At 33.2% G+C, this 144179-nt stretch overlaps 2 protein-coding genes across 11 annotated transcripts in view; one reads left to right on the top strand and one right to left on the bottom strand.

Annotated features, from left to right (window-relative positions):
- Positions 1-19406: 19406 nt before the first annotated feature.
- Positions 19407-115150, top strand: LOC145286171 (putative flavin-containing monoamine oxidase A). Of its 2 annotated transcripts, XM_080134955.1 has the most exons (12): positions 19407-19926; positions 87538-87628; positions 89707-89845; positions 96244-96361; positions 99961-100118; positions 101382-101471; positions 103099-103189; positions 105450-105550; positions 105802-105975; positions 110992-111179; positions 112836-112923; positions 113655-115150. In XM_080134955.1, exons 1-12 carry the CDS (start codon positions 19809-19811, stop codon positions 113877-113879), a joined length of 1581 nt encoding a protein of 526 aa, XP_079991081.1. In that variant the 5' UTR covers positions 19407-19808; the 3' UTR covers positions 113880-115150. The 2 variants fall into 2 exon arrangements, with proteins under 2 accessions (XP_079991081.1, XP_079991082.1); XM_080134956.1 differs by lacking the exon at positions 89707-89845 and having other exon boundaries at positions 19787-19926.
- Positions 115151-141870: 26720 nt separating this feature from the next.
- Positions 141871-144179, bottom strand: part of LOC145286169 (rab GTPase-activating protein 1-like) — a 261723-nt gene continuing 259414 nt past the window's right edge. For all 9 annotated transcript variants that reach the window (XM_080134953.1, XM_080134951.1, XM_080134949.1 and 6 more), the window contains one exon: positions 141871-142334. In XM_080134953.1, coding sequence (XP_079991079.1) covers positions 142292-142334 — 43 coding nt within the window. In that variant the 3' untranslated portion in view covers positions 141871-142291. The remainder of the gene's footprint in view (positions 142335-144179) is intronic.

Consider the following 144179-nt stretch of genomic DNA (forward strand, 5'->3'; position numbering starts at 1 on the left):
GTGAGTACGTGTATTTCTTTTAAATTACATAACCTTTTTATTTTATTATTTATATCTCTTTTAAATTTATATATTTTGTTAGTAAACTGGAAGAAATTCAGTTGAATAAAACCTTGTTCGTGTTCTTTACGTTAAACTCATATTTTTATAAAAGGTTCATCCGGTTTAAAGAAAGCACTAAGTTTAAATAAGACTGGAAATAACTAATTCAATATATAAATAGAAAAATGAAATAAATATAAGCTTTAAGTCTTAAGATAGTAATAATCAAAATGTAATAAATTATTTGTAGTTCAAATCTATGATAAGACAGGCTTTCGAAATAGGCTCGACCAGAAAGATTAAATTGGAACGAAATTATAATCTCCGTGCCATTTTCAAAACAACCCCACAAAAGTAACGATATCCTGCAGTTGGTTGACAATGGTTGTAAGAAAAATGTAAAAGAAAATGCGCTTATCTGTTTATTTTGACCTGTTTTATTTAATTAAAAAAAAATTGGCTATAACTGGAAGAGAGCGTTATGTTTTGGGGGTTGTTTAAAAAATAGAATGGAAATAAAGTTAGTTCCGTTTTAATTGTGTTTAATTGCGGCAAGCGCTAACAAAATCGAAAAATCACTGTTTACATTCGAAATGTTAACTTTTATAGGTTTACAGGTTTGCTGACAAGGCTGGGGGTGTTTAATACAATTATTTTACTAAATTGATTTTTTTCATTTAAAAATAAAATTATTTATTTTTTAATAAAGTTTTATTTTAAAATATTTGTTTTTGTTTATTTATATAAAATTACGATAGTTGAATTGTATTCTTTCAATTATATTGGCAAGTAAAATATAAAAGATTAAAACGGAACGAAATTGAAATTTCCATTACATTTTCAATACAATCCCAAAACATAAAGCTTTGCTCGCCAATGAATTGTTTTGATAATATACGTAAAGTGAAATAAATCGAATATAAAATTAAATGAAAATATATTAAATAATTAAATGTTAAATAGATTTTGTAAATAGTACAGTTGAAATAATTAGAATATTTCCAATATGTAATAAGGTGGAGGTAATTAGTTAAAGAGATTTAATATAATGTGATATGCAAATGAGCATAAGTCATTCGATATGGGGGTGGTTTGTAGAATAGTATATAAAGAAATTAGGCATAGATTCTTATGTCTCCTATAACACAAACATCCTAAAATGGGTTCTAATGTTTCTCTACCAGGAGAGATCTACCCTCTTACCTCCTTTATATTTCGTTGATGATGGAGAGCTGTACACACAGACAGAAACACACGAACCCTATTACTTTATAAAAATATATATATATATATATATATATTATATATGTATATCATATACATGTATATCATATATATATGTATATCATATATATGTATATCATATATATATATATCATATATATGTATATCACATATATATATCATATATATATATCATATATATATCATATATATATATCATCTATATATATATATAATATATATATGTATCATATATATGTATATCATATATATATCATATATATATCATGTATATATATCATGTATATATATGTAATATATATATGATATTTATATATCATATATATATATCATCATATATGTATATACATATCATCATATATATAATCATATATGTATATAGATATCATATATGTATATATATATCATATATATATATATCATATATGTATATATATCATACATATATATATCATATATATATCATCATATATATATATCATATATATATCATCATATATATATATCATATATATATATATCATATATATATCACATATATATATCATCATATATATATCATATATATATATATCATATATATATCAACATATATATATCATCATATATATATCATCATATATATATCATATATATATATAAATCATCATATATATATATATCATCATATATATATATCATATATATATATATATCATCATATATATATATCATATATATATATATATCATCATATATATATCATATATATATATCATATATATATATCATATATATATATCATATGTATATATATCATATATATATATCATCATATATATATATATCATCATATATACATATCATATATATATATCATCATATATATATATCATCATATATATATATCATATATATATATCATCATATATATATATATCATATATATATCATATATATATATCATCATATATATATATATCATATATATATATCATCATATATATATATATATATATCATCATATATATATATATATCATCATATATATATATATCATATATATATATATATCATATATATATATCATCATATATATATATCATCATATGTATGTATATATATAATATATATATATCATCATATATATATATCATATATATATCATATATATATCATATATATATCATATATATATATATCATATATATATCATATATATATATATCATATATATATATCATATATATATCATCATATATATATATATCATCATATATATTTTATCATATATATATATATCATATATATCATATATATCATATATATATATCATATATTTATATCATATATATATATATCATCATATATATATATATCATATATATATATCATCATATATATATATATCATATATATATATCATCATATATATATCATATATATATATCATCATATATATATATATATATCTATATATCATATATATATATATATCATATATATATATCATATATATATATATATATCATATATATATATCATATATATATATATCATATATATATATCATATATATATATATCATATATATATATCATATATATATATATCATATATATATCATATATATATATCATATATATATATATCATATATATATCATATATATATATATCATATATATATATATCATATATATATATCATATATATATATCATATATATATCATATATATATATATATCATATATATATATATATCATATATATATATATCATATATATATATATATATCATATATATATATATATCATATATATATATATCATCATATATATATATCATATATATATATATATATATATCATATATATATATATCATATATATATATATCATATATATATATATCATATATATATATATCATATATATATATATATCATATATATATATCATATATATATATATCATATATATATATATCATATATATATATCATATATATATATATCATATATATATATATATATCATATATATATATATCATATATATATATATCATCATATATACATATATATATATATCTCATATATACATATATATTCCATATATATATATAAAGAACTTTGTGTGTATGTGAGTTCGTTCCCTATACTGGAAAACAGTTGAGATGAAATGTAACATGAAAGTACTGATATTACATCGGCGTGTTTGAACTGCATGTTTCTGTTTAAAGCACAATTGAACCATGACACTTGACTTTTGCATTTTAAACTTTAATTCAAGCCATTATCCTCGCACAAGCAGTAAGGCTAGACATATAAAATCAACAGCAAGCTCCTTCATATGACGGACACGTTGGAAATGAATATTTCTGTTTAGAGCACAATTGAAGCATTATATTTGACTTTTGCATTTTAAACTTAAATGCAAGCCATTATATATGATATAATAATTTTATAAAATCGACAGTAAGTTCTCTACAGTGCCATATAGACTACAAGTCACTGTGAGCGATATGTGGGCTTCTACTCGGTGCACCATAATGGGCCCTCAATTAAAGAAGGCAATCAATCGATTAGATTGAAAAATGGGCAATTTCACCGATTTCGATGATAATAAAAATAGTGTGAAACATTCGTTGATCATCGTTCAATGCTGGACAACGTCGGGTCATCCTGCTACTGTGTGTGTGTATATATCTATATATATATATATATATATATATATATATATATATATATATATATATATATATATATATATGTTAATTTTGACATTAGCATTTATATATCCACTTTGAGTTTCCAAAATTAATTAGTTTTGTAAACTTTAAGTTCTGAACAATATATATTTGAGTTTCAAGAATTAATTAGTTTTGTAAACCGTAAACTATATATATATATATATATATATATATATATATATATATATATATATATATATATATATATATATATATATATATATATATATATAGTTCAGAAAGTAAAGTTTACAAAACTAATCAATTTTGGAAATTCAAAGTGGATATATAAATGCTAATGTCAAAATTAATATTTTTGAAACAATCACAATCAGATAAAAATGCTCAATATTCGTGATAGAGCATGTGTGAGAAATGGAAAAATTAAAACTTTGTAAGATCAGTGTAAAGTGCGTTTCAATTTACAACATTTATGATTGACACAAAGGATACAAGATGAAATTTTCATCTTGTATCCTTTGTGTCAAATAATAAACGTAAATTCTAACTTACTTTACATTGATCTTACAAAATTAACTGCCGACTGTCAACATGACGGTTCTAGGTTCGATCCTTGGCTTGGAAGAGGTGCTAGTCTAGCGGTACTGATGAGTTGTGATAGAACGAAACAGGACTGTATGTCGATGACTTACAAATATATATATATATATATATATATATATATATATATATATATATATATATATATATATATATATATATATATATATATATATATATATATATATATAAGGAAAATAAATCAAGACTGTAAATTAAAATTTACAAATAAATTTATTGTTCGACAGAATGATTTTAAAAATTGATTTTGGGGTATTCTGTCGAACAATAAATGTTTGAATTTACATTTATTATTCGACAAAAGGGGTACAAGATACAATACATATGTGAACTTCCAATTACAAACACGTTGCTGCACTTCTATTTCTTGTTCTCTTTCGGTGGAGGAGAAATCCTTCACGACTGAGACAATTTTTATTTTTGTACCTTTTCTCCACGTTAAAAAACGACCCTGGTGTCTAACTCTGTCCCGTGGGGAGGCATAGTAAATAGGTACAAACACGTTAGGAAAAATCTACATGCCTTGTAAATTAGACAAGGGAGATAACTACACATCTTCTCAACTTCGAAATAGCCTCCCTTGACACTTTTTAATTTTAAATTTAAGATGAGTACGAGAGGACCGGGATCAAAGTGTAGTATCTGTTCTGCAGATGCTGCACTTAAGATAATTTGTACTAGTCAATGGAGGGGAAACCCTCTATACTGGGATAATTATTATTTTTGGTAACCAGAGTGCCACCTTTTTGCCTACATTTAGGGGAGCTGGTTTTTACCTCACATTAAAAACGGCCCTGTGCCTAATTTTCTTCGGTGGGGAAGCAAATAAATACAATAAGTACGAGAGGTGCTTTAAATGATACTTCGATCCCGAAACCCTGCCTGAATTCAAAGTCATCATCTGATGAAGATTTGTTGGAAGCAATGTTGCTGTATAAACAACAGCTATTGTATAAACATTTTCGTTTTTATTTTTAAGTTTCCAGACCTTTTGAGCTGGCATTTTACATTTTCGTAGACTCTTGAAAATTCGGTATGTTATTGCTATGCATCTTATGAGATGACTGATTAATTTTTATGATTTCAGGTTCAAGTGAACAGCTGCAGCAGGAATTGGAATATATCCTACTAAAGCCTAATTGTCACAGCTGGTGAATTTCAAAAATGTCATCTGGGCAATTTAGAAGGAGGATATGCAATAAAATTCTGTTTTAAACTTGGAGAAAATGCCAAAGAAACGTATGGAATGCTTCAAACTGCTTTTGAACCATCTTGCATTAATCGAACATTAGTTTTGAGTGGCATAAAAGATTCAAGAAAGGCAGGGCACCTGTAAGGAATGATGAGCGGTGTGGGAGGGGTAAGGACGTCAGAACACCAGAGTTGATTGGCCGAATAAAGAATTTCAAGGATAAGGACCGTCGTGTGCCTATAGAGAGAATACACAGTTTGATGTCAGTGTTGGAACTGTACACACAGTTACTTGCGAGGAACTGAAGATGTGGAAGATTTTTGCGAATGCACCAGTCCACATCTCCATCCTTGTCACAGACTATTTGACCAAGACAGTTTCTTACCCTCCCTACAGTCCAAACCTTGCCCCTTTCACTTTTGGCTATTCACTAAGCTCAAGGACTTGGCTATTCCCTAAGCTCAAGGAAAACCTTAGAGGCTGTTGTTATGAGACAATTGAGGAGATGAAAGAGACTGTGACGAGGGTCATTGACATGCTCACACAAGAGAGCTTCCATGAGGTCTATCAGAAGTTGGTGGAACGGTAGGACAAGTGCATTGCAGCTGGAGGAGATTACTTCGAAGTGGACCAGAGTTTCATGTGTGTACTATAAATAAAAGTGCTCGTACGAAAAAAAAGTCTGGAAACTTATTGAAGGCACCTCGTACTAATCTTTTTGTTCTCATCTCAAAGTACAAATCATTCTATTTTATTTATAAACAAAGAAAAGAACACTTTATTAATTTTAAATCTTCATCGAATCAAGCGAAGAAGTTACAGTAGGAGAGACTGAGATGTTCAGTAGCAACAGTTGAGATAGTAGCAGGAAGAGGACAGTCTCACTCATACAATCAGTCACGTAAGCCATAGCTTTTCTCAGGTCAGTAGCAGTTGGTCAGGTCACCGTGACATTTCCCTTAACTGCAGCATTCTCGAAGGCTACCTGCCTGTTCTTTCTTTTTTTATCACTTTCAGGGTCTCAATGGAAATAAAGATTCACCATGCCTTAGGACATTTTAATTACAAACGAGAAACTTGTCCTAACATGCAAGCTTAAGTTAAAGGTTGCTGAACAAAGCCATAACAATAATAAACATGTGTCCAGATTGAATGAATATATTATAATAAAGTCATGTTCCTGTCTGTCTGTGTGTTCACAATTTGCTTAATTTGCACAAAAGGTGCACTGTTTTCATAAATTAATTTTCATACTGAAAACTGACGTTTGCACACAAGGGTTTTTAGTTCTCTGTCACTGCAACTTAGACACGAGAGTCGGAAAGTAGGATTGAGAAGTCAGTGCCCCGGAGGAGGGGCACTCTGACCTGCAAAAAGTGCTTGGGCAGCCTCGTCGGAATTCTCCAGTAAGAGCGCTTCAGGCGATTAGCATTAAACTAACCTCTTCCTCAAAGACAGAAGGCAAAGCCTAGGAGATTGGACCTCCCAGAACTGCACAGAACTAAACTCCAACCGCAAAATAAACAGGGATTGGATCATTAGATTTACAATTTCTGTTGATTTGGGGGGGGGGGTCCAGAATAAAAATCCCTGCACTGACATTCCAGTATAATTTCTATATATACTATTTATTCAAAGGGAATTTACATTCAAGGGGTAACCTCATTTGCATATTACATTGAAGAAAATCTTTTTTCATAATTAGCTCTGTTATTCATGATTATCAATAATAGAAAATATTATTATTAGTCGGATTTGGACCTTAGAATTCACCCTTGTCCGTTCATCCATTCGTTTCAAAACTTCTCTATGACTACTCATTACATTTTTCTGAAATTTTGCATGACGTTACAACTAGGCAAGAGAGAAAATGTAACATTCTTAGATTTTTGATTTGTTGCATTCCCAGAAGGGTCAAAAGGGGTCGAAATGGCTAAAAATAGCACATTTCGGGACATAGAATATTTTCCGACCATTAGATTTTGCTGAAAATTACCCAAAAGTAAGATCACATGGATATACATCTGAAAACATAATATTTGACGATAGGAAAATTCTGGTTACATACCCAGATGGTCAAAAGCTTTCAAAAATGGGTTCTTTTATTTAAAAAATCACAAAATATAACATTTTTGGGGACATAGAATCTTTTCTGATCATTAGATTTTGCTGAAAATTACCCAAATCAAGATCACATGATATACATCTGAAAACATAATATTTGACTTTGGGAAAATTCTGGTTGCGTCCCCAGGGAGTCAGAAGCGGTCAAAATCGCAAAAATAGCACTTTTTGGTACATAGAATATTTTCCGACCATTAGATTTTGCTGAAAGTTACCCAAAAACAAAACCACAATCTGGAAATGTTATGTTTGACCTTGGAAGAATTCTGGTTTCGTCTCCAGTGGGTAAAAAAAAATAATGTGGATTTTTAAAAATCTAAATGAAAAATTCAGGTTTATTTGTTTCTCTGTCTCAGATAAAATTTTTAGGTTATTTCCTTTGGATTGTTAAGTTTTTATATATTTTTTAAAATATTGTTCCTATTTACTTACCTCTTCACGAGGGTAGAGTAAGACACAAGGTCGGTTATTAATGCGGGGAAAATTTATCTTCCCAAAAAGGGGCACTCTGGATAGGAACAAAAATTATAATTGTCCCAGTCTGGAAGGATATTAATTTCTATGTTGAATTTGAACGAAAATTATTTTTTTGGCACTTATGCATTATACGGATGGCACCACTGTTAGGGGCGATAACTCCAATTTCTTCTTGGAATAGTTACAAAACACCCCTCTCCCATGTTAAATAATAGGTTTCTAAATAATAACGTTAAAAAAGAGCATCACGCTTAAACTTTACATTTACCAAAAAAAGTCATTGAATTGTTTTTTCATCTAAATTTAATAAAACATAATTTCTTCTTGGTCAAACAACATACAAAATAAATTAAAAAATAAATAACACCAAAATACTTGAAAACAAAAAGTTATTGTATAAAAATATATCAAAATATAATTGCAAAAGCATTTATTGAAAATATACATTTTTTGTATTAAAGCAACATTACTTGGCCTTTTGGCCAAGATCAAAGTGTAGTATCTGTTCCGGCAGATGCTGCACTTAAGATAATTTGTACCAGTCAATGGAGGGGAAACCCTCTATACTGGGACAATTATTATTTTTGGTAACCAGAGTGCCCCCTTTTTGCCTACTTTTAGGGAAGCTGGTTTTTACCTCACATTAAAAACGGCCTTGTGCCTAATTTGCTCAGTGGGGGAGCAAATAAACACCATCTGTTCCGGCAGATACTGCACTTAAGATAATTTGTACCAGTCAATGGAGGGGAAACCCCCTATACTGGGACAATTATTATTTTTGGTAACCAGAGTGCCCCCTTTTTGTCTACTTTAAGGGGAGCTGGTTTTTACCTCACATTAAAAACGGCCTTGTGCCTAATTTGCTCAGTGGGGGAGCAAATAAATACCATCTGTTCTGATACTACTCATTCTCTTTTCTGCCCTCAGTCAGTGGAGGAGAAACTCTCTAGACTGAGGTAAATTTTATTTTTGTTTCTTTCCCCACATTAAAAATCGACATTGTGTCTAACTCTGCCCTCAAGGAACATTGTATTTTTTTCAAACAATTTAACGGAAACTCATCGTAAAAAAATAGAATTTTAATAAAAATTAAAGCAACATTGGATTTTTTTTTCAAACAACTTAATGGGAAAAAGTCGCTGTAAGAGAAAAATAGAATTTTAATGAAAAATTGTTTAAATTAAAGTAAAACTATAACAAAATATAGTTTTCATTATTGTCACTGTTAAATTAGGTTAAAAAGTTGCACCCCCTATCGGTTGTTCAATGAAACCCAACAAAACAAAATGGCCCCATGCATAATAATGCATAAGTGCTTTATATTTTGATACAATAAATGTTTTTACAATTTTATTTTGATAAAATAAATATTATTTGATGCTTTTGCATTTAACGATCCGTGCTGTTTGTTAAATAGTATTTACAAGTAAAATTCAAGTTTTACAATATCATTTTTATTGGATTGTTTGCTTAAACATTTGACCTTGAAAAATAATCATAGTTTGGCAACTGTGTATCTCAGCCCATGTCATACATAAGTGCCAAACCGGCTATAACTTACTCTTTTTAAGTTATCATTTTTACTAATATTACAAACACGGTTTAAATAGAGATAAATTGGTTGGAAGAAATGCCAAAATCATTTCACTCTAAAGAATTTATGTGACTGAAATAGGAATTAATGCAGCAATCCGGCAAATTATTCATTTTCTTTCATTTAATAACAAAATTATCAGCATTACTGAGCTTTCTAAAGTTTTCAAATTTATTTCTTTTTCATTTGAACAAAATTTCTATAAATTTGATGCATTCCAATTGGGTAAATTGTTTTAATTTTTTTTTTTTTTTTTTTTAGATGAGGATTGGTATTAATTCTGATTGTTTGGACTATCGCTCTCATCTTGGTAGTTATTCTCACAATAGAATCTTTTCCGGCCCTTAGAGTTTGATGAAAATTACTCAAAAGCAAAACCATATGAATATACATCTGGAAACACAGGAAATTGTGGGGCTTCAGCCCCAGTGTGTTTTAGGTAAAAAAAACACTTCTTTTAGGGCTCATTTTTATTTTTCTCCAAAAGTTCATACTTGTTTAAAGTTGATTTATTTAATTTAATTTCAATAATTATAAAAATCTTGGAAGAAAGCGTCCCAAACTCAACAATAGTAGAGATATCCCATCAGCAGCGAGGAAGGCTCTGCTATATAAAAACCACACCTGGGACTACACAGAGGATCAAGTCCTTCATCCACCACAGCTTCACTTACAGTGGTACAAGAACATTTAACTGTATTTCAGTCGTAATCTATATATCTATAAAAGTGAAAGTGTCTGTCTGTGTACATTTCCCTATGCAATAACTCAGTCAATTTTCAGTCTACAGACTCGAAATTTGATATACATGGTATGGAGATTTAGAAAAATCTTTGCAATGTGTTTTCGGCCAGAGATTTGGCTGTTAAGGGGTCAAAGTTCAACGATTTGACCTTTGAGAACTCTACCAAACTCTGGGTTTAAACACTTGAAATTTTTAGATATAGGTTCCTTGGACATGGATCTAACTTAATAAATTGATTTGAGCCCAAAACAATAAATGTTAAGGGGTTATAATAGGGGTCAAAGTTTAAAAAATTTGACCTCTGCGGTTTCTACCAAATTACTCAGACAATTTTTGCTCTAAACATTTGAAATTTTGCATAAAGGGTATTCAGAGATAGGGCAAGCTTTTTAATCTGTTTGGGTCGAAAATTTGAGCTACCAATATATAAATGTATGTATGTATGTTTGCATATCTGCCTAAAACTTTCGACAGTGGCGACGGATTTTCACAAGATCAGTATTGTTTTGAAGGTTGATCCTTCAGACAACAAATACCAAAAAATTGGCTAAAAACATTAATTTCTTCACCTTCAACTGGGCACTTTTCTACAGGGAGGGGTCGCTTTTTTCGCCGATATTGTCGAAAGTCATCCCCTCTTTTCGATTGTCTAGCCTTAATTTAAATCTATGTCACTTCCAGTTTGGCGGTGGTCATAACAGCAAAGACGTCACATTTTTTTCCCGTTCTTTTCCTCCTTCACGGTACGGGTTCGAGCCTGCCTTACTACTACCACTTTTTTTTTTTTTGTTGCTCAACACACACCTCCAAACACCCGAGCAACGCCGGGCACCTATGCTAGTAAGAAATATAAGGAGAGTGTCCTCCGACATTTTCAAAAAACATCTGGCTGGAAAAGATACCTGACCAGCCACCAACACTAGACTACCCTAATCCCAACCTCAATCGTCTAGTGGACTGGGGACTGAACCTCTGTATGAAGTGGACAGCCTGGGTGCAGTGGAGCTCCAGCTCAGCTGTGTCAATAACCGATGGAATAGCGCAAACTAACTACAACTATTAACCTACATCAGCTGCCTTTAAAAACTCACACCCTTGACGGAAGTTTATTTATTTAAGCTGTGGGAGTTATTTCCCCTTAAAGCTATTTCCAGTTTAATTTTAATAGATGAAAAGTGATATATTTTATGCTTCCATAAATCCAACGTTAGGATATTCAATGTATCTTAAATGGTATGTGATCAAACCTTCCATCCGCCAATATATTTCAACCTGGCAACATTAATACGAAAGCGACGAACCCAGTCATCAGGTGGAAATACCTCAAGGGACACACATGTTTTACTTCATATACTCACCACTCATCAAGGCACAGAGGCCACTCAAGGATAAGGATTAATGGGTACTGTAATGGAAATTTTATCATTTATTTTAGAGTATGGCTCTTTAAGAAGCTGTTCATGTTGGACTTGAAAACGACCATGTCATAGTCATCTGAGAAGTAGCTCCATTGTATTGTGTTCCACAGATGAGCAACTCTAGAAAAAAAAGTATACTCATCGAATTTTCACTTAGATTAAGGCACAGATAGAAAGTAAGGGAAATTGCTCATAGTTGTTGTAGAAAGTCGAGTGCTTGCCATGAAAGGCTTAGTGAGAGAGCAAAGACTGAATCTCAGTCGAGCATCATGAAAATAACAGTAGAGCAGAGAGAGGCTGGCAAGGTTTCTTCTATGAGACAGAAGCTGCAGAGGGGAAAAAAGGACATCACCCACCAGATGCTGAATTTTGTCTTCTGTATTATCATTAGGGCTATGACAACAAAATATTCTTTTCATTGTTTTGACTCTCGAGTATATATCCGACACAGTTAAACACAGTTAATCAACCGAGAACCACATTACTCTATAAAAAAGCATGTAAGATATCAACATCAATGACCTCCCTAAACACATACTTAAATCATTCGTTGACATCTATGCTGATGACACGACCATCTACAGCAACACATCAAAGGCTGTAAATGACAAAGTTCTCTCTGATTCTCTCTCCTCTGATCTCGAGCGCGTGGTTCAGTGGGGGAAGATGTGGCTAGTTACCTTTAATGCATCCAAAACCAAACTCCTATCCTTACATCATCAACGCTCTCATCCCCAGCTGGCATCAATTGTGATGGATGGCTCTCGTCTGGGTGAGGGCCCGTGTTTTGACAAGCTTCTGGGTTTGACCTTTACTCCTGATCTGAAATGGAACATGTACATCAAGTCTGTTGCCAAGGTCGCTGGAAAGATGGTGGGATCCTTCTACCGCTCCAGAAGATATCTCACTACTGATGCAATTCTCTATCTATATAAAAGCCAAGTACGTCCAAGGATGGAATACTGTTGCCATATCTGGGCAGGAGCTGCCAAAAACAGCCTATCATGCCTTGACAGAGTACAAAATAGACTTCGTGGCTTAGTGGGGGATGCCCTTTTCTCTACCCTGCAACCCCTCTCTCACAGAAGAGACGTTGCGAGCCTATCCTTGTTTTATCGTTATTTTCATGGCAGGTGCTCGTCTGAACTCCAATCCCTGGTCCCCCCTCGCCAATCTTTCACGAAAAACACCCGTCTAGCTGAATCCACTGTGAAAAATTTCCCCCACTCTATATCTGTGCCTAAATCAAAACGCGGATTCCATGAACAAAGCTTCTTTCTTAGAACTGCACGCCTGTGGAACTCTGTTCCGTCTGCCTGCTTCCCTCCGGACTACAATTTGGATGTCTTCAAGTCTAATGTTAACAAATTCCTAATGAACCGCCCCCTTAAGTAAACACTCCATCAAATCTCCACACTAACGTAATGTACTTGCAATAACCCTTATCCTTGAGTGGCTTCCGGGCCTTGATAAGTGGTGATCACTGTGTAAAAAAACAAAAAAAAAAAACAGATACACACTCGAGAGTCAAAAAAATGAAAAGAATATGCTGTTGTCCTAGCCCTAATTATCACCTAGGAAAATGGCAACCAGAAAAGTACTATAACCTCAGCCTCTATCAAAGATATTTGGTAGAAGAAAATAGAATTCTAAAATTTTTTGAAATCCGGATTAAAAAAAAATTAATAAATACTTCATATAACATTCTGTGGCAGACGTATACAATGCGCACTCCCTTATAATCTTTTTTTTTTGCTATTTTTTTACTGGATTATTATCAAGTAGACACTGATCTACTAGATTATCAAAAGCAAACAAAAAAGTCAATATGTAGACATTTGAAAGGAGTGCTCAGTTTTTAATTATAATGTTCTAGTAAATTGATCCCGCATTGTACACGTCCGCTCATACTGCATGTTCCTTCCTTAGTTAATCCATAAGTTATGATTTGAAAAAAGGCCAAATAAATTTTTTTTAGGCTAAACTGCTTCAAAAAGGCCAAATCTGGAAAATTTGGCCTTTAAAAGGCCAATCTGGCAACTTTGAACAAGAATATGAGAGTGACCTCCTCTTGATGCAGCTTCGTTTTCGAATATCATGATAATAATATATGATCATTGTTGTAATAGTGTGAGAAAGGAACCTGTAGTAATTTTGACATGTAGCAGTTCCTCACTGAAGAAAGAATTCAGCAAAACGTTACATGAAAAAAGAGAACATTCGAAAGATCATTTGATCAAAATCCATTACATTATTTTGATTATAGAAAATATCTAAAATTTAAGGCTTAAGCTTCAGGGATCTTAAGAAGAAACTAAAATTGCTTGATTACTGAACTGAAGTGGCACTCACCCTGCATGGGTTGAGCCGGCTTTCTCCTTTGGAGGAATTTTCATGGGAATATCAAATTCACAAGTGGTTCCTAGCTGCTTGTATATCTCCCGTTTGGTTGCAAATTTTAGGCTTCCTTAAGATGGACCTAGCTGATGCATATGGCTTGATAGTCTCACTCTCTGTTCCTTGCTGTATGCTCTTTTCATTTGCTTGTGGCCTGGTGAGTCAACAATATTGCGATCCCATTCCACTATGGTCTGGAGGTCATTTTCTGATGATTTTGTTATTGTCTTAGTTTTTTTTTTATTCAATTTTCACCCCAAACAAGGCACAGTGCCACTTTGAAGTAGGGGGCTACTATCGAGGACATAAGTTGCGGGGGCATTATGAAGGGAGATGAGTAGCAAGATGTCTGTTCACATTACACTTGAACTTCTGCATATCAGTACAATTGGGAAAGCAGAATCCCGGAAGGGAGTTCCAAAGTCTAGCAGTTCTGGGGAAGAAACTATTGAAGTAGAATGCTTTCTTACACCTAGGGATCTCTACTGTGAAGGGGTGGGATTTAGCTGCTTGTCGGGTTTGTCGAGGGTATTCATGTTGAAGGGTACAAGTGCTTGTAGTTCGTCAGAGCATTCACCAATAAAGTGCTTGTAGAACAGGCAGAGGAACAGAGGCTGAAGCCTAGATGACAGTTCAGGACCTATCAGGTTGATGACTCTCTTTTGAATCCTGTCAAAGAGAGAGAGACAAGTAGCAGATACACCAACCCAAATGTGACAACAGTACTCCAGGGGCGAATTGTGGCCTTATAAAGGTACAGGATACTTTTAGGCGTAAGTAGCTTTCTAGCACGGTAGAGAGAGCCTACCTTCTTCGCAGTAGCCTTAGCAATGCTCTCAATGTATCTATTCCAGATCAACATGATCTGGAATAGATACATTGAGAGAGTTTAAAGGAAATACTTTTGGGTAATGTGTTCTTGGCCATTGCTATTGTTGGTAGTGAAGGTTTCTTGTAATTATTGAAGGAAACAAGCTTAGTTTTAGCAGCATTGAATGTGACCATCCATTTTTGTCCCCATTCCACTACAGATTGGAGGTCATCCTCTAGTGTTTCTGCCATTTCCTTAGATATGTGTTCATTTGTTTTGTTTTCTCCTTATGCCTGAGTGGTGTCATCAGCAAATATACCCATCTCAGAAAAAATTTTATCAGGGAGATCATTTATGAATATCAAGTATAATAAAGGTTCGCGGATGGACCCCTGAGGTACTCCCGCATTTATATCATATTGTTTAGATGTATGACTGTCGAGGACAACCTGGATTTTTCTCTTACTTCAGAAGGAATCCATTACTTTATGTAATCTTCCAGTGATACCATATGATTTAATTTTCCTTAGAAGACCATCGTGCCATACCCTGTCAAAAGCCTTAGATATGTCGAGAGCTACCACTCTAGCCCACCCCCCTGTTTTGGTATATACGTTCAGAGAATACAGTTAGAATATCTGCTGTGGAACGGGCTTGCCTAAATCCATACTGATTGTCGGTCAGGAGTTTAGCAGCTGTAAGATGATTGATTAGAGTTTGATTAATTAAAGACGCAAATATTTTGGCGAAAAACGGGAGAAGGCTAATAGAGCAATAATTTAATGGGTCAGTTCTTTCGCCAGAATTCTTGAAAACTGGTACCACAGAAGCGGTTTTCCAGCAGTCAGGAAAGCAAGATTCGTTAAAGCATTTGTTGTAAATTTTGGAGAGTAATGGAGCAACCTCAGCAGAGCATTTTTTTTAATAGCACAGCCGGGATGAGATCGGGTCCACATGCTTTTGAAGTGTCTAGGTTTTTTATGATACCATGTACCTGGGAGGGGATGATGTTCAAGTCATCTAGAGTGGCATCTGTCCGCAAAGGAAAGTCAGAGAGGGAGTGCTGTGCCAGGTCCAATGACGAGTTTGAAGCAAACTGACTGGCGAGCAGGTTAGCCTTCTCAGTTGACGTGCAAAATACCTCATGATCATTTGACAGTGGGAGAATCGTTGACTGCCCATTATTTACTACACTGTTGTAGATTTTCCAAAAATCACAAGTTCCTAATTTCTGTGCTTCGATGCATTTTCTGGTGGTTTCAGTGTATTCTGTCCTAGCTGTTGCTATTTCTCTCTTACAATTACTTCTAGCTTCTATACTTCTGTCTGTTTGAACTGGACCTTTGTTGGTTGAATCTGTGGTACGCATGCTGCCTTTGAGCAATGGCAGCTGCAGAAGTAGAAGTAAACCATTGAGGAGAGTAGGGCTTGCTATAGAATTTCCGTGTGGGAACATGTGCTTCAATTGTAGTTTTGAACCATTCAGTGATCTCATTGGCACACTGTTCAGCTGGAAGAGAAAGGATATTTCCCCATGGGGCATCTCTGATGAGATCCTTGATGGCTTCCCAGTCGGCCTTTTTGTAATACATCGTTGTTTTGAGCAGTGGGTTTTCAGTTTTGGGTCGAGAATTAAGGGTGATTTTTACTATTATCACAGCGTGATCAGCATTAACAAGTGGGCTGTGGGCATTCGTTACACAATCATCGGGAACTGTGGTCAGAAATAGATCTAGAAGAGAGGCATGCTGATCTTGCTGGTCTAGGAAACATATCGGAAATGTAACCGTCTGTGATAGGGAATAAGATATAGAGAAGCTATGTGTTGTTCTACCAGCTACATCTGTGTAAGTAGAGAATCCAAGCTAGTTACTGTGGTGGACATTGAAGTCACCAAATACATGTACTTGTGCTCTAGTATCAAGGGAGAGTGCTATATCTATGCTGTCAGAGACTACTTTGTTTGTGAGAGTACAGTCCTGGGTTGAGGGGGAGCGGTAGAAAAAATATTTATGTACATCCGTTCTTCCCTCATGCATGTTATAGAGTATTGTATCATCAGCAAATATACCCATCTCGGACACAATATTATCAAGGAGGTTGTTTATGAATATCAGGAATAATAGCGGTTGAAGGATCGACCCCTGAGGCACTATCGCATTAATATTATGTTGCTTGGGTGTACGTCCATCAATGACAACTTGGATGGTCCTATTGTCTAAGACGGATCTAATTATATTTAGCATACATCCAGTTATAACGTAGCATTTAATTTTCATTAGCAGCCCTTCATGTCAGACTTTGTCAAAGGCCTTGGATATATCGAAGGCTACAGCCCTGGCTCCGCCCACCTTATCCAGTGCATGCTACAATGTAGCATTGCTACTTGCGTTCAGAGATGATTGTTAAAATATCTGTAGTAGAACGACTTTGCATAAATCCATACTGTTTGTCAGACAGAAGATTTGCTTTTGCAGATACACTACGGCTTTCAACTTCAATAGATTGCAACACAGGAAACCAAGGTCCTAAAAATTGATATATCTCGATTATAAATTGGTTATCCTACCGATCTCACATCCCATGTGGTGACTCCGCTGTGAGTCCTATAGACTGATAAAATCGTGAAAACATACGAAATCGCCTAAAATAGTAAAATGCACAAAATATAGCTATAAAAAATAAGGAAAAAAAAAATAGTTAACAGTTCTACAATGTTACGTTTTCCCTTCATTTGTGACATTTTTACCGCTACCATTTGTACCTGTGTCATTTTTACCGAGCACCGTATAAGAATATCTCCCTTACTGCAGCACTGCAGCAGCAGTAGGTGTATCAGAATTTTTGTAGGAATTTTTGACACCCCTAACATGAAACTGCGAATAAAATATAAAAAAAACTCGTAATTTCTCTTTTAAAAGTGGGTTGTTTATTTTCTTTATGGATTATACTTCCAAAATAAACTATTAAAGTTGTTTTAAAAGTAATAGAAATATTTTTTTTCATTTTTTCAAAAACAATAATGAATTTTACGAACTCAATATTTTTCAATTTTTAAACTTTAAAAATCTATCAAAATTTTTCTATTGATTCAATTTTTACGATATTTTCAAGGTCAATGTGAAATTTTATGCTCTTTCCAATAAACCGAATATAATATTTTAGACAAACGTTTTTTTTTTAATTCACGCCCCCTCCCATTTTCAAGTGTCTATTAAAAAGTAAATAATCAATTTACTCACCAAAGTTTTATATATCACAAATTGAAGAGAAAAGGCCAATAAATAATATATTCAAATTATAAAAAAGTAGTGTTTTTTAGAAATTTACCTGTAAAGTTCGAAGTTTAAAACATTTTTTTTTAAACCACGTTGTTTGTTTTTTCTTTTGTTTTTTTTTGTTTTTTTTAATGAAACCTTGGTCCTTGCTCCTTTAATTGAAAAAAAATTAGGGCTTCAATTACATTTTTCGAGTAGTTATAAGCTTGGAAAGACAGGGGGGCGAATAATTCACGCCTCCAATTTTGAAATGTCTATTAAAAAGTAAATAATTAATTTATTCACCAAAGTGTTATATATCACAAACTGAAGAGAAAAGGTCAATAAATAATATATTCAAATTTAACACAAAAAAGTAGTGTTTTTTAGAAATTTACCTGTAAAGTCCGAAGTTTAAAACCTTTTTTAAAAAAACACGTTGTTTGTTGTTGTTTATTTTTTTTTTTTTTTGTTTTTTTAATGAAACTTTGATCCTTGCTCCTTTAATTGAAAAAAAAAATTAGGGCTTGAATGACATTTTTCGAGGAGTTATAAGCTTGGAAAGACGGGGTGGAATTATTCACTATTTTTCACGAAATTTCTGACACACCTACTGCAGCAGCTACGCTAAAAAGCGTTTCAATGTTAAGCAAACAATACAGGACGATTAATAATTGAATTAATGCTACAGGTTTAATATTATCAAAGCAAAAACAACATTAAAAAAACAAAACACCACGTTGCACGTTGCATGCACATAACAGCAGGAGAGAGAGAGTGGGAAACAGAGAAAGAGGAGAGAGAGGAGGGGGAGAGAAATAGAAGACAGAGATAGATAGATAAAGAGAGAGAGAGAGAGAGAGAGAGAGAGAGAGAGAGAGAGAGAGAGAGAGACGGCACGTTTCTTTTCTTTTCTTCCAGCAAGCCAATGATTTTATTATATTTTTAGCAACTGTTTCTGTTTAATATCTCGTGTACAAACAGGCAAAGGAATAAAGGTATTGTGCAGTTGTGCAGTTGTGCATGCACCACGTTATAATAAAAATCAAAAACAATAATGTCCCAAATATTCCGGTAAAAAAAAGAAAAAAAGTGGGAGGCTAAAAAGATCATCCAACGACAGAAGTTAGATCTAGTTTCGGACAGAGGGCGGACAAGACGAGCGATATTTTGACTGGAAGAAAAAAGAACATGGAATCCTTGTCCGCCGACGTCGTAGTCATCGGAGCCGGCTTGTCCGGTTTGTCGGCAGCTTATTACCTTCATAAAACAGACGAAACTTTACGAATTACAGTTCTTGAAGCAAAAGGTAAGAAAATACAATCAACCTTACAATATGTCTTTTAAAGGTGAGTTTAAATTAACAAAACTGCAACATGTGTGTGTGTAAAAATATGCGTACGTGACGCGACGGTCAGTTTATTTTTGTTTATTTACGTCACATACAAGAAGGAGAAATGGTTTTTAAAATACTTTTTATCGCGCTAGGGCAGATTAGTGATGTTGTAAACAAACACATTTTAGGTGAAACCATTATTACACACTTACGTGTCATGTCAAAATTAGTATAAATTCAAAAACTTACGAAAACTGATCCAGTAGCAAAATAATTACAAGTAAAAATAGAATCTATCGAATTTCGCGTGTGGTAGGGCAGAGTTGTGCGACCAATTCTGCATGACAAACTGACTTATTCCCCTTGATTTTAATTAAGAGTCTGCCATTTTTAAACACAAAATGTCAAAACGTAACTGTGAATATTTTTTGTTTAAAAGACATCTAGCACATATTCTACTGGATCTTTTGCCGTATTTATTTATTTTTTATTTATACTAATTTCGATATGACACTACGTGCGTAAACATGTATTCGCCCGAAAACCGTTGGTTTAAACCATCACTAAACTGTACATTGTATAAGCACCCTTGTTAAAGCGCGTTAAGCTGTTTTTCATTGTCTTAAAGTAATCGAGAAACCGGCTATAGTCAAGATTGTCTGCTATTTTTTACTTCCGGATTCTGCTGTCCCTTTGGTTGGATAACTGTCAAACAAACAAGAAAACTACTTGTTAACATCGGAAAAGGGGAAAGGGCTTTCGTGTTATCTGGGAGAGAGAGAGAGAGAGAGGGGGGGGGAGAGATAATGATTAAATAGAAGGGACCACATCTTGCTTATCACCGTCGTCCCGCCCGCAGAGCAAAAAAACTAGACGTTAAAAAAGGACAGTTTTGACTATAGCCATATATACAAAAAAAAGAAAAAAAAACTATTTTACCTTTTTTTTTTTTTAAATATTATTGAATTTAGCATGCGATTGTATGTCTTCATGTACTTTTTTAATGACAAAATGATTTTATTGTCAATAATAATAATGATAAAAACGTGATTTTACTTGTGAGAGTACTTACGCAATCAATCCCGAGTATCGACATAGAATATCGAGTCCGTCTCGGAAATGAACGAAGCATGTTACGCTTTGATAGCCGCGAGAAAAAAAAAAAAAGAAAAGAAACACACACACACAAGGAGACAAAGCTGCATATTATTAATCAATTTAAAAGATTTTACTTCTTCAAAACAAAAATAAAGTTGATAAAACTTTCTTAATGTTTTTTTTTTTAAGTTGGCTTTCAAATCGTAAACTACTTCGACCATTTCTGGGACTCAACAATTCTCAGAATTCTCTATCGATACTTACTCGTTAAATAGTGATATCCTCTTGATGCTCATTCATTATACAAGTTAAGTACCTTCTATTTTTCTTTCCCTTTTTCTTCTTTCTTTTTCTTTCTTTTTCCTTTTCTTTCTTTTCTCCCCCCCCCCCAATTTTTTTAATCTTTTAAAAATCTAAATGATCTGATGTGGCAATAAGAAAATGATCACTATTAGAGTTGGGAAAATCTATTATCATATATTTTTAATTTTGTGTTTTCTTGTAATCTAACGCTAACGAGGTGACCTTTCTGAAAATCAGCAGACGCTTTCAAACATAAAAACTTGCTGCGTCTATCAACGTAACAAAACAAGTCGTACGCTGACGCACTCAGAACTTTGGTGTTTGCTCAGAGTATAAATAAATACACAGCGTAAAGTTATGAAATGGATGCGGATGCTGAGCAAGAGTGGGCGGTTACGACTCACTTCATTCATTTATTCAGGAAAAAAAACAAAGAATACATAAAAAGGAAAATAGAAGAGCTAAGTTATTTGTGTTAGTGTTATTCGTTTGTTTAAAAAATTATCTACAAAATTCGGTGCTCGTTGAGATAGTCGACAGAAAATAGATCGTTTTGAACAAAAATGATGTTACGTACTAATATTGTCATGTAAAAAATAGTAATATATACAAAAATAACGAAAATTCATCGATTAGAAAGTTATTTAAAGGTAAAAGTAATTTTACGGAAAATTGGGTAAAATTGCATTTTTCTCAGATGTTATGGAGTGGACGTAGTTTACAGACAGGAAACATAACTTGGAACGCAAAATTGAGATTACACCGACATTTGTAGATTATGGTGATAGATGTTTTTCTTTCTTTTTTTTTTTTTTTTTTTTAACTAAAAACGCAATAGACGGTGTTCTACTCAATAAATTTTCGTAATTTACTCTTTGCGACTTGACAATAATATGACGTAATATTGTTTTTGCTTAAAATGGCATATTACAAAAAAAAAAAAAATTAAATAGATCTGTCGACTCTTTCTTAACAAGCACCCCAAATTCTTGATTCTTTCCTCTGCATATTTGTAAAAAATGACAAAAATAAATCGATTTTTTTTTTCGAAACGAAGATATCTAAAAGAAACTGCGTTAGAAACACCAATAATATAATCCAATGCGGTTGTCGCTATGGCCGTTATCATCCTGACCACCCCTTTAAAAGGAAATAATAATAAAAAAAAATGTCGCTTTTAAGGCAAAGCTAATAAAGATGAATTGTTTTTGTACTACTATATTTTGTGGTGAACTACTACTATGATGCTGCCACGGTATGCTTCCTTTATTTCTCTCTTTCTCCCTACTCTTCTACTTTTCCCTTCCTTTCTTCTCTCAACGTCACCAGAGGTTTCAGCCAATCGGAATAGAGGACTGTCCTGGAGGGAGATACAAAGAAGAAATCTCTCTTAGACATGCGGGAAAGATAGAAGCGTCAACATGCGACTGACCAGTTTCCCTGGGTAAAGACTTTTATCAAAGAAATGTACCATCCTCTTTGTACCCCTATATCTTGGAAACCTTTATAAAACATCATCAATCCTAAAGTCTCATGGCACTTAATTATAACTGATGTTTTCTTTTCCACAACCGTTCTTTTTCAGCACTCTTGTTTTCTCTCTAATGTCGGAGGTGCCCCAAAAAGGGGACCGACCGAAAGGTGACCCTTTTTCAAACGTCGTTAAAATTTATGGTAACCGCCATAATTTAGTGAATGCCCAACGTGCGTATATACACGCAATCTTCAATGAACAAAAAAAAAAAAAAAACGAAAACGATGAGGACGTGATAGAGTAAAAAAAGAAAAAGAAAAAAAGCCTTTCTAAAACTACAGTAAAACCTTACAAAAAAGTATATATAAATCCGCTTTCCAAGAAATGCCGATAATATATATATTTTTGCTATTTTTGTGACACGGTTTACACTAAATAAGGCAAAACAAACAAACAAGAAAAATAAGCAGTAAAAAAAAAAAGAAAAGAAAAACAAACTTTTTTTCCGTGATTCTCACCAGATAAATGACTAAAATAAAATCTGGTCTAAAAACTTTTCTGTAACAACAAAAAAGTGACTTTAAGAATCAATACAGAATCCCAAATTTTATTCTGGAACACGCACACACCCGCACACAGAAAAAGGAACCTTCCAGACACACGCGTGTGAAGCCAATTTTGGAACACGTGTGGTCACACACTCGCACACAAAAAAAAGGAACCTTTCAGATGCACGTGTGTGAAGCCAATTTTTTAACACGTGTGTGCATCGACAAACTCAGTTATTTTTTTCTTTAAGAACATTGACTATATATTCACACACACACACACACGCACATATATATATATTTATATATATATAAAAAAAAATTTAATTGACGCTATTTCTCCAAGCATCTGCTGAAATTAACCTCTGGTGAGTACTCGCTTTTCCCTCTTCTTGCTTATCACACCCCAACCATTTCCTTTAGTCACAGCTACAAATAAATAATAATAAAACGAATAATAATAATAATAATAGTAACTAATAATAATCATAGGAATAATAATAATAATAATAATAATAATTAATAGTAGTAATAATAATAAATAATAATAATAATAATGGACGCACAACAGGTTAGCGTGAAACCCCCATAATTTATGGAGACGAGTGTCGAGGGATGGTTTTCGATAATAGAAGCTCAATTCCATCTTAGACACATTATGAGCGATGATACTAAGTTCTATACGGTTATCAGCGCATTGCCACCTAACGTGGTAACAAATATACCTCCAGCAATTCTGCAGTGGCTAAACTATGCAAAGTTAAAGGAGTCTGTGTTATCTGTATATGAAAAGACCAGACCTGAACTCCTGGAGAAGTTGATGAGGACCACTACGTTAGCTGGTCGTCCATCATTATACCTCCAGGAGATGGTAACGGTCGCACATAGAATAGGGGCAAGTGATGAGATAGTGCACCATAAATTCATACACGCACTTCCGAAGTAAATCATCCCAGTAATAGCAGCCCACACTGAAATGCTATTAACAGAGTTGGGTCGACTATCCGACAACTTGATGCCGTTAATAGAAAATATGTTAGTATTTCAGGCGGTTGAGAGTTGAGCTCGGAAAAACAACCATATTACCACCAGACAGTCTAGTGAAACCATTCCAGCCGGCCTATGTCCATACAGAAGGAAACAGCGGCTGAAGATATGTAGAGCCCATATATATTTCGCGGAGGAGGCTTGTACATGTTAGCAATGGTGTAAGTGGCCAAAGAAAAAGAGTAGCTTACAGACTCTGCCTAACTTGCGCCCTTCCTCTCCCGCCCCTAGTGATTCGGAAAACTAGAAAGGCGGACTGCGTTTGCTCCAGTAGTGCCACCGTTATTAGAAGTTTCTGCTAAAATAGGAGCGTCTAAAGTCAATTTTATCATAGATACAGGAGCCAGATTTTACCACATTTTGTAGTAAATGGAATTACTCTGGAGCCAACTCCTGTTCATATCTCTACCACTAACGGTGAAAGAATAAAATGCTATGGTCAGACAAACCTCGAAGTTAAGATACCCTGTTGCAATATTTTTGATTCATAATGGGGTATGATCCCACACAGTCGGGCGATTCTATTTATAAATGATGCTGTTTGGAACTGGCGAATCGAATTAATTCACGTTCTGCTACCAACCAATCAGAAACCAGAATTGCTCCATAAATATAAAACCTTTTTTTGCAGCAATTTCACATGTTTTTTCCGTCTCGACACGGTAAGAATCTTTTGCTCTATGGAACTGTCTACTGCAAACCAGTCACCTCTCAGGACTTGTGTGTAACAGCGAACCATCGGAAACTGTTCTGTCTACTGCAAACCAGTCACTTCTCAAAACTTGTTTAGAACAACGAACCATCGGAAACTGTTCTGTCTACTGCAAACCAGTCACTTCTCAAGACTTGTTTAGGACAGCAAACCATCGGAAACTGTTCTGTCTACTGCAAACCAGTCATCTCTCAAGACTTGTTTAGAACAACGAACTATCGGAAACTGTTCTGAAACTAAACATGGCTTACACTTCTAGAGGTCATGAGCCCAGCGTGCGTCTTTATTTCGATGGATCCGAATGAAAATTCGAATTGTGGCAAGTTAAATTTCTAGGATATCTACGAATCCAAAAGCTACACAAAGTACTTCAAACACAACCTGAAAACAGAAACGACCCCGATTTCATTGAAAAGAACGCAACTGTCTTTGTGGAATTAATACAGTGTTTAGATGACCGAAGTCTATCACTAGTAATGAGAGAATCCCTGGATGATAGCTGCAAAGCATTGAACATATTGAGAGAGCATTATTTATCAAAAGGAAAACCCAAAATTATTTCTTTATACACTGAACTGACCTCTCTAAAACGAATGGAAGCCGAAACTATTACTGATTATATTATAAGAGCCGAGACAGCTGCAAATTCTTTAAAAATGTCTGGTGAAGTTATAAGTGACAGTCTGTTAATTTCCATGGTCCTTAAGGGATTACCGAGTGATTTTAAGCCATTTACTACCGTAATAACCCAGAAAGAAAAACCCATGACTTTTAGCCAATTGAAGGCAGCCCTCAGAAATTATGAAGAAACTGAAAAAATGATCACAGAAAAAAAACGAATCTACAAATATTGTGAAATTTAAAAATACACACATAAAAACACCAAAGTTAAATTATACCCATGCCAGGAATAAAAACTGCAACTTTGCCAAAAGCAATTTTTCTCCTAAGAAAAGTACAAAAATTATTTGCTATAATTGTGGACGACCCAATCACAAGAGTTTCCAATGTAGATACAGGACTCAAAATGGTGACTCCATTAAAAATGTGGAGAGCTCTGTTAGCGAACATACATTTTTATTTTCGTGTACGTTCAATGCTTCAACAAACAATAATAATTTTCTTGTCGATTGTGGGGCCACGGCACATGTGATTACAAAGGAATCTGATTTTATCAATTTTGATCCAAACTTTAAGCCACAAAATCATTTTTTTTATTTTATTTTTTTTTTTATTACATTTTTACCCCAAACAAGGCACATTGCCACTTTAATGTAGGGGGCTACTATCAGGGGAAACATCTACTGGGGTACTATGTAGGGATTAGGGCAGCGAGATGTTGGTTCACGTTGCACTTGAACTTATGCATGTCAGTACAGTTGGGGAAGCAGTGACCTGGAATGGAATTCCAAAGTCTAGCAGTTCTGGGGAAGAAACTACTGGAGTAGAAAGATCTTTTACATCTAGGGATCTCTACAGTGTGGGGGTGGGATTTTGTAGCTTGTCGGGTCTGTCGAGGGTGTTCACGTCGTGGGGGCACAAGTGCTTGCAGTTCTTCAGAGCATTCACCATTATAATACTTGTAGAACAGGCAGAGGGATGCAACGTTTCGACGATGGGACAGAGGCTGAAGTTTTGATGCCAGTTTAGGGCCTATCAGATTTGCGACTCTCTTTTGAACCCTGTCAAGGAGCGAGAGACTTGTAGCCGATGCACCGGCCCAAATGTGACAGCAATACTCCATACATGGGCGAATAGTGGCCTTATAGAGGTACAGGACACTTTCGGGTGTTAGAAGCTTTCCAGCACGGTAGAGAGAGCCCACCTTCCTCGCAGCGGCCCTGGCAATGCCCTCGATGCAATTGTTCCAGCTCATGTTTCCTGTGAACGTTAGGCCAAGGAGCTTGAAAGACGTACTCTCAGCTAAAGAGTTGTTGGCCATTGCTATAGGCGGTAGAGAAGGTTTCTTGTAATTATTGAATGAAACCAGTTTTGCCTTGGTGGCATTGAACGTTACCATCCATTTTTGTCCCCATTCCACTACTGATTTGAGGTCATCCTCTAGTGTTTCTGCCATTACTTTAGATATATGTTCATTTGTTTTCCTGTCGTGCCTGCTATAGAGTGTGGTGTCATCAGCATATATACCCATCTCAGAGGCAATTTTGTCGGGGAGGTCATTTATGAATATCAGGAACAGCAGGGGACCAAGGATAGATCCCTGGGGCACTCCCGCATTTATATTATATTGTTTAGATGTACGACCGTCGAGGACAACCTGGATTTTTCTCTTATCTAAGAAGGATTTAATTATGTTAAGTATTCTACCAGTGATACCGTAAGATCTAATCTTCCTGAGGAGACCCTCATGCCATACCCTGTCAAAAGCCTTAGATATATCTAGAGCTACCGCTCTGCCCTCTCCCGCTATGTCCAGTGAATGGTATATGCGTTCAGAGATTACAGTGAGGATGTCTGCCGTGGAACGGGCTTGTCTAAATCCATATTGATGGTCGGTCAGAAGTTTAGCATCTGTAAGGTGCTGGACTAGAGCATGGTTAATTAAGGTCTCAAATATTTTGGCAAAAAGTGGGAGGAGGCTAATAGGGCGATAATTTAATGGGTCAGTTCTTTCGCCAGAATTCTTGAATACTGGTACCACAGAAGCAGTTTTCCAACAGCTCGGAAAGCAAGATTCATTAAGGCATTTGTTGTAGAGTTTGGAGAGAACTGGAGCTACTTCGGCTGAGCACTTTTTTAATAGCACAGCTGGGATGAGGTCGGGTCCACATGCTTTGGAAGTGTCAAGGTTTTTTATGATAGCATGCACCTGAGCAGGGGTGATTTCCAGATCGTCTAGCGTGGCGTCTGTCCGCATAGGAAAGTCAGGTAGGGGGTGGTTTAGAGGGTCCAGTGTAGAGTTGGAGGCAAACCGACTGGCAAGCATGTTAGCCTTCTCGGTTGCTGAGCAAAGAACCTCGTGATTGTTGGTTAGTGGGGGAATCGTTGATTGCCCATTATTTACTACACTGTTGTAGATTTTCCAGAAGTCACGAGTTCCTAATTTTTGTGCTTCGATGCGTTTTTTAGTGGTTTCCGTAAATTCCCTCTTAGCTGTCGCTATTTCTTTCTTAACGTTACTTCTAGCTTCTATGTACTTTTGTCTGTTTGAACTGGACTTATGTTGGTTAAACCTGCGGAATGCATGCTGCCTTTGAGCAATGGCAGTTGCGCAAGTCGAAGTAAACCATTGGGGAGAGTGGGGCTTGCTATAGAATTTCCGCATGGGAACATGCGCTTCGATTGCAGTTTTGAACCATTCAGTGGTCTCAGTTGCACACTGTTCAGCAGGAAGAGAAAAAATATTTCCCCATGGGGCGTCTCTAATAAGATCTCTGATAGCTTCCCAGTCAGCCTTTTTATAATATCTCGTTGTTTTGAGCACTGGCTCTTCAGTTTTGGGTCTGGAGTTTAGGGCGATTTCAACCATTATTACCGCATGATCAGCGTTCCCAAGTGGGCTGTCGGCTTTCGTTACACAATCATCAGGAACTGTGGTCAAAAACAGATCTAATAGTGATGCGTGTTGCTCTTCCTGATCAGGGAAGCGGGTTGGGAAAGTAACAATTTGCGATAGGGAGTGAGATACAGAGAAGCTATGAGTTGCGCTGCCTGCTGCATCTGTATAAGTAGAGAATCCAAGCCAATTTTTGTGATGGACATTAAAGTCACCAAATACATGTACTTGGGCGCTAGTGTCGAAGCAGAGTGCTGTGTCTATGCTGTCAGATACTTTGTTTATTATGGTGCAGTCTTGGGTCGAGGGAGAGCGGTAGAGAAAGTAAAAGTAGCTAATGTTGTGTTGCATGATAAGTCTAAAGCACATAAAGGCTTGATCATCTGTTTCTAGGTTTGTTTCTCTAATCAAGGGAAGGTTTTGTAGAACTAGCTGACGGGAGTCGAGTAAATGATATTGTTTTGAAAAGAGGCGATGCTAAAATCTCGCTAAGGAACAATAAAGGTGAACTATGTTTCTGTATTCTAGAAAACACTCTTCTAATTCCAAAATTTAAACAAAATATATTTTCTGTACAAGCTGCCACTAAACAAGGTGCAAACATAAACTTTATCCCCAATAAATCAAAACTGGTATACCTGAATGGAACTGTATTCAACATTAAAGAAAATGGAAGACTACATTATTTAAATAGCGTAGTCCCATCGAAAACCGCCTACCATGATCTACAGACATGGCATAAAATTCTTGGACATTGCAATATTCCTGATATCAAAAAGTTGCTGACTGTAGTTGATGGAATGAAAATACAAACATCAAAAACCTTCAACTGTGACGTCTGTATGCAAGGGAAAATGACAAACTATCAAAGCAAGATACCAGACAAGAAGGCCAAAAGAATCCTATCAATGGTGCATTGTGACTTGAACGGTTCCATGGAACCGATGGCCAGAGAACATTATAGATATGTGTTGAATTTCGTAGATGACCATTCAGGTTTAATAATGGTTTACTTTTTAAAGAACAAATCTGATACCCTGCTAGCAACTAAAAAATATTTAGCCGACATGGCTCCCTACGGTGAAGTAAAGTGTATTCGCTCTGACAACAGTACAGAATTCACCAATAAAGACTTTGAACTTTTACTAATTAACCATCATATCAAGCATGAAAAATCAGCTCCTAGATCGCCACACCAAAACGGGACTGCTGAAAGAGCGTGGCAGACACTTTTTGAAATGGCAAGATGCCTACTCATTGAATCAAAACTACCAAAAAACCTCTGGACGTATGCACTTATGGCGGCAGCCTATATACGCAACAGGTGTTTTAACAAAACACTATCTAAAACTTCAAATGAATCTTTCTGTGGTAAAAAAACAAATTTAAGCAGAATGCATATATTTGGTTCAACTTGCTTCGCATATATAGATAAAAAGAGTAAATTGAATATTAAAGCCGATAGAGGTATATTTCTTGGATACAATAAAAACAGTCCAGCCAATTTAGTATTTTTTCCAGACAAAAATAAAATAAAAAGAATTCACAGACACGTTTAATTTTAAAGATGAAAACCCGTCATATGAAGAAGATGAAATTATATTTCCTCAAATTATTGAAACAAACGAAGAAAATAAAAATGGAGACAAGAGTATCTATCATGATGATGATGATAAAGTCGAAAGATATCCCCCCAAAATTGAAGGCGACCCGATTTTTTTGTGGTCGACAATATAAAAGATTATCAAATCAACTATTGCTATTCAATGGAAAATATGCAAAAAAGCTTTAATGAAGCAATTAATTCAGAACATTGTGATGAATGGAAAATTGCCATGAAAAAAGAAATAAATGCCTTAACCGAAAATGATACCTATACGTTAGTGCCTCTCCCAAAAGATAAACATGTTATTTCTACAAGATGGGTCTTTACAAAAAAGACTACAGTATCAGGCATAGAACAGTACAAAGCTAGATTTGTTGCTAAAGGCTACTCTCAGATTTACGGTAGAGAATATTTTTCTACGTTTTCACTGACCACAAACCTAACGACAATCAGAATTTTACTGCAAATCGCATCGCAATATGACCTAAACATCCATCAAATGGATGTAAAAAATGCTTATTTGAATGCCCCAATAGACTGTGAAATTTATATTACCCCTCCAGAAAGATTTATAATGAAAAATAAAAATAGCATGTGGCGACTTAACAAGTCATTATATGCTCTAAAGCAGAGTGCTCAGTGTTGGAATACAGTATTTCATGATTATATTACTAAACAACAATTTAGACAATGCGCTGTAGACCCCTGTTTATATACCCAACACAAAGACGATAAACTACTGATTTTGGTTTTGTGGGTCGATGATATTTTAATCGCATCAAATTGTGGCAGAATGTTGACCGATGTTAAGAACAAATTAAGTAAAAGATTCAAAATGACCAATCTTAGCAAAATATCCTGGTTTTTGGGGATAAAATTTACTCAAACCAAAGCACTTATTACAATGAATCAATCGAGATACATCGACAAAATACTATTAAAATTTGGAATGGGAGAGTGCAAGAAACGCTCTACACTGGTCGAAAATGATATTAATAAAAATATACACACAGAATCTGAAATAATAAATGACAAGGAATACCGCAAAATTATAGGTAGTCTTGTATATTTAATGACTGCTACCAGACCCGACATGTGCTATACAGTAACAAAACTGTCACAAAAATTATCACGACCGATAATGAAGGATTTAAACAGAGCTAAACAAATCCTGCATTATTTAAAAGGAACTAAAGAACAGAAGTTAGTATTTAGAAAATCAAAAAATCCCCTAAAATTAGAAGGATTTTCGGATTCAGATTGGGGAAACGACGAAGATCGAAAAAGCATATCTGAATATTGTTTCAGACTCTCAGAAAATGGGCCTATTATTTCATGGAAATCTAAAAAGCAACAGATTGTATCTCTCTCTACGTGTGAAGCAGAATTTATCACGATCACACACACGACCCAGGAAACATTTTACCTTAAAAATATCCTAAAGACTATTTTAGAGCCAGAATTAACTAAAAGCCCCGTAGTAATTAATTGTGATAATCAAGCCAGTATAGTCTTAGCACAGAAAACGATAATCAACCAAAGATCTAAGCATATAATATAAAATACCATTTCATAAAAAACGAGGTGAAAAAGGAATCCATTATTTTGAATTACATATCATCAGAACAAAATATCCCTGATGTATTCATGAAACCCGCAACATGAATAAAGTAAAAGCGTTTTTTCTCCAAACTTGTTGGGGGATTCGATTAAATAATTAAAAAAAAATTTTTTTTTTCACGGCCCTGTATGTAAATAAATTTCTATATGTCAAAAAAAAAAGTAACTTTTTTAAAAACCTCTTCTTTGTAATTTTCCTTTTCGACAAATACTTTTTGCATGCTTATTTTAAGGCATGCAGAAATTACAATTGACTTTTATTTATTTTTTTTGTGCACATTAGTTTTCTTTCTTATTTTTCAAAAATGTCCTATTTTTTTTTTTTTGCATTGTTTTAATTAACAAAAAAAAACACAAAAAAAAACAAAAAGAAACAAAACAAAACAAAAAAAACTCTTTAAACGGGTACTTATTGCATGTATGTTTATTTTTATGTATATTTATTTATATGTATATATGTATGCGTTTTTTTCTTTCTTTTTTTTTACAAAACTGCAGAATCAAATTTAAGAAATGTCTTCTTTTTCACATACCCACCCCTTTTTAAGGTAAAAATACCTTCCATTTCTTTTATTTCTCTTCTCTGTACACATATTTGTTTTGACATTTGAACACAATTAAAAATGGCGTCTTTTTACATGCTAAAATTTTAAGATTCAAATGATTTCTAATTTTTGTTATGTATAATTGAATATAAAAATATATATACAGTATCGGCCATAATATAAGGAACGGAAAATAATTTACAATTATTCATGTATATTTAAAAAATTAGTGCATGGATTTATCTGAAATACTCAGAATAAACAAATAGAACCAATGTGTATAAACTAGTACCAAAAAAAAAAAAAATTACGATTCAATATTGAGAAATATTTTAGTTTAAAATTATATCTGTGGATTTATCCTGGCCAAAAGTTAAGGAACGAAATAGAAAATTTATTTTTAAGAGACTAAACTTTACATAAAAATAGCTAGTTTTTAATATTGGAACTGCTGATAAGCACAACAAAGAAACATGGCGTCACTGACTCGCAAAACTCTGTCTCTCCAAGAAAAAAAATTAATTTTAGACAATTACAAAGAAAAGAAATCAATTTCAACAATTTCTAATATCGTTCGAAGATCAAAAAGTGTTGTTCATCGTGTGATAGCTCGATATAAGAATAAAAAATATATTAGAAGCATCCCCTAAAACCGGCAGACCCCCTAAAACGTCTCAAAGAGAAGATAGGATTATGGTAAGGCAGGCTCTTAGTGACCAATTCAAATCCGCAACATCAATTTCTCGTGATTTTAATGAACAGACTGGGAAAAATATATCTAGAAAAACTGTTTCTTGACGGTTAGCAGCTGCCGGATTGCATGCCAGGGTGCCAGTATCTAAACCCTTGATCTCCAAGAAGAACACAAATAGCTGTTTGAAGTTTGCCCATGAGCATGTCGTCTGGACTGATGAACAATGGGCTAAGGTTCACTTCAGCGATGAATCCAAGTTCAATTTGTTTGGATCTGATGGAAAGAAGCATGTACAGCGTAAAGCAGGTGAACGATTATCCTCCAAATGTGTTAAAAAGACACTTAAATTCGGAGGAGGAAGTGTAATGGTGTGGGGTATGATATCCTCGGAAGGAGTTGGCCCTCTAGTTCGAATCTATCGTAGGGTTAATGCAGAGACTTATAAGCAGCTCCTTCAACAACATGTCATTGAGAGCTTACGCCTTTCACCTAATCAGCCAAGCATTTTTATGCAAGATAACGCCCCTTGCCATAAAGCTAAAAAAGTGATAAGTTACCTCGAGGAAGAAGAAATAAGAGTAATGGACTGGCCAGAGCAGAGTCCGGATCTGAATCCGATAGAAAATGTTTGGAAAATGATTGGAGAAAGAGCACAGACGAGGAATCCCCAAAATCAAAATCATTTGTGGGATTTATTGAAGGAAGAGTGGGAAAAGATAAATCCTGAATTTTGCAAGAAACTAATCCAGTCTTGTGGTCGAAGATGCAGTGAGGTCATAAAGAATAAAGGGATGTTCACTAAATATTGAATGAATTTATTTTTTAAAACATTTGCATTAAAAAAAACAAAGTTTCTATTTCGTTCCTTAACTTTTGGCCAGGATAAATCCACAGATATAATTTTAAACTAAAATATTTCTCAATATTGAATCGTAATTTTATTTTTTCTTTTGGTACTAGTTTATACACATTGGTTCTATTTGTTTATTCTGAGTATTTCAGAAAAATCCATGCTCTAATTTTTGAAATATACATGAATAATTGTAATTTTTTTTTCCGTTCCCTATATTATGGCCGATACTGTATATTTATTTTTGAGCAGAACACAAGGGACTTCCCCATCATAAAAAATAGGGAGGATGTTGCAATATTTTTGATTCATAATGGGGTATGATCCCACACAGTCGGGTGATTCTATTTATAAACGATGCTGCTAGGAACTGACGAATCGAATTAATTCACGTTCTGCTACCAACCAATCAGAAACCAGAATTGCTCCATAAATATTAAACCTTTTCTGTAGCAATTTTGCATGTTTTTTCCGTCTTGACACGGTAAGAATCTTTTGCTCTGTGGAACTGTCTACTGCAAACCAGTCACCTCTCAGGACTTGTGTGGAACAACGAACCATCGAAAACTGTTCTGTCTATTGCAAACCAGTCACCTCTCAAGACTTGTTTAGAACAACGAACCATCTGAAACGTTTCTGAAACTAAACATGGCTTACACTTCTAGATACCCCGTTTGAGAAGATCTTTTCAATGGAGTTTCGTGATCACAGATGTCACTAACCCTTTGTTAGGATTTGACTTCTTAAACAAATTTAACATTATAGTGGATTGTAAAAATAGATCCATCCGTGATAACGTAACGGAGCATGAAATTACAGTCAATGCAGTAACGAGAACCGATGCTGTAGTGATTAACAAAATAGACTTAGCAGATTATGTTACAGAAGTAATAGGTAAATATAATAATGTGCTTTCACCACATAGTGACACAAACAAAGACTATGGTGGAGTGTATCACAGGATTGATACAGGCAGTCACGTACTAGTCTTTGCTAAAGCCAGACAACTTTCCAGTCCTAAGTTAGACTCAGCACAGGCAGAATTTAAAAAGTTACTAAATACCGGAGTTATCCAGCCTTCCAGTAGCGAGTGGGCAACCCCTTTGCACTTGGTGAAGAAGCCGGATGGGTCATATCGAGCGTGCGGTGATTTCCGTGTGTTAAATAGCATTACCAAAACAGACCACTACCCAGTACCAAATATAAATTCCTTCTGCACACAGTTAGCTAATAAACAATATTTTTCCAAAATAGATTTAACTGCAGCATATCATCTGATTAAGGCACACCCTGAAGATGTGCCTAAGACAGCAGTAGTGACACCTTTTGGTTTGTTTGAGTTTAATTACATGCCATTTGGTTTAAAGAATGCTGCGGCTACATTTCAGCGTTTTATGGATAAAATATTTTTAAAATTAAATTGCATATTTATATATTTAGATGACATACTGGTTTTTAGCGAAAGTAAGCAACAGCGCAAGAAAGATTTAGATAGAGTATTTAGGATTCTTAGTGATAACAATTTAAAGATTTCCTTAGATAAGTGTGTATTCAGAGTACCAGAGTTAGATTTCTTAGGTTTTCATGTAAGCAAAGAAGGCTTGTTGTCTACTTTAAAGAAAATCAAAGAGTTTGAAAATTTTCCGATACCTAAGGACTCAAAAAGCTTACGTAGATTTCTGGGGATGACAGGTTTTTACCGCAAATTAGTCCCTAATTATGCAGCCATAATTTTACCACTAGAGCTTCGTCAAGCTATTTTCAACAGTTTACATAGCTTAGCGCATCCTGGTATGGGAGCATCTTCAAAACTGGTCAAGTCCAAATACTTTTAACCTAGTTTAGATAAAACGATTAAACAATTCTGCACAGAATGTGTAGTGTGTCAACAATCAAAAGTTCACAGACATACAAAGTCTGCAGTCCAAGAATTTGAGTTACCATCTGCATGTTTCCAGACGGTACATATCAATATCGTTGGACCCTTTCCCTTAACGCGCAATGAATCCGACCCTTACCTGAGCCCTTACAAATATTTGCTTACTTGCATCGATTCTGCAACTCGTTGAATTCAAGTAAAGCCTATGACTGAGATAACTGCACAGTCGGTAGCAGAAGTGTTTGTCAATCATGGATATCTTGATTTGGAGTCCCACTGCATGTTGTAACTGACAGATGTAGTCAGTTTGAGAGCGAATTGTTCCAGGAATTAGCCAAGGTAGATTTTTATCGATTGAGGACAACTTCATATCACCCTCAAAGTAACGGAATGATCAAAAGAACACACCGTACCCTTAAAGCAGCAATAATGGCTCGAAAAGAATCATGGATGAAAGCGATACCGGTGATTCTGCTGGGTATACGTAGTACCCCTAATGAATCAGGCTTTTCCCTTTTTACGTCTGTTACTGGAGCTCCGATATTGATTCCTAAGCAGTTGATACACAAGCAGAGAGTAGGAGAAACTCCAGTTAATAACCAGTACATACGTAATTTGTGTGAATGGATGTCCCAAATTGATGTACTCAACAACGGAAAAGGATATATGCATGACAGTCCCAAAACATTTATACCGAAAGGTTTATCTTCATGTGAAAAAGTATGGCTCGGAGTTAATCGAGTTAGGAAACCATTAGAAGCACCGTAATCAGGTCCTTATAAAGTTTTGACTCGATCAGATAAGCATTATCAGATCGATATGAACAACGGTACTCATACACACGTATCAATAGATAGATTAAAGCCGTACATAGAACCAACTAGTACTAATAAAATTAGACCGACTGAGAAGGCACAGACAAATGACGGTACTACTAATGATAAACTTATTAAGACAGATGATACTGACAAAGTTGAAAATAAAATTGCTGACACATATAAGTCTAGATCTGGTAGGAAAGTAACATGGAAAAAAAAAAATGAGTACTTTTATTTTTAAACAAATTTAGGCAATACACATATTTAATAATTCTGTGGAGGGTACTTAACTCCGTTATTTGGAGGGGAACTCTTGTAGTGAACTACTACTATGATGCTGCCACAGTATACTTCCCTTATTTCTTTCTTTCTCCCTACTCTTCTACTTTTCCCTTCCTTTCTTCTCTCAACATCACCAGAGGTTTCAGCCAATCAGAATAGAGGACTGTCCTGGAGGGAGATACAAAAAAGAAATCTCTCTCAGACATGTGGGAACGATAGAAGCGTTTCCCTGGGTAAAGACTTTTATCAAAGAAATGTACCATCCTCTTTGTACCCTAAATCTTGGAAACTTTTATAAAACATCATCAATCCTAAAGTCTCGTGGCACTTAATTATAACCAATGTTTTCTTTTCCACAACCGTTCTTTTTCAGCATTCTTGTTTTCTCTCTAATGTCAGAGGTGCCCTAAAAAGGGGGCCGACCGAAATGGTGACCCTTTTTCAAACGTCGTTAAAATTTATGGTAACTGCCATAATTTAATGTTTCAAAGTTTTAGTATTACAAAAATGCCCTAGAAGGTCCCTTTTGATTCAATTATAAAATGTCCTGGAAATGTCCTTTCTGGTTAATTGATTGTAAAATGCCCTGGAAAGGTCGCTTCTAGTTGATTAGTTGTAAAATGCCCTAGAAATGTCTCTTCTGGTCGATTAGTTGTAAAATGCCCTGGAAATTTCCCTTTTGGTCGATTGATTGTAAAATGCCATGGAAAGGTCCTTTCTGGTTGATTGTTTGTAAAATGCCATGGAAAAGTCCCTTCTGGTTGATTGATTGTAAAATGCTATGGAAAGGTCCCTTCTGGTTGATTGATTGTAAAATACCCTGGAGGTCCCTTCTGGTTTATTAATTGTAAAATACCCTGGAAAAGTCCCTTCCAGTTGAGTTGTAAAATGCCCTAGAAATGTCCCTTCTGGTTGATTGATTTTAAAATACCCTGGAAAGATCCCTTCTGGTTTATTAGTTGTAAAATATTCTGGAAAGGTCCTTTGTGATTAATTATTTACAAAACGCCCTGGAAAGGTCCCATTCCGATTGATGATTGGTAAAACGCCCTGGAAAGGTCCCATTCCGATTGATGATTGGTAAAACGCCCTGGAAAGGTCCCATTCTGGTTGATTAATTATAAAATAGCCTGAAAATGTACCTTCTTATTTAATTACCAATTTCCCTGAAAATGTCTTTTTTTATATTTTATTACAAAATCCATTGTAAATATCCAACCTGATTAATTATAAAATGCCCTGGAAATGTCGCTCATGATTAATTATAAAATATGCTGGAAATATCCAACCTGATTAATTATGAAATTCTCTAGGGAAACGCTACCCTGATTACTTATAAAATGCCCTGGAATGCCCCTTCTGATTAAATACAAAATACTCTGGAAATTTCCCTTCTGATTAATTACAAAAATGCCCCGGAAAAGTTACTTCTGATTAATTACAAAAATGCCCTAGAAAAGTCGCTACTGATTAATTAAAAAAAATGCCCTGGAAAAGTTATATCTGATTAATTACAAAATACCCTGGAAAAGTCACCTCTGATTAATTACAAAAATACTCTGGAGAAGTCACTTCTGATGAATTGTAAGTAAAACTGATTTGTTTTTCAACTACTTTATTTATGTAACAAAGGGAGAGAGAACAACAAATGCAACATTAAAGCAATTTAATAGATGGATCGGGAAACATTATTCCCAATAATTCATTTGTGGATTTTGCCAAGAACAAGACTAATTTAGAATTTCTGGGCAGCTTATGATGGATTTGAAAACTTGGAGAATGGCATTTATTAGCATGCCACAGTTGTCCATGTGGTGGATACACATTAAAGTAATAAGTTATTTATCACTAGCCAGTGTCTGGTGGGTGTAAATCACAATACTAATAAATTAATTATTTCCAGCCAGTGTATGGTAGATGAATATCAAAATAATAAATTATTTATCGCCAGCCAGTCTTTGGTCAGTGCCGATCACAATACTAACAAGTTATTTATTGTCATTCAGTGTCTGGTGGGTACAGATTGCAATATGAACAAGTTGGTTATTGCCAGCCAGTGTTTGGTTGGTGCAGATTACAATACTTATATGTTAATTATCGCCCGTCAGTGTTTGGTCGGTGCAGACTACAATATTAATAAGTTAGTTAGCGCCAGTCAATTCAATTTTATTTGATTGTCACATGCTCATAATGCTGCAAGATCAGGATAAGATCAGAACAGTTCAACAAATTGGTGTAATTGTGTCAGCAGAGATATCAGGACCTGAAGATCCAGAGCTTTGTGATTTAGTTATGGTTTTAATGGTATATGGTCCAACCTCGTTGTAATTCTTTGATTATGTGATAAGTTTCTTACAGATGTGTGTTTTTAACATTTTCAACTACCACAGAATTTCCATGGGTTCTGCTAATAATAATAATAATAATAATAGAGACCTAATAAAAGGTAGTAAGAACATTTATAGATTGGACGAAAGAAGATCTCCAGCATCTCGACCAAAAGACCAGGAAGCTTATGACCATGCCCAATGCACTATACTCAAAGGATGATGCCAACCGACTCTATGTGAATAAGAAATACGGAGGAAGAGGATTAGTTTGTATAGAAAACTGTGTGAATGACACAAAAAGAATTAGAAAAAAATATAATACAGAACACTGAAACAAACAACAAAAGATGCTAAAAAAACAAATGAAGATGACAGAAAACAGAGAGAAAAGAGATAAGACAAGAAAAGAAAAATGTGAAGAGAAACAGCTACAAGGACAATTCATAAGGATGACAAAAAATGAGACAAATGAAAACAGTTGAAACCTGAAATCTCTAATAATAGCCGCACAAGATAACGCGGCAAGAACTAATCATATCAAAGCAAAGATTGGCAAAACACAAGAAAACAGCAAATACAGACTTTGTGAACAAAGAAACGAAACGATAGACCAAATAATAAGCGAATGCAGCAAACTAGCCCAAAAAGAATACAAGAACAGACACAATCAAGTGGGAAAGGTAGTACACTGGAAATTATCAGAACAACTGCATCTTGAATACCCAGACAAATGATACAAGCACAAATCGGCTGTGGGGAAAATAGAGAAGGCTTACCACAAAAACATGCTCATGTCTGCCTGTCCTGCAGGCTGAGAAGGAAAAACGAAAAGATCCAAGATGGCGACTGTGGTCTTTTAATGCCCACAATCTCAAACAGTTCTCAAAAGATCTTGTCTCACATGTGATTTTGAGGTGTGCCCGGGCACCATAAAAGCAGGTTGCTGGGGGTAGTGACCAGAAGCATTCAGACCTGTGTAACGTGAGCATCGTTGTGCGCCTCGTCAGATTTTTCTGAACTTGTTTACATTGGATTTGGAGGCAACGATATTGTAGTCGGTCATGAAGCAAGCCAGCAGAACAGTGTTTCATAAGTGGGCAATTCTAAGACAGAAGCGTTCAGACCTGTGTAGACTGAACATCGTTGTGAGATTCGTCCCACTTTTTGATTCATCAGCAGCATTACTTGAAAACAAAAATGATAAAATCCTGCAATTAAACCCATCCAAGCAAGAAGACCAGATTTTGTAGTAATTAACAAGAAGGAAAACCCTTCCAACTCGTAGATTTCGCTGTTACAGCAGACCATAGGGTGAATATCGAGGAGATTAAGAAGCGGAAAAAATACACATAGCTAGCCCGACAGCTGAAAGGAATATGGAAGAGGAAGAAGGTCAAGATATCACAAATAATAATAAGAGCACTATGAATAATCCAGAAATTTTTTGAAAAAAGTATGGGAGAAATTGGAATCAGAATGGCTGAGAAGATACAATGGTTAACTATAATGAAAACGGTTGAAATATTAAGAATCATTGAATACAGAGATTAATGCACATGAACCACAGGCGCCAGCCGGACATATAGAAACTGCTACAAAAAGCACAATACCAAGAAACGTTACGCAGAATCAAGAAAACTGAAACCGTATAATTGTAAGTTACTCTTTCCTCCCCCAAAAAGTAACGGCATCAACTGATACCACACCAAATTATCGAGGACGGTCAAAAAGGAGGGAAAGACAGGAGAGAAAGCACTAACCAGACCTCTACTGGATGAGTGTGAAGAGAACTGGGATTTTGGGGGTTGGCATATTGCCACCCAAATTCCAGTGGAGATCAAAGGTTACTAACAACAAAAATCAATGGTTAGTGGCTGTTGTAATAATGCAAATTAATTTGCAAATGTTATCAAATGAGGTGGAGAGTACTGGAAATCTGGGGAGACTTGTTGTCACTCAGACTCCAGAAAACACCACAGGTTGTTCTCAAAGAGAAATCTTTGTTGACCTGTGAAAACTAATGAATAAATAAATAATAATATGTACTAGATATCTTGTATTGATAGGACTGTTCATCCGTGATATGCTTGGATGCCAACATGGAACTCTCCTAGAATATGTTTTTGCAATGTTACCAGAATGACCACCCGATCACTGTACATCTTTGTAGATGCAATACACTCCTAGAAATATTTTATTCTTTTCTAACTTGCCCTTTTTAATACTTTTTATAAAAGCGTCATTCATCGCCCTTATCCTTATCTTTGCTAGGGTCACTGGAAGTTCTCTTACGATAGTGTTTTTCACCTCAACTTCTGCTTGTAGAGAGAAGCTGTTACCGTGTCTTCAAGAGGCTCTACGGATTTCGATATCAATCTAGACAATCCATCTGCATTATCGATCTTTGAAGATAACAGATATCTTGTAGTTATAGTTTGGGTCTCCAAAGTTTTTGAACGGGGAGGGGGGCATATTGCTGACTTTTTAGAGCTACGTAAGCCAAAAAAAAAAAAATAAATAAAATAAAAATAATAACCTCGACGTGTTTTATACCGTTTTGCTTATAAGTGTTTTTTTTTTTTTTTAGTGAAACTGGTTCTCCAAAATCTCATTCTTTCAATCATTTTATGAACGAAAACAAAACCCACTACACTATTTTAACACATTTTCCATTTAAAAAATTTTTTTCTGAATATTTTTACATTTTCAAAAAGAGCTACGCTGGCCAGATTAAAGACTTTGGTGGGTCGGATTTGGCTCGTGAACTGTAGTTTGGAGGCTCCCTAGTTTCCTCATCTTTATAATTTATTAGCCATATGTGTATGTAAACTTTTTCTTCAATCCATAAATTGTTAAAGGTTTTTGGTCGGTTTGCAATACAAATCTTCCATGCACAAAACTGAAACTTTGTTACTGCAAAAATTATACTTAATACTTTTTGGTCCCCTAACAAAAGAAGGGTGTAAATCCACCTTTGTCCATTCGTCCATCTGCATTTTTCTCAATTGGAATTTTTTTTTTAATTTTGCACAAACATTAAACATGATATAGGTAAAAATGTAACAGAACGAATTTTCCAGAAAATGCTGGTTGCTCCCCCCCCCCCCAAGGGGTGCCTTTCGGGTTAAAATGGCTAAAATTGACACTTTTGTACTTATTAAAAAAGATTGATGCCTTGGATTTTTATAAAACTTTCTGAAAAGTTGTAACTAACTGATTTCTAGATAATTTTGTTTGTCTATACTTCACAATAACTTTTGGGTGTGCCCCAGGGGTTCTTTTAGGGCTTATAAAAACACTCCATTTTTGGGAGTATTTTACCATATTTGTCCAAAATTTTCTGTGTATGTCTATTTTGCAGTTTTGCGTGGTGCTGAACTCTAATTTAAATATGTTAAAGCCTTGGGGACTTTTGGGGCTAAATGTGGGGAGGGGCAAATGATGGACTTAGTCATTTCTTTTTTTGCATGGTGCAAAACTAAAATTTACATGTGTTAAGGCCTAAAACTTTTTTTTTTTTTACATAGAGGCCACCATTATCAAGGCCCGAAGCCACTCGGGGATAAGGGTTATTGTGTGTACAGTAATCAATGGGATAGTATCGTAGTATCGGAGATTTGATAAAGTGTCATTACTTAAGGTGGCAGTTCATCAGGAATTTGTTTATGTTGGACTTGAACTCATCCAAGTTGAAGTCAGGAGGGAAACAGGCAAGCAGCAGAGAGTTCCACAGGTGTGCAGTTCTAAGAAAGAAGCTTTGTTCATGGAATCTACATTTTGATTTAGGCACAGATAAAGAATGGGGAAAATTATTGACAGTGGTTTCAGCAAGACGGGTGTTTTTCGAGAAAGATTGGCGAGGGGGGACCAGAGATTGGAGCTCAGACGAGCACTTGCCATGGAAATAACGATAAAACAAAGATAGGCTCGCAACGTCTCTTCTGTGGGAGAGAGGTTGCAGGGAAGAGAAAAGGGCATCCCCCACCAAGCCACGAAGTCTATTTTGTACTCTCTCACGGCAGGATAGGCTGTTTTTAGCAGCTCCTCCCCAGATGTGGCAGCAATACTCCGTCCTTGGACACACTTGGCTTTTATATAGATAGAGGATTGCATCATTAGTGAGATATCTTCTGGAGCGGTAGAAGGATCTCACCATCTTTCCAGCGACCTTGGCCACAGACTTGATGTATGTGTTCCATTTCAGATCAGGAGTAAAGGTCAAACCCCGAAGCTTATCAAAACATGGAGCCTTCCCTAGACGAGAGCCATCCATTTCAATTGATGCCAGATGGGGATCAGAGCATTTATGATGTAAAGATAGGAGCTTGGTTTTAGATGCATTAAAGGTAACCAGCCACCTCTTACCCCATTGTACAATGCGCTCAAGATCAGAGGAGAGAGAATCAGAGAGAACATTGTCATTTACGGCCTTTGATATATTGCCATAAATGGTCGTGTCATCAGCATAAATGTCAACGAATGATTTAAGTATGTGTTTTGGGAGATCATTGATATAGATCAGGAAGAGAGTTGGGCCCAGGATGGACCCCTGAGAGACTCCGGCATTAATACTGCAGGCCTCTGATTTCTGCTCATCAATCACTACACTTATGAGCCTATCAGAGAGAAATGATTTAATGATTGAGAAAACATTTCCAATCATACCATAGCTGGAAATCTTGTGAAGTAGGCATGCCATACCTTATCGAAGGGTTTTAATATGTCAAGAGCAATTGCCCTAGAAATTAAGCCTTTGTCGAGAGATTCGCTAATCCTATGAGATATAACCGTTAGCACATCTGCTGTAGATCTAGCAGAACGGAAACCATATTGTGTGTCACTAAGAAGGTTATTTCTGCTGAGGTAGTTGACTACTTCTCTATTTAATATGGATTCCAGCAACTTACTCATGACACACAGGAGACTTATTGGTCTGTACTGAGAGGGAGATAACTTATCACCTGAATCCTTAAATACAGGGCATACTGATGAGGTTTTCCAGGTTGTTGGAAAGCACTTCTCCTTAAGGCAACGCTTAAACAGTTTTGTAAGTATGGGGGCAAGTTCTGGTTGAAGCTTTTTTAACACTATAATTGGAATACCGTCAGGGCTAGTTGCTTTACTGGAATCAAGGTTCTTGATTCGCTTGGCGACCTCACGCACAGATATTTGTATGTTACCTAGTGTGTTGTGTGTTATAGGAGAAAATACAGGGAGTTGATGGCCTTTGTCACATAGGGTAGAGTTTGCTGCAAAGTTCTTGGCAAATAGTTTGGCCTTGTCTGATGCTGACGAGATGATAATGGTTGGGAGAGAACGCACGCTTCTGCTCAAGATCCTATTTGCTATTTGCCAAAACTGGTAGGAACCAAGCCGCTGCTCAGCTACTTTGGATTTAACGGATTGAGCATATAGCTCTCTTGCATTTTTTATTACTCTTTTACATTGGTTGCTAGCGGTCCTGAAAGCAGCTTTAGTCTCAGTGCATCTATTACGTTGGTAGATATGGAAAAAGTGATTTCTGTGTGCAATGGCAGTAGCATATTCAGGGGAGAACCATGGCTGGCTGCTAGGTTTTTGTTGGAATTTTTTGGATGGTATGAATCGGTCTATGCCTACAATTAACCATTCGATCAGGTCTGATACTATAGAGGACACATCCTTTTTAAACATGGAATGGAGAGGTAGATCAGATATGAATGTACAGAAGCTATCCCAGTCAGCCATAGAGTATCGGTATACAGTACGGTGGAGAACTGCACAGTTTGTTCATTTTCACCAGGATTTGACGTCTCCATTTGACTTTTGGGGCTTAATGGTGGGAGGGGGGGTGCTTTTTTATGCCGTGTTCACTGTGCACTTATGGGGGACCATGCATGCTTCACTTGTTTTGCTTTTTCTCCACTGGTAAGGGTGTACAAGAAACATGCGCTATCAGCAACAGTGAACAATCATCCATCCTGTATAAGATATGTGCTCCTATGACATATAAACTCTCATTGCAATATACAACAATCTTACGTTTTAGATCATAATGAGTTAAAAAGAAATCAGATGTGAGAATGGTTTTTATTTTTCAAATACCTCCTGGCATTCTGTCATCCAAATCTAGTCTTTATCCTTCTTTAATAATTCGTTTAATGGCGCTTGTAGGTTGTGCATGCTTAGTATAAAATAGTTTGTAGTAATTCACTAACCCAAGGAAATTCTGCAAAGCCGATATATTTTCTGACACTAGTATATTCTTGATCGCGCCTGCTCTTTCTGGGTCAGGTCTTCCCACATTCTTATCTATTATTTGTCGCAGATATTTGGTTTGTTGCATAAATAACCCTCACTCTTCTTTTAGCTTGGAACTCTAATCTAAATTCTTCAAAAAATTTCATATATATGTGCTTTATTCTTACTTTGTGGTTTTACTAATTATTACATCATCCAGCTAGGCCATCGCAAAATATAGCTCATTCAATAATGCGTCTATTGCCTGCTCCTATATAGCCAGCACTACCTTTAGTCTAAATGACAGACTTTAAAATTTGTATAATCATTTATATGTATTTATATACAATAACTTTGAGCATTCTTCATCTACCGAGATCTGCAAATATTCATTGCTCAAATCCACTTAAAAAAAAAAAAACAACAACTTTCCTCCATTTATCTTTGCAAATATTTTTTCAATGATAATCACACAATGCCAGGTTCAATCTCATTAAAAATGGGTGCATGCCCAAATTTCTTTACGTATACTGTCAGCAAATTACTTAATGACTTTTCACCATGTTTGTTTTTCAGCTCTGTGGAAGTTCATCTTCTTAATGGTAACAAAAGGCCAAGGATTAGCTGATAAAATCAATTATCTACCTATAGCTACTTAACAAATATTCTTCTTTTTATTTATTTTCTATTTTCAAAAGAGATACTATCATCTATTATACTAAAGCTGAATCGATCAACGTTTGTTTCCTTAAAACTTTCTTCCTATTCATTTTAATCGCATAATTTTTGCCGGCTGAAAACCAAATCAAAAGTTTACCGCAGATCTAAATACTCTATACATTAAATTTCAAGTTTGTAGGCAAAATATTCAGAGAGGAGTTTGATAGAAACTTTACTCACACATACCGACAAGGTCACTTATATATATATATATATATATATATATATACTAGTAGCGGCAAGGTGTATGTGAAGGGGGAGGGGGCAAATCAAAACAACAATAAAAGGGAAAATAAAGAATAAGCGAACGAAAAAAAAAAGTTTTAAATAACCCTGTTTAAATGTTAAAACTTTTTAAAAAATCGAAAAAATAAAAACAAAAAAAACTAATGATGGAAAAATAATAAAAGGGAAAATAAGCAAACGAAAAAATGGCATGAATAAACGTTAAATGTTAAAACTTCTTTAAAAAAATATTGGAGAAACAAGACAAAACAAAATCAGTGAACGTGATGGAAAAATAAAAAAAAAAGGAAAAATAAAGAATAAGCAAACAAAAAAAATGGGATAACTAACCCTGTTTAAATATTTAAACTTGAAAAATAAAAAAACAAATGTCCGTTATGTCAGCGCGAACGTGTAACCTTAAGATAACGATGCTGCTAGGATAACCAATGGTGTCAGTGAAGTAATGTCGTTTTTTTTTTTTTCTATTTAAACCAATTCAAGAAAGCACGTTATTCGCGCATGCGTGTCCTGAAGGAAGAATTTTTTGCTACCCTCCCTCATTGCAAACGTCTATTTCTATAGGAAATGATTGTTTTTTCTAGTTCTCACATTATTTGACCGAGACATCGCCCTTTCAGACAGAACCAGTTTTGACTCGGTCCAATGCTGCTGAAAAAAATTTTAGGCAGACATACAAACATGCATTCAAACAGACAAGTGAGATTTATATAATAGATATACTACAGTACTTGTGACCCGTTGGGTCAGTATATGTTATAAATAGCTATAGAATGGTGAGTATACAGAATTAATGTAAAAATGGGCAAAAATTGAATGCATGCGCAAAAACAAATATGGCAACCAATGAAAACCATATGCAATTTTGCATACATGTGCAAAAAATTGAATGCACGCATGCACAAAAACAAACATGGTGACCAGTGAAAACAATACAAAATACATTAGATAATAAAAATCTCAACATCATTGCCCTTAAATTAAAAATCCTTTATATAAGAAGGGTGTAATTCGCTGAAAAAATTGAAAAGAAAAAAAATACTATACATTGTACAGGTTCACCCTAGTTTTTTTTTTTTTTTTTTTTGTGCATGTGTTTGTGTTAACAGCCTTAAAAATATCAGGAAATAATAAGTAATATTTAACGGTAAGAACTTTTAAAAGCTAATCTTAAAAAAAATGAAAAGCCCACCCACCCCCACACACACACACACACACGTTTTGAGGTGTTTCTACCTATTTTTAAAATGTTTGGAACTTATGTGCCCACACCCACCACCAAACTTGAAAAATACTAACGATTACATGTCTTACTATGTCTCCAACGAGTGGGGTCGTATTTTACGTTAAATTTATATAGGAAAGTGATCCCCTGCAATAAAATGTTAAATTTTAATTATTTAAAAAAAATTCCATCTTTTATATTATCTTTAAAGGCCGTTGAAATATATTACCTAAAAAAAATAGATTTTGATTTCTTTTTAGGAGGTAAACTATGCCGGGTTAGATTGTAAAAAAAATCAAACATTTTTTTTAAAGATTTAAATTGATCAAGTAGTTTTTTGTTTACATGAGAAAAACATATTTGCTTTGTTTTTGTGGAAAACCAATTCCAACTTGCATTGAAAAATACAAAATAATCTTAAATAATTTTGGACATGAAAAACGTTTTTCTTTTTAAATGAAGTTCTAGTTTTAATCACGCCCAACTTGGATAAAGAAAATATTTTTTAAACATATGTAGGTGCACATGAACAATCGGCACCCTCATTACAATTTTTTCCTTTTCATTTTTTTTTTTTTTTTCAACTATTTTTGTGGATCATTGGACACTAAGCTACCAGATTATAAAAAATTTTTAAAAAAATCAATATTTAAAGATTTGAAAGGGCGTTCAGTTTCACATTCAACGTTCTAGTAATAAATCCCCCAGTTTTAGAACCGAATTACAGTCCCAATTTGATGTTAGCTCCTTCACCCCCCCCCTCCTGCCATTATTATTGTTTTGTTTTCTTCTTCTTTTCTTTTTTTTTTTTTTGGAGACTTTTCACTTCAAGAAAAGTTCCGTTTACCTCATTTATTTTTTAATGACTTTTTAAAAGGTGTTTTTGCATTTAATGACCCGGCACTATTTTTTTTTTAAACAGTTCTAGTTCACCAATTGGCCCTTAAAGTTTAAGATGAAAAATGTTCAAAATAAAAAGTTATTTTGAGATTATATTGTGCTTTATTGTCTTGAGAAAACATTTTTTTTAAGTGATGAGTAAAAAAAATAAAACTCAGGAAGCCTCCAGAGCACTACTGCAAGCACTAATTAAAATTAAGGAGGCTCTACTAAAAGTATTACAAAAACCAAGTTTCTACCTCCCCTCTCCTTGAAGAGAAAATATTTTTTAAGTAAGGCCTGAAAAAAAAAAAAATTATCAGAATCCACAGGAGCGCTACTAAAGTAGTTATATTTATATATTGTATGTTTATATTTAAATCATTTTTTTTTTTTTGACTCAAGGGGGTTAAATTGCACTTATTTGTAAGGAAAACATGTTAAAATAAGTTTAAAAAAAAAAAATTGTTGACTTTATGTATGTTTTGAATAGCAGCAGTGGCTTTTAATAATGGACTTAAGACAGGGCAGCCATGAAATAAGTAAGCAGATGAAATTTTGGAAACCGGAAGTCAAAAACCAGATGGACGGTTTAAACACCTAAGCAAGTAAGCAAGCTGATCTGAGCTTTATAATTATATAAATATTTTTATATATATATATATAATATATATATATATATATATATATATATATATAACTTAGTGAGTTAGAAGAAGAGAGTGAGTTCAATTCTATAAGAGGAGACTTATCGGGATAATATAAAGCTCAACAAGTTTCATTGGAGCTTATATAGGGAACAATAGGAATAAGAATGAAGTCACAAAAACTATATATTGGTAAATATAGATTGGTTCATTTATTCAATAAGTGTATACAAACATTTAGTTGGAAGATAGGGGGACTCTTTATGCCAATTATAATAATTTATTTTTGCTTCCTTATTTTTTTTTTTTTAATCATATGATTAGTTTTAATTCACTGTTTTGTGCAGTTGTATTTCTGCATAGTTTCTACATTGTGCCTAATTGCTTAGCATTTTGAGCTACATATAGAGTAAATCTCAATCTCTATATATGAAATTTGGTATTTTTTTAAGCAGCATAGCCTTCAAAAGGTGTGTTTGGCTTTTACAAAACTCTTTGAATTTCATCTGATGTTAAGACAATCAGATGTTCTGGCACAGCAAGTCACATAATTTTTTTGATCCTTAGTGAGAGATGAAACAATAACTGTTTGGGGTTGTTAACCAGTCTCAGAAAACTACATAGTTGTTTTCTCATCCTCAGGTAGTTGCATATGGTTGATTGCTTCCACTTTTTATAGTCAAGTTTTAGACTTAGTCAGATCAAAGATCTTCACCTTCACCTGCCGTTTGCCGTTGGGGTGCTACAGGTGACCTGTCAACCAGTCCTCTCCATCCTTTCCTGTCCTTAGCACTTTTAACCGCCTTGTTCAGCTTTAATCCTGTCCATTCTGTGATGTTGTCTTCCCATCTCTTCTTCTGTCTTCCTCTTTTTCTTCCTCCTCTGACTGTTTCCTGGAGCACTGTCTGGGTAAGCCTCTCGCCTCTTGTTATGTGAGCGAACGTGGATCGAAAATAGATAGACTTTAATGGTATGGCCATATTGAACAAAAATCAATGATGTAGATGAGTTGAAATAGCAGGTTCAGTTCGCAGGATAAGGCCAAGGAAAACATGGGAGAAAGTGTTAAAAATGGATCTAAGAAATGAAGACCTGGTCAGAGATAGGGTACTTTAGCAGTCAAGTTCTTAAAGCCATCCAAAGCATGCCTGCATGTAAACTGGATTTTAAATTGATGATCATGATGATTTGTTGTCAGTTTCATTATGTAATTTTGTAGGAATTTTTTTGTAAGATTTGCAAGAAGACTATACATTTTTTTTTTTGAAAGGAATCAAAAAATCAATGTTTGCATTTGCCCAGATGTGTATATGGCGGCCATATTGGAATTTATAAAATGGTAGTCGTAAAATGTACATTTTGTAATATCTCAGCCTCTACATAAGCTGGAACACTGGTTTTAATTGCTAAACTTACATTTTCATTGTCAGAAAATCCAATGGTCCAAGTTATCATTTCATTTTTTGTAACCTCCCATTAAAATACATAATCGCAACTATTATATGAAAGTAACTTTGTACGTGCGAGTTCCTTCCTCATAGGTTCCCAAACAGCTGAGCTTATCTTTTGCAAAGGTAATTTATATGTCTGGCAGTGTTCTTAATTATGTTTTGTGCAGAAACTGTCAATTAGTATTTTTTCCTAACTTAAGCTTAGGGTCAGTTAATCCCCTGCACCACCATCATGTTAATAAGTGAATCGACTTTATTTTATTTATTTTTGTTAATTGTTTTTTTAGGTAATTTTTTATTTTATTATTTATTAACAAAAAATTATTTTATTTTCTATTTTTTTAGGGAATTTTTTAAAACTTGATTTATCTAATAATTTTTTTTAGGAAGTTTTTAACTTTTTTTTTTTTTTTTGATGAGTTTAATTTAAAAAATTAACTCTTTACATGTTTTTACTCATACTAGCCTTTATAGGCAATGTCTTCTCTCAATCAAAAAGAAAATCTTCTAACATTTTTATTTATCAGTCAAACATGAGTTCAAGAATATAGTTTTACCAAAACAAATGCATTTCTATTTGTTGGCATTTGTTACAATTTTGGGGTTTTGTTATGACATTTTTTTTTTTTGTAGAATGTGATTAGTTTTTCAAGAGATTGAACATCTGTTTCCACAGCAGTTAAATTCATTTTGTTTTAACAGTCATATATTAACACATAAAAAAGTGTCAGTTGCCTTTTTACATTTATTTATTTATTTATTTATTTATTTATTGCGACTTTTAAATCATAAACTGTTTCAGTCATTTCCAGGTTATTCCAGGAATCACAATCTGAAACATTCGGACTGATATATACCCATAGCTGAAAAAGTATCCATTTTTGTTTTGTCTTTTTGATTGCATTGAATAATTAAATCAGTTTTACTTTGGTTTCATCAATTGTCAAGCTGAATGTTCTAGAAACATCAATATTTAAAAAAAGTCTATTGATTTATACAAAACGAAAAATTCTGTTATGCAAGGATTTAAAAAAAAAAGAAAAAATCCTCTTATGCAAGACTTCTTTGAAAAGAGCAGCATTATCATGGACTCTAACCCCAATTGAAACCTTTGTTATATAATAAAAATAATTATACACACACACACACACACACACACACACACACACACATGTATACATGACTATATATACAGTACTGTATATTTAGTCATGTATATGTATGAATAAAAAATCAATACGAAAAATAAATAAATATTTATAACTTTTCTGTATTTATTTCCTGTTTGTTGACGTGTAGGAAAACGAAAATGTTTCTTTCAAAAGCACAAAATTTTCGACTAATCTTTCGGTCTTCTTCAGTGTAAATGATAGAAACATGAGTGCAGAACTAACAACAGGAGAAGAAAGGATATAGCCAATAGGGTTAAGAAGTATCAGAATATGACCATCCCAATATTTTTTCCTTAAAATGGTCAGCAACTTGTGGGGCCTTTATTCAAAACCAAGTCTTCCATAAAATGTTTAACTGGAGACCCACGCACCCTTACATGCATACTTGCATATATAAACATACATGCATGTACACCCATACATTATCACACATGCTTCTACACATATCTGAACACACACGTTTATAGACGTACGTACACATACACATGAAGAATGATAACAGATATAGACAGACAAGTGGAAAGTTCTAACCAAAAGCTGGTAATTCCCATTGGAATCGTAAACTTATTATGGTTCTAGGTATGGGATGGGGTGAAAGAGTAATGGCTTCTTTGCATGTCTGAATTTTATGTATGCCCACCTGCTTTCTCTCTCACACACACACACACACACACACACACACACACACACACACACACACCTGCACTTACACGTACACATAGACCTTATAGCGGATTCTGAAAATTGAGATATTCACACCCACACACACATGCATATATTTATAGTCTAATTCTCTTCCCGGCTACCTCTACCTTGTTTTCTTAAGTTGATATATTAATTTTATTTGCCTCACATCCATATCTGAATCCATAAGTTCATGCACACGCACACGTGTATATGCATATACACACACGCACATATACGCACACCCACATGTATACATAAGCATATATATATATATATATATATATATATATATATATATATATATATATATATATATATATATATATACATATAAATATATACATACGCACTCACATACTAACATATGTAAATGTACATACACACACACACACACACACACACACACATATATTGTCTTTTGTGTACAGAAAATTGTTAGAGTAGATAAGTCATTGATACCAATGACTTATCTCATCTAACAAGTTTCTGTATACAAAATATAAATAAGCTCTTATTTTTCGGATTTTCCTTTTAATTGAGCACTCTGCTGGATTTCTTTTTCAAAAAAAACAAAAAAAACTTATCATATTTCTATATAATTATAAAACTCAAATGACCTTTCCAGTTTATGACATCTGGTTGCACATGCGTGCATAAACATTAACCCATAACAACATAAACAAATAAACACAAATCGCTTCTTTTGCAGATTTTAACCTGCGTACTGAAATATTAACATTATTATTTTGAAATTATTATTTAACAGTGGGGCTGTTTTGCAACTATTCTTTATTACAACTATATTGTCACTATTTTCTTACAACTGAACAACTTTAACCCGTTGACAAACATAAGAACAATTGTAGTAAAGCCAAGAATACTACTACTACTACTACTCTCTGTCCGCCCCTTTTCCTTCCTTTCTTCTTTCTTTTTTATTTTTTGTTTACATTTCTAGATACAAAATAGTTGTGTGAGAACGGGAATTTGTGGACACATTTACTAATCTGTTTCAATATTAGTTTTATTTTATTTATTTAGGTTTTATTTTTTGTTTCGGGTTTTATTAATTATTTTTTTTAGATTTTAAGTTTCTATAACTTGGTTGAAGGATTCCAATATGGGTTTTTCATTCTTATATTTCTCATCGTTTTTCTCAGCGTTTTTGTTGCTTCGTCGGCGTTCAATTCATAGGAAAATCATGTTTAATTTTCGATTTTTGAACGATTATTCGGAAAAATAGGTAACTTTACACGAATAGGGAGGATTTTTTTTCATGTTTGAGTGATCCGTCTGTGATTTTTCATTTTAATATACTTTCATAGAAATGTTTCTGTTATGTCAAAAAAAAAACCCTATTTTCTTTACGTCACAAGTGTCACACTCATTTATGAATTCCATAGCTAATATAACATATTGACCCAACGGGTCACAGGTAGTCGAGTATATATATATATATATATATATATATATATATAAATCAACTTCTGAACATCAAAACAAAACCGAATTAAGACAAACAGAGAGGTTGATATTCTATTGAATAAAGCTATATTAACAATAAAACTTATTTATTTCAACAGATCGTAATAATATATATATATATATATATATATATATATATATATATATATATATTATACCATACCCAATATATATATATATATATATATATAGTAGTAATTTCAAAACTAAAACAATAACACAAAAAAAAAGAACACGAAAAAACAACTATATAAAATACTAGCAGTTCAGCCCGGCTTTGCTCGGGCCCTATGTACTGTTCATAAGATTATGTGCATATGTATTTATTAAAAAGTGTGAATATGTATGGTAATGCCTTTCTATATAATAGTCTTCCTTAACTATTATAGAGAAAAGTTGGTAGAGACCACAGACGTCAATTTATTTTTAACTTTGACCCCTTAGCATTTATTGTTTTGGCTCAAATAGAATTATAAAGTTAGATCCCTGTATAAGTAATCTATATCTAAAATTTCAAGTGTTTAGACGCAAAATTGGCGGAGGAGTTTGGTAGAGTTCTCAAAGGTCAAATCGTTGAACTTTGACTCCTTAACAGCAAAATTTCTGGCCGAAAACCGATTAAAAAGATTTTCCCATATCTTAATACCTCTTATGTCAAATCTCGAGTTTGTAGACTGAAAATTGATAGTTATTTGGTAGGGAAATGTACACAGACACACAGATATTTTCACTTTTATATATATATATCTAGATAAGAATATAAATAATAATGAAAATCTTCTTTTGTACAAACATGTGTTTGAAGACGATTGGGTTATAAATCACAAGTCAACATATTCAGAGTTAATATGCATATGTGAGTATTTTGGTAACATGGCATTGTGCATGTGTGTGCGTTTACCTTGCACTTGTTATAGAGTTGATGAAGGGTGATATGTGTGTCATTTTTTTTTTTTTTTTTTTTTTTTTGCAACTTGCCTCTCTCAGTCCAAAGGGCATGAGGAGGTTTTGTTGAGCTATGTTTTTGGTGTAGAATATTGCTAGGGTGAGCCAGCTAATCCAATGAAGATGTTGTGCTGAATGGATGCGATAATTGACAGAAGTCTAGAACAGTAAAACCTCTGAATGCCAGAGCAGTTGGCATTTGTAGAGTGGCACCTGTCCCTCCTGGCATATTTAGCCAATCAGGCGCCTCAAAATAGAACAATCCACCATCCCTGACTAATTGTAGGCTGGTCCAATGGCAATTAGCATACCACTAATTGCTACTGAATAAATATGTTGAAATTAGTTAAATGGTCCATAATGGTGGAGAGAGAAGGTAAGCGCATTCTTGATTCTTGATTCTACAAGTGCAGCTGGCTGGTGTCATCTCCATTTCTCTAGCTTTTGTTCGTTTTCTTTATAGGAGTTTCTAACTGAGTATCCGCTTACTCTTTTTTTTATGTAGACTTGTTACTTTTGGATTTTGAAACGATTTTCATTAGTGTGAAAGTACTTTGAGCTCACACGTTTCTGTGAAAACTTACTAGGTTTAGGAAGTGAAGAAGAGAGCGAATCAAAATGAATCGGAGAAAGAAAAGGTGTAATTAATCAGTCATTTACTTTTTAGCATTTGTGGAAATCGCTTAGGTCAATGATAAAAAAATAAAATCTTCATGTATCAATAAATCTTCAAACTTTTATTGAATAAATCAATTCAGGTAACTTGATCATGTAGTAGAGTTGACATCTATTTAATGTAGCCGCCTTCAGCCTAAATCATCGCCTTGATAGGGTCTGGAATTGGGAGCATGTTTTTTCCACAATTGCCGGTGGCAGCTCAGCGAATACTCGGCGGATGACAGCGATGAGGCTGGCATTGATATTGTGGGAGGTCATGTTGGTGATGTTCTCAACGTATGATCAAACAAAGTAGTCCAGCAGGTTCAAGTCATAGAAGAGGAGCCAGTGACAGAAGGGTACAAAGTCGTAGCACTCCTTCTGAAGCCAAGCCTGGATCTCTTTGAATTTGTGGGCCAATGCAGATTCCCACTGCCACACTCAGGGTCTGCCAGCAGTCACCTTATTGCATCAGAGGATCACCACACACTTCAGCACATCCAGGTACACTTTGGTGTTGACTTTCAAGCTGATATCGAAGATGTAAGGTGGCATGATGTGGCCTCCATTTGAAACCACACTAGATACCATAATCATGGCCGTAAACTTTGTTGAGCTGTGCTCTCAAGCATGGAGCCATCTGGATTTGCATTTGTAGATGTAGCCGCTTTCAGCCTCAATCACCACCTTGATAGGGTCCAGAACTAGGAGCATGCCTTTTCCACAATTGCCGGCAGAAGCTCTGTGAATGCTCGGCGGATGGCTGGTGTTGTGGGAGGTTATGTTGGTGATGTTCTCAACGTATGATCAAACAAAGTAGTCCAGCAGGTTCAGGTCGGAGGAGGAGCGGAGTCAGTGACAGAAGGGTACAAAGTCGTAGCACTCCTTCTGAAGCCAAGCCCGGGTCTCTTTGGACTTCTGGATTTGCATTTGTAGGTGCTGGCAATGGTCCTGTTATCACAACTTGGATCGGTAGAAGGCATAAGTTGTACAGTGGCACATCTCCGATCTTGTTGATGATTGTCTCGCTTTAATAGAAGGCTCCTATCGCTCTTGGGATTTGTAGACAACTGGCCAACTAGTAAATGGTCTGCAACAAATAAAGAAAACCGGTTTTCATCAAATGGAAATGGAATCATGTTGTCTTTTCTAGGGCGACAATTTTATCGTTCCACTTTGTATTTATTGTCAGAAAAAAACTTAAGCAACCAGTTGTTTGAGTGAAGTATCATTATCAACATCCGTTTTACATGCTGGCATGGATTGAATGATCTTAAGAAATTGACTTCCAAACTAACCTATGAGGTGCTTTCAATAAGTTTCCAGACTTTTTTTGTACAGACATTTAAAATTGCCGTAGACTCTTGAAATTTCAGTATGTTATTGCTATACATCTTATGAGATGACTAACCAATTATGATTTCAGGTTCAAATAAACAGCTACAGCAGGAATTGGAATACACCCTACTAAAGCCTGATTGTCACAACTGATGAATTTCAAAAATGCAATCTGGACATGAGGACACTTTAGAAGAACGATATACAATAAAATTCTGTTTTAAATTTGGAAAAATGCCACAGAAACGTATGGAATGCTTTAGACTACTTTTGGACCATCTTGCATGAATCAACATCAGTTTTTTAGTGGCATAAGAGATTCAAGGAGGACAGTCTGTGAGGGATGATGAGAGGAGTAAGAAAGTCAGAACACCAAAATTGATTGGTCAAATAAAGAATTTCATGGATAAAAACCATCGTGTGTCTATAGAGACAATACAGTTTGATGGCAGTGTGGGAACTGTACACACAATTATTTGCGAGGAACTGAAGATGCAGAATATTTCACAGACTATTTGACCAAGCATCAAGACAGTTCTTCACCCAAGCATCAAGACAGTTCCTCGCCCAAGCATCAAGACAGTTCCTCACCCTCCTTATAGTCTAAAAACCTTGCTCCCTGTGACTTTTTGTTATTCCCTAAGCTAAGGAAAATTTTAGAGACTGTCGTTATGAGACAACTGAGGAGACGAAAGAGGCAGTGACGAGGACTTCCACGAGGCTTTCCAGAAGTTGTTGGAACGGTACAACGAGTGTATTGCAGCCGGAGGAGATTACTTCGTAGGGGGACTAGAGTTTCATGTGTGTATTATCAATAAAAGTGCCCATCCAAAAAAAAAGTCTGGAAACTTATTTGAAGGCACTTCATATCTCTGACGAGGCCTTTATTTATTCTTTTATCATTTCTTGTTTTCTTTGGTTTTTCGCTGTAAACTGAACCTGCTACTTCAACTGTTCTAATGACCCAAGAACTCTAACCCATCTCTGGCCACGTTTTTATTTATCTCTCTTTCCCTCGGGTCCATTTTTATCACTTTCTCCTATGTTCTTCTTTACTGGGCTGGACCTGCTACTTAAACAACTGCTCGATATCTACTAACCCAAGAACTCTTATTCATTCTTTCAACGTCGCCATGCAATCAAAGTTTCCTTTTCTGCACACATCTCTTTATACTGTCCGGATTTAATCTTCTTCTGGGGGGTCATCAGATCTAAGTTTGTATTTAAAACTCGCATTACACATTCATTGTATCATTCTCATATAATTTCTCTCCATGCAACACATGTCCTCCAATCTCACTGCCTAAGTTTCATTTTCGTGCATTATCACACTGCATACACATACACTTACCTTGGTCAATAGTGGTAATACTTTGCTGGTTAATAATGGCAATAACACAGTAAAAGAAATAATGGCTAGTCCGAATTTAGTAGTGATTTGTCAGACAGATTGCTACTTGTGTCTAACTTTGAAAATCTGACAAGATAACTTTGTTATATATATATATATATATATATATAACTAGCCTGGGTGCCTGGCGTTGCCCGGGTGTTTGGAGGTGTAAAAAAAAAAAAAAGTGGTAGTAGGCAGGCTGGCAGGATCGAACCCGTGACAGGAAAAGAAAGTGAAAGAAAACCTGACATCTTACTACTATGCCATGACGCGACCAAATTCAAATTAAATGTAGTTAATCAAAAAGATGACTTGCAGAAATGGTGTTGCTTCTAAACCTCCCATGAAAGCCGTTTTTAATGTGGGGGAAAAAGCAGCTCTCCCAAAAAATGGGGCACTCTGGAAGTATCCAAATAAATAGTAATTGTTTCAGTATGAAGGGGTTCCCCTACATTAACCAAGGACTAATTCCAGAACAGATACTACCTGGCTCGAGGGCCAGGCATTTGCACTCAAATAATTTTGCTTTATTTATACGGAAAAGACAAATAAACAGCCGACATGATGGGACAGTGGGAATTTTTTAAAACTCAATCAAAAAAAAAGATAGAGACGATATCCGTTTGCGAATCTGAGATATTACGATTTAGGAAGTATAAGAAAACTTCTTCCGGAATCTAACTGACGCGAGAACCCTGACGCAGAAAGCCTTTCGTTGACAAACACAAACGTGTGCACCCATTTTACCTTTTATGTATTAGGTAAAGTGATTTTTTTCCTATTCCAGTGAACAATATAATTTTCTATCCAAAAGCAGCATATTCAAATCTGCTTTGGAAACAATTTACATTGATGCAGATTTTCAGAAAATATACGTTTATTTTATTCAATTTATAGATTTTTGCTTTTGTATCCTGTTTGGCATCTTAGAGGATCACCGTACATAAAATCAAAGGAATCTTCACTCTCAGACTCAGCTTGGCTACCATTGCCACCTATATTCATTGTGTGTGTGTGTGTGTGTGTGTGTGTGTGTGTGTGTGTATATATATATATATATATATATATATATATATATATATATATATAAAATGTGTTTATGGGAAAATATGGTTATTCAATTATATTTCACCTTTTATTTAGATCAATCTTTTAATTAATGAAGCTCGATGTCACTACAGAGCATATACAAATAAATGACAAAAAGTATATTTTCCAAATTTCAAGATGTTGACCATGTTACCATTTATTTGTTTTAAGTATGTTGAAATGTTCAATTCTTGGCAGCACCTGTTTCGTAGTGCGGAATCATTCATGTAATATGTCAATTTTTTTTAATTTATTCCGTCTTTAATTCATCAGAATAAAAGAAACTCATAAACATTAAAAGAAAATAAAGGAATATAGACATGATTACAACATCCGAAAATGTATTTTCTTTTTAAAGTTAATGACTTCCTTTTATTCTGATGAGTCTTTTCTTTCTTTCCTTTTTCTTTGTCTTTTTCTTTTTTTTTTCTCATCTCTTCTTCCATTTCTTTCCACCTTTTTTCTTTCGTTTTTTTTTTTCGCCTTTTCTTGCTTTCGTGTTTTTTTTGTTTTTTTTTTTCACCTTTTTTGTTTCGTTTTGTTTCGCCTTTTCTTCTTTCGTTTTTTTTTTTTCGCCTTTTCTTCTTTCGTGTTTTTTTTCGCCTTTTCTTTCTTTCGTTTTTATGCTTTTTCTTTCTTTTTTTTTTGCCTTTTCTTTCTTCCGTTTGTTTTCGCCTTTTCTTTCTTTCGTTTTTTTTTGCCTTTTCTTCTGTTTTTTCCCCCGCCTTTTCTTTCTTCCTGTTTTTCGCCTTTCCCACCCCTCCCGTTTCATCCTTTTTTTTTCTTTTAATTTATTTTCTTTATCCTTTTTCTTTTTCCTTTATATTCTCTTTTCTTTTTCTTCCCAACTTATTATTCCCAATTATTAATAACAATAGTTTAGGCCCTTTTTTCTTCTTCTTTTTATTTACACGTTTTCAAATTGTCCAGTCTGCTCACCTGTTGCTCTGTAAGTGTTATTCACTTCAAGTTCAAGGTCCTTTAACAGGTCAAACGGTTTACGTGTTTCAATCCATGTACTCAAATCTGCGAGTCTAGGGTGATTCATGTTCTCATCCTGCTTGAAACTGTTGGTGAAAGAAATGGTGGATAAGAGAGGGAGGGGTCCCTCTGTAGACTCAATCTATTATAACTTGCAATAAAAAATAACTGTTGACATAAACGTGTGTCCTGTGTCCGAGAATAGATGACCAATAGTTATTTGACCAAACAGAGCAGACAGGTTGGAAACTGACAATTAAGCTAGTAAAATCCGGAATTGAATTAAAAAAAAAAAACATAGTCTTATTGAAAAAAATCCTAGAACTTATTGCTTCTTGACATTAACTGTTCAAAATTTTTACTTAAAAGGCACTGTGTGTGTGTGTGTGTGTGTGTGTGTGTGTGTGTTCGTTTTGTATGGACTCTGAAACGGCTAGGCCGTTTTTTTTTGTTTTTTTTAAATTTTACACTAATGTATTTTATGTGCCTGAAAGTGTTCTTAGATAGGTTTCGTATTGAAATACATCCGATATATATCAAAAATCAATAATTGAAGAAATCCGATTAAGCAGGACACAGTACAATTTTGATAAAAGTTAACACTTATATACAACCTAACATTACAAATATATTTGAAAAGTTGTGTCCCCGCACAAGCAGAACGTCTCAGCCTATAAAATTAAGAATAGGTTCTTTGATAAGACAAAGGCATGTTTGAAATGACTGTTTCTGTTTAGAGCGCAAGTGAACCATGATACTTGACTTTTCTATTTGAACTTTAATTCAAGCCATTATGTAACATATCTAAGAACATTCCTAAACACATCAAGTACAGCTGTATGAAATGTCAAAAAAATCGTACAAGCCGTTTTCGGAGTCCATAGAAAAAAAAACCTCTCACACGCACGCACACACACACTGCACTTTTTATATATAATTAACGATAAGATATAGTAATTGAATATTATCACATATATATATATATAGAATGTTTTTAATATTAAATGTAATTCTTAATATTATAAGCTTGTTTTCTAAACTGGAAACATTTTTTATACATTTTAATTTTTATTGGTCTCCTGGCAAAAGGGGGATTGGACCTAGTGATTCACTACGTTCGTTTGTTCATCCGTTCTCACCTTTCTCAATCACCATGCCTTGGATTTTTAAAAAATTTTGCACAAATAAATGGCGAAAGCAAATTTTTGGCAGAACGGATTTTCCGGATAACTCTGGTTGCCCCCTAGGAGCCATTATAGGGGTAAAATTGCCCCCAAATCGTTCATCTTAAAAGTAACCAAAATGCAATATAAGAATGTTTATTTAAAACAGGAAATCAGACACTATTAGTTAGGGAGAGACAAATAAGTTATAATATAGTACATTTCTTTAGCTATCTTTAACACTAACCGAGTTTAATAAAAGCTAAGCCAACATGATTGTGTGTGTGTGTGTGTGTGTGTGTGTGTGTGTGTGTGTGTGTGTGTGTGTGTGTGTGTGTGTGTGTGTGTGTGTGTGTGTCCTTGCATATAATTGAATGGTGGTAAAACAAATACTGTTTAACATTCATGGTCAAAACTTGGTGGACAAGCCAGGTATTGACTGAAATTTCTGTGTTCCAAATATGGTTGGATTGTAGAAAGGATTGTGAATTTCATTAACAATCAATGGGTGGCATATCTTGTTTGTTTCTCCTATAGTTGGAATATCCATTCAATGATAGTCTCTTAAAATCGAGACACACAGTGTAAGAGATCAAATTTTGAATGTCTTCAAAGCAATTAAAAAATATTGCGATGTTAAGAAACATATGAAAATAGATTACATTATTTGGAGACGCACACTTAAAAAAAGTTTCTTTTGTGGATTTGAACTTCATAAAATAAAGACTTGTCCGTTGATTCTTTTCATCTGCTTATGTCACAGACATTGGTTTTATCACTGCTACCAATGTTAGCTTTATTCTCATATAACTCCAATCACAGAGACACAGCCGTTTATCAAAACCACTGTCTTTGTTTTCCAGTCAGTGATCCACAACAACAAGCAAGCAAGATCACTCTAAGAACTGAACTATTTTTATCTTAATACAAAGGGAGACAACCTAACAAACAGGGCTTTGAAAGGTACGATCACACGCTACATTTCGTTTGGTGGTGGACATCATATATGACGGTGGTTATTTCTGTGTGAAATTATTTCATCTTGGATCTTGTAATTGTTTGGTTTTTAATATACATACGCCACTGTTAAGCTGCCATTAAGTGTCTGGGGAAGCGGGTGGGAACTGAGTGGGCAGTATTTGTTGATGTTTGGAGAATCTGTTTAATTTTGTACAGTGTAAACTATACTTTACACCTGAATGCGATCAAAGAAAAAAGAAAATAATGATCGGTTAAGGCAAGTCTGCATAGGTATGTGATCATTGTTCCTATTTACTTGCCTCCTCACGAGGGCAGAGTTAGACACAAGGTTGGTTTTTAGCGTAGAAAAAAAAAATCGAGCTTTCCCCAAAAAAGAGGAACTCTGGATCTGAACAAGAATAAAAGTTGCCTCAATCTAGAAGGATTTCTCCTCCACTGATCGATGTCAGAAAAGATGAAGTTTAGTATCAGAACAGATACTACACTTTGCGGTTTTTAGGTACGTGATCAGTGTTATCAAATTACAAAGCTCTCATAACCAAAACATAGTTAATGGGCAGACAAACAGATATTTTGGGGGCTTTTTTTTATATATATATATTCTCCACTTTATGATAAAGATCAATGTCTGTTTATTTATAGATAGCAGGGCTTTATGTTGCGAGTGAAACAGTCGCATTTGCGAGTGATTTTTTTCCAAGTGTCGACTGGAAATATTAAAACCATTTTAAGTGGTAAGGGGAAGCAAGATAGCAAATAGACAGTAAAACAATGCTGAAATAAGTTTTAAAAAAAAATCCACCATTCTAAATCAAATTTCAATGATGGCTGTTTTATATTTTTTGTGGGTCATCAGAAACGATAATAATTTATACATGAAAAATTAAATTACTGACTTAATTTTATGATTTTTATATGTATTGACATTTTACAGACATTGACAAAGCGTTATTTTTAAACCCCCATCATTTTTAGTGAGAGGTGTATACTAGTTTATATATACTTCAATATAATATTACTTTTGTTTTATTGGTACTAATGTTTGCATGGGTGATATTAAATTAGCAATTCGTTTAATCGTGACCATCGTCATAGATGGCCTGTCAGCTGAAAAATGACGTCATCGCCTTAGGGCCTGGCAAGCAAATAAGTGGAACACAGACTGTGATAATGAGCAGACATTTTTTACAGAAAGCGTTAGAAAACTTCAAAATTGGATTAAAAAAAAAATAAACATGATACTTTGTACTGAAACTCATTCAATATTAATAATAAAAATATTAATAATAAAAAACGAATTGAAAGGGAGAAAAGTTGTTAAAAAGTTTAAAAAGAAAAGGAATACGATTTGATTTGTATGTAACTGAAGTTTATTCAATAGAAATAAATAACAATGAACAATAAATATTTTTTAAATAAAAAAAAAACAATATTTTAAAAATCAAAACTGAAAAGCAAACAATAAATTAGTTTAACTGAAAAACGAACAATAAGTTAAAAATTAAATTCAAACAAATGTTAGTATAAACAAAGTTACTAAGGCGGAAATATTTCAAACATTGAATATTAAAACTTTTCAAAAATCTGTTGTAGAATTTAATTAAAAGTTTGAATTTTTCTTTGTCTGATATATTTTTTTTTTTTAATAATATTGTCATTCTCTTTGCGACAAAAACTGTTTATAAAGGAATTCAATGAACTTCATATCAGCATTTTTTCAATTTGCTGAATAGTGTGACCCTCATCACAAGAGTCAACACGAAATAATCGATTTGGATCAGCCTACGTATTTAAAGTTATGTACATGGCTAATTTTCTCTGATGAATTGAATGTAAAAAAGAATTGCATTTTGTAAGTTTGTTTATAACTATATAATTATATAAGACAAAATTATTAGTTATATCATTTGGGTATAGCAGAGAACCTCTGTTAATACCCTGAAAGTAGCTGTTTAATTCAGCTATTTCTTCAACAGCCTCTCTCCCGAATATTAAATTTTTGCAGCTATTGCATTTCAGTTTTTTGAAAACTGCATGACAGTAATAACCTGCTAAGTATAATATAATAGGAAGTACTTCCTTGCATTGATTAACATCATCTTCTGTTACATCTATGTTAAATTTATAAACATGTAACTCTTGCTCCCTTGTCATTTCATCCCAGTTAGTTTCTTTTAAATTTTTTAATTCAATAGTTTGATTATTAATTGGTAAGCTCAATTTTAAAACTGACAACATTCTGAGTTTTTTTTCACATTCATACACCTGACGTATCGATATATTATACTGATCTCCACTAAGTTGTCGATACTGGCCAAACCTTGCCTCAAGGTTATCTGTCTGAAACTTTTCTGGTAATATATACACCATGTTCAGTACATTTATACAATATTTAGTCAATTCTAAAATTGCGTAAGTAGTATGGTGCAAAGCAGTATATGTTTCCTTTATTAACTTACCAGATTTTCCAGGAATACTATTCCAAGTTTCTAACCAATCACAGAACACATTTAGGAAACTATAATTATCACTATTTAATGTAAGTGGATTAGCATATTTATTATGGAGTTGACAACCTTTATATGGTGTTTTCACATTCAGTATTGTCCACCAAATATAAAATATTTGAATGTATTCTGCGATTTCTGCATAATTTGGCAGGCATTCCAGTTTTCCTAAGGTTAGCAAACCTTGAATAGTATATTCGTTGAAAATTTGCAAAACCAAATTAACATTTTGCCTTTTAAAAGTAGTCGGAGAAAGAGCTTTTGAAGTCAACTTTTAGCAATATTTCACCAGTGATTGAGATTCTAGGGCATAAAGTTTATGTAAGCTAGAAAATAGAGCACTTTGGATGTTATCTAATTCATGATTTTCATTATAAAAAAACTTTGGAAACATCATGCATTTGCGTTCATGTTTTTGGCCAAGCCAATTGTTTCTAATGCATTTTAATATATGCACTGAGTCGAATAATAAGAAAAGAGGGCTAGACGTTCTAACTGGATGGGGATATACAATTGAAAGCTTTGATGGGCTACAAAAGAAAGACATAGCTTTTTTATTTACTGCATTATTATCTGTTATAACAGATATAACCTTAAACCCTATATATTCTAAGCCAATTATTACACGTTTAATTATGTCAAATAAGTTCTCAGTTAGAAGATGAAGTGAATAGTATCAGTAAGTAAAGAATTGCCTTTTAGAAAGGTTTTATTAACTGTAAAATACACGTACGCTCTTGAAAGGATCGAGCGGGGAAAATGAAACAGAGGGCGCTTTTATTATGAATGTCAATCCCAAGGGGGATAACTCTTAACAACAAATTAAATCATAACATTTTCCCCGTCCTAAAGTATTCAAGTAAGGGGTAATTAATTATAGACAAATTTTTTTTTTTTTTTTTTTTTTTTTTTTTTTACAATCACATAAGAATCATTTTATTTACAAATAACATATGAACCCAAACTGCAGTTTTTTCAGTATTTAGTCACAAAATCCTTATATTTACTAGGGAATTGTCGAACTCGGGACGACCTCCGCACAGATTGGCAGGAATGCTGATTTTCAGTATTATTTTTTAGTGAAATCTGATTTTCTTCAAGATCAGACGATTGATTTTTGTCTTCCTCATGACCAATGTTTTCATTAGTAGAAGGTTCAAATAAAGTCTCTGAAGTAGTAGGATTATTATTAGAGTTTTCTTCATTTGATGAGTTTGGAGCTAAGTCTCGAACGTTGACAGTGGTTTCAGTACCAGAAGGTAGTTGAACATAAGCGTAGTGGGGGTTGACATCTATTAGGGTGGCAGGCGTTACAGGAGGGTCATGTTTACTTGTTTTAGTGTGGTTTCTAATATATATTGGGCCTGGTTTAACCCAAGAAGGAATTGAAATTCCGGAAGCAGATTTACGACTATATTTAAATAGTCTATCATGGGGAGTCATATTAGTGGCAGTACAAAGTAATGATCTAATTGAATGAAGTGCGTCCGGTAGTATGTCTTCCCAATAAGGTAGTTTCATTTGATTAGAATGTAATGTTGTTTGAATGGCCTTCCATAAGGTACCGTTGAGTTTTTCAATCTGTCCATTACCTTCAGGATGATATCTACTTGTTTTAGAAGTACCAATTCCTTTTTTGTGTAAAAAATCCTTTATTTCTCTTGCTAAGAAATCAGAAGCACGGTCAGTATGTATCATGTCAGGCAAACCAAAAATTGAAAAGAGTTTGTTTAGACAGTGGATAATGGTTTTGCTTGTCATATCTCTGCAAGGAAAAGCGAAAGGAAAACGGGAATACTCATCAATTAGAGTAAGTAGATATTTGTTGCCATGTATAGAAGTAGGTAGAGGGCCTTTAAAATCAAGATTTAATCGTTGAAAAGGTAATATGGCTTGAATGAGAGTCCCTCCATTGGTATTGGCGAATTTGGGTTTCAGTAATTGACAGGATGAGCAAGAGTCAGTAATATTCTTAATTTGATCCAAAGTAAAAGGGAGGTTCCTCGTTCTTATAAAATGGCTTAATCTTGAAACACCAGGATGACATAATTGTTTATGTAAATCACGAAGATCTTGTAGATTGTAAGTAAGAGCAGAGATGCGAGAGAATGTGTCAGCAGCAATATTTTCAGGTCCAGGTCGATAAACTATAGTGAAATTGTATTGGGATAATTCTATACGCCAACGACATATTTTGTCATTCTTAATTTTTGATTTTCTTTTATTGTCGAATATGAAGCTGATGCTCTTCTGATCTGTGATGACTTCAAAGTGCCTGCCGAGTAGAAAATGTCGCCACTTACGGAGAGCTTCTACAATAGCGGCTGCCTCTTTTTCTACTGCATGGTGCTTAATTTCGTTAGTATTGAGAGTTCTTGAAAAAAATGCAATAGGACGACCTTCTTGATTTAGTGTTGCAGCAATGCAATAGTTACTAGCGTCCGTTTCTACTTCAAATTCTTTATTTGGATCTACCGTTATTAAAGTGGCGTCTTTTAGATCATTTTTCAATGTTTGAAAAGATTTTAATACAGATGGAGGTAGTGGAAATTCTTTGTTTTGATTTAGTAATAAAATTTTATCAGAAAATTTTTTAATGAATTTGCAGTAATAGGAAAACATTCCAACTATTCTTTTTTGAGATTTAAGATTCAGCGGAGGTGGCATTTCGAGTAATGGTTTTAGTCTTTGATAATCGGGAGCTATTTAATTATTTTCTATGGTGTAGCCGAGTAGAGTAATAGAACTAGAAGAAATTATGCTTTTATTTTCATTTAAAGTGATGTTATATTGTTTAGCAATTTTGTAGAATTTTTGAAGATTGTAATCGTGTTCTTCTTGATTTTTCCCACATATAGTTACGTTATCAACATACACAAAGGTATCGGTTAGATTTTCTTTTTCTATAATATAGTCTATGCTCCTCTGGAAAGCACTTACTCCATTGGTGACGCCAAAAGGAAGACGAGTAAATTGAAAAAGTTTGCCACTTACTTCAAACGCAGTGAATTTACGATCAGCATGATTTATAGGTATTTGGTGATAAGCAGATTTTAGGTCGAGAGTAGAGAAGATGTTATATTGAGCGATGTCGTCTACCATCTTATTGATATTAGGCATTGGGTAAGCGTCTAGTTCCGTGAATCTATTGATGGTATCGCTGTAGTCGACTACCATTCTTTTCTTATGATTCTCATTCGAAGTTACAAGAACTTGCGCTCGCCACGGAGATATCGAAGGTTCAATTATGCCTTCTTTCAACATTCTAGCAGTCTCTTCTTTTATGAATTTGTTGGCGGCAAAAGTGTAACGTCGGGATTTTGTCGCAATAGGAGTAGTATGAGGAGAAAGATTAGAAAAGAGAGGAGGGGGTGGAACGTTTATGGTAGGAAAAAAATTATTCGTGTTTATAGCTCCAATTATAAGTTTGTCTCTAGGACCGTCGAATTTAAGTGTTACTTTTTTATATTTTTTTAAAATATCTTTTCCGATTATTAAATCAATGAAAAGGTTTTCAATGATTTCAATTGTTATTCCAGAATGGGTTTTATCTTTCAGTATTAAATCCACGACAGCTTCGCCAGTTATTTTAGCATGTTGATCGGAAGCAGCCAGAGCTATAGTTTTGTTTTTAGGTATTGTGAAGAGTTTAAGTTTTTTAGCAGTATTTTCATTAATGAATGTTTTTACACTGCCGGAGTCCACCATAGTGTTCACGAAGTGCCCGTTAATTTGGCATTGAGTGAATGTGACATCTTTGGAGTTAGTTCCTAGTCAGGATAGAGAAGGTGAGGGGTAGTCAGAGTCGTCATAAAGAACAGCAGTATGAGTGTTAGAAATAGAAGATTTACACACTTTAGCCCAATGACCATTTTTTTTGCATTTTTTACATTCGGCGTTTCGTGCAGGACATAAATATCGAGGATGACGTGATTTTCCACAGAAAAAACAAACCCCTTTTGGATGCATATTTTCTTTAGTCACAGCTATACGATTGTAGCCCGAAGGATTATTTGTAGCTGCTACAGTAAAGTTATTTGCGTAGCTTATCGAATGCTTTTCTGCTTGTTCAAGAGATCTGGCCGTGGCATATGTGTCTTGTAAAGTCAGGATGGGTTTTTCTAACAGTCGTTGTCGGATGGATGAAGAAGAAATTCCGCCGATGAAAGCTTCCCGAATGTATTGATTTTTGTTTTCTTCAGCAGAAACCGCTTCGAAGTTACATGTTTTGGCAAGCATTTCCAATTGTAGTATGAAGGCATCTATATTTTGTGTTGTTTGTTGCTTCGTCGTCATCAATCGATATCTATTATAAACAATATTTTCAGGTTTTAAATAAGCGGCGTCCAATGTTCTTAATGCACTATCGTAGTCGGTTTTATCGCTTATTAAATCGAAAACAGAGGCTGAAATACAATTGATCAAGGCAAAGAAATTATCTGAAGTGTTTTCGATTAATCCGTTATTATGTGAGCGGATATAATTCTGGAGGGTTAATTTCCAATGCCTATAGGATTTTTCGGAATTAGGGCATGTAGGTTCCACCTCGAATCTGTCGGGACGTAAGATTCGATCCATTATTTTTTTTTTTTTTTTTTTTTTTTTACAGTTAATAAAATTGAAGTGAATAGTATCAGTAAGTAAAGAATTGCCTTTTAGAAAGGTTTTATTAACTGTAAAATACACGTACGCTCTTGAAAGGATCGAGCGGGAAAATGAAACAGAGGGCGCTTTTATTATGAATGTCAATCCCAAGGGGGATAACTCTTAACAACAAATTAAATCATAACAGAAGACATTTAGTTGGCACAACATCCTTATATTGTGAGAATACACTGCTAAGCATAAAAGCAAATGCACTTGTGGCAGGCTGATTGCTGTTGTTAGCTAAGCCAACAATATTACCATCTTTATAATCAAGATAAGGTTTGAGATGTATTTCATCAACAAGTAAAGATACTGTGATGTCATTCTGCATTAGTAACTTGAACTTACTTTTAATATACATGAGAAAACTGTTATCGTGTTGTTCAATGACAGGATTCATAGAAATTGATAAGGTTAATCTTCGAATGATTGAATAGCATGGTAAAATTACATTTTTAGTGTCTCTTAACAGTCTGTACCCTCTAGGGGAGCAGTTATATAATAAGGAAGAAAATACCATCATTTCACTTGAATAATTAACCTTATTCATTGTCATTATGTTAATTTGTTCATATATGAACTTAATGGCATTAAAATATTTAAATGATTTATCTTGCACTAATAGCAAATGATAAGATTAATTTTAATAAAGAAACTTATATTAGAAGTTTTCATTTCCTGTTCTTCGATATCCATTTTTTCATGTTTTCCATCAAAATCTGCAGAGTATTTTCCTCTGTTACATGTTTAGGAATTCTATACTCCCCTATTGCACTCGTTTCCACATCACTACAGAATACTCTAACGGCCAAGTCCGGTTCAATCACCATAGACATTTTTATTTTGGGGCATGGGCATCTCTTTATATGGCATATAATGATGGTATTGTCTTGCCTAATAAAAGTACAATAATTTTTATCTATAAACATTAATTTTTTTTTCAAAATCTTCAATATTATGGAAAGTTTTACGTTTCCGTAACTTTAACTCGTCAGCAACACTTTCACATAATGTGCGCTTAAGAGCAGAATTTTCTAAGCACATTTTCTTTGCATTAGGAGACTCTCTAAAAGTGGTTGATGTCGATAAATAGGAGGGACAGTTTGGTAATATTTGAGGAATAGCACCATCCTTAAGATAGGGATTTCTTTATTTAACACTAATTGTCTTTCCAGTCCTTTCATCAAATGCTGATGCCTATCGCTGTATGTCTTCAGGTCGAAAATGAAGTCCACATACCTAAAGAAATAATTTAAAAGAAAATCTTACCATGTTTGATTTAATACAAAAACAAAAAAAAGAAAATTACATGACAAAAAACGATAAAATAAAAAAATAGATAAATGTGCAGAATTAGTCCACCCTCGAAAAATCCTTTTAAATTACCACTTTTATAAGTTTTCGGGGGTGCTGAAAACGAAAATAACGTTTAAAATTACGGCAAAATTACGGCAAAGTAGTAGTTTCCAAGATATAAAGAGATGTTAGTTAAGGGGTGGGGGGGGGAGATAGTTTAACCTAAAACGACCACCCACTTTATGGCCAATTTTTTTTTAAATTACATTTTCGCCTCAAACAATTGATGTAGGAATGAACATAACTAAACATAAAATGAGCACCTACAGTTGACCCCCTCTCCCCGACAAAAATTCTGTTTACACTTTTTGAAAGGGGGTGCTCATTTTACGTTAAACTGTATTCATTGTACGTTGACTCCCAACCCACAACATAAAGGTGGCCATACTCATTTTTCTTCGCTTTTATTTGTTAAAAAGAAAGCGCCCTAAAAAAAAAAACGATGGCCATAAAGTGGGTACTCATTTTATGTTAAATTTTTATAGAAAAGTGATCTCCCATTTTTTAAAACTAACGTTTCTTCATATCTTGGAAACTACTCGTTTGCCGTAATTTTAAACGTTATTTTCGTTTACAGCGCCATTAGCAGTATCAGAATTTTGGGGGAATTTTTGACAACCCTAACACAAAACTGCAAATAACATATACAAAACTCGTAATTTCTCCATTTAAAGTGGGTGGTTTATTTTCTTTATAGAATATACTTAAAAAAAAAAAAAACTATTAAAATTGTTTAAAAAATAATAGGAAATGAAATCACTAAACTTTTTTAAAAATTTATTTATAAGAAGTTAATGTAGCTTTCTTCGTGTGTAAATCAAGTTAATAAATATATACATAATGGTGGGATGAGTTTTGCAGATTCCATCTTTTTATTAATATAACTAGCTGGACGCCCGGCGTTGCCCGGTCATACAATACCCTTAAAAATAGGTACGTGCAAAATGAATGCCAATACTCAAAATGTATAAACATTTTGATTCCTCCCTTTACTTAAAAATTCACCAAAAGTCAGGAAATTAACCAATTTTAATGAAATTTTCAGTATTTATCAAATGATGATTGCGGAATATAATGAACTCATTATTTTTATTTAAATCCAAGTAGAAATGTATTATTTTGTTTAAACAAAAAATACCTTTACTAAAGTTATAGTTTTTCAGTAGTTAATAAAAAACGCAAGAATTTATTTTTGCTTTTTTTATATAAATAAAGCATCATAATTTGTAACAAAAAAAAAAAAAAATTTACAGGAACATTACGAAAAAAGCCCCTAAGTCCGTATTAATGAATTCTATATAACTTGAAGAAAAATGAATTTCTCAAACTACCGATATTACCATTGAATTAAGCATTGCTGATTTAATATTTAGCAAAAATATTTCTACTTTTTTTTTTAATTACAGATTTCGCATAATTTTTATATGCAAGATTTTAATAATTTTCTTGCTCACAAGAATGTGAAACTTTCGGCGAAACATAATTTTTATATAATCTCAAACAATAATTAAAAAAAATTAATTTAGAAACAGGAACATTAAAAATAATTAAATTAAAAAATGATAAAAATTGATACCAACATTCAGAATAGCACATCTGGTGGGGAAAAAAAGAAATCTGACACCCCTACCTCCTTTTACTACCATAACTTCATTTTGAAACAGCGTTTTGATTGGCTAAAATTTTGGGTTTCTGTATATTCGTGTACAAACTTTTATCGGTTGCGTTTTGCCGAACGGCATAATTACTTGCTTTTTGAGGGCTAATTAAGCTGTATTTTGCAAAACAAGGTGTGTGTTTTTGTTTTTTTTTTAAATTTAATTCAATATCTTCGGACTTTACTTTACTAATTATCTTTGAAATAGACCCAGAAAACTAATATTTATCTTTTAAAGGATTTTTACAATGAATTTATTTAACTTCAAAATTTAGCTGAATTGGTTAGTTCGCCGTGAAAACATTTTCATAACTTTTGTTTTTTTACGTGTACAAATATTTTCTTCCTTTAGGAAATTAACTTTAGTCTTTAATCTTTCAAATACAATCAAAAAGTAGTCGGAAACCCACAAAAAAAAATTATGATAAATCGGCTTTCAAAACTAGGTCCCCCTATTTTTGCCCGTACCTACTTAAAAATGATATTTTAATTTATGCAGATTGTATATGTATTAATATAGAATTAATTCTCTATTGAATATTATATATTACAAGGAATAATCTACCCGGTGGACCAATTCGCAACAAAAAATAAAAAAAATAATAATGATAATGTCGTTCATAGAATTCTGTCTGTGTTTGTTTACAATATCACATCGGCTTGATGATGAATGCCCTGGAAAAGTCACTTCTGATTAATGTTTAGTTTTAAAATATGCAAACAAAGAAATGATTTGTGGCGATTTTAAATGGTACCTCTTTTTTTATAAATTGAACTCATTAATAAGAAAAAATTAAAATAAAATGGTGAGATACACCCGGCTTTGATCAGGGGATCATTTAATCTGCAGTTGAATGCTCTGCCACTGAGCTATATCTTCAGATGACAATAAATTCGATTTTTTTAAGAAGAAATGATTTTTTTTTTTTAATTTAATTATCTAGATTATTATCCTCATCTTCTAGGTGTTGTTTTTACAACGTTTCGGACAATTATTATTAACCGCAACGGGATAAGAATATCAAATCCTCCAACTACATCCACAGCAATTACTGCTTTCAGTAGTTGTTGTTATCTCACCACAGTTTGTTCAACTAATCCTTTGACCGATTTTGGGTGGGATTGAAATCGCTACCTCCAGACAATGCTCACTTGGAATCTTGGATATTCCTACATCTCTATCCACTATGCCACGGGCTCCAAAGGGCAATCAAGGTTGAACAAATCTGACATTAAATAACCATTAAAAAACAAACAAACAAACAAATATCATGAATAAATATTCGAAGATATAAAGAATGCCGCATGAAAACTTTTATCAAAATGACTGGATGTGGCATTAAATAACCTGGATATGGTTGATATACCGTAAAACAAAACAAGGAACCCAATCCAGTCAAATATCGTATATAATTGCAAAAAATGTGTATAAAATGTCAGATTAGTGACAAATATAATCAGTCTTTTATTGCATAGAATTGGATTAAGATTTTTTTATTTTTATTTTATTCTGATTATCTTATTTGCCCGGTCACCTCCCCCCCCCTCCCTCCCTCCTTGTGACCGCCTATGGATTAGACAAGGTAATCTGGATTATCATGTTTTAAGTGTTGATTCACTATCCATAATCTCACATTTTTCTGATTAAGAGCAAAAGAAAGAAAAAAAAATCATACTAGTTGAAGTATTATACCAGGTAAGAGATCTTGACTCTAATCTATCTATATATATATATATTCTAGTAGTTCTGCTAGTTCCTTCCTTTGTTCCTTCCATATGTTACACTTTCAAAAATACCAAATACAATAATCTGGCCCTGTCGGTGGGGCTTTAGAATACGCCGACTGCCCCCCTGCAGAGGGTAAAAGTCCCTCAATGGGGGTCCTGGATATGACCTTAAACTATATCCAGTGGTGAGGCCCCAGCTTGTGAGCTTTGGGGAGTGTGGAGCCACCCTTTAATTACCATTGCTCCCAGGTCCACTCTGACCCGGAGTGGTAGTACCTGTTAGGGTCCCAACTATGGGTTAAATAAAAACCGACATGAAAACAACAAATATATTCTATTAAAAATATTTTTCTTTAAAATCTTTGGATTCGGCATTAAATAACCTGAAAAGGGTTGATATGCCGTAAAACAAAAACAACCAACCAACCAAATACAATATTTGAAGGCCAAACTGCTTCAAAATTGGTCAAATTTACAAATTTTGGTTTTAAAAAGGCCAATCTGGCAACCCTGGGACCGCCTCTTTATGTAGCCTCGTTTTCAAATATCATCTCTTCTCTTCTCTTCTCTATATAAATAAAATGAACTCATTTTTTCCCGTCGGATTTTGACCTTAATAGGATTAAAAATCAAGATATTTCATGCAAATATAATATGCACAAACGGCAGAACAATATCTGAGGTGTGTTATAGGCTTATTATTTCTCAAATTCCTCGATAATCTTAGATTTCTATACTTTTTCTGCTGAGAAGTCACGGCCAAAATTGGTTAAGATCAATGGAAGTGGTAAAATATTTTCTCTCTAATAAATTCCTCCTCCCCCTGCCACCACTTAACACCGTTTGGGGATCGTTCACAAGGAACAGTTCAGAAGAGAACACCGGTTTGGCTTCGTAGTTCTTTCATGTGAAGTTATTTAAAATCACTAAACTAAGCTGCAGTGCTCTGTGGCGTAGTGGTTAGCATGCTGGACAATTCACATTATATTTTCACGTTCGCGCCGACCTACCGTAGTCGTTTTTTTTTTTTTTTTTTTTTCCCCTAAACAACTGGAATGGACTTTTCTTGGTGGCCGAACTGTTAACGTTGCAGATGTTTTTTTTTTGTTTTTTTTTTTTTTTCACACTTTATTTTCCTACTTTTACTCATGACTCCGGGTTTGATCCTTCCTACTTACCTACCATAACATTTTTTAAAACTCCCCCCCCCGTCCCGGAAACAAACACTCGGGCAACGCCGGGTACCCCCGCTAGTTATAGTAATAATATATGATCATTGTTGTAAAAGTGTGAGAAAGGAACCTGCAGCGGTTCTTCACTGAAGAAAGAATATATGAAATATGATTTGCAAAAAGGCCAAATACAATTTTTTTAGGCTAAACTGCTTCAAAAAAGGCCAAATCTGGAAAATTTGGCTTTTAAAAGGCCAATCTGGAAACTTTGAACAAGAATATGAGAGTGACCTCCTTTTGATGCAGCCTCGTTTTCAAATATCATTATAGTAATAATATATGATCGTTGTTGTAAAAGTGTGAGAAAGGAACCTGCAGTAATTTCGATGTGCAGCGGTTCTTCACTGAAGAAAGAAGTCAGAGAAATGTTACGTAAATGAAGGAAACATTTGAAAGAAACAGATAAAGAAAACAACATTATCTGCTAAGAGGTGCTGGACTGAAGGAGTAAATTAAAGATTGTCTATAACAATGTGATTTTATTATTTGTATTGAACTATATATCACAATATTACTTTGTGGGCATTTATTAGTGCTTATTAATTTATCTCATTTGCATCAGTTCTATATTTAAAATACAATGGACATTATTTTCATAGCAATGTTAATAAACTTATATTTGTTGCGTGTTATTTTTTTTTTTTTTCAAAAAGAATTAATTTTTGTCGCTATCCAAAAACACATCAGCTTTATCAAAACATATAGTTGTTGATTCAATATATTTCTCATTCAGTGGAATTTCCATAGGTGCTGCTAGCGTTAAATATTCTGGAACATTCTTTTTAGGTTGACGTGGATGTTTTATTGGCCTAATGGATACTATTGTGGTCTATAGAATCGGTTATGTCAAGTCCAAATTCCATCAGATTTGTTCTGGACAATTAATTCACAATTCCTTTTCACGGCTATAGATAAGAAATGTTTGAAATGAGAATTGAAATTTTGTATTTGGATTGTTCAAACTATTATTCTCATCTTGGATGCTATTCTAACAATGTTTCGGCCAATGTAACCTCCAACCTTCTTCAGGTGTGTCTTGTCAAACTCTGAAATTCATGTGACATGTGACATAACAGAAGTACAATAACAGTGCCAAGTGACAGTCTTCTGGAGGTTGAAGGTCCAATCCTCACTACACCTGATACTGAAAATAAAAATAAAAATTACTTAAGACTTTTGCCCAATCATGGCTGACAGAACAAGAACAATCCACACCTAGGGATTAAATAAAGGGTTCAGGTCAAAATTCCACACAGATTCATGAATTTGACAATATGCATTTGAAGATCAGAGATTACACCATTGAACATTGTGAGGAGAGTAGTCGGAATAAGTTGTGTTCAGTTAATATGTAATGGATTGTATACAATAGTCATTGAATTAAAAAAAAATTCTTTGATTATTAGATCACCACTAATCAAGACCAAGAGCTACTGGGAGGTAACGGTGGTTAAGTGGTTAATAACACTGACTGACAACCTGGGTGTGCCAAGTTCAAATCCAGTTCGTTCTACATAAATGCTTTCACTTACAAATGTTGGCAACCTTCATGTGGTTCCTCTCGTAAATACCTTTTTTTTTATTTTTTTATTTTTACATTTTCACCCCAAACAAGGCACATTGCCACTTTGATGTAGGGGGCTACTATCAGGTACATAAGCTAAGGGGTACTATGTGGGGAGTTGGGCAGCAAGATGTCGGTTCACGTTACACTTGAACTTCTACATGTCAGTATAGTTGGGGAAGCAGGAACCTAGAAGGGAATTCCAAAGTCTAGCGGTTCTGGGGAAGAAACTACTGGAGTAGAAGGCTTTCTTATATCTAGGGATCTCAACTGTGAAGGGGTGGGATTTTGCTGCTTTTCGGGTTTGTTGGAGGTATTTATGTCGAGGTGGTATAAGTGCTTGCAGTTCTATGGAGCATTCACCGTTAAAGTACTTGTAAAACAGGCAGAGGAATGCTACATTTCGTCGATGGGACAGAGGCTGAAGCTTAGATGACAGTTCAGGACCTATTAGGTTGGCGAATCTCTTTTGAACCTTGTCTAGGAGTGAGAGACTAGTAGCAGATGCACCAGCCCAAATATGACAATACTCCATACATGGGCGAATGGTGGCCTTATAGAGGCATAGGATACTGACGTCTTTCTAGAAAGATTTCTAACTAGAAAGATATCACAGAAACGAATGCAACAATAATCATCTGATTCTCACAAAATAAATGAATGATGCTAAGCAACAATAACAACAAAGAGTCACTTTTGAATAAATGTTATGAGATGGAAATGATTGTCAGCCGAAAGAATGAGGAACTCTATGAGAGTACTAACATTAATACGAACTGCATTTGATTACTTATATGGCATTTATGACAAGTATTTGTTGATATAGGACTTGAATATGACCTATTTTTGCTACTCCGGGCAGTCTGCACAATTTTTGAAGGCCAAACTGCTTCAAAATTGGCCAGATTCACGAAATTTGGTTTTAAAAAAGCCAATGAGAATATGAAAGTGACCTCCTCTTGATGTAGCTTCATGTAAATGCCTATAAAATCAACTGTAGATTCTTTTATGAGACAGAAATGTGTTCGAAATGAATGTTTCTTTTTAGTACACAATTGAACCGTGATACTTGACTTTTGTACATTTAACTTTAGTTCAAATGATTATGTAAAAATAATTTCATAAAATCAATAGTTGGTTCTTTGATAAGACAGGGGCGCGTTCGAAATGAATTTTTACTGTTTAGAGCACAATTTGATCATGATACTTGAATTTTACATTTTAAACTTTAAGTGAAACCATTATTTACAGAAAATCTTATAAAAATCAACAGATTTCCTACAATGCAGTGTAAACTACAATGTATCATGAACTAAGTCACTGCGAGGAGGCATATGAAGGGGATTCCTTACCAGAGCAGGCAATCAATCAATTGTATCAAAAAAAAAATAGGCGATTTCACCAATTTTGATGACAATAAAAGTATGAGAGAGTGGAATATTTAGGGTTATCTTAAGTAGGGCAGCTTCTAGAGTAAATGTGGTATTGTGGTGACTGAGATGATTCTAGTTAAGAGTAGAATAGGTATTTTTTATCACTTTAGATCACGGATGGCCATCAAACCCCTCTTTTCCCTAATCTTTTGATGGCCTTGTGCCTAATTTTTTTAAAATATACATTCTTTTATATTTTCTGCAAATAAATATTTCAACGTGTAGTATCTATTCTGTTCCCAATCGGAAGAGGAGAGATCCTTCTTGACTGGGACAATTTTAATTTTTCTGCCTTCCAGAGTGCTCCTTTTTGGAAAACTGAATACTCCTTACATAAAAAAAAATGACCTTGTGTCTAAGCTTATTCTCATTGGAAGGCAAATAAATAGGTATTAATAAACTGAATATTCACATAGTCAATTCATTTCTTTTGTAAACCAATCGCTCTGGTCTGTTAATTAATTGCAGATCTTCCAAGAAACTATATATTATCTTCTTTTAGCAAGCCATGAAGGGAGCTTCTTCACACCTAACCCAATTCACTGTCCTTGACCAACTGATTTACTTAACTGTAACTATTTCGAATGTACCCTCTCTCCTATACCTGATCGATATCAAAGCCTCTGATTGATTGATTAAGCAAGATCACATAGTTAAGTTGTAACAAATCGTAATAAATGCATGGACAGTTCCAGTGAATTTTGGAAATTTTCTCCTAAAATATATGTACTATCATCATCATCATGATCTACCACCACATAATAATCATCATAGTAATCATCATCATCATTTACCATCACATAATAATCATTATAATAATCATCATCATCTACTACCACATAATAATCATCATAATAATCATCATGATCTACCACCACATAATAATCATCATAATAATCATCATGATCTACCACCACATAATAATCATCATAATAATCATCATGATCTACCACCACATAATAATCATCATAATAATCATCATCATCTACCACCACATAATAATCATCATAGTAATCATCATCATTTACCATCACATAATAATCATCATAGTAATCATCATCATCATCCACAACCACATAATAGTCATCATAATAATAGCAATCATCACAACAATCATATAATCATTATCATATCATAATCGTCATAATAATAATAATAATAATTTTAGCATCTGTTTTACATGTTGGAATGCGTTGAACGAATCCAAGGAAAAGCCTTATAAGCTGGTCAATTTGTAAGTTAAAATCCGAAGATTGAAAACACACACACACACACACACACACACACACACATTGTAATCCAGTGTGAGCGGTTGTACACATGGGTAAGATGTGTACTGACTCTAAGTCCCAGTGGCAACACTTTTAACTTCATCTAGTGCTAGACCCCTCAAAATGTAAACAGACATTCACTGGAATGTATCACTCTAATGCCCTGAGTATACAAAACATGCAACAGCCCTAAGTCCGTGTGGCAATACCGTTAACATGCTAGCTAGTCTGTGACTCTACCAGACGGGTCTCTCATCTGGCCGTTTGTTGTCAGACGTTGTGGTTGAATTCCTCCTTCGTAGATGCTCTGATGTTGGTTGATGTGCTGCTTCTCCCCACTGTAGCCAGAGCATTGTATATCCCGGCAGAACTGGAAACAACCGAGTCATTTTCAAATCAACAGGCAGCCAATAATTAACGAAACATCAGAGATCATTTTCTTATCAAAAATTAATAATTTGCATGAAATAACTCCATATAGTTTGTACAAAAAAAGGCGATTAGATAATTTGGGGCTTTCTGAACTAAGCAAAACAAATTGTTTTCTGAGTGCAGGATTTTTAACTGAATCAAATTCTTTCAAATAGTTTTCTTCCATTTTCAGAACTAGTTCTCAAGATTCCTTTTTTTTTTTTTTTTTAAATAGTTTACAAGGTGGAAACCTGTATCTTTTAGCTGTCCAGAGAGAAATAGCGCTGATTTGACCGAACACCTGGTTTTTATGAAATCAGTTATTTTTCCTTCCACCTCTCTGAAATCATCATTTTCTCCTCTCCTCCCCTTTCTCCTTTTCATTTCTTCTTAAATGTCTTTTTTCCCCCCTTTTCCCTCCAAAAATTGGCAAGTGGCCATTTTGTATTTTTACAATCCCCTTCTAACTCTGTTCGCCATGTTGATACATTTTTGTATTTTATTGTAAAGGAGACTTATCCTTTTTTAAAGTTTAGAACCTAAAAGAACTTTATTTAGGTAAGATACTTAATATCTGAATTCTGTATCTTTTTGAATCGATGTTACATATGTTTATATCATTAATAATATCTACTTATCAAATATAAATATTCATTTAAATTATTTCTGGTTCTCATGTCAACTTTCTGGGAGGTCTTCCATTGATATGTGTTCACAATCTCCCTATCAACACCTACCAAAGTAAAGATGCTATTTTTCGATTTTTTTTTTCTTAAATCCAAACAAATCAACAAAAAGCTATCACCAAAGTTAAGCAACGTTGAGCCTGGCCAGTACCAGATGGGTGACCCTTTAGGTAGGCTAGGCGCTGTATGTACTTTCTGGAAAAGTTGGGCGTGGGGCCAACACCCTCACTCTTTAAAAAGAACTCCTCGCTACAAAAGCGTCTACAAAGTTGTAGATGGCCTACACCCCTCCAGGGGCTCAAGCCTATGGATTTGTATTTTCTTACATATCCAGGTACTGATTATTATTCACTTATTTTAAAAACAGATCAGATTTCTCACCATATTTACTGCATACACGATTTCTTCTTAATGTTTGAGGGAAGTCTCTCTCTCTCCTATGCTTCTTTATTTAGAATAAAGCAAAACTTTAAAGTAAGATACGTAATATTTTCATCCATGTGGGGATGCAGAAATACCTGATTTGTAAAGGAGACTTATCCTTTTTTAAAGTTTAGAACCTAAAAGAACTTTATTTAGGTAAGATACTTAATATCTGAATTCTGTATCTTTTTGAATCGATGTTACATATGTTTATATCATTAATAATATCTACTTATCAAATATAAATATTCATTTAAATTATTTCTGGTTCTCATGTCAACTTTCTGGGAGGTCTTCCATTGATATGTGTTCACAATCTCCCTATCAACACCTACCAAAGTAAAGATGCTATTTTTCGATTTTTTTTTTCTTAAATCCAAACAAATCAACAAAAAGCTATCACCAAAGTTAAGCAACGTTGAGCCTGGCCAGTACCAGATGGGTGACCCTTTAGGTAGGCTAGGCGCTGTATGTACTTTCTGGAAAAGTTGGGCGTGGGGCCAACACCCTCACTCTTTAAAAAGAACTCCTCGCTACAAAAGCGTCTACAAAGTTGTAGATGGCCTACACCCCTCCAGGGGCTCAAGCCTATGGATTTGTATTTTCTTACATATCCAGGTACTGATTATTATTCACTTATTTTAAAAACAGATCAGATTTCTCACCATATTTACTGCATACACGATTTCTTCTTAATGTTTGAGGGAAGTCTCTCTCTCTACTATGCTTCTTTATTTAGAATAAAGCAAAACTTTAAAGTAAGATACGTAATATTTTCATCCATGTGGGGATGCAGAAATACCTGATTTAGAAACCAGGCGCATGTTTACTCTTTTCGATGTGATGGACCTGTAGATCATGGTCATGGTCGACAAACTTCCTAAAACTGGTGGCTCGAACAAATTCTCCGGTTTGCAAACCTAAATTGCTTAAGGAGTAGATAGTCTCTTCCTATTGCCGGCTTTCACACTCATTCTTTGTCTATTAGCCAGGCACAGTGGTACAATACCAGGGACTCACTAGAGCCACCCTGATTTGTTTTCTGACTAGGACATTGAACACCATCGCCTATCCCCAATTTATTTATTTCTCTCACAGGCTGTGTAAATTAGTTTGCTTGCATGTTACTTGTGCTCACTCATCTGGTCCAGACCAGTCTTGTCTGAGAGGTTGAGGGTACCTGATTGACAGTTTGTCTAGCTGCTGTTTCTGACTGACAGTACAAGAGCCCTAACTCTTTGGTAGTGCTTAGAGCAACTGCTCTGTCATCAGTTGTACAATATTGGGATATGTTGTGCATGGAAAGACCCTGCTGCTATCTCTGGTAAACTTCACAAGGCTACAACCTTTTAGGCAGGACTCTGCTAGTGGACCACTTGTGTGTGTATACTTAGCATCAAAATTGACCCACTTTGCCCAACACTCTCTTGCCAACTTGAAATTAAACAAAAACATAATGAAATGACAACCCAAACAAATATCATCATCAAACAACAAAATCACACAAAGAAAACCAATTTGCCTCCTCCCTTGAGGCTCGGATTCACAAATATCCGTGGGCTTAGTAGTAACCTAGATGATGTAGAGTCTTACCTCTTAGTAAATTCTCCGAATATCTTAGCATAAAGTGAAACAAACCTACTCTCCTACATCCCCTCTAACTACTTTAAAATAACAGGATACCTCCCTCTCTGCCGTAAGAACTCGAATAGATATATGCATGGGCTTAGAGTATATATTAATAGCACCCTCCCTCTCTCTCCTCTGATCTTGAACACGTGATACAATGGGGGAAGAGGTGGCTGGTCACTTTTAATGCATCCAAAACCAAGCTTCTATCTTTACATCATCAACGCTCTGATCCCCATCTGGCATCAATTGAAATGGATGGCTCTCGTCTAGGAGAAGCCCCATGTTTTGACAAGCTTCTGGGCTTTACCTTTACTCCTGATATGAAATGGAACACGTACATCAAATCTGTTGCCAGGGACGCTGGGAAAATGGTGGGATCCTTTTACCGCTCCAGAAGATATCTCACTACTGATGCAATTCTTTATCTATAAAAAAGCCAAGTACGTCCAAGGATGGAATACTGCTGCCATATCTGGACAGGAGCTGCTAAAAACAGCCTATACTGCCTTGACAGAGTACAAAATAGACTTCGTGGCTTAGTGGGGGATGCCCTTTTCTCTTCCCTGCAACCTCTCTCCCACAGAAGAGACGTTGCGAGCCTTTCTTTGTTTTATCGTTATTTCCATGGCAGCTGCTCGTCTGAACTCCAATCTTTTACGAAAAACAACCGTCTAGCTGAATCCACGGTCAAAAATTTCCCCCACTCTTTATATGTGCCTAAATCAAAACGTAGATTCCATGAACAAAGCTTCTTTCCTAGAACTGCACGCCTGTGGAACTCTGTTCCGTCTGCCTGCTTCCCACCTGACTACAACCTGGATGTCTTCAAGTCCAACGTAAACAAATTCCTGATGAACCGCCCCATTAAGTAGACACTTCATTAAATCTCCACACTAACCCTTATCCCTGAGTGGCTTCCAGGCCTTGCAATAACCCTTATCCCTGAGTGGCTTCCGGGCCTTGATAAGTGGTGACCACCATGTAAAAAAAAAAAAAGAAGGAATTGTTTGCCTGGCAATTCACATCCAACTCCACCTTAGAGCCAACAAACAACTCCTTCCTTAATTTCCCTATGTAGAGTGAAGCCACATGATCTGAAAATCACATCTTCTTATGTTCGTGATAAAAAAAACTTAAACACCTCCAAGGCATGTGAGCCTTATCTGAGCTAGCCGCCATACTTTCCAAACTCTACAGCAAATGCCTTGCTGAATCTTGCTTCCCTAATAACTGGAAGATGCTTCTGGTGTACCAGTGTACAAGAATTCTGTTGAAAGGACTGACCCTCTCAATTATTGCCCTATCAGTCTCCGTCCTCGAAGACTTGTGCCACATCTGGGTCTTTTAATTTTTCCAAATCAAACTTGATTCTGATGTGGCCTTGTTTCTTCTTCATCTTCTTGCGGTGTAGGCGTAAGGACATTATGATAAACTCAAGGACATTATTAATGTCCACTCTGAGGAAGCTGCATATCCTGGCAATGTTAACTGATGTACGGAAGCATCACTTCACTAGAATGTAGTCTATCTCGTGGTGGGATCAGTTTGGGCTGTTCAGGTCTACCGTCTAGATGTTTTGTGAGGATGGAATGTGTTGGTCACTTCGAGGTTGTTAAGTGTCACAAATTTGTGCAATTTCAAGTCTTGTTCATTGGTCTCTATGTACATCTTCTCCAATATTTGCATTCCAGTCCCCTTGGATGACTAGGATGTCTTTCTTTGGTGTTTAATTAATAACTTCTTGTATTTGATTGTAGAAATCTTCTATTTCTTCATCAGAGTGTGTTGTGGTTAGTGCGTAAACTTGCACATTTGTAAAGTTGAAAGGTGAAGTCCATAGGTGTATGGTGATGAGCCTGCTGGAAACTGGTTTGCATCCAATCTCTGTACTAGCTGTGTTTTGTGCACAAGGAATCCCACACTTTCGTGTCTGTCATCTTTCCTACTAAAGCAAAATTTGTGGCCTTCGTGGGTTGTTGTGCCAATGACTGTTGTTGCACCTATCACTGATTTTATATTTGGTGTTATCTTTAGTGTTATCTTTAGTGTTATCTTTAGTGTTATCTACCACATATTTGTAGACTTCAAGAAGGCATTCGACAGGGTGTGGCATGCAACACTCTGGGTGACTATGAACTACTACAACATCAATGATAACCTCATCCGCATCATACAGAATCTCTACAACAAGACCAGCAGTGCTGCTTACCTCAACAGGGATATTGGAGACTGGTTCCGAACCACAGTTGGAGTGAGACAGGGATGTTTGCTCTCGCCAATACTCTTCAATGTTTTCCTTGAAATAATTATGATAGATTCACTTGAAGACAAGAAACAGTCAGCAAAGTTGGCAGAACAATCACAAACCTGCATTTTTGTTGATGATATTGATGGACTCACAGACTTGGAATAAAAATTGGAGAACCTGGTCAGGCAACTAGACATTATCTGAAGCTTATGGCATAGACATCAGTGCAAACAAAAAAACTAATGACAAATAGTGACAATGGAATCCAAACAGACAAGCTTGAAACCGTGAAGAATTTCAAATATTTGGAAGCAATAGTTTCAGATGAAAGGTTCAAAGCTGAAATATTAGTTACAATTGCAATGACAGCTGCAAGACTGGCTAAGTTTAACATCATTTAAAAGAACAAAGCAATCAAGCTCAGCTCAAAGATAAGACTCATGCATTCCCTTGTCTACTCAGTTTTTCTGTATGTTTGTGAAACATGGATTCTTACAGCAGGATTAGAGAAGAGGATTCAGGTTTCAGAAATGAGATGCTTCAGAAAACTGCTTGGCATCTCTTAAAAAAGACCACATAACCAATGAGGAAGTCAAAAACAGAATAAAAAATGGTTCGGCCATGTAACAAGAGGAGAGAGGCTTGCCAAGACAGTGCTCCAGGGAATAGTCAGAGGAGGAAGAAAGAGAGGAAGACAGAAGAGGAGATGGGAAGACACCATCACAAAATGGACAAACATGCGGAGGGAAGGATGGAGAGAACTGGTTGACAGGTCATCTGTAGTGCCCCAACGGCAACCTCCATGGGGCTGGGGAAAGTGAAGGAAGGTAAAGTCTACTCCCCTCTTCGCTAAAATCTTTTGAAACCTTAATTAATCAAGGACTAGTCCACCATTTTGCAAAAGCTAACCTTCTCTCTGACAAACAGTATGGATTTAGGCAATGTCGTTCTGCTACAGATATTTTAATAGTCATCTCTGAACACATATACAATGCACTGGATAAGGCTGGCAAAACGAATCCTATCCAAAGCCAGTCAGAGTATTAGTTGGTCAAAACTGGAGAGATGACAACAACTATGGAAGGCGATAATTACTGAGGATACAGTTAAGAGATTCAGCATTGCTATCCTGTCGCGGTTACCACCTGACGAAGACCAGAGGAATAATTGGCCGAAACGTTGTGAAACAACAACTATGAAGATGAGGATAACAGTTTGCAAATAAATAAATAAATTACGCTTTATTTATTTGGGTGCTTATCCAGTTTTACTCCAATATTTAAAAATTATAATTGCATAAAAACTTTATTATGTATGTACAAAAAAAAAAAAAAAACAGACTATGCACAAAAATTTACACAAATTCATCCAGTATTTTTTTTTTTTTTAATTTTTAAAAAAATCAAATCATTATCGCCCAACTTTTAGGATCCATTTTTAAAACCCGTGTTAAAAGGAAAGGCAAGATGTTAACTGTTAAAGTTTGAGCTCCGTTGACACTGACCATAATAAAGGCGAAAATTGACCGATGACAGAATTTGACAATCAATTATTTAATTTATTTTTGTTTTTGTTTTTTTTTACAACAAAATACTTGATGAATTTGCATAATTTTTTATGTATTCTCTTTTTTTTTTTAACCTAACATGTAAGTACATAATAAGCTTTTTGTTTATTGTAGATTTATTTATTTATTTGTGGACTGTTATTTTCATCTTCATAGTTGTTTGTGAGATGACAACAACTATGGAAGGCGGTAATTACTGAGGATACAGTTAAGACTCAGCATTCCTATCCCCTCGCAGTTAACCACCTGACGAAGGCCAGAGGAATAGTAGGCCGAAACGGCGTGAAACAACAAATATGGAGATGAGAATAACAATTCGTAAATAAATAAATATACAAATTACTCATATCGAAGGATTCCAATAATAAAAGAATTGTTTGTTTTTTTACATGCTTAAATATTGAGGTAAAACTGAATAAGTGCCTTTTTTGTACTAATTTATATATTCAAGCCAGAATTAAAAAAAGAAATAAATAAAAACTCTTCTAACTTGACTTTCTGTCTCAGAATTCAGCCAAATTTTGGTAAAACAAAAATCGTCAGCTACCAAGTCTTAAAAAAAATCTCGTTATGAATCATTACACATATTAAAATATCTTTTTCTTTTTTTTAATTTTCTAGATCGTGTTGGTGGTCGGACCTACAGTACTAAGATGAAAGCTGCTGATAATAAATATGATCTCTTTGATCTCGGAGGAGAATGGGTTGGAAAGTAAGTATAAATTTATTCCACATAGATATTTCAGACAAATTCTGAAGACATTAGTGATGGGACTATACAAAAAAAAAATTCATATTATGATCCTGCTTGTTCCTTCATTCTTTCTACATATGTTACAACTTCCACTGGTGAATGCTAGATCGTTTCATTTTATGCAAATTGAAATCGCTATACAGATTTTGAGCTTGTTCCTGTAGAAAGCTATTTGAGCTTTTTAGTCCATATGACTAATGTAACATTGTCGTAACATGTTAACATGAACCCACACATTGCATGCAGAGACAGTTGCGATGGAACAAAAAAAAAGGAAAGAAATTTGACTCGAATTTTTCAATTGAAATGAAAGCCATTTATTCATGGTACTTTCCAAAATAATACATTGCATCTTGCTTTAAAAGTCTTTTAGTTCGCTGTGTAGTTAACAAAACTCTACCGTGTCAAACTCATTCTTCCCCAAAAACGCTCTCGTCGCCCGCGTGCCACACGTTCATCTCACACTGGCACGCCTTGCCGATTCTCTCACCATTTATTCTCCACAATTTTTGCTCCCATCTCTTCATCCACTATGACGTCACCTTGCGCACTGGTTTAGTCATTTGCATACTTGTCATGCAGCTGCTCAGTTACATTAAGAGTGTTGGCTCCATAATTTATCAGAGTGATTTCCCTTGGATTATATTCAAGTTATCTCCTCTAAACTTATTGGCCAATAAAAGAATAAGCTTTACTCTTCCTAAAGTCTAATTCTAATGAGAATCTATTGTAGCAAGGTTCGGGGTGACACCATGTACCTTGCTCAGATAGATGAGCATGAGACAGGATGAGGTATGGTTAAGAGGTTCATGCAGACACTTGGTCAAGAAAAAACAGATGTCCATAAAATTTAGTCCATCAGGAAGATTTAGGCGAGCTTTGAGTTGATAAATGTAGAAACAATATCAGTTTGTTTTGGCAACTTGATAATGGAATTTCTTAGAAGCAAGAGAAATAAGGAAAGAGATTGGTTTATCTGGGGTTTTGGAAAAGTGCATTTCAAGATAATTAATGAAATCAGAAGGTTATAAGAACTTGGATGCAAAGAAGCCAGACTTTTGCCGCCAAAGTGGTCTGCAGGGGGACCATAAATCAAGGGAGGGATGACTTTGGTCTCGCAGCTGTTGTGTATCTAGACGGTTGGCCACCCAGACAGTAATGGACAGTAATAAACCCTAATGGGGGGGGGGGAGAATCGGTATTGATTTCACAAAGAACCTTTAGAATATATAGGGAGGTGGGTGGACAGATAAATAAATTTAGTACATATTTGGAGAGAAAAGAGGGAGATAGAAAGGTACAGGTTGAGGGAGAGAATAGTGCGGGGTGGGGTGGGGGTGGAAACAGAATGATCTCAAAAAGTTAGGTGGTTGGAATTAGAGTTTAATAAAAACCATTGTTTTTAAAAATGGAGACTCCACTTGCTGGGCTTGAAGCAGGACACATCAGCTTTCCTCCTCCGACCAAGAAAGTTAATTGAAGAGTTTGTATTTCAGTTGAAGGATTCTGCATCCAGAAACATTTTGTTTTTCTTTAATCTGAGAGAAGCCCCATATTTAACTAATACGTTTTTTTGTGTATGAACTGTATCCAAAATGATTTTATGCAATAACTATTTTTGTTCATAAGAAATGATCTCCAGTGTTATTGATTATTGATTGCATATTGGTTTGAGAGTAACCCAGTTTATTTCAGATCTACCCTGAACCTGACACCAAGTTGCAGCTGAGGAAAGCAGTATGCCAGCCATTCACTGGAGCACCTAGCTACTCAACAGCAGCATCTGATGACAAACGGCCAGCCAAAAAGTGTTGCCATACAGACTTAGGGTCGTGCACATTTTGCATGCCCAGAGTATCAAAGCGGTAGTTTCCAATAACCAGTAAATATCTGGTTACATTTTGAGGGGTGAACCATTAGACAGTTAAGAGTGTAGCCACCAGTAAATGTTAGCTTATAGCAGAACGTTTGGAATTCACTGTCTGCTCCACGTTTCCCCATTTATTTCATCGTTTGTTTTAATTGTTTCGTTTCAGACCTCAACCGCATCTTAATTTTTTACTCAACCAGTTCAACCTCGAGACATTTAATCCACAATATCTTCCAGACTCTAAGCAACTAATATCAAACATTACATTCATTACCAAAATAGACTTGCTACTTTTTTCCATGAAGGTAAATATCATTTTTTGCTTTAACTCTTTCAAATAGTACCCTTTTAATGAATATTGTATTTTGCTTGTTTTGGGATCATATACTCGTACATGAATTTTGTGTCCAATATTAACAAAACTACAGAAAATTCTTTGTTGACTAAAATCTTTTTAGAACATTTGAACTCAAATGTTAACTAAGACTTGATTAGCTTTGCACTTAAAACCAAGATGACAACTTACATAAATATGTGATTTTTCCAGCAATCTTGGCAACAGATTTGATGTATGTGTTCCATTTCAAATCAGGGGTGAAGGTCAGTCCAAGAAGCTTGTTAAAACATGGTGCTTCCCCAAGATGAGAGTCATTCATTTCAATTGGGGCCAGATGGGAGTTAGCTCAATTATGATGAAAAGAGAAAAGCTTGACTTTATATATAATATTTTTTTTATTTATATAGATAAATATTACATAGTCGCTACACTGAAAATGCTAATGTTTCAGACAATTGGTCAGTAAGGACCAAAAGTCCTTGTCAGACAACATAATAAAGTTTGTGTACCACTGAAAGTGTCTGGTTCTCAAATGGGAGAATTTCATATATATTTATCTTAATAAAAATAAAACACTAAATTTAAAAGGGAGGGGTGGGGGTTAAGTGATATTTTACATATGCATTCATTTTATTTCATTTTCCATCCTCATAGCCTTTTAAAATAACAGAAAGATGTTGTATAAAAGAATTACTATTTAAAATCTCGTTTCATTGTAAGGATCTAACCTGATGGCACCGCATTTTTAAAAAAGTCACAACAGGAACGCATATACATACGTGTAGCCAATAATGTTTCTATGAATAAATATGTTATAATAACACACTGCACTTTTTTTATATAAACACCAGAATTTCAGCAATGCAATCATTACATAGTTTTCTACAGAAAAGAATGTGCACTTTTTTGCTGCAATCAAGGAGTGGAGGGTTCATTTTCTTTTATTCAGCAGTGGGGGTGTTAACTACCACACACACACACACACACATATATATATGTATATACAGAAGGCACTTTGTGTGTACATGTCTGTGTGTGAGAGTTCTTTTTTTATGGACTCTTAAATGATTGAGCCAATTTTTTTTTTTTTTAATTTCACACAGATGTACTTTATGTGTCTGGGAGTGTTTGTATCAGAATACTCCTGATAAGTATCAAAGATAAAAAAAAATCCGATTAAAGAAGGGACAGTCTGATTTTGAACAAAGTTAACCCCCTTATACAGCTTAACATTACAGGTGCATTTCAAACATTTTATCACTGCACGAGCAACAGTAGGTTCTTTGATAAGACAGAGCCATGTTCAAAATGAATGTTCCTTTTTAGAGCACAATTGAACCATATTTGACTATTATATTTTAAACTTCAATTCAAGCTATTATATAATTTTTATAAAATCAACAGTAGGTTTTCTGCAGTACAATCTAGACTACAATATATTGTGGACTCTGCCACTGTGGGGAGACATGTGCAGCTTTCTTCTGGTGCATCGTGATGAGTTCCCAACTAGAGTAGACAATCAATCAGTTTCACTGGAAAATAATTGGTAATTTCACCGATTTTGATGACACTAAAAGTAATGGAAGTATGGAACATTTGTTGATTTTCATTCAATTCTGGGCAGCTTCAAGTCTTCCTGCTAGTATATATATATATATATATATATATATATATATATATATATATATATATATATATATATATATATATATGTGTGTGTGTATGTGTGTGTGTGTATGTGCGTGTGTTTTATGTAATCATGTAATTGGATTACATATTTTATTTCATATTTGAATTTTAAAATTGATTTTTAAAATGGAGCCAGAAATCGTCAATGTTTTGTTTTATTTATTTTCTTTGCTTGAAATTGTTGTAAGTGAATATTTTTGTATGAAGAGAGAGAGAGATTTGCTTTTTTTTTTTTTTTTTACTTACCATCTGCATGAAAAAAGGAAATGAAGAGAAGGGAAGAGAGAGAGACTCTATAAAGAGGTAAAGCAAACAGGCGAACAACTGTTTAGAAGAGAAGCACACGTTTGTCAGCATGCACGCATTAAAACATGTGTAAAGAAAAAGAAAGAGAAAGATACATTATGCAGGTGACAGGAAGGGATGACAGGCGGCAAAATATTACGAATGAAGGAGCCAAGAAAAGAAATGTTTTTAAATGAGATGAATGAAAAATATGTCTTGGGTCATCGACAATAAATATAAGGAATGAACAACGAATTTATGTTTCCATATTATGAAACACAAGAAGAACGTGAATGAAAAAACGAGATTTATAAACACAAACTGGCTGCAACATTAGATAATGAAAATGAAAGAAATTTCAAAAAGAGCTAACAGTGAAACCCCATACATACATATATATATTTATATACATAGTGTAGTATAATGATTTTCCATTACAACTATCTATATACAAGGTGGAACGATAAAATTGTCGCCCTAGAAAAGATGACATGATTCCATTTCCAGTTGATGAAAATCGGTTTTCTTTTTTTTTTTTGTTGCAGACGATCTACTAGTTGGCCAGTTGTGTACAAATCCCAAGAGCGATAGGAGCCTTCCATCATGTCTGAAAGTGATGCAATGTTCAGCGAGTGAGATCAGAGATGCGCTGCTGTACAACTCATTCTCTCTACCAATCCAAGTTATGACAACTGTACCATTGCTAGTACCCTCAAAATGAATCGCTGGGTTGCCATGAATAACAGGAACTTGCCAGAGTGATAAAAACAAAGTTTCAGGCCACGGTTATGGTCTTTGGTGTGGTTTCAAGTGAGGGCCACATCATGTCACCTCACATCTTCGAAGTTGAAAATCAACACTAAAGTGTACCTGGATGTGCTGAAGAGTGTGGTGATCCCCTGGCGCAATCAGGTGGCCACTGACAGATCCCGGTTGTAGTAACAGGATTCAGCACCAGCCCACAAGTCCAAAGAGACCGAGGTTTGGCTTCAGAAGGAGTGCTATGACTTTGTACTCTTCTCTTACTGGCCCCCCACAACCCGCCCAACCTGAACCTGCTGCACTACTTCGGTCATACATCGAGAACATCACCAGCATGACCTCCTACAACACCAAAGCCAGCCTGATTGCAACCATCTGCCACCTGCCATGTATTTGCTGAGCTCCCGCTGACGCTTGTGGAAAAGGCATTCTCCCAGTTTCAGACCTGTATTAAGGCGGTAATTGAGGCTGAAGGCGGCTACATTGAATAGATGTCAACTCTATTACATAATCAAGAAACCTGAATTAATTTATTCAATAAAAGTTTTAAAATAAACTATAGTGTTCTTTTCATTAGGGCGGCATTTTCATCATTCCACCCTCTATGTGTGTGTGTGTGTGTGTGTATATATATATATATATATATATATATATATATATATATATATTAGTGTTGAACGATTAATTTGAATTGAGAATCGGAAAAATTACAACTTTTTGATGTATCGGAATTAGTACTGGAATCCGAAAAATTTGTGCATATTTTCCGATGTCAAAACGATTCTTTTAATTATCTTTTTTTTATTCTCTTTATAACAAAACATCTTCCACTGTTGGTAGTAATAATGAAATAATAAATATTGATTGATTTTAAACTATCAGTAAAACTAAAATCTATAGATCACCTCCCTCTCAGTGTATTTTCATGTTTGAGAAAATATGTGCACATATTATCTATGCAGTCTCAATGCACGGTAGGCATTTTATATTGCAAACTGACCATAAGCCTCTTTTAAGCAATTTTGGGTTAAAAAGGACTACCCACATTTACGGCCAACCTGGGGAACAAGTTTATTGAATTATGATTTTAAACTGGAATTCTTAGCGTCAAAGAATATTGCACATACGAATGGGCAGTCTAGGCTAATCCCGGCCTAAAAGGAACCCTTTGAGGTTGCGGATAAATAGTGAGAAAAAGACTATGATTCACAATACAATCTGGAAATTGCCATTTACTATTCAAAAAATTAAGACTGAAGCAGCAAATGATGAATTTATAAAAAGCACAAAACAGAAATTGGAACAACATTCTGCTTTATAGCGAGAGAGTCATCATTCTAAAAGCACTGCAAAAGAGAATACTAAAAAATTTATATATATATATATATATATATACAATCGCGTCCAAAACTAAGGGACAAAATTTTAAAACCTAATATTTGTTAGAAATAACAACTGTGACAAAATTGAAAAAAAACAAACAATGTAAACAGCCAAAAAACAATAAAAATACATGTACAATCAATATTTAGTAAATGGGCCCTTCGTTTCAATGACAGCTGCACATCTTAGACTACAAGAACGAGTCAGTTCTTGACAATCCTTGATACTAATTTTAGACCATTCTTCTTAAAGCTTCACCCACAAATCCTCCGTGTTAGTGGGATTTCTTTCCATAACTTTCACTCCTAAGGTCTTCCAAAGATTTTCTATTGGATTTAAGTCAGGACTTTATGGTGGCAATCCATAATTTCAAAATCTTGCTCGCGAAGGTAACTCATTACCACTTTTGCCTTGTGACATAGGGCATTATGTTGCATAAAGGTAGCTCTATTGAAACCTGAATTCTGTATGATTGGCACAACATGATCTTGAACAATTTTTTATAGATCTGCGCGTTTACACGAGTTTGTAACCGGACAAAAGGCGTTGTACCTTGGCTAGGAAACATTCCAAATACCATGACGCTTCCGACCCCAAACTTGACAGTTTACTTAGTACACTTTGCACTTAATCTTTCACCAATATGTCTCTTTACATTGTTTTTTTCTATCATTTCCAAATAAATTAAACTTGCTTTCATCACTGAAAAATACTTTTTCCCAATTTTCATATGTCCAAATTACATACCTGTTAGCAAACTTTAATCTCTTCTTATTCTTCGAACTAACAAGTGGTTCCTTCCCTGGAGTTCAATTAAACAGCCCTATTTCTTGCAGTCGTCTAGAAACAGTGTCTTGACACATTAACATATGAGGTACTATTCATAACCCTTTTAATTTCTGTGCAAGATTTGAAATGGTCTTTTAATGACATATGCTGCATTATTCAATCTTCTCTTGCCAAAGTTTTGCGGGGTCTGGTTTTAAAAGCACTATTTTGCCAATATCATTGTAGGATTTAACAATCCTGCCTACAACACTCTTGGAACGTTTCACTTTCTCTGAAATCTCTCTAATGGTGTGCTTTTCCTTGTGTAGCTTCACAATAGCTTGTCTCACAGAGTAATCAAGTTTTTGGCGTTTCACCATGGTGCCGGCTGATGTAACATTTACAAATGACTAAGTAAGACTTATTCTTTAGAGGAAATCAAAAAATTTGAATATAGCATACTGTTTACATTGTTTTTCTCAATTTTGTTCCTTACTTTTGGACGTTCCTATTTTGAAAATAAATACATAATCGTTATAATTCTTTTTTTATCCTTTGCAAATGATTCAAATTTTAGTATCTTAAGATGGATGATAACGACTACTAGTTGTAAAAATTTCAGCTTTTCACAGTTGTTATTTCTAACAAACATTAGGTTTTAAAATGTTGTCCCTTAGCTTTGGACGCTATATATATATAATATATATATTATATAAAATATATATACACACACATATATATTATATATAATATATATATGCACACATATATATTATATTATATCTAATATATACACACACATATATATATATATTATAATATATATACACATATATATATTATATATATAATATATATACACACACACACACACATATATATATATATATTATATATACACACATATACATACATATATATATATATATATATTGTATACTCTTTATTTGTTTTCACGTAAGCAATATGTTGCTACACAGTCATGAGTATGTTTCAGTTATCTAGAGATCTCTTCAGATGATACAGCTTTTAGTTATAAGCTGTATCATTTGAAAAGGTCTCTAGTTACTGGTAACTAGCTGACTGAAACCTGCTCATGACTGTGTATTGACAACTTGGCATCCTATTTGAAAAAGAGGAAAAACAGAGTTTTTTTGCATTCAGCGTGACAAATAAGGTGTTCACTGATTGGTCAAGGAGGAATGTCTTAGCCAATTAGACAGGGCTTTTTTTTTTTCAATTAGGAGTTAGGGAGAAGAAGAGAATTATTTATGGGAGAAAGAGAAGTAACCGTTTTTTTTTTCAGCTTCAATCACATCAGCTGCATTGGTCTATTTCTGTTTGTCATCAGATTATCCTGACATGTACTTAATGTAACCCTTGCCAAAATTCATACTAGTTAATATAATCTCTACTCACTGGCATAGGGCCCCAATATATAACAATTGTATATTTATATAGATCTTAATTTTTTTGCAGTTAAAATGGTTGAAAAATCGATTTGAAAAAGAAGAAGAACTTGGAAGCACCGTGGATGCTCTTCAAAGTGATGGTATGACATTTGAAAAATACATGAAAATACATTTATGGACAAAAAGTGAGTTACCATTTTGATTATTCCATTTCGTATTCCATTTGGTACTTATGTAGAATGGGAACTGTGCTATTATCATAATGTTAGTTACGTAAAACCTTGCCAAACGAAAGTTTTGTGATTTTTTTTTTTATGCAATGAATAATATATTATTTCTGTTATTACAAAGAATAATATAATGAAAAATTAATTGAAAAAATATCGAAACAATATTCTTGTTTGCAATGAAAATTACAATGAATAATTGGACAATTTGTATCAAAATTTAAGGAAATTCAAATCAAGACAAAAAACACTCATTGTAAGGTAAGTTTCATGAATAAAATATTTATTTTTTGAATAATAAATAACTGGTTGCAAACCAAAATCTTTGTGATTATTTTTGTTGTTTTTTATGATTTTTTGTGTTCAAATCAAAATAAATATTTAGCTTTTTTTTTGTTGTTGTTTTTAATAATAAACCAATAGTAGATAATAAATGTTTTCTTAAATAACGTTGGCTGCTATGATTTCATTGGTTCTGCATTTTACATAAGTACCTCTCATATATTTAGAATTCTGAAAGACATGAGATTTGATTGTAACAAATTGAAGAGAATAAATAATTTTTTTTTTAAATATTATATCAAAATAGGGAATCAAATAGATTTGAAGCACCCCCAGAAGGGCACATTTTGCCTTAACACCACTTAAATTTCTTTTTTTTAAGTTTTCAGTTGTATTATGAATAAAACAAGATAGCGTCTTAAAAGAAAAAAAGTTTTATTTACAATTTTACTAATAGCCCAAAAATAGTTTTATTTACAAGCATGTTTTTTATATGCACATTTTAAATTAAGAAAACTCATTTTTGCTCCTTCTATGACATACTAATTATGCCAAGAGTATTTCATGCCAAATTTGGTAGCATTTTGTGCAATAGTTTCTAACTCATTATTATTATTATTGCTGTTATTATTATTATAATAGGAATTCTCATACAGGTAATCATCAGAGATTTCTCACTGATAACAACTGGTGGTGTTCCATGGAGTTTGGGTGACAACAAATCTCTCTAGATTTCCAGTACTCTCCACCTCTTTTGATAACCTTTGCAAATGAATTTGTGTTATCACAATAGTCACTTGTCATTGATTTCTTGCTGGCAATGATCATTGGTCATCACTGGAATTTGGGTTGCAATAAACCTCTCCAAGATCCCAATCCTCTTTGCACATATATCATCATCATCATTATTATTATTATTATTATTATTATTATTATTATTATTATTATTATCATTATCATTATTTTATCATTATTATTATTATTATTATTATTTTTATTATTATTATTTTATTATTATCATTATTATTTTTATTATTATTATTATTATTTTTATAGTACGGCATAATCATGTTGACACATCGGTTCCCGCTGGATCACCAAAGTTAAGCAACATTGAATCTGGTCATGAGTGACCATTTGGGACCTCCAGGTGCCGTATGTGCTCTCTGCTTATCTCGGCATTGTTTCCAGTCGTCCTGGACTTCTTGCCACTGGACTCAAACAGTGCTGATTCAGGAGAGGTGTGGTTGGAGATTGCACAACCCTTACCTCACAATTACATGCAGCTGCCCTTACAGGGGGGTATCCTTTGTGTTTCGAGACTGAACGGAGGCATCAAATATTATTATTATTATAATTATTATTATTATTATTATTATTATTATTTCTTGAGTGTAAAGTCATTCTTGAAATAGGAAAATGTAGTTCCAGTCAAAAAACAAAACAAAAAAACAGAATAGCAGAAGAATTAATTCAGTTACCATCAGCAGAAACATATAATGGTCTTCTCGTTTTGACATAGAAAAATATGATTAAAAAATTCAATAAGATTCAATATATTTTATAAAGCTGTTCTGGCATTTGATTGGTCCATTCTTATCACATGTGGCTATGAATAGTCACCCAAATTTCTTATATGCCAAAAATATTGCAACATTATTATTTATTTACTCACTAGGAGTTCTCATACAAATATAGGGTGTCCAAAATATCACTGAAGGATTTTGAACTTAGATTGTTTATTTTTGATGATATCTTTCTGTAATTTTAACACAATCTAAAACATTTGGAGATTTTAAAAAAAATACAAAATTCAAGCAATCTTTATTTATGAAAAATAATGTCTTTTAAATGTTGTCCATTTTTGCAGAAAATTGGGGGCATTTCGGATAAGTTCTTGCATTTGAACTGCATATTGAATCCTTGTTTGAAAATCTTCAGGCTCAGTGGGTGGGGATCATCTGTCTCTTTCTTCATTATGGTCCCACTATAGTTTCACATCACTATATATATATATATATATATATATATATATATATATATATATATATATATATATATATATATAAATTTTTTTTAGAGAAACATTTGCATCATCATGTTTGTTTTTAGAACAAAAAAAAAAATGATTTTGACCTATTTGTTTTGAGCTGGATTTAAATGTGACCCTCAGTCATTTTGAAGTACATATTGGGTAGACATGTTGAAGTGTATCATTTTGGAGTGCTTATTAGTAAAACATGTTGAAAGTCTCGATTTTGGGTGCTTATTTAACAGGCATGTTAAAATGGGTAATTTTTGCTGTGAATATTAGACAGGAATCTTGAAAGTGGTTTGGGGTGCATATCGAAATAGATAATGAAGGCTGAAGTGTATAAATGTGTGATTTTATGGCATGCTGGACAAACATGTTGAAACTGGTGAGTCACAAGCATATATTGGCTGATATTTTGACATCTGTGAATATAAGGAGCATATTGAATAAGTATGTTAAAATAAATAGCATAAAAATATTCTCAAATGTTAAATATTTCATCTTCTATAGCAAAACATAAGCAAGCAATCATTTAAAAATATGACCTGCCAATTGAAATAAATATTCAGTAATTGCCTATAATTCCTATCTCTGATATCTTTTAGAAACTATTTAGTGACACTATAAATCCTTAAAAATGAATTTGATTTTCTTCTACTTTTTTTTGTTGCTATTTTACAATAAAAAAATCACTTATTTTTTAATTGGAATTCATTGAGATGAGTATTATTTATTAATTTTATTTATTGCGGACCATTATCCTCATCTTTTTTAGTTGTTCTTTCACGACATTTCGGCCAACTATTCCTCTGGCCTTCGTCAGGTGGTAACCGCGACGGGATAGGAACTCTGAATCTCCTGACTGCATTCACTACAATTACTGCCTTCGGGGCCCATGGCGCAGTTGATAGAGACGTTGAATCTCTGCGGTTCCAGGTGATGATTGTCTGAAGATAGTGGTTTCAATCCTACCCAAAGCCAGCCAGAGGCTTACTTGGCCAAAATGTGGTGAGACGACAACAACTATGGAAGGCAGTAATTGCAGTGAATGCAGTCAGGAGATTCAGAGTTCCTATCCCGTCACAGTTACCACCTGACGAAGGTCAGAGGAATAGTTGGCTGAAACGTTGTGAAACAACTAAGAAAATATGAGGATAATTGTCTGCAATAAATAAAATTTAAAAAATCACTTTCTGAATATCAGAAGTTAATATGTTCTTTGTTTTTCTTTTTTTGATAGAGACTTACCAATTAGTAGAAGCTGCTGTTCGGAGTATGTTTGGCTATTCTCCACATGAAATGTCCCTGCTTTATTTTATTATGTACATAGATGCCGCCGGCGGTTTAGATACATTCTTCAAACCATCAAAATACAGTGGAAAGGAATCGCGTTTAAAGGTATGGACTGGAATCTGGATGATTAATCGGAATTGGGAATCGGAAAAGTTAACTTTTGGGGATATCAGAATTGGAAAAAAATTTTGTCTAATTTCAGATTCCAAAAAGATTCTTTTAAAAATACTTTAAAACTTACTTTTCCATTGTTGGTGCTAATGATAAAATTATAAATATTTATTGTTTTTAAACTACTTGTAAAATTAAAGTACAAAGTTCAAACCATCAAAATACAGTGGAAAGGAATCGCGTTTAAAGGTATGGACTGGAATCTGGATGATTACTCGGAATTGGGAATCGGAAAAGTTAACTTTTGGGGATATCAGAATTGGAAAAAATTTTTGTCTAATTTCAGATTCCAAAAAGATTCTTTTAAAAATACTTTAAAACTTACTTTTCCATTGTTGGTGCTAATGATAAAATTATAAATATTTATTGTTTTTAAACTACTTGTAAAATTAAAGTACAAAGTTACATTGTATTTTTAATGTTATTATGATGTATACATCATAATAACATTAAAAATATTTCATACACCATTCAATTCCAGCACCGAAAGTTCTACCTAGATAATTAATTCTCTTCTGAGAATTAATGACGCTGAGAACTCAAAGTGAAGAAACTTTTAAGCAGACGTAACAGGCGTCATATTAGGTTTGTGCCTAACGTTTTCTCATGCTTAACACCTAGGGAGTTGGTTGTTGTACCGAAGACATAACAGCCATTCCAGAAATATCTCTACGATACAAAAAAAAAACAAGATACTCTCTCTGGCTAGCAATAACATAGTTTAGCATTCACATTTTTTCTGGTCCTAGATATGACCTTAAACTATAGCCAGTGGTGAGGCCCCAGCTTGCGGGCTTTGGGGAGTGTGGAGCCACTCTTTAATTGCCATTGCTCCCAGGTCCACTCTGACATGAGTGGTAGTACCTGTTAGGGTCCCAACTATGGGTTAAATAGAAACCGAGTTGAAAACAACAAATATATTCTATTAAAAAATTTTTCTTTAAAATCCTTGGATTCAGTATTAAATAACCTGAAAAGGGTTGATATGCCGTAAAACAAAAACAACCAACTAACCAACCAACAAACGTTTTTTTTCCTCTTTTTCTACAAAATAATTCCTTTTTTCATTTCCTTTTTTTTTCTTTTTTAAAGCCTAATTTTCTATTTAAAAAAAAAATATGATTTAAAAATTTTATGTTAAAAAAATATGTGATTTACGATTTACTTTTAATTTCATTTTTTTTTTTTCTTTTTCAGGGAGGTCTTCTTCAGTTGTCGCAACATTTGCATGAAGTCATCGGAAAGAAAAATATTCGGTTTAACCAGCCAGTCACACACATTATTCAAGTAAGTGGAACTTTCTGTATTATTTGAATTGTTTAGATTATTGTTTTCATCTTGAGTGTGATTCTTACAATGTTTTGACTGATTGAATCGCCAACTTTCTTCAGGTGCATCCTTTTGAACTCGGGAATATTTCTTTCAACCTGTAATCTGTACATAATTTCGAACGGAACATTTTATTTTATCCACAGGGTCAGCATATTCTTTTTATACAGCAGCCATGACCAGGTAGAGTCTTAATTAATTCACAATTGTACTCTTAGCATCGCTTGCACTGACCATGTGGCATAACGGAAAAAGTATTAAGTAAAATTCAGTTCCAAACAGCACTCTTCTGGAGGTTAAAGGTTCAATTCTCACTGTTGGCGATACTAAGAATACTTAAGACTTCTACCCGCTCATGGCTGATGGAATGAAAGCATGCCACTTCTGTGAATTAAATAAAGGGTTCCGTTAAAAATTCAATACAGATTTCCAACAACGAGAAAGATTCCTGAGTTTGATAAGAAGGATGAAGGTTAGATCAGTTGAAACATTGTAAGAATAACACTCAAGATGAAGTAGTCCAAATAATTCAAACAATATAATTTATAATCTTTTTGAAACTTAGTGCATTCTGGTAGTGAAGGTGTCTGTCACTTCACAATGTTTTTTTATAAATTCTCATCAAAATACTCAACCGAGAAAAAAAAAAAACTTTGAAAACAAAACTGTCACATTAAGAACTGCCTTTGAGATAAACCATTATTTCAGCCTCCAGAAGAATGGTATCTTAGAACTGAGTTTTACTTAATGCTTAAAACCCTTAGATCTATAAGTGAAAAACAAAAAACTAACTCATTTTAACCCTTTCTCTTGAAGGAAGTGTTTTCATTAACTCAAATGATTTGATAAATCTATAATTAAATAATAATAATAATCTGTTGGTGCAAAATCCGAAGAATATGGTGAGCGATGCAGAATTTCCAAACAATATTTTTCTAGATCTTTTATGTGTGCATAGTGTGAGATCTAGCATTACCATAATGCATTGAACGTTTGGAGATCACGTCGGTTGAAACATTGTGAGAATAACACTCAATATGAAAATAGTAGTCCAAATAATAGAAATTATTAATTCCCATTTAAAAAAATTCAGAAATCTTGTGGTGTTTATTGACAGCAGGTGCACATGAATGACCTCATCTGAATTAGCCGATTGTCGACTTTTGTATGGTTAATTGTCTCATGCAATTTTTTTTTTTTTTCGGAAGAATTTGTCATTACTCTTTTTAAAAACACCAGAATTAATAACGTTTAAAACTACTGAAATTCATAAAATTACTGAAGTTGCTTTTGAGTTTATATGTGGAATTTTGATGAGTCATCATTGTTTGCATGGCTTTCATTCAAAGAATTGTTTGGTTTGTTTTTGTTTTTCAACTAAAGCAGTCATGAAAAAAAGACTTATTTTCTCTCCTGGAGAAATGTTCCTGCTAGGTGATTTGATCACATTGGCCAATCAGCTTGTAGAAAATTTAAAACGACAACGGTAAGGATAAGTTTTTATGAAAACAATGCAAAAATTTTAGTTCATTCTTTATTTTATTAACTTTGTCTGAAGTTAAAATCAGCACTATTTATTTTTCAGTTGTCCAAAGAGAAAGTCGTAGTTGTAACTGATCGGCGTCTTCAGGTGACGTGTAACCGTGTAATTCTGGCCATTCCACCTCATCTTGCAGGTAATTCATTTTATTTAAAACAAGTTGATTTGCATGATGTTATCAGGAACATGGATAACAAAATAAAAAATATTAAAAAATTGTGCACAACACCATTCTTTTAAAATCCCTTCATATCTATCTATCTATCTCTTTCTTTCTATTTATCTATATTTAGATAGATAGATAGAAAGATTATATAAACATTATAAGGATCGATCAATATTTTCATGTTTTGCCAGGACTCCAAGTGAATTTTGTAGATAAAAAAACTTCTGACTGCAAAATTCACTTGGATCCTGAAGAAACATGAAAATGTTGAAATGTTGATTGATGGTGTAGACACCTTACAATGTTTATATAATCTTAGATATATAAAAGCTCTACACCCATATTGAGCACTTTTGATAACAATATACCTGAACTTAATTACCTAATAAATAAATAAATAAATATATATATTTATTAATCAATTTATTAATACAAATATTTAAATTTTGGTGACTTTACTTGTAAATTCAAAATGGCATAGTAATAAAAGGTAATTTCAACTTCTCTTCCAATTTTCAGATTTTGTAATCATGCCCAAATGCATTTTATTTTCTTTTGGTGGATTGATAGTTGCTATTTCTTCTGATGAGTTAAGGGCAAAATAGATTCATTGATTGATGTAATAATTAAGTGATTAATTTTGTGCTATGAAATAGTTACAGTCAAGAATTGTAACTGTCCACATAATTAAAGGAATAAATTGTAAGATGCTCTGTGCCTGTTCACACCATTTGATTTACATTGTATACTAAATATGGCAGGGTTACTTACCATGGGGTGGGTGAGGTTTTGACAGGTTATACCACTCACCCGCACCAACGGGGGTAGGGCCCCAGGGGTGTCACTTATACATGGGAACCCTATGTACGCTCACACCATTCGATGTAGAGTTACCGAATTTTCCAAGATAACCTCTCCATGGGAAGGGGCAGGTTTTTACGAGTTACATCGCTCACTTGCACCAATGGAGGTGGGGCCCCATGGGGGTCAGTTAAAATGAGGAACCCTACTTAGTGTTCATACGTTTTTGTCAATAAAGATTTCTGCTATTGCCCCCTCAAGTTGCTTTGGTTTAGATACCCCAAACGTTTGAAGCTATCTCTTTACATCCACACCCCCCTTTCAGAATTCTCTCTATATTAAAAATAAATACTTTTTTAAATATCTGTATGATGTACATACCCATGATGAAATGAAAACCTCATATTCCGAAAATCATTTAAATTGATCAAATAGTTTAATTTTTATATAAAACTAGCGGGAGTACCCGGCATTGCCCGGATGGGGTGGGGGTTAAATCAAAACAAAATGGAAAATAAAGAATACGCGAACATAATAACCCTGTTTAAATATTAAAAAAAAACAAACAACGAACGTGATGCAAAATAAAGAATAAGCGAACGATGTTAAAATTTTTTTTTTTAAAATCGGAAAAACAAAAACAAAACAAAAAAACAGCGAACGTGATAGAAAAAAAAAACGAACAAAAAAAATGGCATAAATGACCCTGTTTCAATATTAAAACTTTAAAAATCAAAAAAAAATATATCTGACATCTCGGCTCAAACGTACAATTTTAAGATAATAACGCTGCTACTATACTAACTGGGCTATGACCGTGTGAGCAAAAGTAGGTAGGTATTTTTCTATATTTAAACTAATTCAAAAAAGAATGTTTTTTGCACATGCGTGTATGGCTAAATTGTCATGAAGGAATGATTTTTTGCTACTCCTCCCTGTAGAAAAGTGTCTTGTTGGGGATGAAGAAATTAATGTTTTTAGCCAATTTTTTTATATTTGTCGTCTGAAGAGTCCAGCTTCATAGGGTTCCCAGCTTGTGAAAATCTGTAGCCTCTGTCGAAAGTTTTGTGAGACATACAAACATATATACATACATTTAAACAGACAGGTGAAATCTATATTATAGATGAAAGTATTAACTGAGACTTTTGATGAATAAAATGTCATCTTTAAAAGAATACTCTTTTTATTTTTTGTACTTATCCAATTCTAGTGATATTAACTTCTAGTAGGGACAGCAAAATATACATCTGACTTTAGTAATGAAACTTAAGTCTGGGGTTGATGTGTATTTAGTGAGGTGTGTGCTGTTTTTGTTTAATTAAAGGATTAGTCACATCTTAGAAAACATTATTTTTCTACTAAATATTCAAAGAAATTTTGAAGACAAAATAATTTCATTTTTTTTTTTTTTGTGGCCTTCCAAAAGCTTCCATCAAATTTAATCCTGAATTGCCATCGACAAAAATGACGTTGTTGAGAAATGTACCATTGGCTTTCATCATCAAATTCTGCTTCACGTACGAAGAGGTGAGTAAAGCACACCTGCTTTTTTTGTAATTTGTACGTAAACAAAAACTAATTTAATCAGTATAATCATGTGTTACTAGCATTCGTATTCAGTGCAGAAACATATTTACATACATGTGTGTTTGTGTGTGTCTGTGTGTGTCTGTGTGTGTGTGTGTGTGTGTGTGTGTGTGTGTGTGTGTGTGTGTGTGTGTGTGTCTGTGTGTGTGTCTGTGTGTATATCTTATTTTACAAAAAGTTTTTATTTTCAGTCCTTCTGGATAAATGGTAAAAATCCCAGCTCTAATTATGGTTTCCAAAGCATGATCAAAGATCCAGAATGCGGCCCTATTGGTGTGGTGTACGAAGCCACCTCTGCTCATGGCAGTCCTGCTCTTATTGGTTTTGTATCAGCAAGCCGTGGATTAGTGAGCAAAGAAACTGATGTAGGTACAAATGCAATCACATTATTCCTATTATTAGTAGTCTTAAGATATTTGTCTGTTAAAATTCTGATTGTTTTCACATTTGTCTGTTAAAATTCTGATTGTTTTCACATTTGTCTGTTAAAATTCTGATTGTTTTCACATTTGTCTGTTAAAATTCTGACTGTTTTCACATTTGTCTGTTAAAATTCTGACTGTTTTCACATTTGTCTGTTAAAACTGAATCGTTTAGGGAGAATTAAAAATGTTTAGTTGTTTTTATTCATCTTGTATTTGCAAATTTAACATCATATTTACATTTTATATTTTAAAGTCTGCTTTCAAAAAGAACTACTTATTATTATAAAATACATTGTGCTTTATACTATACTAGCAGGTCACCCGGCGTTGCCCAGTTGTAAAATATGCTTAAATATGATATTTTAATTCATGCAGGTTTTGTATTTATTATTTTATCGCTATATATCTTAATTTGTTTCAGTTCGTGTTTATTCGTTACACCTCTGCATTGTAGTGCCTTTTATTAAATTACTTTTTTATACATGCTAAACAATATTACAATATTTTTTATTGTAATGGGGTATGATCTCGCACAGTTCGGAGATTCTATTTATAAACAATGTTGCTAGGAATTAATTCACATTCTGCTACCAACCAATCAGAAGCCAGTATTGCTCCATAAATATTAAAACTTTTCTGTAGCAATTTTGCATATGTTTTCTTCGTGTCAACACGGGAAGAATCTTTTTCTCTGTGGATTCCAACTGTTCATCCGTTTCAGTTGCACCAGAAGATTTAATCATTATTGTATTTTGGGTATAAATTATTATCAGATAATAAAAATCTTGAAATAAATACATTTGATTACCTATTTGATTACTAAATATCGAAATTACAACTGAAATTCAAATTTTTTGCAAATCAATCTGAACTATATAAATTCAACTTTTATTATCATAATTTCTTATACTTTATCTAAATATATAAATGTATATCTACAGACTGCCCAAGAAGCTTCTGTTTGCTGAGCTCCAACATGGCAAGTCCTGGATATGACCTTAAACTATATCCGATGGTGAGGCCTCAGCTTGATGGCTTTGGGGAGTGTGGAGCCACCCTTTAATTTCCATTGCTCCCAGGTCCACTCTGACCCGGAGTGGTAGTACCCGCTAGGGTTCCAACTATAGGTTAAATAAAAACCGACTTGAAAAAAAAATATATTCTATTAAAAAAATTTTCTTCAAAATCACTGGATTCGGCATTAAATAACCTGAAAAGAGTTGATATGCCGTAAAACAAAAGCAACCAACCAACATGGCAAGCGCTCCCATGGCGGCAAGAGAAAATGATACTCTGAAGGCATCACTGAAGGCCTTCAATGTTAATCCATCATCATGGGAGCAGACAGCTTTAGATAGAACCAAGTAGCGGGCTGCTGTTCATGACGGTGCCCACAAATATAAAAGTAACCAAAAAGTTGCTTCAGAGAAGTGCAGAAAGAACAGAAAGGGCAATGTTTTGAAGCCCTCAACATCTGCTACCATTTCCTGTTCTCATTGCAGTAGAAGGTTTTCAAGCAAAGATTGGTGATAAGTGCTATTTCTTCCGAAGAGTTAAGGGCAGAATAGATTCATTGATTCATAAATTAAGGATTGGTATAAATAAAAGGTGAAATATTCCACAGAAATATATATTCTTACTTGTATTAGTGTAGTCTGATGGAAGTTCCATATATGACATAATATTTTGTGAAGATTCCATATAGATGTTTGATTAAAATTGAACCTGATCTGAATCTGATGAAGGGAGTGTTGGCAAAATATCATATTGTACAGACGTCACTGACACAAGTAAAAATATAATATAATGTAATAAGGATGTGATCATATGCAGGTTTGATTTGTAATGAAATATGACACATAATGACTGTACAAAATATATTTATTTATTCTTTAATATAAAATAGTTTTATGTTTTGGTGTTTTTTCTGGTTCCAAAATTAAGAAGGGTTAAATGAATGTTCTTAGTGAAAGTGTTCCATAAATCATATCTGGCTATTTGGTTTTTCCTTAAAGGAAAAATAGTCTTTTGTGCACGTGTGGGTCTTGATATGTGTGAATTGTTAAATTGACATAGCTTGGGGTTAGGAGGAGCTTGGAAGATTCAAATGTTTGTGTAGAGACTGTGCTTACAGTGTTATGCCAAAGCGACATGGATTCGTCGGTTCCACTTTCCTAACTGTCCAAACTGTTTTTTTTTTTTTTTTAACTTTTTATTTACTTTTTAATTCATGGTCTTTGATTTGATTGGTCGAAAAGCAGAAAGAAGGATAAAGAGCAAAATAAAGACAGAATGGGGAATTACAATATTGTGAAACCAGGAGAAATATTTCATCATCTTTCTATCGTTTATTATCATAGTAGTAGTAGTAGTAGTAATGGCAGTGGTAGTATTTCTTATACTTACCTACCACAAGAGTGTGGGTATATATATTGTATTAATAAATTAGCCTGATATACACATTGAACAATGCTTCAAGTAAACTACATTAATTTCAGAATAAAATATATTTAATTTTTTTTTTTTAAAGCATAGACCTTGAATATTAGACACTATCCCTGAGTGTCTAAGGTCTCTCTGTACAGCGGTTTGTCAGGACAACCTGGCATGAGGGTACTTTTCCATACAAATAAACCCTGACCAAATATTCAAAATAATATAGTATTTGCAGCCCAAATAACCTCTCAATATCCTGGAACCCATTAAAACCAAGTGACCACAAGAAAGGTTTACTATTAAAATATTTAACTGGTTAATTAGTGAGAGGAAAATTAATATTAATATTCTTAACTTCTTTATTAACTCGACATTTGAGATGTATAGCAGATTTAATGGAATTTTCAAATAACTATGCATCTCACATAGAGATCAAATGTTAAACCCTAGAAAGGAGCCTCTTGATTTTTGAGAACTTCAACTGAAATAAAATGAAACAAAAAAGAAAAAAAAAAAGATATAAATATGAATGTTTGATTAAAATTGAATACACAATCTGACGGAGGAAATTGTTCCCGAAATATCATATCATAGGGAACTTCATCAGACCACACTGACTCAAGTAAAAATATGATATAATAAGAATATATAAAACACACACACACACACACACACACACGGCACAATCACATTGACACACCGTTTCTCACCAGATCAACTTAGTTGTAGCGGAACCTCATACGTCAAAATCGACAGGAGAGTCCATCTTATATATATATATATATATATATATATATATATATATATATATATATATAAATTATTAGAATAATAATATATAAATATTTTATATTAGATCCTATCTTCATAAATATTCTTGATAGAGCATTGATATAAGATGAAATTATATAATGAAAAGTAAAAATGGATCACCAAAAAGTAATATAATAATAAAACTCCAAACTCCATGAAATAAGAAAAAAAACATGCTTGTCCAGAATTCTCCCTATATTACAAAAAACAAAAAATGAAGATAAATCTGTATGATATACACATCCATGACAAAATGAAAATTTCATATTCCAAAAATACGTAAATTGGTAAAGTAGTTTTATTTTTAAATAAAATCAAATTTTATGAGTAATCAAAAAATGAGTGTAATCATATGCCATTTTGAGATAACCCAGTATAATTTATATTTACTATATTTGTTGTAATGCCTACGAATTCCCATTGATCACTTAAAAATGATTTTATTTGTAAAAATAAAACTACTTTATCAATTTACATGGCTTTTGAAATATGATATTTTTGTTTTGCCATGAGTACATACATCATACAGATTTTTCTTTATTTTTTGTTTTTTTAATGTAGGGGGAATTCTGGACAAGAATCAAAAACTTTTATTATTACATTCTTTCTGGTTTGAATATTTGATGACAGTAAACGTAAATTTTTATTTTTCATTTAATTTTATTCTCTTTCTCTCGTGTCTCTTTATCTATCTATCTATTATACAGCCCAACATCACAAGTGCATTTGAGAAGTTTTATTACTGCACAAGCAAAAAGGCCCTGCATATAAAATCAACAGTAGGTTCTTTGATATGACAGGAGTGCGTTCAAAATGAATGTTTCTTTTTAGAGCACAACTGAACCGTGATACTTAACTTTTGCATTTTAAACTTTAATTCAAGCCATTACATATAAAAATAATTTTATAAAATCAACAGTAGGTTCTCTACAGCAGGCATGGCAAACTCAAAGTCTCTTTAGGGCCATAGAAGTCGATTTGTATTGTCATGAGGGCTGCAAAAGAACACGATCAGCTCAGACCTAAAAAGAAATCAATATTTTTGGATCAGCAATTTTTAAAGTTCACTACTACCTGTAAAAATGCATTTTGAGCCTTTATTTATTAAAACCAGCAAAGATGAAAGTTTTAATAATAAAAAAAAAAATGAAAATATACTTTATTTTTTTTAACGAAGGCAGTTAAAAAAATTGAAAAAAACTTACCGAATATTACCACTAAATTCAAAAGTCAATTTCAAATTTTAAAAATCTAAATAAATTTTTTAAAATACTTGTGACAAAAATTAAAGACTAATAAGTGGCTGCATGCTTAATGTAGACCACGACAAGCAGGCAATTGAGCAATTTGATTGAAAATTTTGACAATTTCACCCATTTCAATGACAATAAAATATGGCATGGAACATTCGTTCATCATTGAATCCTGGGCAACATCAGGTCTCCCTGCTGGTGTGTGTGTGTGTGTGTATATATATATATATATATATATATATATATATATATATAATAATTTTAATGAAAATTCCCAAACAAAATAACTTTTATACATTTTTCTGGACAAATCAGCGGCATTCACAGGTAATTCAGGCTGTTATAACTGATATCCCTTCATCAGCTAATTCTATAGTCACTGTCTGTATTACTTGAATTCATTGTTTTAAAAGTTAAGTATTAGATTAAATTACTTTTATTTTATTCTTTTCAGCCTGAAGATCGTAGAGATGTTCTTCTAAATTTGTTGGATGACCACTTGGGACCCAAAGTGCGGGAATACATTGCCTTCCAACAAAAAGATTGGTCCGCAGAAAGTTATAATGGTGGTTGCTTTCTGAAATCTCTTGTGCCTGGATCAACACGATTCTTCAGTCAAGATTTACGAGAACCCTTTGATCGGTCAGTATTTATTGCAACTCAGAAACGGATTGACATTAGTTATTGGTTATCTACATATTATAAATTTTATTCAGGTGACCATGGGGAATGGTGTCCTACAGATGATACTAAGAATATAATTAGGAAATACTTAAGATTTTTATCCAGTCATGGCTGACAGAACAAGCGCAATCTACCCATGTAGATTAAATGAAGGTTAATTTCTAAATTCTATACAAATTTCTGAGTTCAACAAGATTCACCCGAAGAAGGTCAAAGGTTACATTGGCTAAAATATTGTGAGAATAATATCCAAGATAAGAATAGTAATCCAAATCTTTTTTTTAAAAGTTACTTTTTTTTTTACTTACCAGTTGGAACTTTAATTGATTAATTTAGTTAAGGATCAAAATCGATTTCTAATCAATTATGTGTTGTATATTTGTTTCTTTATCACCTAGTGGCTTAATTTCATTCTCGCATGGATACTGTTGCTGACTGCCATGTTATCATCTTTGTGACTGGAACCTACATGGATAAATGATAATCATGAATGCCTTCTTGAGACATTAGTTTATTAACTCAGTTCAACAAATATTGGCTAGTTGCTTCATGTTTCCAAGAATGCTTTTATTATCATTTGTTTCTTATTTAGGTGGCCATGAGAAAGTGTCCTACATGGCCACCTGTTACCTAACGTTGTGTCTCCCTAACGTAATTATTTAAAAATCTTTTTCACTATCATAGGTGACGGTTTGTAATATCGGTACTTGTGCAGAATAAGGACTATGTTAGTGTCAGAATTTTCTGGGCAGTTTATGTAAAACACTGAAAGGCGCCAAAATGCTGAGTCCAAGAAATCATAGCAGCAAATGCCATTTAAGAAATTATTTATTTGTTTCTTAGAATTGGTTAATTATTTGCTAAGATCGGTTAATTATAAAACAAATAAATATTTATCTTGGCTTGAATAAAAGAAAAATCATAGAAAAAATTTTTAAAAAATTTTATTTGCTGTTGTTTATTTTTTCCATCAATTAATTCTGCCTATATATATAATGGGATTTATTGGGAATAAATGAGCATCTATATATATATATATATATATATATATATATATATATATTTTTTTTTTTTTAAATATAATTATCCACTGACACATGTTTCGTCGTCTAGGACTCATCAGAGTGGCTGAATCTAGCGAGATTCGAAATTCAGCCACTCTGATAAGTTGTAGACGACGAAACACGTGTCAGTGGATAATTATATTTTAAAAATAATATATATATGCCGCTCCCCATTTAGGGGGTACCAAATTGGTCAAAGGGAAAATTATTCCCAACTCGCTTTTAAGTAAAAATGCACTTTCGTATAAATAATTGAATTCATTCAAAGAGTATCGCTAACAAAAACAAATAAAAACATCTCATATATATATATATATATATATATATATATATAATATATATATATATATATATAAAAAGTAGTAGCATGTTTGTGTGTATACAATTCTCCTATAACCCACACCACCAGACTGATCATGACCAAACCTGACATGATGGTCTCCGGTCTAGGGATAGTGCATACTATTTTTCAAGGTCAAAAGTTAAGGTTTAGGTTGGGACTTTGCTGTACAGTCGGGTACATGCTTTTAATTTTATTTTATCTTTGCAGAATTCATTTTGCTGGAACAGAAACTGCGACTGTTTGGTGTGGATTTATGAACGGAGCTATTCAATCTGGATTTCGGGCAGCCATTGAAGTTAGTGACTAAATATTTCATTTTGTTTTGCACATCAATCTTTTTTAGATTCAATACCCAAACAATAACTATTGTACGCAACTGATTGAACACCAATTGTTTAAACTAAGGAGTGGGTTTATACCTTTCCTAATTAATGTGTTAGTGGAATCTACAGACCTAATAGAATTTGAACTCTGTTTTACCGATTCTTAAATTATTTGGATGTTGCAATCATAAAATAAAGAAAAACATTTAGATTTTTTGGTCTATGATTTAGTTTCTTAAAATTAAAATAACTTATTTTCTGCAGTTTTTTTTTTTTTTTGCAGAGAGGTTTCACTGTCCTCCTACATATAGTTCCTGGTATTCCCAAATGGCTACCCATCTGGAACTGATCAGACTCAATATCACTTAACTTTGGTGTCACTGCTGTTAATTGTTTTCATCTGAAAAATTGCAATTAACTCTCCTGATCAGTTTAAAATGGCAACATTTAAGGACTATGCATAATATTCTATTTTATTTAATTACATTGAAAATATTTACCAATTTTCCATAATTTTTGGTATCAGTTATCTTAGGTTGTTTGTTCTTGTTGTAATTTTATCTAACAATGATTTGTTGGCTGGACTATTATGCACAAATGGTGTAATAATAAGAGTTGATATGCAACAAAAATGACAGAAAATACTTTACCAACAGAAAGAAATAAAAAAAAAAAAACTTTTTTTTCTTTTTTTTTTTTGCAGGTGCTGCAAAATCTTTGTCCGTCCTTAGATGCAAAAGCAATTGAAAACAACATGATGCCAATCGAAGAGGATCACCCATCAAGAGCCAAATCCAGATTCAAGTCGATACCAATGTTGGCTGCATTGGCAGGCGTAGGTTGTCTAACAGTGATTGCCATAGCTGCTTATAGAGATCATATGACTCCACCTCATACAAATATGATCTACATTAGAAATGCTTATTAACACAAAGGAAGTATAATGCAGTTTGATGCTTTGGTTTTAAACTTAACAACTGTATCAAATATTATCCTAAAAGCATCATAAACTGATTCTTTACCTTTTCTCTTCATTAGAAAATAAGGGAAGTAACTCTGTATTACCATGCCACTGTAACACTTTTTGTCAAAAATGGCACCCATGGAATTATTAATAAAACTCAGTTCGTTCTGTAATCCAACCATAATAAGGACAAATAAACTTCAGTCTATGCGTTACTTGTTCACCTAGTTACAAGCATGAATGTACAAGTTTTCTGTTATCACTATTCAATGCTAAGAACACCTGAACACAACATGCAAAACTGCCAATAACTCGGAGATACTTCTCTCTGGGTATTGTCCTGATTTGGAGTGTGGTGACCCCCTTCACTTCAGGAATAACCTGGAGGTTGTTTTGATAAATCAATATTTTGCGATAATCCCACAGATAAAAATCCTGGTGAGCAAGGTCCTGTGAGTGTGAAACCCATTCGAGATCACATCTCTTACTGCTGAGATGGCCATCGAAATGCCCCCCACGTATCATTGAACAATGATAAAACAAAAAATGTTGGATATTCAGGAGTGAAACTTGGTGGATAAGTCAGACATAGACTAAAATTTATTTGTATCAAATATGGTTGGATTGCAGAAAGAATTGTGAATTTTATTAACAATTTCATAGGTGGCATCTTTGAGGTGTCAGCCTGTACATAGAAGTTGAAACTTTTGGACTTCCATAAACCTACTTTACATCATCATCAATTCATATTTTTTTATTTATTTTATTTTTTTTTTCATTTCATTTATACTAATGATATTAAAAGTTGATTTTAAACCAGGATTTCCCAAAGTGGACTCCACTAGAGACTCCAGAAGCTCTTTCTTAAAGAGCTGCAAATGCTTTATATGGAAAAATGAAATGGCTGGAGACGTGTAATTATTGATCTTTTTTACTGGAAAGAGATATGATAACTAAAGGTGTAAAGAGTTTCAGGATGGTTTATGAAAAAGAAAATAATAAATTAACAAAAAAATGCAACAATTTTTGATTCATCAAAAACAAAAACAAAAAAATGATTGTAAACATCATCATTAGTTAGTGTTAGAATTTGAAATTAATGTTTTTCATATTTATTTTAGAAATTATCTTGTTAGTGCTCCGTGAAAACCTTCTACCCTGCTCAGGGGTTCCATGGTGTCATGAAGTTTAGGAAACCCTGATTTAGACTATACTTTCCTAAAAGAAAAAAAAAATATGACTACCATATTTCCTGCCACATAAGTGTTTTATTTTCTGAAAGAAAAAACTGCTTGCATCATATCGTGACATTGTTTACACAACGTGAGAAAATTTAACTGCACAACACACAAAAAGTCTCCTGTCAATCTCGGCATCTTATGTGTTGGATAATACAGAATTACCTCCCTTGTTTCCAATAGAAAAAAAAGGATGAACAATCAATCTATAGTTCTGTTTTTATTTATTTATTTATTTTTTTGTAATATTTAATGCAAAAGGGTATAGATACAAATAAGCGTTATATTGAAGTTTGTACCCAAATTGGGCTCCTATTATCAAATTAAGTTTAAATATTTCTGCGATATAACCACAAACATTTTGCTTTTACTACTATCACTAATCTTTTGTTTGTTTTTTTTACAAACATTTTTAGCCTACCAAGATTAATAATGTTATGTTCAAATTGCGAATCTGTAAATTGTAGATCCATTATTCTTTTGTTTTATGCTTATCATCTCTCTGTGATTGTAATGATGTCAGAGGAAAACAAATCATGCAAAAGCCCACATAAAGAGAAATACGTGAAAATTTTGTTTTCATGATTCGTCATTTTTGTCTCAAATCAAGATTCATTTTTAGTTTCTAATTCTAATAGTTTAGAAATCCTTCTGAAATGGAAGACATTTTTGATGGATTTGTTTATTATTTTTTTAAAGTGACATGCTTTAATTTACTATTTAAATAAAGTATAACATTTATAATTCTTTTTGCAAACAAAAGAAACCTGTTTTATCGATAGCAAACGGAGAAAAAATCATTTTTATCATAAAGAAAATTTGGATCAGCTGCATTTGAAGCATCCTAGACAATGATCAGAAAGAACACATTTTGCAATAACAGGATTTTTTTCTTTCTTTTTTTTTTTACTTCCAGTTGAGTTATGAACAAAGCAAGATGGCGTCTATAACACATTTGTAGCTTTGCTTTTGCAATTTTTTTTATAAACAAAAAACAAAAGGATTTTATATACAAAAAATTTTATTAATAGCATAAAAATATATACTTTTATTTACAAGCCTGTTAAAAGAAAAAAAAAAACAATTTTATTTAATTAATTCACTATAAGCAATAAAACCTGAAGTTAAAAGTAAAAAAAAATGTGTTACGGCAAAATGGATCCTTTGAGTTGTTGCTTATTCTGAAATGTGGTTCAAAGTTTTAAAATATTTTAGGAGTGTTTCAAATCCATTTGATCCAAAGTTTAAAATATTTAGAGGGTCTTGCATCAAATTGATCCAAAGTTTTAAAATAGTTATAGATCAATAAATGGTTTTTATAAAAACAAAACAAAATAAAATAAAAAAATTTCTAAATTTTTTTCATTGAAAGAAGAAAATGCAAATTAGAATTGTAAAATTTGTCCAAATTCAAAAAGTTAATCCAAAATATTAAAATCTATTTTCTTTACATTTATTTTTCTATGTCAGTTTTATAAAATATCACCAAATATATTATAAAGCCAAATGGAAAGAAACCGGTTCAAACCTTGAGTATTTGTATTCAAGGATTAGCTTTAAAAACTATTCTTATTGTCTGTGATAAAATAAATGTGTATAATAAAGAGATGATTAAGTGGAATCCAAACCTACAAACTAAGAAAAGAAAATTACTATGAAAATGAGACCCAAACAAACAGATTCCATTTGTGTTGCATATTCTTTTTGTGATCTCTTAGTAGCTTTACCAGGACTCCACATGTGGACTGTTCGTGTCACCATCTTGGATTGTATTTACAAATTGATAACTACTAACAACACGGAATATTTAAAACATTTATATAATATAACTCTAAGCCATCTTTGCATGTATGTTATCACTTTTCATACACATTAAAAATAAAAGTGCTTATCCAGTTTACAACCCAATCTCTGGCAACTTCATGCCAGTATCTTCCGGAATGTTACATAAGCAGCTGGAAGATGCTGAAACGATTATCCAATCAGTTGTCAGATTACAAGTTTCCATAAAAACAAGAAATTGATTAAATTAAAAAAAGAAAAAAAAAATTTTTTTAAACCAAAAATGACTTTCAACGCATTGTCAATGACCATGTTAAATATAACATGGTCGTTACATGTAAACACGCGGAACCCACACATATGCAGACAGTTGCAAGGAAACAAAGACAAGGAAAGAATTCGACTGACTTTTTTTTTCAATTGAAACAACAGACATTTATTTACAGGTACTTCCAAAATAATGCCTTGTCTCTTGTTAAAAAGTATTCTTTTACTTCAATGTGCTTAAAAAGATTCTGTTGTCTCAAACATGTGGTACTCTGTTTTTGTCTGGCCATGTTTAGGACACATTTTTTCCTGTCGCTTGTGGGCCACATGAGTAACAAATCTATTTCCGCTTTCTCATGTCTGTAACATGTCTCATATTCTCTACATCTCAAACATCTCGAATCCCTGCTTCTCTGAACACATGTCCTTTTTATCTCTGCTGTCACATTGCACAGCCAGCTTGGTCATTTGTATATGGCTGCTACTGCTAACACAGCATCAGAGGCTTTCTTACATTAAGAATGGCTTTCTGGATAGAAAGCCATTCTTAACATAAGGAAGAGAAGGGACGCCACATTTTGAATTAATCCTCTGGCACGTTACATAAGTAGTCAGAAAATGCTGACACAAAGTTGCCAGAGAATTGGTCGTAAACTGAATAACTACTAAAAATTATAAAAAAAAAAAAAAAAAAAATGAGATTATCCCATTAGCAAAGATAGTGATTGGCGATAAATCTGATGTTGCTAAGGTAAAGTTGGAATGTTTTACTTATTTTAAAATGAATTGTTCCAAAATTAAATTTTAAATAAATACATTTCAGAAAGTGACATTTGTTTTATTGCTTTGAAGATTATTTAGTTGACAATTATTTGTATGGTAAGAAGATGGAAAACAGGTTTTGTTTAAAAAAAAAAAAATAAATAAATAAATTGCCACAATTTAAAATAAATAGACATTCATTTTATTTATTTAAAGAATATTTAACTGGCAATGACAATTTTTTTACAGAAATTCTTTTTTTATTTTCATATTATTTGGATTCATCGAACTCCTGTTCTCATCTTGAGTGTGATTTTCGCAACATTTCAGTCGATGTAACCTCCAACCTTTTTCAGGGGTATCTTGTCAAACTCTGGAATTTGGACAGAATTTTGAGCAGAACCCTTTATTTATTTCATAGGGGTAGCATGCTCTTGTTCCATCAGCCATGACTGGATAGAGATCCTAAATAATTAGCAATTGTATTTTTTTTTTTTTTTGATCGCCCACAATGAGGATTGAACCTTCAACCATCAGGATAATATTACTTTAACAATTGATTTTCCCAAGTATTTTAACCACTGTGCCACAGGTTCTTGCAGAAATTCCCGAGTTCGACAAGATACACCTGGAGAAGGTCGGAGGTTACATCAACCAAAACGTGAAAATCACACTCAAGATGAGAACAGTAATCCAATGAATTCACATAATATGAATAACCAATCCTCATCTCAAAAATTCAGAAACGTTTTTTTTTTTCTTAATAGCACTGACCCTGACAAATTAATCAAAAGGAATATTATTATTAACAGTAAATTATACAGATTGATCTATTCCAGTAGCCTCTTTCCAAGGACTGCAAGGTTGTGGAATCCTCTTCCTGCTCATTGTTTTCCTTCTATCTACAGCTATAAATACAATACTATATATAAATATAGTTTTTCAAACTAAGGTCAATAGGCATCTCCTGTCTTTGTGATAATCATCTTTTGTTAGTTCCTTACATCAAGTGGCTTCATGCCTTGTCTCGAGCGATTTCAATAAAAAACAAACAAAAAAAAACATGGAATTTCCATAGAGTCCCGTTAGTTAATCTCATACTACATTCAGGCAATTTCATGTTCGTATGTATGTTATCAACCTTCATCCTTTTTTAAAAAAAAACGGGACTGTCTGATCGACAAAAATGCAATATCTGATGTCACTCTTGTGTCGAATGTGACACTAATTAAAATACATTTTCTTAGCCTATGATCAAAGTGTTGTATCTGTTCCGATGCTACACTTAATTGAATTTGTCCTTAGTAGCAGAAACCTTTCTATACTGAAGCAATTTTTATTTTTTGTCTTCTTCCAGAGTGCCCCTTTTTAGGGAGCTGGCCCCCCCCCCCCCCACACACACACACATTAAAAACGACCTCGTGCCACCTTTTGCTCCCGTGGGGAAACATAGCAAAGTGTAGCACCTATTCTCTCCAAACATTGTACAATAATATCATGGGAAGCTGCCTTTACGCCAGACACCCATAGAATCATAAACTCTTACAAGAGTTCAAATGACAGACCCCCCCCCCCCGAAATGATAAGTAGGGATAAAAGAAGAGCAAACAGGAATGCCTTTCGTAAAGGTTTTATCAACTTAAAAGTATACACGTGTTTTCGAGAAATCAATATGGCGGAATCCTTAATCCGGCCAAGGGGAATAACTACAATCCTTTATTTCCGGAAAAGTCAAAGCAATTTATTCTAACACTCCCTCCCCACATAATTAATATTTTCTGAAACTACATTAACTAGAATACTTAGATAAGTATGTTTTAGTTTAAACAAAGATGATACAATAATATTGTGGGGTTTGTGTTCATTCCCGATGTACATATAACACACAGCTGCACTATACAACAGATAATGAATACAACTGTGGAATTTTCATGGGTCCCACTAGTTAGTTAATGCCAGTCTAAAAGAATTAATCGATTTAGCTAGTTTGTTATTTCCTAAATTCCTGGAAGCTTTCATCACCATTTCTTTTATTAGATAGTTATGGGTAACTGAGTCCCATAGGTCCTCTGTATGTTTGTTTTGTGTCTTCTACCAGTTACAACTATTTAAAAAATATCCTCTCTAATTTAATACATACTCATATTTGACTAATCATAGCTTTGTATCTCTCAATCCCGACTAACAGTTAATTATGAGTAATCTCCCTTAATTAGAACTTCTCACTGATGTCACATCAGAAGTAAAAATGAGGACCTGCTTGCTTTCTTATCACAGTTCAGACATGTAAACACATGGCTAATAAAAGCCTGACATGAATGCTATGACTAGTCTTGACTTCGTGCATTGTATCCGCCAGCATCTTTGAGCCATAACACTTGAAATTAACAATGTTGCAGAGTCAGTTGGAGGTTTTTGAAGGAGTTAGTTGGACATAAGAATGCTAGAAGTTGGATTTTTTTTAAATTCGACTGACTATTGGAAGACGTTAAAATAAGGAGTTAGATATTTTGAAATTCTAGGAGTTTGAGTCATACATTGTGCCTTCTGATCCTGCAACCCGGGTAGTCATTGTTTTGTGCTAATCAACTAATTTTGGTGCTTCTACAAATACATCACTATTACATACCTACATGTCATATCAGAATTAGTTTTAAATTCCAAAAATTATGAAAATGATCCAGTAGAAAATGTGCTAGATCTAGTTTTTACAAAAATCATACGTACTACCAGTTAGACATTTTGTATTTTGAAATGGAGAATCTTAATTAACAAGGGAGATAAGTCAGTTTGTCGTACAATTTAGGTCGCAAAAAGAAAAAAAAAAAAACTTTCACAATTCGATAAATTTTATTTTTATTTATAATTATTTTTCTACTGGACCATTTCTTGTAATTTTTGGAATTTATACTAATTTTAACATGATACATAAGTATGTAATAGTGGTTTCACCTGAAATGTATTTATTACAAATCCCATTATTCTGCAGAAGCACCCTAATTTTAACAAAGTTTCTTTCACACATATTGCTAATCATTCTTAAAAAAAAAACTCTTTTGAATATTATTTAAACAATTATTATTTGTGATGTACATTTTGTTGTTTCTGTTGAACATATCCGAAAATTGCAATCTTTCATTTCTCATAATCTAATTTATAAAATCTAAAGTAATCAGACTTATAAATTTTTCATCATTTTTGATTTGAGTCTGAAAAAAAAATATCTAGATACTGAATATCAACTTAAGTTGCTTTCTTTTAATTAAAAATACATCTATTTTCTACTCTACTATTATATAAAAAGAAACTTAAGATTTTTATGAAATTTCATACAAATGTATTTTATGTATCTGACAGTGTTCTTAGTTTTTGTATCGGAATGTCTTCGATAAATATTGATAATCATAAAAATCTGATAAAAGAAGGAACAAGCGATTTGGACCAAAGTTAACCCTTATACAGCCTTACATCACAAGTGCATTTGGAAAGTTTTATTACCACACAAGCCGAAAGGCAAGGCATATAACAGTAGGTTCTTTGATACGACAGATGAAGTTTTCTGCTTAGAGCACAACTGAACCATGATACTTGACTTTTGTATTCGAAACTAATTCAAGCCGTGATATATATAAAAATAATTTTATAAAATCAACAGTAGGTTCTCTACAGTGCAATGTAGACTACAATGTATTGTGGACTAAGTCAATGTGGGGAGGCATGTGAAGCTTCCTCCTGGTGCACCGCAGTGGATCTGCAACTAGAGTAGGCAATTAATCGATTTGATTGAAAAATGAGCGATTTCACAGATTTTGATGATAATAAAAATATTCAATTCTGGGCAACGTCGGGTGTCCCTGCTAGTTTATGTATACACACCATGGTTTAAGCTAACATTTAAGTTATTTTGTATTCATTTTTTTTTTTTTTATTGTAACATAACAATTCTAAGGATGTATAGGTCAAGAAAAATTGACAAAAAATTGAATAAATTATATTTATTGATCTATCAACAATTCAAACAAGAAAATATTCAAACAAAAAATCTTTAAACCATGTATTTTAAAAGATATGCTCTTTCTATCAGAGAATAAATATTTTAAAAAATGCATCGCTGGTTAGCATAAATTTGAAAATATTTAACAAAGAAATATAGAAGTGATTAGAAGACTATCTTTGAAAATCCATGTGTTCAGGATTTTTCTTTATTAAAAGTCCTTCTTCGAATTGTTGATGGATTAATAAATTTTGTAATTTATTCAATTTTTATTTTCATCATAAATTTGTTTTGTATCTTTAATTGCTCTATATAATATACTGAGCTTTTTATTATCTTGATAGGTTCTAATTTTAGCATAATATTTATCTTTGTAGTTTATTTAATTATATATAATACTCACAGGCCTCTGTGTTGCCTTGTCATAAAATATGTTTAAATATATTTTAATTTATGCAGATTTCATATTTAATAATATAGCCAATTGTCTATTAATTATTAGATTGTACCTAATATATAGTAGTGATATCGAAAAGTAACAAAAAAAAACAAAAAAACAAAAAAACTTGTGAGCCATCAGCTAGAATCGAAATCAAAACATAGATCTCCAGTCTTATCTGTTAACATATGACCTAAATCAATATGTATACAAAAAGTGCCTAAAAATAAATAGAGTGTACCGTATGCATCCATAACCTGGAAGTTCCATTTCTCTGTTGCAGATATTGACGACGTGAGACTCTAAGAAAACACCCCTGTCATGGACGTGCATTAGAAGCAGAGATGTGTCATTGAATTCCTGGCAAAACTTCACTGAGAATGCTGGTGAGTATGTAGAAAAATAACTTCTGGAGCACAAAGGGTCGCTTGTTCTATTGGTAGTACTTCAGTCTTTTTAGCTCCTCAAGTTTGTTATTTTAAAAATGGGAGGCTTTACTTTTGGAACGACCACTGTATATAATTTAGATAGAGGTTCATACCACATTTACACGCTTTTCCCCAATCAATCTATCTGTATATATATCAACTATCTGCCCACAAATATCTATTGATCTATCTTTTGATGGATCGATCAATCGAACCATCTATTTGTAACGTAGTCGTTATGTGTCAACACTTGGGGCTCACATGTTGTATGCAGACAATCTTAAGGAAACAAAGGCAAGGAAAGAATTCAAATCACTTTTTTAAATAAAAAAAATAATGTTGTTTAACCTATTACTTCTAATTAATGCATGAGCAGAAAAAAAAAAAGTATTGTCAATTTATGCCAGTCAATTTTGACTGTTTAGCAGCTATTTTACTACCTAAAAACCAAATCAAAAGTGTGCTCATGTCAAATGCCATATATATCAAATTTCAACTCTGTAGGCCGAATATTCAGAAAGGAGTTTGATACTGACTTCTTGTCACTATATATAAACATTTCCTTGTGCTAGAACGCTTTTATCTTACAGTCTATGTAATTATGTAGAATGTAGAAACTATGCATAAATAGAATTCGGCATAATAGTGAAATGAAACCAATTATCTAATAAGAAACCATAAAATAAATGGATAAATAATTAACACTAGTTTTTTAAGGAATATGCAAATTAGTTAACCTTCATGTAGTCGCTCACATATCCATGACTGAGTATATTAAGTTCATTTTAATATTTTTTTAATAGAAAAAGTACCTCTTGGCTCTAAAAAAAAAAAAAAAAAAAAAAAGAATTGTTATATACATACATACATGCATGCATGTACATAATTTTTATAAAAATGCTTGGGGAATTTATTAAGTAGGTTTAACTCCAGTGTGAATGCGGTATTATGGTGCTAGCCAAGCATATTCTTCAAGTTTTATAAGACCTTTAAGAAAGACCCTGTCCCCATCTCCTTTCCCCAAAATTCTTATAGGACTTCATGCCTAAGTTTTTGTTTGTGAATTTTTACTTTTATTGTTTGAACTTTAATTGTAATTTTTTTTTCAAGCAAATAAACTATATAAGATCATAGTGTAGTATCTGTTCTGATGTTACACTTAAGTTAATTTTAGTCAATGTAGGGGAAACCTATACTAAGACAATTTTTATTTTTGCCTACTTCCTAAGTGCCCCTTTTTGAGGAGCTAGTTTTCTCCCACATTAAAAACGACCTTGTGTCACATTTTGCTTTCGTAGGGAAGCAAATGAATACTACTAAAAAAAAAAAAAAAGTAGGCTTTTGATATCAATATCAAAGCGGGAGAAATAAACTCAACTCTATAGAAATATATGTGTGTGTGATTTGAAGAGCAGTTTTCTCAGCTTTCCAGATGAATGCCATTGTTTAAAAGCAATTTGGTGAATTTACACATACCCTTGTAAATTGAGATTAATGAACACTAACTACTATAAGACTTGTTTATTATAGCAATATCTACAGCACCACACAAAACTTTACAATACATCGCGAAAAAGGTTTATGCATTTCTAGCAAAAATGAATAAAAAGTTTTTTACTTCTAATAAGACAGACTTAAACCTTAAATCAAAGAATCAGATTAAGAAAAAAACAAAAAATATTCTGCAAAAACAAATCGATATTTAATCATACAAAAGTTTACAGTAAATTTATTAAATCATTGGTTCTTGTTAAGAATTCCTCCTTTAAAAAAAAAAAATCTCTGATCTATGTACCTGTGATGAAACGAAAATATACTTAAAAAATCACGTAAATTGATCAAGTAGTTTTATTTCTGTATGCAAGAAAATCAAATTTTATGAGTACAAAAAATAAAAAAAAAACGGGAGATAACTCAACTATAATTCAGACTTGTGTTGTAATTGTAATGCCCATAGATTCTCATTAATTGTTTAAAAATAATTTTCTTTATAAAAATAAAAGTACTTGACCAATTTACATGTTTTTTGGAAAATGATCGTTTCGTCACAGGTATATACATCATGCTTTAATGAAGGAGGAATACTGGACAAGAACCAAATCCTCTAATATTTTGTAGTGTTGCTAATTACAGCATGTAGGCGTTTAGAGTAATCTCTTACAAATTTCTTGGTTATATTTTTTTTATTCTTCATGAAAAAATTCTTTTAATTTATGCAGACTTTTCATGTTCCATCTTTGAATTTTCATTTACAGCTCCTTCCAATCTTTATGCGGCACTGTATACTTAGCAGCGTTACCAATGAAATTATACTCAAGAGAATTTTTTAAATTATCTCCCTTATTTCAGAAACTTTCTCTGGTAAGAAGCATACATCATATTTTTAAGGTGCAAGTGCAGTGTTCAACATAACAAATATAAAAAGTACAGAAAACTTTATGATGTACCCATCATGGAACGAAAATGTCATATTCCAAAAATCACATAAATTGATCAAATTTTTTTTTTTTTCTTAAACAAAGCAAAAATAAATAAAATTTTATGTTTTGATCCGCCATATTTAATAAAGGGAGAAAACTCAATTTGAACAACTGTTTCAAATTGGCCTTGTAATGACTTATTTAATAATCAGTAAAAATCGTTAAAAAAAAAAAAAAAAAGATATATATATATATATATATATAAACTAATCAGTTTACATGATTTTTAGAATACAACATTTTCTTGTTCTGTGAAAAGTATGTACATGAAAGATTTTTTATGTATTTTTTTTTTTTTTAAATTAGATTGAGCTCTGGACTTCCACCTTTTTTCATATTTGGATTTAAAAAAACTTCATGTTATTTCCATGTTTTTTTTTAAATTTTTAACCCTCTCACCACTACTCTTCTAAACATTCTGTATCGGACTCAAGTTAGGATTCTATATTGGCAAACTCATAAGAGAAATTCTGGTGTTTGTAGTTAGAAATGCACGGGTGAAATATGGCAGTCCAAAATAAATCTAGAGGAAACTGACATATACAGGGTGCCCACAAAGTCTGGTTGCATAATGTAGCCAGACTTTGTGGACACCCTGTATGTACGTATCAGACTAAAGTAAGTATCTACAACAAAAATTAAAAAATTATCAAGTAGAATTTCAATTAAAAATATGGATCTGTTTTATCATTTATTTCTGATTCTCCATTGGCACAAATGCAACTTTTTAAAACTGAGAACAAGGGAGGTAATTCATTAAATGCATTCATATCAATGGTGACATATTTAACCAGTCTTCACCCTAAGACAACCTGTCAGCAACAAACTAGTTAATTTGAATTCTTCACCATTGAGCAGAAAAATAAGTGACTCGACCAATCAGAAAGCTGAACAGGATCACGTGTTGTTAAAGAGGAGGAAATAGAATAAATCAGAGAGAGAGAGGGGGGGGAGAAGAATAAAAGAAAGAATTAAATTGTGTAAATAAAATTTCCACACTCAAACTTTTCATTAATAATTAATTTTTTATCTTATCATGTTTCATAATTTTTAGATATGTTACTAAATTTCACATGACAATTAAGCAGATACTATTGATTTTACTTGAAATTCAACATTTCGATTATCAAATCTTGCTCTAATAAAGCACCAAATAGTTTTCCTGTTAATTTATTTGAAACTGTCATATTTTACTTTTGTATTGCTAACTACAAGCAGCAAATTTCTTTTCTGTTCAAGGGAGGTTATGATCTTAACCTTCTGGCAAGGTGCATTACTCTGCTGTAAAACTTGATGGTTGAAAAGGAGCATCTCGTAAATTAGGGATTACATGTTGTTGGTGAAGTCATTTATAAATTTCTGCGTTAATTTTCCCATGTAAGCAAGCAAAACGGTCAGTGCCTACCAAGGACATTATAATCTGTGCCATAACATTTCCGCTTTTAAATTTGAGTGCCTTTTTATGATAGTCTTTCATCTGTTTTACAACATATGTGCACTAAACTTTCAGATTCAAACAAATTGACCTTTGATTCATCGCTGAAATTAATTTTATTCTGTTGTCCATTCGCCCAAACATGTTCTAATGCAAATTCCAGATGAGTCTTTTACATTTGTTTGAAATTTGAGGCTTTGATGTCAGAACAAACATACAATTCTCCTTGTTTTAACCATTTAAAAAAAAAAAAAAAATTATAATATATATATATTAATATATTAAAAAAAAAAAAAAATGGTCATTCTGGATACTTATTTATTTCATATGTAAATCACTGGAAATTTGTACTGAAACAATAATTAAAAGACTTTTTTTTCTACATAATCATGCTGCCATATTTGAACTGGTGAATCTGTATCCATTTGAAGTTTCTTGATAAATTGCAGAAAACTTAACTGTAATTTGATTGGACCCACACTTTCTTCTTCACTGCAACCTCTCTCTCACAGATGTGATTTTGCCAGTCTCAGTCTTTTCTATAAATACTATTATGACATGTGTTCTTAAGAATTGCCTGATCTATTTCTTGCTTCCTTTGTTCCAGCTCATTTGACTTGTTGGTCAAGTGATCTCCAGCAATTCGTTGTTTTAATACCTCATTGTAATACAGTTTCTTATTCTAGTAGCTTCTTTACAGCGACTGCAAGGTTGTGGAACTCTCTTCCTGCTCACTGTTTTCCTTCTACCTACAGCCTTGATTTTTTTCAAGGCTAAGGCCAATCGACATCTCCTGTCTTTGCAATAATCAGCTTTCATTCTTGTTAGCTCCTTACATCAAGTGGCTTCATACCTTGTTTCAAGCAATTTCCATAAAAAAAATTTAATACAGACAGTGCTTAAATAATAATGTCATTATTTGTACAATAATTCTTAAGACTTTTTTTTTTTAATTATTCTGTACTTTCACCTAACAATTTAATAAACAAAAGATACAGTATAAATTGAATTCAACTTGAAAATTTTACCTAAAAAAAAAAAAAAAAAATAAAATAAAATTTTAAAGATGATAGTCCATATTCTAAATAAGTACCTTTTTTGTTTCTTCACTCCGAACAAGTCATATTGTCATTGAAGTATAAGGACCTACAGTGGTAGATGTCAGATTTATAGGAGGAGGAATCTTAATGGGTAACTAGGCAGCAAAATGCTTGTTTACATTACATTCAAATTTCTGTATGTTGATACAGTTGGGTGAGCAGGAAGGGAATTTTGAAAGAAACCAGTCTGAGAAAAGAAAAAGCTTTCTTTTCGGAGATTTACAGATTATTTGCTTTGATTTAAATGTACTGAACATAAGATTTACTTATCACTCATGCTAACACCTTTTTGACTGGTGAATGATACTTGTGATTTCTGAATTTGATTTTTTTTCTCCAGACGATCATTTTTTTTTATTTTTTTGAAAAACAAGACTTTTTATATGTTGATGCTACCATCTTGTTTGATTCCAACACTTCATGCTTTAAATTTAAAGCAATTCTAAATGAAAAATACATTTTACATCTTGTTCCTCAAGTTTTGCCCACTGCAAAACTCGTTCAATTTAATTTGAGCTATTACAAAGAATATTATTGATAGCTCTTTGAAAAATTATATAAGTGTTAATTTCAATAAATGTTTTAATTTGTGCATAATCTTCTGTTCATTTAACGTTACTTTTCCTTTGTTCAGGGATCAGATGTTTTCAGATATTATGCAAGCTCACTCTCCAGTTTACATGATTTAAGGGGTCAATTCCACCGAGTGCAGTCTTGTCTAATCATCTACTTCTAAGTTTTCCTTAGCCAACCAACCTTTCTATGATTCAAGACAGCCAGCTATGCTTCTGCAATGGCTTATTCATGAAATTAAATGATTCATCCTTAGGACAGGATTTATTGTTAATTATGCAAAAAAGTTACCATGCTAAAATAACATTTAGAAATCCATTCTTAACATGTGGAGGAGAGGGGGCCTTGTAACTATTCTGTACTTTCATCTAACAATTCATAAAAAAAAAAAAAAAAAAAAAATATTGTAAAACTTGAATTTAACTTTAAAATATTCTTTAAAAATAAAAAAAAATACTGCAGTAACTCCTCTGCATAAGCACAGATTTATTTTATTAAACTCCTTTCCAGGAGGTTAGGTGCAAGGTCAGATGTGGGCTTTGATGAAAGTGTTCCTATGAAATGAACTGGATTCGAACTTGGCACACCTACGTTTTCCGTTTGTATCATTAACTACTTAGCCACCACTACCCCATAAGTTTTATGCTGAACAAATATAGTGCATTCAGCAAATTTTCCAATCTGATGTGTTGGGTTTGATCAGATTTCACATTGCAGATCCATCTAAACATGAATTTGTAAGCGTGCTGTAGTTGGGCAAACGAGAATTAGTTTTATAAAATGTCATTTTATTAACTATTATTCTATTAACTATTATTTCTCATTACATGCAAAATATAGCAATTCAAACTGAAATAACAGGAAAACATGGATATACTTATTACTTGAAAATATTAATGTACACAAAAAATTATGGAAAATTATTGAGTATAATTTTAATAAAAAAATAAATTTAATTTAGTATTCAGAGACAACAAACTCTGAATCAAAAAACGGCATGGGATCTTCATTATTAGAAGAAGGGAGATAATATGATGTGCTGACTTAACACGAATGTTGTTTGAAGTATGGATTACGAATAGTAAATTAATCTTATTTTTATTAAAATTCTACTCCATTATTTTCCGTAACTTTTAGTGCCCACTAATATTTTTCACTGATAAATATAAGTATATTCATAAAGTTTTACTATTTTATTTGGAACTGCCATAATTTATATGTATCTTCATCTCTATATAAATAAAATGAACTCATTTTTTCCCCCGTAAGATTTTGACCTTAATAGGATTAAAAATCAAGATATTTCATGCAAATATAATATGCACAAACGGCAGAACAATATCTGAGGTGTGTTATAGGCTTATTATTTCTCAAATTCCTCGATAATCTTAGATTTCTATACTTTTTCTGCTGAGAAGTCACGGCCAAAATCGGTTAAGATCAATGGAAGTGGTAAAATATTTTCTCTCTAATAAATTCCTCCTCCCCCTGCCACCACTTAACACCGTTTGGGGATCGTTCACAAGGAACAGTTGAGAAGAGAACACCGGTTTGGCTTCGTAGTTCTTTCATGTGAAGTTATTTAAAATCACTAAACTAAGCTGCAGTGCTCTGTGGCGTAGTGGTTAGCGTGCTGGACAATTCACATTATATTTTCACGTTCGCGCCGACCTACCGTAGTCGTTTTTTTTTTTTTTCTTAAACAACTGGAATGGACTTTTCTTGGTGGCCGAACTGTTAACGTTGCAGATTTTTTTTTTTTTTTTTTTTCACACTTTATTTTCCTACTTTTACTCATGACTCCGGGTTTGATCCTTCCTACTTACCTACCATAACATTTTTTTAAACCCCCCCCCCCGTCCCGGAAACAAACACTCGGGCAATGCCGGGTACCCCCGCTAGTAAAAAATAAACGTCAATAAATTTTTATATTTCTTGAAAATTTGTGCAATGTGTTGAGAAATCCACAATTTAGTGTTGGAGTAGTTACTGTTTGACTTTATAATAATAAGGACGAAAATGAAAACTTACCAGCTTCAAAGTGTATTAACTGTTTTGAGTGTTGGTCAACCATTTTTCCAGAGAAAGAAAAACATGTTCATAATTGCAGATTTTTATAGTTAGTCTCTAGATACGTGTAATTAGGTGGATCAAGGTGAAATTGGTAACTAAGCTACAAAAAGTGAGGATTCCTTTTGAGCCTTGCTAGTTTCATTCTACGTCTGCATGGAGATGCATTTCTTCTTTACCTTGATATGAGTAATGAAAACCAATTAGATGAGGAAGAGATGGAAATGAGACTAGTGTCAGCATTCACGGAAGGGCCTTTTGAAGCATGTGAAAAACTAAAACGATTCAGATTGACCGGAGAATCAGTAGATGTTTATGCCAATACACTCAAGATTGAGTGAATTAGCAGAATACCTAGGGATCAAATACAGCCAAGCTTGCTTTATGGGATTCCCATACAATGTAACTATGGTATTCCAACAGTTACCTCACATTGAGATAATGGACATCAGCAAATTGATACTAACTGCACAGCTTTTAGTCAACAAAAGAATTTGAGAGACTGCAACAGTGACAGCAAGTGCACTAAGCAAAAGGAATAATCATGCATTCAGTGCTTTAGATGTCAAGGACTGCATTTACTTTGATTGTACGGAGATACGGAGAGTAATGTGTTGCCACTGTAGAAAATTTGGGCACATTGCAAGGCATTATCCTCAGATTCAGGGAAACGAGCAATAGGAAACTTCTGCACCCGTAGTTACCCCGGAAGCAGAATAAAAGTATAGTACTGGCTTCATCCAATAATAGAAGTAGTGATGAATAATGCAGTAATGACAACACTTGTTGATACTGGGTACACCACCACTTTTAATCAATTCCAAACTAATGAGTGGACGTGATAAAGAGTAACACTGTGAAAGCAGTTGATGGGAGTGATATTACTTGAAGAGGCCACATTCTGGTAAAACAATATGCAAATTAGATATGATTGACTTAAAAAAAAAAGATTGGTTTAAAGCAAAAGGCAAGTTGAATTTTGGTTAACTGAGAGAAAGCATTGATGTTGGAAATTTGTCATTGTTAATACAGTGGTGTTCAAATAGTTCTTACTTTCTGAAGTTTAGACTGTCAAGAGATTTAGATAAATTTTTTTTTTTTCTTACGTTTTTATGTGTAATATCTACTCCAGCCTGTATAGAGAACAGCCCAAACAAGAAATAGTCTATTATTATATCTGTTTATCCATTTAATTATGAATCTATTTTAAATGATAAATTTGCAAAGGTGTTAAACAATTTTCACGTTTAATTTAAAAATAGTTTTCTATTATTAAATCTTATTTACAGGCCTTCATCAAATAGCAGCAGCAAATGTTTTTAAAATTATTTTTCTTCATGCATTAATGCTGACATTTATTTTTGGTATATCATATAGGAATTTGACAGCAAATATAAAAAGGGACTTTTTATTTTAAAGAAAACCTATTAATATAGTTATATCTATTTTATAGTCTAACTATTAATTTGGTTGTTTTATGACATCAATCAATGCCAAATCCAGTCAGTTTGGTAAAAGTTATGCTTCAAATTCTTGATATTTTCAAATATTCATGATGCTGCCAAATCAGTATGTCTGAAGATATTGGCTTCCTGGCCTAAAATGCACCAAACTTTAACGTTATTGTTTTAATTCTTGCTCTTTGCAAAACACAAATCATGTTTTGCAAAGCCAAAAACAATTCTGCTCTACAAAACAAACCAAGCACCTTAACTATTGGAGTATGATCATATGGCAGTCTTATGTAAAAAATGTATGGCTGGTCTTTTACAAACTTTTAAAATGAATTACTTTTAGTATTTATATATTTGGTAAATATTTTCTATATTTATACTGTTGGGTCATCACTCATCAAGGCCAAGAGCCACTTGAGGATAAGGGTTAATGATATAGGATTGTCAGGCAAAATTGATTGATATTTGATTACTTTATGGCATAGCAACATTAAAAGAATGGATGAGAATTCTAGGGTTAATACATGTAAAATAGTTCAGATAGCAATCAATTCACAGAGAAAGGCCAAGAAAAACATGAGGAAGTAATAGGACTACATAGAAAGAGGGATAAATACAAACTTGGGCAGAGATAAGTTAATTCGAAAGTCAATTTCTACAAGCCAGATTCTATAATAAATTCATTTTTTTTTTTTAAATAGGTATTTGTAAAATAAAAACGCTATAAATTTGAATTCATATAGCAACCATATCACATAACTTTTTTTTTTTCCAATCAAATTTTATGACAGGTAAAACTATTATGGGATAATTTTGAGTTGACAAATACAAAATATTCACAATTTAAACAAGTTATCCCATTTTGCATAATGAGTTGAAGACTAAGTTTAACTCTCGGTCGAGTCATACAAAAAAAACAAAAAAACAAAAACAAAACAAACAACAGTTGGTGCCCCCCTTCTTAAACCTGCACCATTTTTTAAGGTGAAGATTAATCCATGTCCTCTCCTACATATTGATGAAGTAGTGAACGAAAAGGGAGCCATAGCCAAAAACAATTTAAAAATTTTTTTTATTTAAATAAAAAATAGATCTATATTGAATAAAAGTTTATGAAATTAAAACTTTCTCCCTTTTGTAAAAAAACAACTTACATTGTTAAAAGTTGTTCATACAAAATTGAAACAAAAATATGTTTTTATTAAAAACAACCCGATTTGTTATTCAGGATATAAAAAAAAAAAAGTGGGTGTCATCTACATACATAAATAATCTGTATTAGCAAATTTAAATTGCTTTTTTATCTTCATCCTTCACCAACAGATAAGGTTTCTTATAATTGAACTTTTTACTGTCAACGCTACAAAAGAAAAACTTAAATGATCTCCCTTTATTACAGACTGAAAAAAAAAAAAAAATCAGTCTTCAAACAATTTCAGTCTAAATCCAAACTATGTAAATAAAACAAATCGTTAATGTCTTGCATGCATTGACAAATCTTGACCAGAATAATTTGCTAACATTATTAGAAAGGAATCTTTTCAAGTGTACTTTTAACATTCACACTGTTAAGAGACTAGTATTGTAATAAACTTGAGTCAAGTAAATTATTGTCGTTTGTTTTCATTTTAAATTGTCTGCATGTTTGGTTTGCAGCTACCATAATGCCAATAGTGACACTCATTAGTTTTTTGTCTTCAGTAATGTAAAGCTCTCCATATGCTACAGGTTAGGGGGCCCTACATTAGTAAGTGTGTATTTTAACAAGGGTCACACTCAGTGCATGATAACCCAGATCTATAAAACAGAATTATTCCAGAAAGATGAGTGATGTAAAGTTGAGGAAGGAGGCGACAGGTAAAAGGTAGACAAAACAGAGTCAGACGATGTCAAATGCTGTCACGTTTTCATGCTGAAAGAAATAGAAGTTTTCAAATCAGTCTCTCCGTGGAAGCCGTGTGAATGAGACACCAGCAATAATGTAGGAGACTTTTAATCTAAGGTGAATTTTACTTGGATGTCTGTCTGTATGTTACTAATTTCAGTAAGTTAGGACCTTAAAGAAGCAAATAATTAACTAAGATAACAGTCTCTTTCAAGTCAATTCTCTTCAAATAAAACCATTTATGAATATCTCAGCAAACATCTAGTAATACTTTCTTCATAAAACAAAGCTTATTTCTATAGTAACCACAAGAAGAAATGGTAATGAAGAGAAGTAGTGGCCTCAGAATAAGCATGCATAAATGCTACTGAGCATATGTATAATGACGTTTGTTTTCTTATTGAAAATGTTGCATAGGAAGAGACTGCACTGTACAAGGGAGGGAGGGTTGACTTTGCATTGACACCAGTGAGCTATGTGATCTGAATGTCACTTGGCAGGACAAGCTTTCAAATAATATTGTACTTAGAAAGAGCAGGATACATGCTGCTGAAACAGGCCATGTCATGAGCATGAATGGTGTATGGATAATTTATGCAAGGAAATAACCAAAGCAACCAAGCACAGCAACAGACCTCAAACAGCAGTTTGGTGACAGAATGTGCAGAAAGTTCTTTTCAAACTGGAGACAACACCCACTAAGCAGCATGAGAAAAAAAAGAGAACAAGAAAAGCTGCAGTCCAGACAGACCTGTGTCAGACTTTATGCCCTCTGCACTTTCCACATTAGACTGGTCAACCACGCCTAATGTTGTACCAGAATAAAGGTCTAAACCAAACTCCAAAGCATATCTTTGTTTTGTTTTTAATTATTTTATTTTTTATTATAATAGCCTAAGCCTGAAAAAGTATAAAATGAAGGAAAATTCTCAAAACGTAGTGAGACGACAACAACTATAGAAGGCAGTAATTGCTGAGGATGCAGTTAGGAGATTCGGAATTCCTATCTCGTCGCGGTACCAACCTGACGAAGGCCAAAGGAACAGTTGGCCGAAATGTCATGAAACAACAACTAAAGGATGAGGATAATAGTCCGCAATAAATAAATGAATAAAAAATTCCTGGTGATTGGTAAGAGTGGAAGCAGATATTTTTGATTAAATGAAAGTTACGCTTATTTTCTCTAAGATTGATTTGAGAGAATCAGAATGGTCGGAACCTAATGTAGGAAATTATGAAATCAATTGAAAGTGACAGATAATTTCTAGAAATGTACACATGTATATCCGTTATTGACATGAATTGTGATCATATTGGAATTATATGTAGCGCAAATCCTATTGTTCAAATTTAGAAGTGGGGGAGGAATAATCAACTTTATTTTATTCTATGCATAGATTATTACTGAGTTTTTATTGAAACAACAGTAATTTTAAGGAGGAAACAGTTTGAGAAAAAATAATGTATCGATGTAACATGTTAATTTATAAAAATGTTGATGCGTGTACTGTGCTTTGGATTTATTGTTTATATGAATTACTGAAATAGAAAAGCAAAGAGGTGGCACATTGCAAAATGTAACGCATTATACTTGGCATCAATCTAGATATGAAAGAAAAAGAAACACCAAGATCAGACAGAACTGAAATAAACAACATCACTATTATACAAATGTTTAAACATAAATGGACAAGTCCCCTTTTGAGATTTACAAACAGGTGGATACCTAGAGTGACAATAGATTCCCTGAAACACTAGAAAAGACTAAACCAAAAAACTTGTTCAAGAGACAACCTTGACAACCAACTGGGTCCTATGTAGTTAACACGCCACGGACAATACAAGATGGAAGATGTTCTTCTTCAAGGAATGATCAAAAATCCTGATGAACTACTGACAGACTTTGGTGGCTCATTTATGAACTGTATCAATGCTTATGTTGTGGTTTATGATTATGGCTACGACAACAGCATATTCTTTTCCTTGTTTTGATTCCCAGGTATATATCCATTGATATCTTATATATTGTAGAGTGATGTGATCCTTGGTTGATTAATTGTGTCTAACTGTGTCAGATATATACTAGAGAGTAAAAACAACGAAAAGAATATGCTGTTGGCATAGCCCTATTTATGATCCTGGTTCAGATTTCCCCTTACATTAAGAAAAATAAAGAAAAATCTGTATGATGTACATATCCATAATGAAATGAAAATATATTCCAAATGTCACATAAATGGATCAATTAGTTTTATAAGGGAAACTATTTTTAAATGATTTAAAGCGATTAATGGCAAATCACAGGTTGATCTCACAAGTGTGACTTCTTGTTAAGTCATCCTCCTTTGTTTCATTAAGATGGTGATGTGAAACAGGCTCCTTTTGCCGACTCATAAAATTAAATTTTCTTAGTTAAAAATAAAACTCCTTGGTCAATTAATATGATTTTAGGAATATGACATTTCCATCCCATCACATGCATGTATATCATACAGATTTTCTTTCTTTTTTTTTTTTTTTTTTGTATTTTAATATAAAGGGAATTCTAGACATGAACCAATTAGCAATATTTTGCAAGTTATATGGGTTTGAAATTAATCTTCGTATTATATTGAGTATTCTTGATATAGATATTACACACAAAAATAAAATAATCTATATACCTATAATGTTAAGTTTTTTCTCATTCTGCCATTGATATTAAAAGCGTATTTTTTTTCTATTTAAAAATTATCCCAAATAACTTTTTAATATTCTCAGTAACGGATGTGCAAGTGACTACATGAAGGTCAACTAATTTGCATATTCCTTTGAAAAACGAGTGTTAATTGGTTTCCTATTAGATGTTTCATTTCATTATTACACTGAATTTTATATATTCATAGAATTTAAAATGAATACGTTCTGTTACACTGAAATATATATATATATAAATAAAGTAACCTTGTTGGTGTGTGCAGAAACGTCTCTACCAAACCAAACCAAACTCCTCTCTGAATATTTGGTCTACAAAGTTGGCCTGGCATAAGTCGACTATACTTGTTTTTCTGTGCATGCGCTAATTAAAAGTTATAGGTTAAACAATGTAATTTTTGAAGTTTTTGTATACGTATGGACTTAGTTGATAAGCTAACGGATAAGGTTGAAGATCCGTTTTGGTTTCGATTCTAACTGATGAAACAAGTCTTTTTATGTTACTTTTCAAAATCACTACTATATATTAGGCACAATATAATAATCAATAGAGAATTGGCTCTATTAATAATCAATACGAAAGCTGCATTAATTAAAATATAATATTTAAGTGTATTTTACAGCCGAGCAACACTGGGTAGCCTGCTAGTTACATGGTTTCATTTACATAGAAATGTAAATTTGTAGGAACTAAAATTCTCAAGATTCATTAAAAACAAAAAATTCTCAACCTACAAAGCCTTTCAAGTGAGTAAATTTCAGTTATAGAGTGCATATCCTTGTGATTAAAAAAAAATATATATCCAAAATGTATTGTGTGATTACTCAGGATTATCAAGAAAGGGGTTAAACAAATAAAGTTTTCATATCTGCAAGACAATTTGTTTGAATACATTAAAAGACAGACACAAATTAAATATTCAAAGTTTTATTTACAATTACCAAGCTGTATTGCTGTCCTTACATATATACTAGGTAAATGTCATGTTTGAGACAATCCTGGGGGTTAGTTTTTTAACATAATAATGAAAAACAAAAATCAATAGTCTAAACAAGTGGCTGAAATACAAATGACTACAATTTAAACTTAAAAAAAAAAAAAAATACAACATTTGCTAAATTTTGGAAGAATATCCAGTGGCTGCTATATAGAAATCACTCATAAAATAAAACAAAATATCATATTCATATTATAATACAGATATCATAATATCAATATGCTTCCAAATGATTTACCTGAAAGTGATCATATGAGGAACAAGAAGTGTAATAAGGTTATTATTTTATTGTCAGTGACAGATCCTGGTTTCAGGTTTAAGCCTTAAAATAAAAAAAAAATAAAAAAAAGGTTTCAAAATATCAAGACAATTATTGAAGACTTTCAATTAAATGATTGCAATATCCAACATTTTTGTGAAGATTTTTTTTAAAAAGGCAAGAAAGATGATTTTTCTTTTTTAAAGATAATTTGAAGTTGAGGAATCTCTAACCCCCTTTCCCTTAAAAGGCTAACACTTGAATACTGATAGTTGCCAGGAATGCTAAAAATGAAATAAAATGCTTGTATCAAGTTCCACATAATAGCAGAAGAGGATGGGAGATTTTGGTGGGTGTTGGCAAGCATTACATATTGCGGAAATTTATTAGTTTATTATTTTCTTTTCTTTTCAAGAAGTGTTACAGAACCAAACCAACCAAATGACCAACAGACTGGACTTAAGGAGGTGGAAGAGGTCGGGGGTAAAAAAATAAAGATTGCGGGAATCTTTTTTTTATCAAGAATCAATATAATGCTCTTTGATGGCCAACAGGCACATTCTCTAAACCACACCCCCAGGACATTCAAAAACACTACAGCAACACAATGTACTCACACACACACACAATTATTCCAGATTAATTTGTTTCAGAGGTGAAACAACCAATGAATTCAACAAAGTTCATACAAAATTGCTCAATACTGAAGTAGAGCAGGATATACCTTATATTTATTTTGCATAAGCATGTTTTGCTCAGCCAGTTACAAGTAACTAGAGACCTCTTCAGACGATGCTGCTCATAAAAGTAGAGTGCTATATTTTTGTATAAGTTATATTGTCTGAAAAGATCCCTAATTATTTGTAACTGGCTGACCAAAACATGCTCATGAATGTATAGCGACATAATTGCTTATGTAAAATAAATAAAAAATGCATGCGCACACACACACACACACACTGCAATACAACAATTGTTTTCTTTTTGTAATCCACCATACAAATTCAACCATTTACATTAACAAACCAAGACCCTTTACTGCAGATTGGAAGTGAACTTGAAGGTTTCACTCTTGCCTACCGATCCTGCTTTCCTCTCCTTTCACACATCCAACCTTCTTTTGTTTTTGTCCTCAGGTTTAAAAAACAAAAAAAAAAAGAGAGAAACATATTCAGATTTTTAAATATTCAATCCCTAACAAAAGATTTTATACATCTTAAAATCTACTAGTTCTTAGTAACAATAGGAGGACAGCATTTGGGGCATTTACGAAAAGAGTAGATATGGTTTAGAAGAGGCAGATGTTAAAAAGGGGAAGGGGTTTATTAGTATAAAGATTTGTTTTATTCTTAAAAAAATAAGATGCTCTGGTAAAAGGGGAAAACACTGGATAGAGAAAAGTTCATGTCGTAAGCAACGTTAAAATATTTCTGTTTGCAAGTCTACTAAATTAACACAAACTAATAACTTGGCTTTATTCTCTATATACACGGGATTAACGTTATCTTCAGGTGAAAATCAAAAGAAACCATGATTATATCATTTAAAGACTTTTGTCCAGTTATTTTGTATACATGGTTTCATATGTTTAACTCGAAAATGTTGAACAGTTTGAGGATGTGTATCCAACAATTTTGATCTTCCATTTTTTTTTCCAATTGTGCATCAGTAATAAAAGAAAAACCTTTTGAAGTAGGAACAGCAAACATACACCAAATTTGTTATGCTTCAATGAAGTAGGCAAACAATAAACAGAAGGGAAAACAGGATATTTTTCAGCATATATGAAGATGCTCTTCTGGGGGTATGAGCTTTAAAAATGTAAAGACTGGCTTAGGTTTGAAATTAATAATCTTACCAACCAGAAAAAATTCTGGAATGTTCATAATGAGACCAACTTGTTAGTGTGTCTATATATATATATATATATATATATATATGAGAAAAATGGAAAGAGAGAAAAAAACCCAAAAAACTCAGATACATCTCAGACGTTTGTTACAAGAACACTTTCATCTAAGTCCAAGTGGCAAAAAATGAAAAGATCTGTAATTCTAATAAATCATATTCGTTTCTGATTTTTCAAAAGCGGATTTATTGATTTATTTTATTCTCGTCATATATATATATATATATATATATATACACACATACATTTTTATACTTACACGCAGAAAACAAAACTAAATCTTAAATGAAAACTATTAAAATTGTTCCGATTAGATTTTAAATGCAATAGAATCTTAATGTTTAAGCTTTGAAATAAAAAAATTCTTCCACTTGTATACCTTTTCAAAAACACATCTATATATATAAAAGGCAAAATGTGTGTGACCATTTCGTGTATGTCTCGCAAAGGCTTTTCTCGCACACGCTCTCGGGGGGGGGGGGGGGGGTACGATCGCTTACAAGTGTTTATATAGGCCGTAGATAATAATATGTAGGATTTGAGAACGCGTGTAGCGTATAGATTTATTTACGTCGACTTATACAAAATTATTGCTATTTTGGCTTCTTGCGTGTTAATTCGGCTTTTTCGTATAAAAAGCGAAACTAATTCAAAGCTAGCAGCGTTCTCGGCATCGCACAGGGAAACGTCCAGAAGCAATCAGCTTTGATCAATGTGGGGACTTATATCAGCCAATTGCTAATCAATCTGGAAAATGGGGAGCCGGTTTCCCCCGCCCCAACATCTGTTGGGGAAAAAACAAAGTTGGGTAAACAAACCCAAGTTAACTGTTCTATTTTGACCTCAATAATTAGGTCAAATAGAAGCAGCAGAGTTAACTTTTATTGCTGCCACCTGTCAATAGTTAAATAAATTCAAACAAGTTCCTTTGTATGTCGCGGTGGCCCAGTGGTTAGCGTCGCAGGTTTTTTTTTCACACTTTAATTTCCAACTTTGCCTCAAGGGTTCGATCCTCATGCTCACCTACCAAAACTTTTTTTTTTTTTTTAATTTTAACCCCCCCCCCCCCGGAGTTTGGATTTACCCAAAATCACACACACCTCAAAAACACCCAGCCCCCCCCCCCCCCCCCCGCTAGTTTTGATTGAAATGTGGATTATCTTAAACAGAAAATGTATACAATTGGAAGATGCAGGGAGAAGGGACAGATAACAAGCAATAGTAATAGCAGAAAATCATTAAAAGCATAAAAATTATTTTGATATCTCAAGCAATAAAATTAATTACTACAGAGCTATTCATTTATATTGTTTTAAAGTCAAGTATAATACAAATCAACCCCCACAAAAAAGGTGAACAAAGCAGAAGTGGCAGGTGGGTTATTAATTAGTGTATGTTTATATACATGTAATTACTCACGCATTTTTTTCAAATTATTCACATATTAATGTCATCTCGAGTGTGTGTGTGTATATAATATATAATATATATATATATATATATATATATATACACACACACATACATACACACGTGTTTGTGTTTCATGTTAATTAAAAAAAAACATTAACATGCTTGAATGCAAGTTATACAAGAGCTTATATGTATTTTATTTAAATACTATACCTTAATGCAGCCACTAAAGATGCCCATGTTGTATCCATCTGGTCATCCTGGAATTAGGAAAATTCTGAACTGTAATACTCCAGAGAGAGTCGTTGGTCTCGTTTAAATTTGCATTACAATCCAGAATTTTTCTTAATTCCAAGATGACAAACAGATTAAATCTAAGTATCTCTAACAGGCGCAGTAATGTATAATATTTAACTAAAATAATATATATAGGTATATAAAGAAATCATGAAACTGAAAACTAGTCCATACGGCAGTTAAATTGTATAATTTAAAATTAAGAAATACATAAAAGTTAGATACGGGTTTATACTAAGTAAAACAACATTGATCTATTGAATATTCTATTGAGTAGTTATTAGCTAATCAAGCTAACATAGATGAACTACTTTTGAATAAAACTTTACCCAAAATACATCTATTGATTTATTAAGGTTTCATTAACAATTTTTTTTTTTTCACTTTTTCCCATTGGTTGTTTAAAGACATGTGACAGACCAGCTGTCATTGTGTATAACATAATATGCAAATAAAAAGAAACAATGCAATCAAAGACTTGAAAAGAAAAGAAAATTCAATATAACTATATACAAATTCAATAAACAAATAAATGTCACTCATGGCGCATCAAGGAGGGAAAGGGGTGGGTGGATAGCGTAATATGAAGATTAGTTATCTTTAATTGTTAAAAAGGTTGTGTACCGACTTCTTTGATGCCATGGTTGCGAAGAAACAAATCAACACCGCTGGTGGGCTCTTCCGAATCTCAGGCACAGGATGGTAACTACATAAATGAGCCTTCTCTATCACAAGTCTCCTATAACGGTCTTCGGCCCTCCGCCTTTCAACGCCCGCAAGACAGGAGCAAACCGATTTACACTGACAAACACATCAGTCTTCTAAAGTCATAGCCATCACCATAGATCGAATATGATTGGCTAACAACCAAACACCAGCATTCATATGCAAATCCCAGCTCAGTGGATCTTGTTGGCCTCTTTCTCTTCTACTGGTTGATCTCTGCCAACAAGAAGAAAAGAATACGAATAATAAGCAGCACCAAAAATTACAAAACTGTTAAATAATTTGTTAAAAAATTACAGTAAAAGTACAGAATAATTAATAGTCAACAACCCTAAGAAAAAAAAAAGAGAAATAGAAAAGGAAAACAGAAAAGGACAGAAACAGGAATGGAGGAAAAATAATGTAATTTATATCAAATACTTTAGAATGACATTCTCTAACTAGCAAAGTTAATATTTATAAAACTTTATGCCACATTTTTTTTTCTATGAAATTTATGTTCTTAACACTCAATGGCGACTTCAACATACTTACAGTTGTTAGCCACTATTAGAAGTTAAGTGTCAAGACAAATTTTATAAAAGAAAGTGTGAAATAAAGTTTTATAAATGTTAAGTCTTGGCTTGTTAGAGAATTTCATTTTAAAGCATTTGATGTATATTATGTGTTGCCTTTTGTTTATGAGTTATTAAATGTTAACTATTCTGTACTTTTACAGAATTTTTAAAAGAAAAAGTTTACTTTGGTGTTACTGGAATTGATAAATTAGGGACTTTAATTGATTGAGTAAAATCAACAATCATATTTCTTTGATTAATACTTGATTTTTATTAGTTTTTTTGTTGAGAATCAGACAAAGACAACAATGTGTTTTTTTTTATTCATACATTAAAAAAAAAAGTCATAAGGTTCCAAGTATTTTTTAAAAAAGAATCTGTTCCAAATAATTTTTTTACTCTAGCTTTCTAAACTATTCTTGACACAAAAAATCCATCTGTTAACTGGCCAAAATTCAAAAACAAAAAATTCCACTGAACACATCTTTTTCCCTGAAAGAAGTTTTTAATACAACAAAATCAAAATGCAAAAACAATATTCTTTTTGCCCAAATCTTAACATATTTACAAATGAGAACCAAATAGAATTATACATTAAAAGAAAAAAAAAAAGAAAAGGAAAATTATGAGCAGTAAAAACAATTAGGACAAACAAACACAAATAACTTGCAATGCTAAAAATAGTAAATGTAAATAAGTTGAAACATAGTCAACATTTACAGTTCTCAATTTTGTTTTGATAGTATTAGGGGGTGAAATTTATTTCTTCAAAATGGTATGCTTGAATCTGTAGAGGTCATAATTTAAAAAAAAAAAAATAATTGGTGTTGGATAAACTAAATACAGGTTTTATGTGTGTGTGTTGTTAACATGAACTAGAATGAACATTCTTTTCCAAAGTATCCAATATGCATGTAAAACTTTTATAAATGGAACTATATAAACATTGTAAAAAGTCTATATGAATTAATCAAGCTTCTGACATTTCCATGGATTTTAGAGTCCTGATGATAACATGTAAATATCAAAATGTTGATTGATCTATGTAGACTCCTTACAATGTGTGTATATGTGTGTGTGTGTGTGTAAAACACAATTTTCATAGCTTTTCAGTATCATTGCCATTATTGTACAAGTCTATAGACATTTCATATTTTTTCTTTCTTACAACTTGAATATTTGAAGTTAATTGAAAATAAATTATTGAATCAAAATTGGAATGAGAAAAATAGTAAATTTTATATATCAACCAATATCATTGGTATAAATACAGAGAAATAATGATACAACATTGTAACCAGTATCATGATCAGTATGTGTGTGTGTGTGCGTGCTGTGGGAGCACCAAGTGACATTGGGTACCAGACGAGGCCATATTTTAGTATTGACTTTCAGCAAGAGTATGGAGAAAGGCAAGACAGTGACAAGTGTGGGAGTGCTCCAGTAAAAAAAAAACAAAACATTACAACATTAAGTAGTAGCAGCAGCAAAAGTGATGTCAGTG

This window comes from Euprymna scolopes, chromosome 10, assembly GCF_053919585.1.
Source record: "Euprymna scolopes isolate OS-2025 chromosome 10, ASM5391958v1, whole genome shotgun sequence".
Lineage (NCBI taxonomy): Eukaryota > Metazoa > Mollusca > Cephalopoda > Sepiida > Sepiolidae > Euprymna > Euprymna scolopes.

Coding starts and splice junctions, on each gene's coding strand:
- LOC145286171 (XM_080134955.1), top strand. CDS start 19,809: ATGGAATCCTTGTCCGCCGACGTCGTAGTCATCGGAGCCGGCTTGTCC. Junction 103,190..105,449: donor CATTCCACCTCATCTTGCAG/GTAATTCATTTT, acceptor GCCTTCCAAAAG/CTTCCATCAAATTTAATCCT. Junction 112,924..113,654: donor GATTTCGGGCAGCCATTGAA/GTTAGTGACTAA, acceptor TTTTTTTTGCAG/GTGCTGCAAAATCTTTGTCC.